Here is a 128,363-nt window from a genome sequence, read left to right on the forward strand (position 1 = left end):
GCTTTGAGCGTGGAAGTAGAAAATTTTAATTAAATTACTACTGTTAAATAATATTGCAATTATTAAACTAATAAATATTAAAATATGCAAAATGATTAAAATATCACCCAAAAATTAATTAAACAATAATAATATCTAAAGGTTAAAATGTTATTGTGGTAAAACGGCATAAATAAGTCATTGAATCAAACAAAAACGTTTTATTCGGAATGTTTGCCTTTATTGTCCTATTTCCAAATATATACAACAATACATAAGCCATACAAAAAGCGTCGAAGATGAAGGCGCCTCCACCATTTAATATACATACCGCGCATATTTCGTCCCTTCGACGCACCCTAAACCAAATTTCTTTCTGTTTTCCCCTCTTTACCAAGTCAAAAATATTTGTATTTATTCCCCACATTAAAAGAACACCTACACCGTATAAATTTAATCAAATTAATAAAATAACAAATTAAAGTGATATTTTTTAATCAAACTTAACTAAATCACATTAAATTCGTAGATTTGTAGAGAAGAGTAGAAAAGAGCGGAGAAGTGATGATACAATCTACAAAGATGTCAGTTTTGGTCGGAATCCGCTGAAATGCATCCTCTGTCTCTTATCCTGGCTCCTCTCTGGAGGGTGCGGGTGGTGTTGTGACTGTAGAGTCTACTAAGTGGGCTGGTGCTTATGCCGACTGTGTCTGGGTGACTGGTGCCAATATAACGGATGCATTACTGCAATGTCTGCAGCGACTGCACTCGTCCTGAAATTGCACCACGCTACTACTGACTTTGTGCATGGTAGGGTTTCAATGGGGGCTGGAACTGGAGCGAGCGCTCAAAAAGATCCTAATGTTTATCGTCGCATACATTTTGCTTATCGCGACAGCTAGAAAGGAAAAAATTTAGTTTTGAAAGTTTTTTTTTGGGAAATTTTGTTTTTTACGAATTATACAAAAACTATAAAATTTACATAAAATTATTTAAATCTATCTGAAATTTTACTAAATTTACTATGTAATGGTTTTTTAATAATTTTTCTATCATTTTTATATAATGAGTTATTCAATTTTTAATTTTGTAATTTTTTCAAGTTTTTACAAAATTTGTTTTGAAAAATTTAAGTTTTTCCAAAATTACACAAAAACTATAAAAATTACATAAAATTATTTAAATCTATCTGAAATGTCACTAAATTTACTATGTAATGCTTTTTTAATCATTTTTCTATCATTTTTATTTTCTGAGTTATTTAATTTTTAATTTTGAAATTTTAGAAGTTTTTACTAAATTAGTTTTGAAAAATCCAAGTTTTTTCCAAATTACTCAAAAACTATAAGACTTACCAAATCTAATTTGAAACCAATAAAAATAAATAATCAAATAAATTTACTATCAAACAGCTTTTAAATAAATATTCTATCATTTTTAATTCTTAAGTTATTCAATTTTTAATTTCGCAAAATATTCTACATTTTACAAAACGTTTTTCCCTTGGTCCTAGGTCACGACCAAATGGATTCAGCCTCCAGTACAGGTAACTCCTAGTAGGTACTAGTATCGAGTGTGTTTTGCCATCGCCGCCGCTCGTGTTCTTTCGTCCACCATCGCTGGCATTCGTCGGCGGCGCGGGAGGCGGCCCGACCCGCTCGCGCACGCCGCCGCAAAGTCAGTCTTTGATCGCCGTCGGCACATCAAAGACGCGCTGCTGTCGTTCTCCAACCAAATCGCCGCCTCCGCTAGTCGTCGTCATTCTCACAAAGTTTCATCGCGATACGACGTGCGTCAAAAAAAGTTTCTCCATAAAAAAAAACAGAAAAAATAAACCAAAACAAAAATTACGTGTTAAATTATACACAAAGTGAAAAAAATAACTAATCATAGTGTAATTAATTAATAATAAGTGATAATAAGTGCTAATATGTAAATTAGAATAAATTTGTGCAGATTAATAAAATAATTAATTAAATTTCTTGCAAATTGCAATAAAATAGTTCGGTTAGTTGTGGAATTTCGCAATTTTGAAGTGGACGTTTACAATGCCTCTGGGAGCGTCCTGGCAGGACCTTTCGGACACATTTTGGCGCCGAATTAATTGACCGCTAATGCAGAGATTGCCTAATCAAGTCGCCGCCACGATGGGCTATGTAAACACCGGCCAGCACAGCGCCCTAAACAGTGACAGTGCACAGTGTCAAGACGGATGTTAGTTTTTCGCACGCCACACCATCTATCACGTGGATATTCATACATTTACACGCATTTTGTGCAAGTATAGGTGAGTAGCTCAAATTTATGGTTATAATACATTTAGTTTTAGTTTTACTAGGTATTGATAGATGGCGCTGAGCGTATAATGGTGTAAAAGTGTTAAATTGAGCTGGCAGCTGTGATTAGGAACGTGTTTTTAATGCAAATGGCGTTTGATTTGGTTCGAGCACTATATGAATACGTAATCCATAAACTTTGAGGGGTTTAAACGGCGATTATGCGCGTTTATATGAATCATTACGCAGGGTGTAGGATGCGTTAACTAAAATTATACGGAAATTATTCTAACCTCACTTTTGGTTTGAAATAATTAATTTTTTTTTAATAAAATTAATTTAATTTGTTTTATTTGTTGTTATATTTGTTTGTTACTAAATTGAATTAATTTTGATTAAATTCAAGGCTATTGATTAAATTTTCTAAATATAAATACCGAAATGCAAATGATTGCCGTTTCAGTATGTTAATTGCGTTGTGCATAAACGCGGAAATAAAATCAATAAACATATTCGTGTTTTACGCTATGCGTAAACATTAATGACGATTTATTGCGGCCGATACAACGACGTCGCGACGCCCAAAGGCAGCAACGCCGAATTGGAAATGTTAATGATGCTGGGAGGTCATTAAATGTCATAAATAGTAATGAATGTTTAAATACGAGTATCTTTATTGGAGTTCAAGTGGTTGGCAAAGTTTCATTCAGTAAAATTATTAATTATTGGAAAATAATTGTATAAATCAAATTTATAAATAAATTAATAAATATCTTGAAATAATATTTATATTTTTTATATGTTTATGTTAAAAAAGATAATAAATTGATTTTTAGAAATAATTTTTTGAAAAATTGATAAAATGTATTTTTTGCAATTTTTTTTATTTTTTTGTCAAAATATTCATTTCTGGGATTCCTTCGAATCATTTTTATCATTGCTGTTTGTCAGTTTAGTAATAAGAAAACTTTGCTCCGGGTTTACATCCGTTTCTTGTGCGTTCATCGCCGAAATGAAATCTGCAAATTTTTCGAAACGCAAACCTGCGTCGAGAGTTTGCACAAAAAAACTCCGAAGAAAATCTGAGGTCAAGATCAAAGCGACCGCAGCAAAGCACCAACTGCGCCGAAAAAACCAAGTTTTTTTGGCAAATGAGCGATGCCTTTTAATATTGAACCGAATACCGCAAAGTAACCTAAAAAACTCACATAAAAAGTGCGTAGAAGTACAACAAAAATAAAACAAAAAAGGGAAAAAACAGATGAAGAAGTATATTGACAAAAAAAACTTCTTTTTTGTCATTTGAAGGTTAAGTAAAGTTATATTAAAGTAAAGTGAATTACATTCTATGTGTGCAAAATTATTAATTTTGATAGAAATTGTTAAAAATATTTTTATTATAAATTTTAACATAAAAACTTAAATTTAATGCTTAAAAACGTAAAAATATTTTTTAATATCATAAAAGTCACCTGCTTTATTTCATCCAGATAAACAATTTACGACGTTTTATTTTTCCCTTTTAACTTGTGCAGTATTCACAACATGGGCATATTTTTTCACTTAACCTCAACGCATGTTTGTATAGATTTTAAAATCAATAACAATAATAAAAACCCAAACGAGTTTTTCATTAAAATTAATGACTTTTTACGCTTACCATCGCATACGATCCTGCGCCGCGTTTATTTCAATTTAATTCCAATTCCGCCGCTCTGCTCGTCTCTTATTTTACGCATACCATAAAAAATCAGCCGACTGAGTCGTTGCGTCGCGACCCGGCGAACGGAATTGAAATACGGGTCGCTATACACGTCCGGAAATACACACGTCGTGCGAAATTAATTCGGTAAAGGTGAAACATTCACCTGCCGAGCGAATATATATTTTTTACGCCCGGCGCATCCACCAATCTACAAAAACGAAAATATCATTGACATTACAAACATAAACAGTGTTTGACCTAAATTTATATTACGGATATAATGTTTTGATACTGAATCTTTGAGACAATGAGCAATCAGACGTGGGAAATGAGTAATGTCGGCACAAACGAAGTTTCCGGTGATGTTTACGCCAAAAGGTAAAAGCAAAGCGTCTAGAACTACCTAGGATAATAGAAAGGATGTTTGCCATCGTGCACTTAGCGTAATTAATTGGTTTGTGGTGATAATATATTGTCAGAAAATATTTTTTTCATTTTTCGCTTTCAATTTTCACGTTTTTCAATTTTTTCCTTTTTATTTATTTTTTATTATGTTACCTGGGTGTTCCTTCACGTGGAAAAAGTAAAACGCGTGCATAACCAGAAGACTACAGGACTATACCTGGATAACATCTAACATCTAACATCTAACCTGATTCATGTTCCTTAGACTCGCAATTTCCACCCTCTGAACATATATATTCTGCTATATTATATAGACTTATATATCCGTGGGCGTAGGAGGAAGCTCTGGTTATTCGCCAGAAAGAATTTCAACCACTCGCATCGCGAAACATCGAAGCGTATGCTTCTTTATAAAATTTTTTCATCTGTCGACACTCAAGCTACAACCTTTTTAGAATGGCGGATGTTTCGTGTTTCGTGCACGCTCAAGTAGCGGGTGCTTTTTTGTGGGTGACGAGACACATTGCAAAACTACCCTTATGTCTATCTGGGAAAACAAGCTGTAAACGAATCGCCGCCCAAAACAACAACCTTTTCATATTTTTTTTTGTAAAAAACTTAAAAAATAAAAATAAAAATTTTATTTTTGGCATTTTGAGGTTAAAAAAATAATTTATAAACAAAACACACATTTAATATTTTTTACCAAGTATAGTTTATGTAATATTTTTAAAATTAAAGTTCTGGGTAGACGACACAGTTGTAAAAACAAGTTGGTGCCCGGAAGTGGAGGCGCCGGGCAACACAATGCTTTACACACAGTAAATTTTTACATTTTAAAAATTTCTTTATATTTTTCTTTGTATAATACATGCTTCAATAAAACATTTTGTTTTTATTAAATTTCCCCCCAAAAAAAATCCTGAAAAACGTTGTTTTAAGAGCTTTAATTTCGCGAATTGCTTTCGGAATGTGTAAACGACAACAAACGAGCACAATACTCCGCATTTCAGCGAAGAATCCATGTGTTTGTCTCGTGAATAGTTTGAGAACTCATTATCGCACTTAAAAGCACGCTTTTGTTCTTCTTCGCGCGCTCGCTAGCATCGTGTGTTTGAAATTAAAAAACTTTCCGAGTTTTGTTTCAAAGCTCGCGCACAATGGAAACATTTTATCACATATTAAATTTAATTTTTTTTCTCTAACAAAACATTTATATTTGTTGTTATTGTTCGAATGCCTTGTTATACTAGTAAGTATTGTATTGCAAGTTGGGAATACGCGACGATACTTTAAAGCTTTGCGAAAGAATAAGCTCACTTATAAATCTTATCCAGAACGCGGACGGCACTTATACTCTGGCTACAAACGACGCCGCTGGCGCAAGATAAATAAAGAAACGCGAAATAAAAGCCGTGTTTGTATTCGCTCCGCTCTCTGTCACGTGCCCGGCGCCTCCACCATGACTCTTGCAACGCACCAAACAGACGCTTCCATTTGGCGAGAGATCAAAGAAAGCAATTATACTTCAAATAACGAAGCAATTACAAGCGCACATGGACAAGCGAGCATATTTTTAGCGTTAAATGTAAAAATGTCCATAATACGGTGCATAAAAATAATAATTGGTCTTTGGCGAGTGTTTCATGCGGAATGCACATTTCTTGTTGCACGTATCAATTTTGCACGCGCGACACGAACCGTTTCTGGATCGATGAGATACTTCTCGGTGCTTTTTCTCTCACAACAAAAAGCTCAAGAGCGACAGGAGGACGAAGCGCCCAACAAGTAATCGAGTAGCGGGGGCATAATTTATTAAAAACGCGTAGGCGTCGCCGGTCGTGCTTGTTATTTCATCGACACTGCCGCCGTGATAAATCTTGTAATATAAAAGCTATTGTTTGTTATAAAAGCTCGAGGCGTAAGCAAAATAAGTCTACAGCGCTAAAAAACTTGACTCGAGCGTGAATAAGGAAGCTTTCATGCAATGGAATTTTTATTTTGGAAAAATTAAAAACGTTTAATTGAAAAATTATTAATTAACTTTGTTGGGTTTTGCAGAAGATTGTATTCTTTGCGTGTATGGCATTTAATTAATCATTGATTGTCGGCGTCTTGTTTTTATTGCGGTAAAATAATTTTCGAAAATTTTACGCGACGTTTACTGATTGATTACTTTGTGTTACAACTAATACAACTAATAGCATACCGAAAGCTATCAAAACTATTTTAATTAATTATGAGCAACAAAAGCGTAATTTACTAATTAACGCAAAAAATAAATATTTTATGTTTTATTTCGGAAAGATTTATGATGGGATTTTAAGCTGCTGTAACGTGTGTCTATGTTGAATGTTAAATGTTGTTAGAACGTGAACCCGCCAGCGACGCGGAGCTTTCGCATGGAAAAACTTTGCGGAAAGCAGATTAAAAATTGAGTTATGTTGCGTTAAAAATGCGCTATGTTTTCTTTAAAGTCTGTATTATAAAATCGCGAAAAGTGCCGGAAGCTTTCCGGGAGCTTTCGCGCGCGCGTTGATAAATTGCCAGGTAATTCTGGTGGGCGAGCGCTAGTTGCAAGTTTTTCATTAATTATGAGAACCAAAATGAATTCGGATAAAAGCTCAGTGCAAGCTCAAGAAAAGCTCAAAGTTGGAGCGCGCGAACTGTTTCGAAGGTGTTCGGGCGTCATTAGCTCGAATGTAAGCTTACATTCGAAGCGTGTTGAACTACGAGGACTAACCGAGCTTTTGAATAGGAATGGTTGTAGGAGGAGAAGTTTTTATCTGGTTGCACGGTAGTTTTGAAGTTTTGGGCTTTCGACGAGTGGAAATTACGCGGAAGTGTGAATTGAGGATGAGATAAAGCTGGAGAAACTCTTGAAAAATTAAAATTTATGCTTTTTCTGTGTTTCAGAACAATGGATGGACGAATTCTACTCTTCCTGTTGATCGCCTATTGGACAAACGGTAAGAAACTTAACCTATAATTCAAAAAATAAAAAAATAAAAATATAAATTTTTTTATTCGAAATAATTAACATATAGTTTAATATAGTGGAGGCGCCGGGTATAAAATGAAACTTTAAATGAATTCATTTTATAAAATATGTAAAACTAACTTTAAATTGTAGCTTTTGATATATTTGTTGTACAAGTAGTAACTGAACAATAAACACGTGGAAACGTGCAAATGTTTCAACCGGTTTGCAAATGGCCGCCGATAAAAGCGAATTCGGACCGGAAACGGCGGTAACGTGCACACAATTTATTTTTACAACGTGGTCGGACGTCGAATCGATCGTTTTCGCAGCTTTTTGATGCAGAACGCTGTTGTTGGATATCATGTTCAAATCGAGCTTTCAGAGCTTTTCAAGTGCGAGTACAATAACTTATTGGCGGAAATTTTGCTGCATGTTAAACATACAAAAATTTATACCGGTATAAAATATTTTGTGATTTTACGTGATTGGTGAGCTTTTTGCACGTTTTAATGACCTGCGTCGTGTGACTAAAATTAATTATCAAAGTCGAGTGACTCGTGCACGTGTGACAAAGTGTATTTTTATTGCGTAACAAAATGGTGCACACCAGTAATTAATTCTTTTGCAAACAAGCATAAAATTTAAAAAAAATTCAAAAATTAAAAAAATTGTAAAAAAGTTTTAAAATTATTTATTTTTGATCAATTTAATAAATTATATTTGAATGTAGAAAGCTTTCATTAGTTTAATTTGATAATAAGCGCACAAAAGCTCATTTTCTCAGGATGAAAGCTCCTGCGAGTTATGAATACGGAATGCAAGTCGAAATTGAACCGTCCGCCGGCTGCAGACGCTTGATACGAGGTCACCAGATTTCATAAATGCACATGCACATATGTGCGCCATAAGGGATGAAAAGCTTTCCTCGATAATGAAAACAAATAAAGTGGTAAAAGCTTCAAATGAAGTCATTTTACTAATCCGTGCAAACGTACAACATTCAAATCAGATTCCTTGCTAATTATTACGAGCCGTCAAGTTGCGGGGACCATGACTGATTAGAAAACCACCCTTAATTTTACTTCTGCGTGTTTTTCATATAAAAAAATAAAAAAAGCTTTACATACAATAGTAAAACTAATAAAACATTTTATATGTGCTGATTTTATTTAATTTGATTCTCGGCGAATTTGTTTTACTTAGGGGTAGTTTAAGGGTTTTTGTTTTGATGTAATTTTAATTCTCTGATACGATCGCTCATTACGCATTCAACTCATGCGGTATTTGTAATCTTTCGGGCGAAAAACCAACACTATACGTTTATTTCACAACCCTTATTTTAACACAACTTAAACTAAAGCTAAGGGTATGTATTGTATTTATTTGTAAGTGTGGGCAAAATTCTTGCCGTGGCTAATGACGCGCTCATTGGATTTAGATTAATGCGCGCCTGGGACAAATAACACCTCAGTAAGAAACAATGCGCAAGAAAAAGAAGAAAAAACTACACCGGACAAAATTGTGTGTATGGCAGTAGTGGCCAGAGGGGTTGAAGGGGTTGGAAAAGGTAGGAAACGAAAAAGATTATTTTTGGCACGGATGGTGGAGGCGCCGGGGCTGTGTTCGCCTTGAACCTTTTCGCTAGTGCGCGCCGCTTCGGGACATTGGTCGCTTTCATGTGGCCGGCGGGTCGCGCTCGAAATGCGCCGCACTTACCCGCCAGCTCTGCCAACTTTATTGAAAAGAGTGAAAGACGAAAAGTTAAGCTATTCAAAAATAGTGGCACTTTGCAGACGGAAAAGCACCTGAATATATTTTTGTGGGAAAATAGAATAAAAATCAATATAGTTTTTAATCAGTAACATGATTTTGATTTTTAACAAGGGTGAAATTAATGCACTTGTAAATTACGCAGCGTACGCGTCGCATTTCCTGTTTTGCGAGCGTGTATTGCAAATTGAGCGGAAATGGGTAACGTTTCCCGTGTGCATAAAGCATACACTCACTCTCACCCACTCCCCTTTTTCACCCCTTGCCATCATTTTGCATTGCGGCATACAGCATCACCATGCATATTGTAGATGGAAATAACCCAATGCGAATTATTGCTACACATTTCCAGAGGTGAGCTGTGTGAATATTCTGTATCGATGTGGAAGCGGTGGAAATTCGTAATATTAATCCATTGGATTTGTAAGGAAAGTTTCACGCAAGTGTCATCCGCGTGCGTGGATATGTAATTTTAGGGGTTGTTGTTGAGCTTTAGTGGAGTGTCGGTGGAAATGTGTCGCTTCGAGTTAATTGCGGCGTGAAATGCGTTAAACGTGTTTTCGGTGTCGATGCAATCGCCGAATTTCCCAATTCGCGCAACTAGAGAACTAGTTTACAAATGGTGGAACTTTGGTTGTCTTAGGGGTTGGTGCGGATGGGGTTTGAGGGTGGGAACTGAGGTGTTGTCGGGCAGTTGAATCTGCATTGATGACGACGCAGGTTTGGTGAGGTGAATATTGCTAATGTGTCTGGAAAGTTGCCTATGTTATTGGCAAAGTGTTTGAGCTATTGAAATTTAAATTTTTTAAAGTTTTCTGCTACTTTTTAGGAAGAATTAAAGTAAGACCAAAGTTTTCATCATCTGTTTTCTCAGAACTTTAGATATTTGGGAAGTTATTTCGGGAATGGAAAAAAAAAAACAGAAAAAAATTTTTTTTGAAAAATTTTATTGTTTTTATTCAAATTTTTGGCAAAATTTAGTAAAAATTACAAAATGAAGAAGAATTTTTAGGCAATACTTAAATTTTTAGATTTTTGCAATAGAAATAACCTTGGTACAAAAATTTGAGCAAAAAATCCAATCTTTTGAAAAATTTTTGGAAATATTTCAATATTTTTCTACTTTTTAGATAGAATTTCAATAATTTTATTAAAATTGGACAAAATATTAAGAAAGGGTTAATTATCTTATTGAAATAAAAAGTTTAATAATAAATTTTACGAAAATTAGCCAAAAACAATTTTTATTCAAAAACAATTTTTTTACAAAAAATTTTTTTTTTTCAAATTTTCCATTTTTCCACTATAATTTTTGCACTTTCTGTATTTGTTTTAGTTGTCTCAAGTCATCACTATTTGTCTTGACTGTCTCCATTTCCCACTTTGGCCTTGCGCAGATGCTGGCCGAAGAATAATGCTCGAAATTACATCATCTATTTTTCCAGTTTGCGGTTCTCGTCCTCGCGTGCCAAGTTTTGATGTTGTTTACTTTTTATTTTAAACTTTCGCAATTTCCTCCCTTGCCGCTCACACCCACACACCCACACAAACCCATCCACACAAAAAATCGCTTTCTCACCACCGCTCAAAATCACCAGCCCAGTAAATTTCTCTGTGTTGCATTGTGTTATTTTCAAAAAGTTATCAATCATTCTTTGATACAACCGCAAAAAAATTCAATACTTTCAGCATGACATTTCATTTTTATTCAAGCGACGCATTTCCATGCCATACGCAAATCGACTTTTAGTTACCCACACAAAAATTCAACCATTTTTGATGTGTGATAATATTTAACGCTATTTTCCGTAAGATGGCGATAGTAGTTTTGGAGATTTTGACGTGTAACTCGTTCTTTAAGGGTTTGCGACATGGATAGTGCCGGAAGAGATGCAAAGGGATGCATAACCGTCGAGATCCGGCCAAATCCATCTAAGCCGACCAGTTTGCATCCCCTTTTCAACCCTCATCACTGCTCACCCTTAAAATACACCCTTTTGCCTCGAATAACGATGCCAATATGAATACACGTCCGAATTTTGCAAACCTGGCATTTTCCGAGTCAACGTGCGTGTTTCCTTAAATATAGCCCCAAGATTAACAACCCCTACGAGGCGGCCATTACGCGCTCGTTTATTATGTGCGCTGTTTCACTAATTACACTTGGCATGAAAAAGATTAAATTATTTATGCGTGCGAGTGCAAAAAAATCAATATTTGCTAAAAATACAAAATGCAGTAAAGTATTTTAATTGTTTCGAACTCAAAATAAATGCCATTAGGCTTTGGCAAAGACTTAGAATAAATTTGCTATTGTTCATTAGGGGGTCACCTTAATTTCCACCCCTTCTATAGGCGTTATTTTGTGATCCCGTGCGCGCTGAGAGCAATTTGTCACCCTTCGTGCATTCACACGGAACGCGCATTACGCTCTTCTTAAATTTAGGCGCTGGGATTAGATTTCAATCTGTCTCAACGTCGTTTGCGCCCTGTGTTGGAGTCTGTTCAAAAGGGCGCAGCGTGACGTCTTCTTGTCTTCTGTTTGTTTCTTTCAACCCTTAGTAAACCCTATTAAGTGCTTATAGTAAGAGTAAAAGTAAAAGTAAAGCAAACAAAGTAAAATTATGTTTTTTGTAGCTCAGAATAAAAATAAACAAATTTTATTAAAATATAAATTTTCAACATCAGTTTATTTACGGTTTTAAGACACAAAATGTGAAATTTTTTACATGGATGGCTAAAGCCGTGAGAAAAGTACTTTATCCACGGGTTTTAGTCACGGGGTGGAGTACTGTGAGCAAATTTTGAAAATTTAAAATAAAAAATTCAAATTCCAAAACTCAACGTGAAAAAAAGTGAAAGAAAAAAAAAGTGTAAGCAATACGTGACTAAACCTTATTAAACACTCACTAAACTCACTCTCAATAAATCCAATGACAAAAACTCCCATTTATCCACTTGATACATAATACCCTCCTATTTTTTCCTGTAAAATTTGCAATTTGATAACTTTGAATGCAATCCAATCATAATGCATGGCAAACACGACAAGTATAAACATCATTGAAATTGAAATAATTGTTGGGGTTGGAATGCTTTTGATCCTTTCCCAAATTGGAGGTTCGCAATAAAGCACAGCGCTGCACAATGTCCGAAACAAGCAAGCGCTCTTCATTTGTTTTTGATTTAAAGCTGGTTATATGTATAGTCGCGTGTAATATTGTATAATATCGTCCTGTGAGTGCGCGGCACACACACGCGCGTACTGTGACAATTATTTTGTCGACGCGTTCGCGTCTAATTCCAATCCGGCAATGATCAAATGGAATTATTCATAACGCGCCGCTTGCCAACATTCGACAGATGGAATTAATTTAGACCTATATGCGTATGACACGGATACTTTTTGGGAAATTAATTATAAAATAAAAATTAGGACATTTTTTAGAGAAATTAAGTTTTGTTCTATTTTTGTAATTATTTTTTGTATTTTTAGGGAAAATTTTGGGAATTTTTGTTATTTTTGCAGAGAATTGCCAAAAACTTTGATAAAATGAAAATAATCGAAAATTTTGAAATGTTTGGATCGTTTTCGTTATTTAACCTAAATTTAATCGAAAATTATTTTAATTTTTTAAATTTTTCTTTTTTGCAATTTTTTACTAAAACTTTCAAAAATTGTGTTTTTGCAAAAATTGTAATATTTTTCCTAAACTACGAAAAATATTAAACCAAAGTAAGTTAAAATTCATTCATATTCAAATTTTTATAAAAATAGCATAAATTCCCTCATTTTTCAAAATTTTCTAAAATTCTGAATAATGTTCCAAAAACCTCGAAACTTTCGATTATGACTACATCAGTGCATGCCGCTGAAATTTTTAGGCAACCCATCTCGTTTTTGTTTCAGGTGAGTCAATCAATCTTATTTAATCTCGGTGCGCTCGCATTTCGGAAGCGGTGTGCGCGCTCCACTCTTTTTTCCAACCCGCGCGCGCGCGCGCCCGGCGCCTCCACTGCAGCTAACAGGTTTATTCATCATACTCTCGGCGGCGCAAACACTTTATTAGTGCTTCTGCGTCCAAACGAAAACCCTTTTTCAAGACGCGGACGCGCTGAAACTTTAACATAAATTTCAACTTTGCGCCACAGCTAGATAATGCGCTTTCCCGTCCGCCGCTCCACCACCACCATCGCAACAAAACTTCTAGTTGTAGTTTTAGTTTTTAATTTTAGTTTTAAAATCAATTTAAAGCATTAAAACTTTCATGCGGTGGTTAAAACAAAAACAAATCCGCAGCGCTCTGCATGTTTAATTGTGAAAAATACAGTTGTGAATAAATAAACACACGCCAATAAATAGTAATTTAACTTTTGTGACAGTTGCAACGTTTGGAAATTGGATTTTTTGAAAGGTTTTAATCCTCAGGTTTAACTAGTTTTTATTTTTAAACTGCAATATTGCTTTTTAATACAAACATGATTTTTAGAATTAAAATTTAAAACGATTTGACTCGTAGTGGTAATTTTAACAATTTGTCGCTAGTTTCTGACTGAGTGCTTTCAAGCTTTGACGGTTTGACATCAAACGATTATGATCCGGACACGCACACCAAATCGCAGGAATTTAGATTAGTGTAGTTAACCAAGTGTTAAATGGATATCTAACAACTTTCTACATTTTCATCAGTTTCTCAACCCTTGACAGATTTCACACACAATTTTTTTTCTTTTCCAAGAAAATTGCTTGTTTTTGCGGATTTACGTTGAAGTGAATGTTTTCGTTGAACCTTCAAGTGATCCCGCACTCAAAGGGTATTTTTCCGCACGTGGTTGCGCTAAAATGTTAAAAGTATCCGATTACTTGCCGGAGATGAACTTTCAACGCGCACACGATGCTAATTACTCGCTAAGATGCCCTCGCGGTAATTAGCCGCAGCAGGGTGAAGAAGTTTAAGGGTTGAAGAGGTTGAAGCACCAAACATGCACAGCGTACATACTCTAAACAAGCAGAAAATTGCTTACATAGTCGGTTAAACAATGTTTTTCTAAAAAATGAAAAATTTTTCAGAAAATAGAAAAAAGTTGATTAATTATTTTTAATGATTTATTCGCTCCAATTAAGGTAGATTATATACGACTCTAGAGTCAAGTTTGGTTTGTGATCAACTCGGGAATAAAAGAAAATATTTTCCACCCCTCGAAGCGCGTTTAATTTATCGCTCATAAGAGAATGCTAAGCATTTTTGCGATTCGACCATTCCTCGTCGATTCAATGCGCCGATAAATAATACATTGCGCACTTAGGCATTCGCAATCAACCAACCCTTAACAGCACACACCCTTAAATGAATTTTGTTCTTTTTTCGGTGATGAGTTGAGGAATTTAATTGCATTTTTCCGTTTCCTAATCGATTTTTAACCCCTTTTAAAGTCATTACGTGTTTTTCATTTGCATGCCTTATTTCCGAACTTAAACTTTTACTCAAATCGCAATTATTCCTCTTGAATTGCGCCCGGCTGTTGTTTGTAGTAGGACGTGACATGAAAGGAAGGTATTTGTGAGGTGGCATCAAACGGAATCATAGGGTGGTGGGTGGGTGGTGGAAGCGAATCGAAAGGAATCGGATTCTCGAAAGGTCGACGCGAGGTTTGGACGACGCCGACAAAGAACTTCGCGTGCCTTGCGCAAATACAATAAAGTGTTTCGTTTTTTTTTCTTCTTTTTCTCGTTTGCTTTTTTCGACGGAAAACCACGCGAACCACGCGACGCACGCGGATTCCCGAGCTTTTCTTCAACCCCTCGAGCACTGGCACTGCAAACAGAATAAATATCAGTTGATTCTCGACTATTCTTCCATTCAAATTCAAAAGCTTTTAAATTGTACAGGGTTTAAGATGTGTATTAATAACGTGTATATTTGGTTGCATACATTTTTAACCTAGTTTAAAATCTGTTGGAGTTCGAGGAGGAAAAGTTTTTGATTAAGCGGGGTTTGAGGGTGGTAAAATAAATTTGATTTCAATTTATTTCAATCGAATTATCTCCTCAAATATGCATAAGTCGGCCGGAAACTTTTCCAACTTTTGGGAACAATGTTAATAATTCGGGCGCTTTGCACAGTCAAAGGGGGTGGCAAACCGAGCGCGGCGTGTAACGGTGGCACGCTTCAGTGATGCAATGGTTTCATCAGGGATAAAACTGAAAAATTTACTTTTAGCACACTAAAAAGACTAAAAGTAAAAATTTTGGGAAAAAATGACAAAATTGCAAAAATTGAAAAAATAAATTTTTTTTGGTCAATAAGTCACAAATTAAATCAATAATTATATTATAAAATGAGTTTTTTTATTAAAAAATTTTGAGGGTAAAATTTTTGAAAATAATTGTAAAATTAGCAAACATTTTGAAAAAATTGCAAAATTTGCAAAAATTTATACAAAATTGCAAAATTTAAAACTGTAATTTTTTTTCAATAATTGACTAATAATACCAATAAATATATTAAAAAATAGTTTTTAGTTATTAAAAAGCCTAACATATAAAATTTTGCAAAAATGCAAAATTTGCGAAAAAATATGCAAAAATTTATTTTTTTCTAAAAATATTTCTCAAATTCTCACAATAAATTTTCTTGGAGTTAATATAATCCTTTCCCACTTGAAACTTAAACTAAGGTTAAGTATTATAAAAACTTCTCTAATGTCTCCCAGCAATTTCACTAATAGTTCTAACAATATGCCATCTGCACGGCGTCTGCTTCCACTTTGCTTGGATTCTTTTAACGACAACATAACCCCAACTAAAACGTCGACCGACTTTAAAAACCATCCAAATACTCGCAACAATTACGTTTATAACCGCTCCTATGCTGAATCCGCGCCGATTGCACGAAATTAACCAGACGTGAATTAACTTCTCGGCAAGTTTCCACGCAGTGAGCAGTTCTGAAGGGCGGTTGTTTGGTGGTTTATTATTTTTATTCAATTAATCGCAGACATCGTCTGCGACGCAAATTTAATTAGCGATATACAACTTGCCTAATTGCGCTGAGATTGTTCGGGAGACGTTTTAGACATTTAGATGCTTAGACACGAGTATAGCGACTAGGGGGATGAAAATGATGAAGAAGGGGTGAGTTTGAGAGGGTGAGAGTATGCACGCTCATCAAAAAGTTTGTATTTTGGTGTAGTTTCATGCCAAACGTGATGAGAAACGTAAAATTTCAAATTTCAATTTTTTTATTTAAGGGATGAAAAATTTTTTGTTGAAAATTTAACTATTAAAACATACCACAACCACAGAATGTCGAAATGTCAAGTGTAGAATAAATCTAAATTTGTAAACTTCACTTGGGGGGGGGGGGTTTTCACAAACTCGTCGACAAAATGCTAAACGCACACGCCGCATGAAACGCTGTTGTTATTGTTGTGCGCCGGGTTTATTTTTCATGCGGGTTTGCGGTTTTTCGATCAAAGGTGCACGTGACGCACACACTTCATCGGCGTGTGCAGTTGATATTTTCGGTTTTCACCGAATCCACAAAATAAACCGGAAAAATTATTTTACTGCATGATTTATGAGTGTGTTGTGTGGTTACAACCCTTAACGTTAAAACAACCCTTGAATAATTAAAAACATTCACTATTTCAACAAAAAAAAAATAAAAAATTTGGTTTTGATATTTAAATTTCCGTCAGCGTGATTATTTCAATTTGTCACAGACAATACACGGTGATTATCGCCGTAATTAACGCGAATTGTTTCGTGGTGAGGGCTGCGCAATACATTCCGAGGGTGGTTGAGTGGAACCGAACTAAAATACGACGCAAAAAACAACGTCGAGGTACTTTTTCCGACGCACTTAATTAAAACTTACTTTGCCATTCACCGCGAAACATCCACCATCCGCCATCATCATCAACCAGCTACCACCCTTAATGCGCAAGTTGAAAACACATTCAGCATCTTCAATTCAGCATTCGCCATTCGCCATTCACCCGGTTGCATTCACAGGCAATGAAACTGTCGAAAAGTTTGCTGGCAATTTCTCAAGCAAATTTTTTACACACTAATTAACGCACTTTGTACTTTTGGTGGCCTATATTGATTTTACATAACCTAAATTTTATTCTTTTAATTTTTGAATAATTTTTAGGTAAAAAGTGTTTTTTTTTTGTTTTATTGTTAATATTTATTTAAATAAATAAGAGGAGTTATAATTTTAGTTCAAAAACAGCCGCTAGATGGCGTTAGTTGTAATAAAATTAGAGTTATTATAGATTTTAACAAAAAATTGCACAAATATTTAAAAATTTGATTTTTAAGTACTAAATACATCTATAAACACTGTGTACATTTGGTTGCCTATATTAAATTCCTCACATAACCTAAATTTGACTCTATTAACTCAAATAACTACTCAAAACTATTTAATTAAATTTTATTTGTTTTACTCTCAATATTTTACTTTTAATATTTAAATATGAATTTTTAGGGGATGTTTTTGGTTGTTTAAACAAGCTGCCACAATTTCGCCACCACATATGTGAGCAAAAACCTCACTACCAGCCTGCGGCTTGCTTTCATGCGCTGGCACAGCCCAAGAGTGGATGTTGAAGTGGTGGCGCGTGTTTTTCACAAGATCAAGAACTAATCATGCGGTAAATGGACGCCCGGTGCGCTCAACTTCTCTCCCGTCTATTTACCGAGCGTGTCATCTGGCAAACAAGAAAATCTTCACCGCGCGCCGCCATCACACTAAAAAATAATAGCGTAGCGCATAGCGTTGAAGAAATCATAGGTGTAGTAATGTAAGCCCGGCGCCTTCGCCAGGTTATGTTGGGTTATGTCAGTGCGGTGCGCGGATGTAAGCCTGCCTTCAGGTAGCTGCTGGCGTGTGCATAAATAATGCAGAGCAGTGGCGGACATATATCTCGTCTAATCTCGGATCTACCCCCCGAGGTTGGCGAGAGGGTCGCGCGCGCGCTGCTCGAAGCGCGGAAATATGGCCGCGGCGTTTAAATGTGATATTTTAAAATTCCCGCAGCCGAAAATGGGTCAAGTGAATTGATGGCGGCCGGTTTCCGCAAGCGCGTTGTCTTATTGTTTTTTATCCCGGTCGTTTCTCATGTATGCGCGCTTAAATCCACCCTCAGAGTTCACTATGCAAATATTTATGTTAGATAGGGGTAGTTTTAGTGTTTCAGACATACGCTACTACAAATAATGAACTTGATATGTAGAAACTACAAGGTTTGGTTAAATTTTGGGAAAATATACGAAAACATTTTTTTTCAAAACCGGAAAACCGGAAATCAGTGTCTGTAAAACCGGAAATACAACCTAAATATTAAAATATAATAATTTAATTTTTTATTGATACATTCAACCGGAAATCTGTAACCGAAAACCAAAAATTATAATTTTTCTAATTTTTTAATTTAAAAATTTGTTTTGTTTCATCTTAATTTCTTCTTTCGTAATTTAGTGATTAATTGCTAAACTTGAGCTAATCCCTTATTGCGCTGACCTCATCATCAAAATTGAAGCAAACACATTAAATTTTCTAATTACGCCGAGCCCGTTCGTAATCCACGCGCACAAAGCGTCATGAATAATAAAGAAAAGTCGGTAGACAAACTAACGCCCTCTAGGAGTGATTAATTTTAAATTTTTAAGTCCGCCATCTTAGCCATTCTATTAACTACTAACCTCAAATTCACACATAACCTTAAATATCTGCATCGCCGACAGAGATAATCGCCAATAAAAGTTTCTAGTTGCTCTAGTTGCTCGCGTACCTGATTTGAATATTAAAGTGTTGCAGTCCGGAGAGCTTTCAAAGCTTTCGAAGCTTTTAAAGCTTTCAACATGTTTTTAACGTAGAAAACTTTTAAAAATATTTTTTATTTTACAAATTACAATTTATTAATATATTTTATAAATAATTTTTATTTTTTTTATTATTTTATTATATATTTTATAAAATGACATTTGGATGTTTAATTATTCATGAAATTATGTCTTCTGCAAGCGCGGTATTCTTGCGAGGAAGTTTCCGTCCCGAAAACCCGCGAAATGTTTGTTTTTGATGTTTTGACGTCTACAACTCGCAAGACTAATTCAATTGCGTTCAACCGCTGTTATCTTAACATTAAATCATTTAAACATTTAGTTCTTAACCCCACCACAAGATATCACCACTTAAAACACATCAAAACTATTGATTTCTGCTTTAAAACTAAAATCGACTCCAATTCCGCATTGAGTATATCGCAATGTATATTCATACGCATAGTTCAATTGAGGTTATGTGTTGTGTCGCGCAACACAATGAAATATCGCTGCATTGTGCCGCAATAAATCCATCGTCCCGCATGTGTAGGTTATAAATATTGATATTTTAAGATGACGCTTGGCTTTCCCAAAAGGTTTTCCAGACTTTACACACAATACACACACACACACAAAGATTTATTTATACATTCAGAGACTGTATAACCTTCCAACTCGTTCTAACCTCTATTTTCATACGCTATTCTCCTATGTGTGGTTATGTTTGTTTTGCGAGTCGCGTGTATGTTGGGTTGCGGTCGCTGCTTGCAGGCTGCATAATCTGGCGGACAGGCGGTGTGACGAGGGTGTGTGTTTACTTCACCACCACTATTGTCTTGGTTATGTATCGACGCGTTTGCGACCGGGAGGAGATTTTCATGTTTTGCGTGGCGTGCGATAAAGATTTTCGAAACGGTTTAAAAGATTTCATGATATAACCATTACAATATTATTCTATGTAGTTTTTAGTACAAAAATCACCAATAGATGGCGTTAGTTGGAATAAAATTACAATTATTATAGATTTTAACTGAAAATTGTACAAATATTAAGAAATTTGATTTTTAAGTACTAAATACCTCAATAAACGTTGTGTATATTTGGTTGCCTATACTAAATACCTCACATAACCTAAATTTGACTCTATTAAATCAAAAAACTACTTTAAACTATTTAATTAAAATAAAATTTTATAAAATTTTATTTATTTATTTTTTTTACTTTTAATATTTATTTTAAATATGAATTTAAGGGGAGGAGATTTTCATGTTTTGCGGGCCGTGCGATAAAGATTTTCGAAACGGTTTAAAAGATTTCATGATAGAACCATTACAATATTAATCTATGTACATTTTAGTACTAAAAATCACCGATAGATGGCGTTAGTTGTAATAAAAAGCCGTTTTACAGATTATAACCAAAGATTATTCAAATATCTTAAAGTTTAATCCACAGCCACTAAATCTAGGCATTAGAGTGTCTCTCCAAAGTGTCGTTTTGAATTCGGCTAACTGATGACGTCGCTCACAGCCGCGCAAATACGGAAATTGTTGGCGAATTTCTAATCGCGTTATTCTATTAGCACGCCGCCGAAATCCACGACTTTGAGTTTGGTAATTCGTTTACGTATTGTCGAAACAGTTCACGCCGAATGAATTTGCATATATTTTATATTAAATATAGAAAAATGCGGCCACTAGATGTCACTACTTGTTAAAATATTAAAATATTAAAATAAGCTTACTTTTGAGGCGCAACACAACGAGCCATTATAAATTCGTTTGGATGACAATGGAGGGTGACGTTGAGGGCGAGGGGCGCTGCATGCCGACGATGTGCTGGCTGGATGCCATAAACACATTAAGTACTTACCAGACGCAATTATGAATTCATCGGAATGCCACTGCTGGGTTTGCGTCGTTCATTGCTCCTCGCATTCGAAACTTGTGAAACTTTTTCTTTTTCCACTTTTTTTTGTCTTCGTTTTGTGTTTGTCTGTTCAACGTCGCAAACATCGCTCATAATTTTTTTTGGAGTTTCTGCATTTCTACAATTATAAGATATTCACCTCAAGGTGTGAAAATAATATTTGTGGCCTAGTTTTTTTTATGTGTAGAAAAAAGGAAAAGAAATGGGAAAATGTTACACTATATTTAAATGAATATTTTAGATGATTCCTTTGTTGTGGGGTTCGTGACAAAGGAAACTCAATAACACGGAAATGCCAAAATAACCCGAATAACCGGAATAAATAGATTAATAGTGCGCATTCGTCTTGATAATCATATTGCTTCAAAGATTAATCGCAAAGTGGAGGCGCCGGGAAATCATTATTAGGGGTTATTTTTTACACCTTTTTCTATGCAACCTATAAAACAAAAAAACAAAAAAAAAAACAAAAAAGTTTATTTTTTTACAAATTACAAAACAAAATTATTAACTAATTATAAAGTTTTTAAAAGAAACTAAAAAAAAAAAAAAAATTTAGACAAATGTGACTTTGGTAACGATTTTAGTAAATTACCATTTGAGGCGCCCGGCCACACAGCGCCCAAGAGCCATTATTCATTTCGAGTTATTTATTAACTCTGCGGGCGCAACTTTTAAATAAAATTCTTTCGCACGCCCGCGCGCGCACTTCTTTACTCTTTTTTTCGCCGAGTGTCGGGAGCAAAGTTCGACCGCAAGGAAGGCCGGACCATGGCATGGCCATTTGGGCGGAAAACCGAGCTCGAAATAATTGATGATGCAATTTATACGTGTGGATGAAAAATCAGTGTGTGTCGGAATTTATCATGGCCCCGAAGTGGTGACCTACGAATCAATATTACATTTGGACAATACTAAATAATTATATAATACTAGCTTTAACCCTTGGCTTCGCTCGCGAATATCTAAAATAATGAAGTTGCTCCCGTACGCGTCTGTAGTCACAGAAGAAGTAACAATGAAGTAGAATGGCGCGAAGTTTAAAATGGCTGAATGTATAGTCTATGGAAGTATAGTGTACAGTCTCCATAGTGTAGTCAATTGGATTTGATGTTGACGTAGCTGTCGGTAATACAGTGTGATAATACAGTGTGATGGTACTATAGTACTTAGGTTTGAGCTTCATTGCTGGAATGCTAGATGGCGTTAAAGTAGTCAAATAGCCAGATGCAGAGGTATTATTGGCTAAACAATTTCTTTATTTTATTTCAAAAATATTTTTTATTAAATAAAAAGTAGCCTATAACCATCCAGGGACCACTAAGAATATGTGTACAAATTTTCATGATGATCGGTTAAGTAGTATTTGCGTGAACGTGTAACAAACATCAGGACTTTCGCATTTATAATATTAGTAGGGATAATAAAATTCACTACCAGCAGATGTCGCTAGTTGATACAAAACGATTGAAAATTTAATATTTTGAGGTTAATGGCCGGGATATGAAGAGACTATTAAAACCGATGATGCATACGTTTGTTGAGATAATCAGCCGTTGGGTGTACTGCGATCGATCGCCGTCGACGGCAAGTTTGCACCCATTTTTACCCTTCGTAAAGAGAGGCATAACCCAAGAGGCGGGTGAAAATTACAAAGCAAACTTTGCATTATTACAAACTTGTCTATTCTCTCCCAGCAAGAAAAAAGAGGATATATAATGTTTCTGATATAAATAAAAGGATGACACCGCGTGTATGACCCATATATTGACCCTATGGTAAAGTGGTAAAGTGGATGAATAAAAAATAAGAAATCAAGCAGAGAGAAGCGAAAAATCGACTTGACTTTTGGATTGTTTTAGCAAACTGTGCGGGTTCTTATTTCGCAATTCAGTTCAGCGCTAGGTTGTAATAGAAAGGGTTTCAGAATGAAAGGACTGGGAGTACTTTGGGGGACATTTGTAGAGATGTTAAGCTCGTTTAGGTTTTTGGTTGGCGGAAAGAGATATTCGAGCCGGGAGGAAAGTAGAGATTTGCTGAAATAGAGAAATGAAGGTTTTTGGTCATTTGGAGCTTAATTGTTAGGAGTTTTCTGGAGGGAAAGAATAGATTGAAATGGGTAGTGTGCGAGGCATTAGAAATAACTGATTTTTAACCTGTTAACAAATCTAAAATACTATTTGGGTAAAATTTGGGAATGATTGGAATTAAAATGGTTATGATTGGTTATTTTTATAGGGTTCAAAAAGGGTTTTAGCAGGGTTCTATTGAATTAATGAGAATTTACTTAATTTTTTTTAAAAACAATGAAATCCAGTGCTTGTATTCCATTTAAATTTAAATTAAGGGACTTAAAGGATTATTTTGAGCTTTTTTGAAACCAAATTAAGGTCAATCAAGCCCCATTTAGGACCTTTTACTTTAAATGGCATAACAAACCTAACATAATGTTTGGAGGTCATTTAAATCCCAATAGAATTTAAACGACCTTTATATGACGTTTTTGATGGGTTCACAAAATGGTCCCAGACTACTTCTCCTAAGCCCCATAAACTCCCCTTTAAATATTTCAAAATTTTAACTTCATAATCCCATCAAGGTACTCCTCAACTACAAATTTACATAACCTAACCCTTAAATTACAAAATTTTATCATTACCCTAAACTTACTCCCCTAATTCCGCAATGATACAGCATATCATTTCGCATTTGACTCTCAACTCCCAATAATCTCCATTTCCATATCATTCCATATCCCCTAATGTGTCATAAAAACCCACTAGTAATATATCAAACTTCCACCCCTCCGAATTCCGTTTTCAAAAGTCTATGTCAAGGCCACCAGTGTCGTCCCCATCTACACTCCCTCGTCGTCTAGTCTCCCAGCCGTGGAAAGTAATTATGCACTATCACTACATGATATACGAGTGCTACGCCGCCGAAGGTTGGTGACGCGCGGGGAAAGCGAGATAACATGCATTAACCGAAGTAGTAATTAATCCTTGTCTAATAATACGTACGCGAAACGAGCGTGGCGTGGTAGGGTACGTCTGCAGAAAAGACCATCTACATTCCTAAATCAAACCATGGGAGATGGCCTCAAACTCAAATTTGGAATATGAATTCATCACTGATTCGAGGAGTGCTAGTATTAGTCATAAACACAAGACATTATACTAGGAAGAGAATAGGGGAGATACAGAGTGTTTCAGAAAGAAAAAAATTAAAAATTTGAAAAAATAAATTAAAACACTCTGTATATTGATATGTTCTTGGTTAGAGGTAATAAAATGGAATATATCCTGTTTAGTTCACGATGTGAAAAGGTATCTGCGGGAACTCCTCACAGAATTGGAAACTAGAGAATAGTGGAGATGGAAGTGGAGAATATGGCGGCGGCAGTAAATGAAAGTCAATGACGTATGCACGGCATGGGACATCGCGCGCGCCGGGCGTAATTCAAACATCGTGGATATTCCCCATACTAAAACCCACAATATCTCCTCTTCTACCAAACAGGACATATTCCAATTTGAGATTATTGATTAATACAGATGCATTAGCACATAACCACAATTAGTTAAATACTAAAATAAGCTATTTGTATTTAAAGTTGCATACATAAGCATTGGAGGTTATGTTTGTGTAAAAAATAGCGGTTGGAAGGTTTGAAGGCTGTTGATGTTGACGCCCGAGTTGGAGTGGAGGCCTGATTGGAATTAATTCATTTCGAAATCGGCAAACAAATCGCAAACAAACCGCAGGACGAAGCCCCGGCATGCGGCCCCGAATCGGGGTCACCGCGGGTCTTCTGTTTCGGGCAGTCGACTGCTGCGCACTCGGCCGTCTGATCATTTCATCCCCAGACGTCCTGCCAAGTTCGCTCAATCCGCTCGTCGCTCGTTGGGTGGTAGCAAAGTTACTGACGTTTCATCTCAACTCAAACATGCAGCCACTCAAACAACAACCCCCTGGCAGTTTACTCACCGTCTAAAATTAAAATATGTTATTTTAACTTGATTTTGGTAGAGATATAGTTTGGACCGTTGTTTTGGACATATGAAAATTTGAAAGTTATTGAACACCCTGTATAGATCCATCTCAACTCAAACATGTTACTTCTCAAAAAATAACTTCCCTGTAGTCTAAAAATAAAATAAATAATTTTTCCTTGATTTTACTAGAAATATTGTTTGGACCGTTGTTTTGGACATATGAAAATTCATGGTTTATTGAACACCCTGTAGTGTTTTATCTTAACTAACATATGCAACCATTCAAAAAACAACCCCCAATAGTCTAAAATTAAAATATATTATTTTAACATAATTTTACTGAAAATAAAGTTTGGACCGTTGTTCTGGACATATGTAAATTTCTGGTTTATTGAACACCCTGTGTTGTTTTAGTATAACATTGAGTTAGTATAGCTCTGTCAATAGGAAATAGCCACCCTTCTATCTTTCGATGTCTTCATCCCCTTCGTCCGCACCCCTTTTTGTGTCTGTTTCGATTTGCGAGCTGGTGAACGATGCCCGCGCAGCCGAGGGAATATTGTGCGTTGATCCAAATTAATTATGACACCGCTGCGGCCGCAAATTCCTCAAATCAAGATTAATAAACGACCCCATTACTCAATAACGCATTAATTATTATTGCAAATATAAACAACGGAAACCCAAACCATTCCGCCATCTAAACCCTTCCTACTAAATCCTATGCAAACAGTTGTGGGCCATCACAACACAAATTAACCTAAAATTAAGTTTAATAAACTTTTAATAAATTTTTCTTTTGTTTTAGGTAAGTCCCAGCCCATGATGATAAGATGATAATCCTGACAATTGAAGGGTAAAGGAATATTTGGGTGATGTACGAGTAATCAATTAGATTTAGAGAATTACCGATTTACCGCGATCAATGACAGCGATAAAAAATCCAAACCCAATCGAAGGGTGGAATACTGGAGTAATCCCTAAATGATAAAACAACTTTATGTGCGGCTTCCAATCGTGGAAGAATCCAATAGAGCGTTGTGCTTTCATCAGTGCGAATTGCGAAATGGTAATTTATATTCAGCGGGTACTGTTTTCCTGGTAGGGATTTAAATGTAAGCGTATTCAAATTAACCAATGAATTTATACCAGCCGCGGATACTTTGAGAAGTATCCTGATCCCATTTGGTTTGATTGTGTAATTTTTGATTTCAATATCTTATAATTGAAATTCAGTTAAAGAATTACTTTTTGACTCGTTAATTGAGGTTAAGTTAATGTAGAAACTATTAATATGGATGAAATAGGAAGAAAAAATTCTGTCAAGTGAGGTTATGTTGGTTTCCGTAATTTTTACCGATACGTATCCAAGTTATTTTGAAATTTGAACAATAATAGGGTTGATTTGTTTAAATATTTGCTTCAAATGTTTTGTAATCTCCTAAATGAAAGTAAAAGGAAGTGACGTCACTGTTGAGTAGCCTACTCATATAATGAACACTACATAACCTAGAAATTTCTAAAATTTTACTAAAATAAACGCGATTTTTCGATTTTTAGACTCAAAGAATTGATAAACAAACAAAACTTTTAGTAATTTTCTTAAATTTTTCGATAAAAACGTTCATTAATGAATATTTTACTTCAAAAACAAATTAATAATGAATTTAAGATGACAATTATTGATGATCCAGTATAAACTTTCCTGAGACTACTTTTATAACAAAAACCATCCCTGTCTGTTGTTATTGTCAGTTCCCCCTACACCCCTGCCGACAATAATTTATGCGTTAGTTGCATTCCGTGTTGTTTGTCGAATTTGAATAGATTGACGCGGCGCGTAAATTGTTTTGACCCGTCAACGAACGCGCCTGCGGCTTTAGCAGACTTGTATTCGAAGGTTGATTTGTTATTGTCCAGCCTGAAAATGGCGTTTTGCCGATAAATATCACCAATTCAACAGCGTGCGATGCATTTGTTACACATTGATTTGAAAATATTCAAATATTCAATATGCATCAATCAATTTTTATTATTAAAAAACAATAAAAACAATTTTTGTTGTTTGTGATTTTTTTATTGTTGTTGATGTATTAAATTAAATAGAGCTGTTTCTGAGAATACAAGTAGAGGGTGTTTTTACCAGTGACAGGATTGAAATGGCACCAATCGAATAATTTAGTAGTCAATCGTAATCAGCAATCAATACCGCTCACCACTTCGTGTGGAACATGCTCACGCGATATTTCACACCCGCACGCCGCGCACAAAACAACTTTCGAGTCGGGTTGTTAAAGCTTTCAGAGAAATTACGCTCAATGCGGTGTTAATTAAGCATGTAATTGAAATCAACGCTTAAATTCATTTGGAAGCATTAAAGAAGTAACCAACAAATTCTACAACCAATTATAATATAAATTTTCACCACCAGAGGTCACCACTTTTTAAATATAACCAAATTTACACATTTTTTAAATTTAAAAAATTATTTTATAAAGATAATGATTTTTAAGGTTAAAAGATAAATAGAAATGTTAGCTAAAAAAGATCTTATCCTTTGTGAGTCCTTTTTTCATTCTGTGTGTGACCACTGCATTAAAATGTACATTTTATTCGTTTCACTTTGAAAGCTTGAAAGGTCAAAAAGGAAAAAAGTAGTATAAGTTATCTAGTCCTGGATTCTGAAGTCCTGAATAGATTTAACAACATGATTAAAAATTATCTCCTAAAAGCTCTTAATGTAAAACTATTTAATTAAACATGACTATAAAACACTCAGACACAATTCACGCAGCATGAAAAAGTGGTTTGTTTCTTTGTTTCTGAGAAAAAAAAAAAAAGTTTAAAAAAGTCGAATACATTGAGTTTGACGAAGGTACACATCGTCGAGTCATTGTCAACCATTTGATATACTGTCTTATTTCGGAGCAGCGTTCCAAGCTTGTGTTATTTCACATCCTCTCTTCTTTTTTTATTTTCTGCTTTTTCTCTAGTGAGGAACGACATATTGCTTGGTATACATCTCATAAACATGCCAAGGTAGATGTTACTCAAAAAATTTTAAATAAAAAAAATTGATTCAAGTTTTTAAGTTGTGACTAAAGTACTTTAGTCACGGGCATTAGTCACGGGCTGGGGTTTGCAAGCAAACTCCAAAAATTTAAAATAAAAACATCATGAGGCTAAATGTTGTTGAACACTCGATTAACTAAACGCTTGCTACGCTCACTCCTAATCACACTCGTGACTAAAACTCCAGTTTAGCCACTTGATACTTAATATTTTATGAAATACTAGCTTTAACCCGCGGTTTCACTTGCGAATATCTAAAATAATGAAGTTGCTTCCGTACGCGTCTGTAGTCACAGAAGAAGTAACAATGAAGTAGAATGGCGGGAAGTTTAAAATGGCTGAAAGTATAGTCTATGGAAGTATAGTGTACAGTCTCCATAGTGTAGTCAATTGGATTTGATGTTGACGTAGCTGTCGGTAATACAGTGTGATAATACAGTGTGATGGTACTATAGTACTTAGGTTTGAGCTTCATTGCTGGAATGCTAGATGGCGTTAAAGTAGTCAAATAGCCAGATGCAGAGGTATTATTAGCAAAAAAATTTCTTTATTTTATTAAAAAATAATTTTTTTTATTAAATAAAAAGTAGCCTATTACCATTCGGGGACCACTAAGAATATGTGTACAAATTTTCATGATGATCGGTTAAGTAGTTTTTGCGTGAAAGTGTAACAAACATCAGGACTTTCGCATTTATAATATTAGTATAGATGTTTTTTTATTAATATAATGATGTAATATTTTTTCAGTTAGTTTTATTATGTCTCCTTGAACAAAAGCAAACATTTAATCAATTCCACTCGAGCGTAAAATGAATGTCAACTATTTTATCGTGATTCGAATTGCTGAAGCTTCGACATAAAAACAAAAAATAACACTAGTGAAACAAGAGTGTATCTGTGTCTGGCGTCTGTGGAGGGAATACAGAGCACCGAAAATAGCAAATATTTTTGTCGCCACCCTCCAGCGGACACAATGCGCCGCCGACGGAGCCGAACACCTACGCTTTGTTTTCGTGAATCGCTCCCCGGGGTGTATCAACATAAACAGAGCTTTCTTGACATCCAATTAGAGAGCAAACACTATATGATAGCGGCGAAAGTGTTACGGGCACAGAGAGGTTTAAATTTCATTCGTTAATCGATTTTTTTTAAGAAAAACAATATTTTTGGGGTTTTTATGTGTAAAATTGAGTTTTGTTAGTTACATCACTTATAACTCAAGAACCGCTGGAGGGAGTTTGATGATCTATGATTTTTTTGATTTGTCTAGATCTAGAAAAGGAGAATAAATATTTAAATGTTGAAAATTATGACTTTAAGGGTGTTAAATAAGGGATGATAGTTGGTATACCCACCAAACTTAATTTATCTGAATTACAGAACTGGTTTAAGTCTCAACTAAAGCAATATGTTCTATTCTTTTCCGCTTGATGTCGCTACTTGCAAATAAACTCCAAACCTACAACATGCAAATAAGAAAACGTGAATATTTGCTTATAACTTCTATGAGGACATATCATAATATTTATATATCAATAAATAACTTTTCTGCATGGTGCATCTGAGATCCAACCGGCTTGCATGCAATGTTTCCCCGCTTAGTTTTCCACTCGAGTAGCGCGAATACTTATTGTGGCATGCACGGCGTGCGGAAAAATTGCAAGTCACAATGGACGCCTCCACCACTGCCGCCCCCTTTCTCCGGATGTGTGTATCGCAGCCAGCCGGCGTGCAAGATGTTCCGACATTACGTCGGAATTTTTACGACCGCCATAGATCACGATTGTTTGACGCTTAATACCTAGCGCGGAATAATTTTGTCACTTTTGATAAATCGTCTGTCTCAAGATGTGAGAACCACCAAACCGGAAAACACAAGAATTGTTGAAATGTGAATAATTTTTTTTTATTTTCACCTTTAAATCATCAGTTTCTATGGTTTTAAGACCTAAAAAGTGGTTTTTTAAACACGGTCGTGGGAAAAGTACTTTAGTCACGGGTTTTAGTCACGGGGTGGAGTTTTGGCTGTGCATTTGCTTACAGTACAAGATTAGACTGTAATATCATAAGGATCATGTTGTTTAGCGTTGTTAAAGTGTCACTTAGCGCACTTGATCGTTAATATACTACAATAATATTCTAAAAATATATTTTTAATAATTCTATATATATTTTTATGAGAAGATAAATTCCCAATGCCATCAAAGTAACTTTTTAACTCCTCCTAACGCCACCTTCGCGTTTCTGACAGCCGAAAATGGATGTTATCGGAAAAACCGAGGCCCTGAATTGCGAATGCGAATACGAATTCAAATTTTTGACTTCAACTTTCGGCGCGCCCGTATTTAAACTCGTCGGGGATGTAATAAATTTCATCAATCATTCATTGACGTTTTTGTCCGGGATGTGCGCACAATCTTTCTTCGACGTATGCAGATGTGAGTTAATGGTGAAAGTACACATCGGGAATAAATGACCGAGAAAAAAAGCGCGCGCGCGCTTGCTACCTTGTTGAGTATGATGGTGGTGGTGGATGCGCCGGGCGCGTGCAAAGGAAAACGCAATCAGCGTAATTTAATTCCACCCCGCCGTGTGCGTCAATACCGCAAATTTCCAATGCGCGCCCGCCGGTAGATATTCGAGATATGTGCAAAAGTTTAATGTCTCCAATGTCAACGAACGCCGCAAAACCGGAAGCGTGGAGTGCGCAACGCGAATCCGACCAACTTTACCATATTGACTTTACGTTTGCTGAAAACGTACGTTTGGAGGGGTAATTACGTTGAGAGGGTGTAAAACTTCCGGTTTTCCGGTTATCCGGGTATCAGAAAAACCGGAATAATATAACATTTTTTATATATTTTAATATATTGTTTAAAAACTGAAAAAAAATTTATAATTAAGGGATGATAATAAAATAAGTCGCACCCTTATTTTATGGCATTCAGGGAGAAAGATCGAAGTCATAATTTAATTTACACCCCGTTTAGGCAGTGTATCGCTCCCGGGGGATGGATGCAGATTGAAATTTTACGCGCCCGTAAAAAATAAACAACAACTTGTATCCGCCCCGCTGGGGTAACAAGCGCGGCATGCTTTTAAGGCTTCAAAATCTCAACGACCGGAAGTCTCAAGTGTTTAGGGGTTGTTTTATGAATTTGCTAAACATAACATTTTTTTTCTGTATTAAAATAAAAGTAGTAATATTACGCTAATTCTAAGACCTTTTAGTCAAGAATTTGTCCGCTAGATGTCGCTACTTGCAAAATTTTTGATTTTTTGAATAAAAAATGTAATTTTAATTATCTATTTAGTAAATAAAAACAAAAGCAGCTTACAACTCTATTTGAGAAATCAACCCCTTTGAAACAAATCGCCTGCGGCAAGGGTAGTGAACCTTAATCTGACCACTTTTCAACCTGTCGTGGCGCGTTGCGCAAAACGCCCGCGCACTCCCTTAGAAGCGAAAATAGCAAATCGGTCCGGCATGCGGAGAGGGTTGGTGCGAGTTCATCGCCATCGGCCGCACACCCTCAAACTTTATTAGACACAGGATATGGAATATAGAATATGGCGTACAAGTCCGCCCGGTAGTGGAACATATAAAATAGAAAACCACCCCCACGCGTTTTGCATACACTCGACATGCAGAGGTAGAAAGGTGGTGTGTGCATGAGGGGGTGAAATATATAAGTGTTTCTAGAAAAGCTGCTTTGCTGGCATCATCATCAGCGCCAAGGGGTAGTTTCACCACAGAGCGCTACATAAATATTTATCAAAAAGATTTCGTTTTACGACGCCGGAAATAAAACTGGACGCGAATGACCTCGCTAAAGTTGTTTGTTGTGATGATAGGGGATGGCGCGGGGTGCCAGCCGATACTTAAGGGTAGTTTATTAGATAAGCTTGTCATGTTGATGAGTGGCTCATTTTTCATTTCAATGTACGTCTTCATTTATCACTATATAAACGTAAATGATTTTCAAGTAGTTATAGTAAACAGGTTGTGGTTGACTATTAGTTCAGAAATTCACCGTTAGATGTCGTTAGTTGTGGGATAAATTTTTGACAATCGTTAACGCGTTTTAATGTTTCCACTTTGTTGCAATTCCTGCGATAAATTGCGGCGCGCCGTGTCGAAAGCGACTTTACCGTCCGCTGCTGCCCCCGGGGCGGAGTGGTACGCTTCCTGCTTCCACCATGAATGCCACCCCTCGCGAGGCGTTAATGGAATAGATAATAGTTTATATTACGACCGGTTTGAATAAAAATGCTTCATTAAATGGCGAATAATTGAATTTACCATTCCGCCCACATTCGCTCAGCTCTTTTTTTTTGCCGTGCTCCGCCATTGACTTCCTGCTTCCATTCCTGCATCAAAAGTACATTCAGGTTGTGGCTAGTACATGTATCTCAGTCGAGCTTTCGTGCTTTCGTGCTTAGTTTTTAGTGTTCTCGAGGAGCTTTTGTTCGCCGAGTCCGGGGGCGAAATTTTTACAATTCAAATGACCGCCTCCGATCGCCGCCCCCTCGAGTTGCAACGTTGCAGAAACGAGCGGCGGGCGGTCACGTAACGCGATGTTACTTTGAAACGCATCCGCTGCCTGCAGGACGCCAGGGGGATGGGGTTGTCAGCGGTAACAATTTACATGGTGGCATGATAAATTGTTGACGCCTCGAACATATCATCAGCGAAAAAATCCGGCAAACCGGAAAACCGGAAAAATCTGCATATCAACACAAAATTGTACTAAATACAGGAAACACTTGAAAAGAATCATAAGCCACTTAATAATATAGCAAAACACAAAACCGGAAAACCGGAAATGTTGCTAAAAACATTTGTGTGATACACTTCTTACAAGTTTGAAGTTGATGAAGTGCGAGGTGAAGGTCAAAGCTTAAAAAAAGACATCCGGAAACGGAAATCAATAGAGAGATATAGGTCTATGGGTGAAGGCATCATTCGCAGGCGCTGTTTCTTATTGCCCAGACAATTCGCAGTCCCGCACGCTTCCGGTGATTAAATCAGCCTATAAATAATCCGGGTATCTGATGACACCCCCGAGACCTACCAACCCCCAACTCGTACCCCGGTCCAATAATTGCCATTCCGTAAGTGTAAATCTTCATAAATTCTCTTCTTCATCAGCCTCGCTTAGATCCTGCGGTAAGAACCTGTTAGTTGTCTCCATATTGTATTTTGAGGTGGTTGGGATTTAGGGGTTGGCGGTTTTCGTGAAGATGGAGATCCTGAGGTCAGCTGTGTGTATTATTTACGACGGCGGGTGTAATGTGACCGCGCTCGTCTAATTGAAGCAGATTTGCGCGCGCGGGGGGGTTCTATTTGGTAAATACGTAAACAACCCCTTCTTCTTTCATTCCGTGGAAATTCAGTCAAAAGCCAGCGGCCATAGTTTACTGTGGGCGGTCTCTTGTTGACTCGCCATCAGTATTCGCCGTAAGTCTTGACCATTAGTAAATATCACATTTCGGGTCTTTAGGGGTGGTTGTTGCTGGAGTAACTACCACTACACGTTAAGGGTGGTTTAGGATTTAGACTTACGCCGAGCTTAATGTGATAAATATGCACAGCGTTATAGGTTAACCTCTATTTTGTCTTTCTTAGGTCGGATAAATACTATTTCATCCCTTATTTTATTTTTCATCCCCTAAAAAATTTTTTTAAACAAAATAATTTTTTTTAATTTTAAAAATGTAATAGCACAAATGTGTTGACGTGGAAATTTCTCATGCATAGGGGTAGGTGCAGTTTTAATCCCTCCTGCAATATCCTACTTAAAACGCAGGGGTTGCGTTTAATACGCGATTATATTTTAAGTTGAAAATTGCGCACACGAATGCAGCAATAATGGGCGCACGCTAATTCGAAAGTTCATTGTTTTCTTCGCAGAATGCGGATTAGCGCTCAGCACGGAAAACGGAAAACCGGAAAACACGTTTTAAGTGCATGTTACCGCCCGTTTCATGCCCTTTTGCCCTCGATTACAATAAATATTAAACTAATAAAAATATTAATTAAAAAAATATAAGGGTTGATATTTAAGGGTAGTTTTTTTCGTGCAAATAAAATAAATAATTATGTAAATGCAAGAAGCTAAAAATATCACCTACTGAACTAGAAATGTAAAATATATAAGCACTGAGCATGTACAAACTGCTGGGGGTGGTTTTTGAGGGTGGATAGAGGGTAGCTATACAATATAGAATCATGCGCTGCGCCGCAAAACGCAACTGTATAATATAAGTAAGTACATTGCCGTCGCTTACTCACCGCTTCTTTTTTCCACATTCCAGGGGGTGGAAAACCCCCGCACCCTTAACCACCTCAACCATTTCATGCGGTGTGTAGGCGGTGGAATATTTGATATTTCCATTTAAAGAGTAAACATTGAGCGCTGGGTCATATTTTAAATTTGCAACGCGAGCAACGCCATCTCTGAACTGGCAGAATAACAACGTCTTGACGAATAACGAATATTTGTGTTGCGGGCGAAAAAAAAAAATAATAAAAAAATAATAAAAAAATTCATTAGGAAAAGTGCAGCGTGAATTTTTCCGGCTACGACGATTGAAATGAATTGTTCACGGGGTGCCGGAAAAGGGTTGTGTAAATATGCATTATGTTCATGAATTATTCATCCCCAAAGCACATACATTCACATGTCTAAAAATTTGATATTCATAACTTTATTACTATTTAAGAAATAAATTTTTTTAAAAATTGAAAGTAACGCCATCTATCGGTGGTAATAGGAGTGTATAGACCGGAAATCAATTTAGCACAATCAGTGCGCGTTGTGACAAGCGTACGCGCCCAACAAACCGCAAAACACCATCGAAAAGTGCAAACTCAACCAATTCGAAAAAGCGTACAAACGTCAGGGTTTACAAAAGCCACGCACACGCGCGCCACCGTTCACTTAACATAATTGTACAAATTGCGAGCTTGCGCCCGATTGATAGGCAGCCAAGCATACGCAGCGCTGCGAGTGGCTGCCTATGTACGAGTACTTTTGTTCTGTTGACGCGTGCAGATTAGGTTTTACGCTCCCTATTCTCAAACATCAACATCAACATTTGTAAAAACGCTTATGATCGCAGTTTGCGATTACTGATTACTGATTTACTGATTACTGATTACAATATCGATTCAAGTTTGAGTGCTAATAGAAAGAAGCTTTCAAGTGTGATGACATAATTTCCACCGGAATGAAAATGTTATACCAACGACTCTTAATTAAAGAATATTAAGTGTCTAATTAACAAGAGGTGGTTGATGACGGCCGTTGTGGTAACGACACGCGCTTTATTGTCCTTTTCTGTGCGTTCCACGCGGTGTGGGTTTTATTTGTGTGGCATTTTGAGTGTTTCGAGGCTCGTAAATAAATCATTTGCGGTATTCCATAAATTATTTCGCTGCTAATTAATGTGGGAAACAATTGCGCAAGCGACATTCGTCATGTTCGAGAGCGGGTGTAGCCACCCCTTTTTTGACCCACCCACCATGGTCATGGGATTATGTTGGCGTTGAGGCCGGTGGTGGTCTTGTAGATTGTATCGCTTCGTTTATGTCGCAGAAAGGGGTTGAATTCGCTTGCGTCAGGAAATTGTGACGAATTTTTGCAAAAGGGGTGTTTCAATGCATAAATAAACAATGTGTGTACAATGTGTTTTGAATTTTAGAGGGGAATGTGGTGAAACAATGTGTGTGTATTGTTGGTTGCCTATATTTTAATAAATTATGAGCTATTAGTAATTGTGTATGTTTGGTTGTATATTGTGAGTTGGATAATATTTAGTTTGATGTATTGTTAGTTGCCTACATAATGAATAATGAGTTGTTGTGTGTATTTGGTTGCATAATATGAATCAAAACATTAATGTAACCTAACTTTTTTTGTTTTTTGATGTGGAAGTTGATATTTTTATTATTAGTAATATTTTGTTTGATTTTCTCGGGTTATTAGTTGCCTATATTATAAATAATGAGTTAAATTGTATATTTGGTTGCATAATATCAATAGCTACTCAAAACTAACCTTATTTTCTAATGAAGAACCTGATACTTGTATCGTTGGCACATCGCTTTCACCGGCTTCTTGTCCTTTTGTGTACGTGTCCTTTTTGTCCTGTGCGACGTGCCCTACGCCAAGATTGAAGGATTGCACACTCCCGATCGAACACGTTGTATAAAAAAACAAAAATCCACAATAAAAAATAAAAATCTCAAAACTACTTGCGTCAAAATATAAAATTTAAGAAAAAGTATTTTCAGATTTTGTATATTGCATAACAATGTGCGCCATCTTTATTTCTATCATCATTATGCGCGCTCCTAAACTTAAGCTACTTCTCCCCCCGGTTTGTAATCAGCTGCGGATATTGTCGACGATATAATTTATAATTAATTGCGTGCGTGAAACGGTGAAACATTCTCGCTCGCTGCGTGTTAAAAGCGAATAAATACCTCTAAAACCACACTCGCTGCGATTGTATATAATTACGTAATTAATTAGCGATGGCGTCGAACACCTACCGAACAAACGCTTCGCGCGCTGCAGTTTACCGCGTTTTACAAGCCCCGAGCGGAAATTAATGTTGTGGAACACACAAAAACGTGATAAAAAATGTAAAATTGGATTTTTCATTATACATAAATAAAAAAATGTGTTTTTCAAAATAATAGGTGTAAATTTTGAATAAAATACAAATAAAACTGATAAAATTTTAGTTTTAAGTGTATATATTAATCCCTAATGATTAATAGTTACTTTATTTCATAGTAAATAGTGAACATTATTCCCTTAAATCAAGTTTTGAAAAAATAAATGTTTTTTTCTATTTCTAAGGTTGTTTTTCTATAGTTTTGAGATACAAAAAGTAGTACTTTAAATATGAGTGGCTAAAGCCGTGACTAAAGAACTTTATTCAATAGTTTTGTCAATTTTCAAAAAAAAGGTTTTTACTAAATATGAGAATTTTGTTTAGTTTTTGGTTTTACATACAAAAATTAAACTGTATATATTAATAAATGCTTTATTCAATAGTGAATACTATACTTTATACACTGAAATTTATTTTAGAGTAAATAAACAGATTTAAAGTTAAATTTTATTTCAAAAAAGCTTAAAACTTTATTTTTCTTTAAATAATTTTTCATTTCTTGAATATTTTTGGTTTTCTATACGTAAATTCATCCCTAATGCATAATGATTATTTTATTTGACAGTAAATACTATACATTATCCACTTAAATCTATTTTGCGGTAAATAAATAGTTTAAAACTTGATTGCGATACAATTACGTATTATTTAGTTCGTAGTTGTGGCTTTTGTAAAAGTCCTGTTAATCTATTTACAAAAGTTTCGCCAGTCAGCTGCCAAGTTGCGACGATCAGTTGAACACGCTCTAGGTAGGTAACTGGTAATACAATATCGCACAATAGCACAAATTAATTTAACGCCCAACCGCGGCTTATTAGACACTCTGCAAACAAATATTGCATTACACTTATTGCAAATCAGGTTAATTGCCGGCTATATTACAAAAATATTTTTCTTTGTGAGTTTTTTATTATTAAAACAACATTTTTAATTGAACTGAAGATTTTCAACAAACAAAAATTAATTAACGTGCGATTTGGCAGGGCATTCATCCCTGCATTATATTTGTTGTTTTGTTATTGTGTTTTTTAAAAACGGTTTTGATGTTTTTTATTTACCATTTTGCGGTGTTTGCTCGGATCAAACACATTCGTAATCCCACGTGTAAATTTCCAAAGAGCGAAATTTTTCGACGTGCGCACAGGAAAATATATATAGCATGCGTTTTTTTTTTGTGGTGTTGCTCTCTCATGAAGTTAGCGTGGTGCGGCTTCTCTTGTTGTGGCTTTTTTCCGCGGCGGCGCGAGTTCAACAAAGAAAGTTGATTGTTTTGCGAAACGCCGAAACGGCCGAAAACAGCGGATGGCACTCTCGACGTTTCGCGCGTTTGCCTGCGCGCACAAAAGCGTTTAATTTGGCTAAAAGCCGATGCTCTGTCAGCGGCAGGAGCGCGAAAAATGCGTGTGAGTGCTCTAAATATTTTAAACGCCGCGTGTACGGATATTCAGGAGGTTTTGATTTTGTACGCATTATGTCTTAGGAATCAAAATGGAGACATTGAAAGTCAATACATGTAAATAAAAGTAAGTTAAAATTTATTTCATGATATTGAGCTGGTGCGAGTAGCTTTTATAGATACAGCTATCCCTACTAATATTATAAATGCGAAAGTCCTGATGTTTGTTATACTTTCACGCAAAAACTGCTTAACCGATCATCATGAAAATTTGTACACATATTCTTAGTGGTCCCCGAATGATTATAGGCTATTTTTTATTTATTAAAAAAAATTATTTTTTAAATGAAATAAAGAAATTGTTTAGCCAATAATACCTCTGCATCTGGCTATTTGACTACTTTAACGCCATCTAGCATTCCAGCAATGAAGCTCAAACCTAAGTACTATAGTACCATCACACTGTATTATCACACTGTATTACCGACAGCTACGTCAACATCAAATCCAATTGACTACACTATGGAGACTGTACACTATACTTCACTATACTTCCATAGACTATACTTTCAGCCATTTTAAACTTCCCGCCATTCTACTTCATTGTTTCTTCTTCTGTGACTACAGACGCGTACGGAAGCAACTTCATTATTTTAGATATTCGCGAGCGAAGCCGCGGGGTAAAGCTAGCATATATATATAAATCAAAGTTGTGTTAGTTACAACAAGTATAACTCCAGAATGGCTGGACAGATTTGGATGATCAATGATTTTTTGGATTTGTCTTTCTCCTGAATAGCAGAATAATTAATAAAATATAAAAAATTATAACTTAAAGGGTGTTAAATAAGGGATGAAAGTTGGTATAGAGATTTAATCATAGTGTTATATAATTGAATCCTAGATGGCAATGAAGTGCAATATTTGCATTTCTCATTTTTTTAAAGATAAAATTACAAATTTTATTAATAATATTGGTATATACAGGGTGTTTTACATCAAAATAAAAATTATTCACATTTTTATTGGGAAATTAAACAAATTGTTCCATTATAAAACAAAAAATAAATTGTAAATTAATTTTTCCTTCTTCAAAACCAATTTTTTTATATTTTCTTCTCATAACCTTAAAATTACCCCCACAAGTTCATTACCCTATACCCAAACATAACCATAGTCAATTTTAAGTACCTATAAAAACACTAACCACGACCTCTGTTGTGGTAAGTGAAGTATGTTCGAAAGGGTCTGTGAAAACCACAAGCGCTTTCCTCTTTTTGTTATTCCCACATAGAAAAAGCACAAAAAATTAATCAGGGTAATTTCACAAATGTGTGCACTACACATAAACTACCTTAACCTCAATTTCCAACTCTACTTTCACCTTCACATTCACCACCTACGTGTATTTATTCAATATCAACCATAATAAAAAAATCACAAAAATAATTCCACTACTTTCATACTCAACAAAAACATAGCTGATGAAACATACTCATAGTTTATTATTTATTAACTAATTACTTATTCTTGTACTACGCATGTACATAAAATTCTCTTACATTTACAACTACAACACAATATCATGCTTTATACGAGTATTTCATGTTTTTTTCATTGCAGTAATTATTACTTATCAGAATATTTAATTTTCTGACATTGTGATATTCTAGGTTAAGTTCTAGTTATGATAAAATCAATATACATAAGAAAACGTTAATTTATGTTAGACTAGGTGTTGATTTAGGTTATGTAAGTGTTTTTATGTGAGGTTATGTGGGAATCTAGCTGTTGCCTCAGATTAAATTGTTTTTGTAGTTTTGTAAGTTCTATTGTGATTTATTTAAACATGCCGCTTGTCTCGTCCGCGCGAAAATGTATTGCAGATGTTTACAACCCAGCATACACATACACGCATGCATCGCACGGCTTTGTTGTGGCTGCGCCAACAAAATTTAATCCTCGAGGATTAGACGACGCTCAGACCAACATGTTTGTATTCTGCACGCCACCAAGAAAATGAAAATGGCTGCTGCGCCTGCAGCTGAACACATAACCAAACATAACCAAATCTAACTGCGCGTAAATAAAAATAAGTTAAATGTTTACATTGTTTAAGTGGTAAATAGTAAAAAAAAGAGAAACACTTGTGATGTGTTTCATAATTCGATTTTGTTTTTAAACGAGGTTAGGTTCGTTTCATTTCGCTAATAAATTTGTTTGCGTTGGTGCGCGCGCGCGCGCGCAAATCAAATTGCAAATTGCGAGTGCCGCTGAAAGTGGACGCGACGAGTGGACGTGGACAAAATTGCATTTTCCGCATTTCCTGATTCTCCAGATGCGTTCACCGTTTACATTCCGCTATGCATCAAACAAAAAAGCACAATAAAACGTTTAATTTATATATTAATCAAAAAGCCTTTGAATTTTCCTATTATCCAACACATAACCTAAAAATTTGCATAAAACAAACGCTTTTCCACAATAGATGGCGTGAGTTGTCTGATTTCTAATCAGGTTTCAAGCAAATTATGCCCCGGTGGACGAAAGCAAATATTTCTCGCGGCGGACATTTAACATTCAGTGTTTGACGATGGATGGAAATGTTGAGGGTGGCGGAGGCGGCAACACCGGCAAGCCTTCGGCTGTAATTTTGTTCGTACGGTTTTTACCATCGGTCCGATCGACTAATTAACAGCCGCGCGGCGCACGGGGGCTCGAACAATTCGTGAAGCAAACGCAGGTGTGTTCACATCAGGGGTGGGTGGCCGACAGGGGTAGGTGTTTGTTTAAGCAACGCAATACTCGCGCGAAATTAAAAACAGCTACGCATCGGTGCGCACGTTGGGCTAAAATTTAATTGAACCGCCTTCTCATTCCATTTCCACAAAAAAAAATAAAAATTTTGTACAATTAAAAACAAATACGATTTTCTTTAATGACAGTGGAATTAATTAGTTATAAATATAATACCTTAATCATAAATTTAATAAAATCGTAATTTAGCTAGTTGTAATAATGACTTATTGATTTTCCAAGCGTAGAGAACAAAAAATGACGAGAAAAACTATTATAGAGGTGATGCATTGTAGGGGGTTGATAAAAAATGTTGTATGAGTCGGCACTCAACAAGCCAGACGCGTCCAGGGGGTGCAATTAAAGTTTCAGACGATTATGATCAAGATATCACTATTACTCAAGCGATAATGATCCATTATAAGCTAAAAAATCGTGTTTTTTTGAAATGGTGTGTGAAATATTTGTTTTTCTTTTAAAAACTGAATAAATATTGATTGTGTTAGTAAAATGTCATAAATTCAATTTTGACAGCTGTCTAGTAAATTGATATTTTTGTTAGTAGCCATAAAGTTAATTAAAAATGCTTTGTAATCAATATAATAAATGAGTTTATAAACGACGGTCTAATTTTCACAATTATCAAGTTTATTTTTAGTAATTATTTATTTACTCACAAACTAACAATGCAATTATAATAATTTTTTTACTGTTTTATGTAGAATTAAATTCTGCGTTCAAATTTAATTTTTAATGTATAAATATATTATTATTTATATAATTAATTAGCAATTAAACTAAACATTCTATTTTTTCTACAAAACAATTTTTATTTATTAATAACTTTTGATATATTTTGTCAATTTCAAAAATTTAAAGTTCACTAAACCCATAATTTGATTGTAAATAAGTGTACAAAATTTCATTATCCCACTTTAATTCGTTTAAGAGTTATTTATTAAAAACTAAAACATTTCACTTTTCAATATTTTTAGACCGTTATTCTTCACTTTTTCCAATATATGATGTCCATGAATAATAAAACACATAATCGTACATTATAAGCGTCCAATATTTGATCAGTGGGTGTGTACACACACGCTTCATATTAACAATACAATGCACAATCCAGCCCCACGTCTCCCACGTAAAATATAAACTCTCATATAGGTATTTTCGGTAGTAACAGTATGCGGGTTCTTGGCCCTGCATGTTTAACCATGTTTGGTGCGCAGTGGTCAAACATGATCGTCGGCGCTTTCATGCGTTTCTTTACAAACCGGTTCATACACGAATTCTCATTCTAGCATGAATTCTTTATGAACATTGTTAACCTACAAAAAAAAAGAAATAATAAAAAAAATAAAAAAAAGAGAAGAGAAGAGAAGAGAAGAATACAATGTCTGACAAAATGAAACATAAACGAATTTAGATATTATATATATTGTGAAGCATGTCAAACTATCATTATTAATAGATTAATATTTAATATTAATACAGTTGCAGATGAAGCGGCCGAATTTTGTATTTATATATTCAATAATATTATGCATATTAATGAGTACGCACTGAATTATTTCGATGATGAATTAAATTAGGTAAATGAGATTTATATTCATTAAATGATTAAAAAGGAATCAATCACTAATAGGATATTTATATTTTTAAACTCATTTTATTAAATTGAAGCTCAAATACTCATTTAATGCCTAGGCAATAAAAAAAAACTGAAATTAACTTAGCAGTATTACTAAAATTAAGAATTGTGTTACTATTGGCTATGTAACTTCATTGCCTTAGCATTAAATAATTATTTCAAGCTAAAATTTAAGAAAATAAATAAAAAAGTATTAATTTAATGCCTAGGCACTGAAATAATGCTTAATTCATTAAACTGACCTCAAAAAACAGAATTTTATAAAATTAATATGATTTCCAATACTAACTGAGTTAGTATTAAAGTGTACTTTATTGCCGAGGCATTAAATTTTTATTTTTAGTGATTTAATTGTTTAGATGTTGTTAATATTTGATTAATTTCATATTTATTGGATTTTTCCGAATATGTGTACTAAAAGTAAATATTTAATGCCTAGGCAGTATAGAAGCTCTTTACTTTATAAACTACCATGAAAAACATTAAAAATTGTTTATTAGTATTATTAAAAACAAAATTTATGTTCATCCTTATGTCTATTTTTACTGTCTAAGCAATAAACATTTTATTTTTATTTACTAAAATCTATAAAAAAAGAGGAATTTAATGCCTTGACAACAAAAAATCTGCTTCAACCAATAAACTAATTAAAAGAACATATTAAGTATTTAATTATCTCTATTTTTGTAATAAAATTTGAATTTTTATAAAAATACCTTTACTGCCTAGGCTTAAAATATTCATTTTCTCTTTTGTCCTAATTTCTATTTACGTATTTTGATGAGAATCGCACACAGGAAGTGTGAAGTTATGCGTATACTCTTAAACGTTGCGTAACCTACATACCAGCCCCCTAACCTAAAGACGCACAACGGGAAGTATACCTCGCCGGATGAATAATAGTTTTAATAAAGGTCGTTTATTATAAACCAGAAAAGCAGGTTGACTTTCTAAGACATCGTGTGGTCATATTAGCACCGACGCAAAATTTACAGCTTAGCGCTTGTCATAAAATAAAATACTTCAACTTTCACATTGAATTTTTGCAAATAAAGTTCAAGTTTATTTATTAAAATTAAATTAAAACAAAAATTAATTTATTACTCTTGTAATACGAGTACATAAATTCATAAATCGTTAAAATTCGTTTTTGGTTTATTTTATGATCATTAACTATTGCTATGAGACATACTCGTAGATTCTGGTTGTGGGTGCGTTAGCGATTGATCAATAACATTCCCTGGCCTACGGTCCGATAAAAGGCCGAATTCCAGCCGTATGCCTGAGGGCGCACACCCTCAACCCTCTTAGTGATATTCGCTTGCACGTGCGTCGATAACTCGCTTCGTTAAATCTCGGAAAGTGCGTGTTTACTACTATAAATACCGGAATCATCAAAATAGTCATTTATACAGAATGTCACAATAAATAAAAATAAATCACATAAATACAAACAAATTATTTTAATTAATTTTCGTTATATCTTCAATAGTTTTCGAGTAAATTTAAATTAAAAATTTTATATTTTTCAAAATTGTGTTTTTCATCAAAGCTACTGTTTTAAACTGAGTATAACTAATAAATAAATATAAATCATATAAAATTACACAATTTATTTTAATAAAATTTTATTGTATCATTAATAGTTTTCGAGTAAATTAAAAAAAAATTAAATTTTTACAAAATTGCCTTTTTAATCAAAGCTACTAGTTTATACCGAGTGTTACTAATAAATAATTATAAATTATATAAAATTACACAATTTATTTTAATAAATTTTTCTTGTATCTCTTATAGTTTCCGAGTAAATTAAAAAAAATTAAATTTTTACAAAATCGCATTTTTCATCAAAGCTAGTGTTTTATACTGAGTGTTACCAATAAGTACTTCAAAATCATATAATAATACACAATTTCTTTTAATAAATTTTTCTTGTATCTCCTATACTTTCCGAGTATTTTTAATTTAAAAAATTTTCTAGGTTAGACATTGTTTTTTTAAAGGTTATGCTAGGCGGCATTGTTTTATAACTCATGGGAATGCGCCTCGATAAATCTACGCCGCTGGCGTTTTCGGCGCAGCCGGATGCGCGTCCTCTGTCCTCGCCCTGGCAGCCATTACCAAATTTCCAGCATTCCACAATGGCAAAACGTCAATGCTCGCAATATTAGAATATTGCGTTCACGTCTCGCAAACAATGCGAAAGACGTCATTGCGAACATTTTCCAATTTATATTGAATGTCAAAGCCTTGAGGTTATGTCTATCTACATATCCATACCACCATATTGATTTCCTCAAAATTATTTTAGGTTAGGTTGATGAAAATAATAATTATCACCTACTCTCCTCTTATGTTTGCTACGTGTGTGGTTTCAAATGTAATTATTTGATTTTCATTATTTCGAAAGCCCTACTCTACTCCCAAACATCATCAACACGGCTGTCAACTGTCAGGTGACGTCACGCGTAATCTCCACCGCCGCCATTTTGATACACTAAACAGCAACCAGCGCCATCAGTCATCAATATCTGTTTACGCTTTTGCTTCGATAGCAAAAGCTGCGTTATCAACGTGAATGTGTATGAGTGTGATTACGATTAGAGACTTTAAACTCGTTAATGCGGTACGAGGCAGCTGAAATATGCTACTCTCGGGGGCGCTGCGGGTATAATACATTGTTCTATATCTGATTCGCGTGCCGTATTTCTGCTCATTCGTATTAATTCCAATTAACGCGCACTCATGCGGAACCGGGTGCATGAAGTGCATTAAAATTGTATCCGCATCCCCGTGAGCTTTTACTTTGATACACGCGAGCGTAATGTTTTTGTAATTGAAATCGAATTTTGACAATTCACTTTACATACCTGTTTAGGTTATGTGTGGGTGTTGGAAGGATTGAGGTTGTGTTGGTGCATGTTAGCATAATATGTCAATAATTAGTTTTTGATTGATTACTCGAAAACTATTTATGTTACAATAATAATATTTACAGAATATGTTTAGAATTAATGTTTGCGTCTAATTTTGTAGAAATTTTGTTAATCAGAATGTTAGTAAAATAGTTATAAACAATTTATTTTTGGTACGATGTAAATTATTTTTATTTGAGTAAATTGCTTTGTAAATGTTGTTATAATTAGAGAAATAATTAAAATATTAGATCAAATCGATGCAAAATTTAATTCTTTATAAACTTGTTTAATAATCAATATTATACGTTTGATAGTTTTTGTTTTATTTACTATTAAGTAAACAAAATCATAGAACATTTTGATGTCACGTACATAATTTCAACTGTAATTGGAAAGTCATAGTTTTTCTTCAATAACTCTAACTATTTGTGCTACTTTAACAACATTCTCAGAAATTATTACCAATTAAATTATTTATCTATTTTTGTCAAAAATTTGTTGATCAGAATGTTGAAATGGCAATTATAAACAATTTACTTTTGTTAGTGTAGTAATTAATAATCTTGTGACAAAATACCTCGTAATTTTTACTAAAATATTTAAAATAGTTAAATATTATGCGAAAACGATGTAGAATTTAATCCTGGATAAAACAGTAAAAAAATGAACAACGTGGCATTGCTAGTTATCTTTTTATTCAGTAATATATACACAAATTCATATCATATTTTGATCTCGCGTAATTACGTTTTGACTAACGTTGAAAGGTCAAGGTTTTTATTAGATTACTCGTCAACAGCTTGTGTTACACTAATAATATTTTTAGAACTTATTTATTATTAACTTATTTATCATTTGGTAAAAAATTATTTCGAATTCAATAAATATTAAGAAAGTTATTCACAATTAAAATTTGATACTGAAAATTTTTTAATATTGTTACAAAAATGCCTATAACATTTGTTATAATACATATATTGATTAAAATTATTTATTGAGACATTTATAATTTAACAATAAACAAACATTCACCAAAATTTTTAGTTTATCATAATTAATTTTTCCACAATAAATTAATTACTAAATTATTTCATATATTTTCTATGCTTAATAAAATACGCCTACAAATAAAACTCTACTCTAACTAAAAATATAAATAAAATGCATATTAATAATTAATTTTACATTAGGCATATTCCATAAACCAATCAAAAATAATAACGTATTAAATTTCAATTATCATTGTTACTTTTATTTCATTAATAGGTTTCATTATGAAAAATAAAACATTCAACCGAAATTCTATCGCACTTGCTAGTTTACAACATTTTGCCATGAAACATTTTATGTTCCATTGTTTAACATGCCTTTCATGCGTTACGCTTTTCACTCTTTTACCTTGTTGTTGTTGTTTTTTTCATCTGGTGCAGCCGGGTTGCAGTGACACGTTATTAAATTTTTGTTATTATCGATTTTATTTCCTTTCGCTATCGGGCATGTGCATTATGAAAATATGAAAATGTTTTGTTGGGTTGTAAAATATAGACACATACTATTCAGAAAAATAATTAAATAAGCATTTATAAAGGTATATAATACTAGTATTAATCTTTAAATATTTTTTTTATATTTATGAAGAAGGTTTCTTTGTGTTGCACTAAAATATTACATCAATTTTTTAGTTTTTAATCAATTATTCAAAATCCATTAGCTTTACAATAGAAATTTTTATTAAATTTTGTTCCGAAATCAATCACTCGGGTATAGAATTGACAATTTTAGTGTAAATAATATTTTATTCGGAGATATAAACAAATGAAAATTTATTTTTGTTTAATTTAATCAAACAGAAACAAATTGGTCTGTAACTTTCACAAAAAAATAATTTTTTAATACACTTTTTACATATTTGTATTCACAATTTAATTCTTAATTGACCAGTGAAAGAATAATTCAAATAACTTTATTCGTTTTCAAGATATTTAAAGAAAACTAAGACCGCGACATTATTTTCAGTTCTTAGTTCCAAGTTACATACAAGTTTAGATTGATTACATATCTAGTAACAATGTATATACACGCAGTTGATAGTTAGTTTAATTAGGACATTTGAACACTGAGCATTGTTGATTGAAGATTTGGTTTATAGTAATATTAGCCGAATGCTGATGCATTCAAGGACAGTCGGTGAACCACGAGAGTGCGGCGCGCTTCGCCTGAAAGCTTTAGGTGGAAGCGCCGGGCTCTGCTCACTCCGGTCTGAATAATGCGATCATATGGCTTTGTCGCAGACATTGATTAAGCTAAATTTAGCTTTGGCAACTGATTTCGATAGACTAATATTGGAATATTCAAAATTTACCTCTTTTTTCTTCTCTGGGAAGTAAAAATAAATTATTTTATATTTATCTAAGGATAAAATTTTATTTAAAGGTAAAAACAGGTATATTAGGTAAATTTCCTATAATAAAAACAATTTTATTATTAAATATTGTATTATGGCAATGCTAAAATAGTTTTAAAAAAAGTTTTTCTATTGTAACTAGAATAAAAAATTATTTATAAAAATGCTTGTAAAATGATATTGGAAAAGTGAAAATAATAAAAATATGTACACAGTATATTACCCATTAAATATACTTGTCAGTAATATAACAACATTTATTCAACAATTTTTATTTTAGAAATTATGATGAAGCAAAGTTGAAGTTTTTATTAAAGGGTAAATTTGCTGCACTCATAATTATCACGCCATTACAAAAAAATTGTTTAAAATAATGAGCTTTTAGTTTACATAAACAAAATTATAGAAAATTATTCTCCATTAAATTTCCTTTAAATTGATGCTAAGATAAATAATTTATGACTTTTAGTTTAGAAATTACAACAAAACAAAGTTTTAGTTTTATAAAAATAGCTTCGCTGCAATTGAATCTATTATAATTTTATATATTTTATTGTAAAACATTTATTAACTTTTGTATTTTATTGAAATTTATACTGAATTTTAACAATTAAATTATCTAAAGGACGATGTTTAAATAAATATAAAATCTTTATAAATGTAGGTGTTATAAGGAAACAAAATAAAGGTTTTTATTTTTAATTAATTTGTTGGAATTTACAATTTTCTTGTTAATATAAAGGCTTATAAATTCATAGCCGTCAAAGATATATTGACAAAATTACAGTCAAATACTCTCCTTTAAATATACAACTAAATGCTGTTTAAATAAATTAATTATCATGGTAAACTTAAAAGTTATAATCAAATAAAATTTAAAAAAATATTTTTTTCTGTTAATTTGTTTCGTTCTATATAAATATTTATAATTTTTAAAATAATTATTACATAGTATTGAAATTATTACCATATATAGTCAATAAAATTATCTATACTATGCTTTTTAAATCAACAATTTATCTCCTGTAATTTCCGAGTTATTGCTAAACAAACTCAAACTTTTTATTCCGCCGCCTACAAAAATGTGTTTGACGTTGCCTCCACTTCACCCATTAATAACATCATAAAACCCGCCGATAAAAAATATATGTGTATGCTGATTTTCACTGAATGCGAAGCAAAATATCCCTGATAGTCGGTATTTACCTTCCGCTTCATTTTCGCATTCGATTTGCGCGCATTGCCAGGCAAACATTCACGTATCGGCACTATTGCGCGCTGAAATGTCTTCGTCCTCGTTGTCCTCGTCGTTGTGCGCGCAATAACTCGGCGTTTTTATTGCATCGGTAAACGGTTTCCGATTTCAGATAAATATTGCCCTCCACAATGAATCATCATCATGAATAATGCACCGTCACGTACCCGCTCGATACTGAAATATTTACATTCCGACATTTTCAACTTTTTCAATAAAAAAAAAACGAGAAACGCAAGTGGTATCCATGCTGTAAAAGTTCAATGCGAAAAAATAAAAATAAAAACAAAAGTTGGTGAGAGGAATAATTATGCCGAATTAAAATGGACGACGAAGAGTTTCAACAACTTCGCAACGTTTAAACTAAAAGTTTCATGAAAAAAATAAATTTTCAACGAATTCAGCATAAAAAATAGTAAATTAAAACTATTTTTAATTATTTATGACTTATATTATAGTTTTATTGTGTAAAAACATCGATAAAAACTCAAATTTTAATTTTTTAAACAATAACTAATAAGATTATTGACACTTTGTATAAAAATTCAAATTTCAAGTCAAAGTTCGTTATCATTCGTTGTTATTCGTGAGATAAGTCCAAATGCGCATGCGTGACGTTACCTCTCGCAGCAGGACGCGCGCACGACCGGCTTGGCTTGGCCATTGCGGTGTCCGTGCGCGTGCCGCCGCGTTGTGTTTATTATTAATTCACAAAAACAATTGTAAATAGTGAGTTGCAAATTGTGCTATGCCCGTATGGTTGAAGCTGATTCCGTGTGCTGTTTTCCTCGCCCTGCTGGAAGCAAGCCAACATACGCTCGCGCAAGGTATGAATCACTTCTTCAACTGCTTTGATTCTGTTCACTCGCAGGTTAAAATGGCGACGATAAACGATCACTGCTGTTGTATTAAAAATGTCGTGCTGAAAATAATTTTAGCCTTTCTGTCGGCGTAAAACTACGAAATGAAAAAACCGAAGCCGATCACAAATTACACCGTAATAGCAACACATGTAAAGCGTGCGTGCGCGAAATTAAAATTATCACCGCCACGGAATTTATCTCCCCCGACCGCCTCTGCAATCATTGCCGAGCGGACAATATCGCGCGACCGCGCGGAGTGAATGCATCGTGTTAGTGTATAATTGCTCAGATAAATCGGCTCGTTTTAATTGCGCCGCCACGCCGAGTGAGGCTCTGTCCGTTATGCCAGGTTACATGACGCTCTGTATGTATGTAGGCAACTCAACACACACCAAAACGCGTGTGTGGGCAAATAAAGCTTCGGTTGGCATTTTCTCGCGCCCGCCACGATGCAATTTGGCAAAACGCACGCTTCTGCCGAGCTTATAAATTTCCAATTAGTCGCGAAACGTAAAACGCAAACAAATTGCACGCATAACCAAAGTGCATTATTGCAATTATGTTGAGAACAATGTTATTGTTGCGTCGCTGTAATTTTGTCCTAGTTGAAATAATCGTTATATTTTGTTTATTTGCTGCGAATGCGCATATAAACAAAATAAAACATCTGCGTGCGATCAAACAACAATAGCGTCAAATTCAGCATGTGCTATTTATATTAGTTGTTAAATATTTAATTATGCAACGCAAATATTTGTTTAGAGGTTTTTGAGTCGTGCAGATAAACAAAACGTTAGCAACAAATAAAGTCAATAAAGTAACTTTTAGGTAATACTAATATTTTTGTTGCTAACTTGTTGTTTTACAAGTTTTTTCATGGAAAAACATACATCAGTATATCAACATAACAAAACAACGGTCTAAAAATAACAAAAACTTGATTTTTTGTAGTTTTTTACTGATAACTCTATAAGTTGATAAGATATCATAATAATTTTTATAAATAATATACATAAATAAATTATCTATCAAATAGTCAAAAAATAATTTAAAAATATTAAAAACAACAAAAGTTATAAACAATCAAAAATTAAATCTAATATTTTTATTATTTAAATTTTACAGGTCAATAACTTTTTATATAAATATGCTATCAACAAAATATTTTTGTCATTTTATTCAGAATTTAATACTCCATTAAACCTGAAAAAATAATTCAATTCCCTCGATGCATTCAAAAGTTATTAACAATAAACTAAAAATAAAACCCATTTTCATTGTTTTAGACCGTTATACCTAACATATTACATTATTATTCTGATATTCTGCCTACAATACAAATAATTAATGCTTTATTGATTGTATTTGAGTGCGTGACGTACTTACGGCGTCGATAATGAGCTGGCGTTAACTAAGTGAAGCATAATTAAGATCTAGACGTTCACGCACTTGACGCACGTTGACGTTTCATCCCCCCGAAACAAATTTCCATTTGATTCGGTTAAGTCTCTCGACACTATTAGTGTCAACACGTTGAGAATCAAATGTGACCGCTTGAAATTCCGTCTTATTTTATGCGCGGCCATCTTGTTTTCCAGCGTGTGCAGGCGTTGGTGGTGATTTTCACCCCCAATAACGACCACGAATTGCCCACGTTCGGCGAAAGGGTGAAGCGGCCTGTGCCTGCTCCTACTGATAATGAATATTATATAAAACAGAATTGGGCATTGCGAATGGCAAACGGCGGGTGGTAAACGGCGGAACGGTCTTAATTTGTGCGCGGAACGTTCGAATCGTCTCATAAACGTCAATATGTATGCAAGATGCGTCGAGGCGGTCTTGAAATTGAGGGGGTGAAATTAGTCCGGCAAACTGTTGAAGGAAAAGTCCCCAGAAAGTCCCAAAATTACTATTCCAATCTTAATTTCAACTTATAACTATGTTAGCTTAGTTTAATTTACGCAAGTTTGCATTATGTAATGGACAACGGTCTAAAAAATTGAGAAATCGGTTTTGTTATAGTTTTTTTGTTATAACTCATGAACAAAATAAGATAGAGTTAAATACTTTTTATGAATTTGTTCTCAAATAAATTCTTTATAAAATCACTAAAAAAGTTTATAAAAATTTAAAAAAACAAAAAAGTTATAAACATTTAAAGTTGATTTTTAAGAAATAAAAAACATAATTTTTGATTGCATGTAATTTTTTACCTGGAATCAAAATTTAATAATATTTTACAGTAATTAATGCAAAATTTAATTAAGAATGTATCAGTAAAAAAATATTTACTCTAACTTGTTGCGTTTTTGAGTAATTACCAAAAAACCAAAGAAAATCATATTTTCTTAATTTTAGACCGTCATTCATAACATAATGAATTTATGCATAACAAAAATTAGTAATCATCAAAAACCCACAAAAACCAACATGTCCAATCATAATTAATGACATCTAATAAGATTTATTACCCCCACAACTAATTTCACAAGTCTTTTCTTATGTTTTTATATATACCATTCGTTTTTAATGCGTTGTTACACTTGTGAGTCGTTTGTTGTTTGCATGATTTGTGAAAAGCCGAAATAATTTGCCGCGCACGAAATAACTTCATTATTGCCGCGGGGGTGCGCGCACTAAAACTAAGCCCCTTGAATTGCAGACATTATCATTAACGATGTGCACGACGCGAACGAAAAGTCCGCCTCCATTAGACGAACGCCGTTACACTTTCCACTTTCTGCGCTTTGCGCATGCGTGCACACAACCTCAATGGTGCATAACCTCAAATCACGCTGTGCACATTTAAACCGATAAATATTTGTGGTTTTTAATGCAAAAATTGAATTTTACGCCCCGTTTCCTGTCACTTGCCTAATAAGTTAATGGATTTCCAGAGATGCACACAGGAAACAGGAAAATCAGAGTGCATATTGACAGGGTGGTTTTAAATTCCATTCCAAAATGGCCGCATATGTTGCGCGTGGAACTTTTTTAATAAAAACATTTTCGTATTTCCGGTTTTCCGGTTATGCAGTTATAAGTTTTTTAGTTTTCTAAAGGTATACACACTCGAATGTCGTGCTTTTATATTCCTTGTGACCTGTTGTGCGCGGTCCACTCCAGCGTGGCTCATCCCCCACCCCCCACCTCTTTAATTTACCAGCGAAAGGCGAAAAACCCGGGGTTAGTTTTAGTTTGTTTTAAAAGGATTCCACGGTCCAGCCCAGCACGACGCAGCGAAGCGGCAAAGAGAAAATCAATTTCCGAGCATAAATTTACCCCCACCACCTCCCACTACTCGTCTCTGCATAGATATTGCCCCATTATAAAAGTTTTTACTAATTACGTTGACGTTATCCATTTAGCGCGGCCCCAGGAACCGAAAATTTACTTTCTCGTCTACTTGTTACACTTTAGTCTAATACCAACGCATGTATTAGTGTTAGGAGTGGGGGTAGTGGCCATTACATTACACACGATTCAATATATAATAGAAATCGATTGGATATTGATAGATTTGTGTGTTTTTGTGTTTTACAACACACTTAAACACTTTAAGTGTTAGCAGCGGTGGTGATGGTGGTGTTTACACAGACAACACCCTTCAGATTAAATAAAGTACGCGCAGGTGGCGAACTTTTATTCCGCGCCGTTCATAAATCATGTAAAACTCGGGCGGCGTGGACGCCCGGTAACAATATTTTAAATTACGACCAACTTTCGCAGCCCGTGCGCATATGTTTGCACAAAGTTTTATTTACCTCGGTAAATTTTTCGGGGGTTGTTCGACCAGAAGTGAATATCAACTAAAACACAAACACGCAGAATAAAAAAAAAACTAAATCAATACAATTGCGTAGAAATAAAATCGGAAATGTCAAAATGTCAAAATGTCAAAGTGTAACATAACCTCAAATATTTATAAATTCATTTTATTCATTGAATGATATTAATGTTCTAAATTTATATACGTATTATGTTATATGTGTCAGCTATATGAATTCTTTGCCCGGCGCCTCCACCAAAACGTGTATGACGCGCATTGTGGCCGATTTTCATTTGTTTCGCGCACCGAAAAGGACGAGTTACCTTGGCGGGTTGTATGTTGTTGTATGTTGTTGATTGAAGAAGGTTTGAATCGTCATACAGCACGTAATCTACGTTGTTGTTGTTCCGCTGGTGGAAGTGACGTAAATAGCCTTTCGAGATAATACCAACTGTCGGACTGTCACTTTCATCCTTCGATGCGCGCACGCCCGGAACAATGCCCGCGTGGACCACTTATGCAAACAATCCCACTTTGGCCCACTTCAGTCAAACCCACTAAGCACACAAAACACGTGAACGTTGATATTGTATACCTAATGGTATTCCAAAGGTGGTGATAAAGACAATCCACGGCTATAAATATTATTTGACCTAGATTTTTGGACACATCCATCAATTGCACTCAGGTTGCTTGTCTTGTATACGAATATCAGAAATTTGTGTTCAGGACGTGTGTCCAGCTTGTTGTGTAACAATGTCGTCCTATTATCACCACTGATGCAACTTCCAGTGTTACACTGTTGGTGTATTGTCATGCTCACAATTGCAATTGGCTCGAACGCATAAAGTAAAACACATGTTAATCATACGCTCTCGCTTTGGATTACATCCGATAACAACTTAATCTCGCGATTGAAGCCAACGCACAGTGGAGTGGAGGGGGGAGAGTTGTGTGTCCGCCATGTTGGTTATGTGTGCGATGCGCGCTGCGTCAATTTCAATTATAATTTAATGCCTCGCAGCATCACGGCCAAAACTTGATGCTTTCGGCCTGTAAATCGAGCGTAATTTGCATTATGATCAATCAAAAGTATCGACAATCACATAAATCAACATGCGTATTACACGCCAGGTTAACAAATTGATTATTGCAGGTCAATGTGTTTTTTTTTTCGTTTTAAAAAAAATTATAAAAACACATACATCAATTGTGTTTTTTCAAAGCTGAGATTTCAACCAGACGTTTGTTATTTTTTGGTTGGAGGGAGATCTTTGGAATTGATATTCAATGGCGCGCGAGCCTAACAATAGCCTGGTTTTCTATGCATAGATTTTTTTCGTTGATTGTTACGATTGTACATAATGGATCTCATTTGCGACACAAATATTGCTAATGTATTGAAGGGTGTTTTTTGAGATTAATTGCATGAAAAAGATCAATTTGTGATTGCTTTTTATGCAGAAAGCACTTAATGGATGTTTATGTTGTCTTCATCAAAGTTCCCTCTTACGCAAAACCCGTTTAATTACAAAGTTTTCGTCTTGATACTCGTGTTGACATAGGTTATGTCATATTTGATCCCGTGTGAAGTTTGGTTATGTAAATTAAGTGGTTGCGTAGGGTTTTTATGTTGTTTACTTCCACGAAAACACTTTGCTTCTTCTTTCAGCAGATTTTTCCGGTTTGTGACCACGCTATTAGCCGAAACTCGTAAATATCCGAAAAAGAACACAATGTACACATGTGCGGATATAAAAAGTCCAAGAGTAAGGTTATGTACTAATCCTAACCATAGTTTTTTCTTGTTTTGGTTGAGGTTTATATTTTGTGTTTTGTACTTAGCTGCTGCAACAGTAACAAGATTGTGTTTTGTTGTTTATTGCAGTTCAAAGATAAAGTTCAAGATGTGAATGTAGATATTAGCGTTTGGCTGCATCTGGCTCCGGCCGAAATTGATTTCGTTCCATTTCGTTCCGTTGGCATGCGGGACGCGCGCGCTTGTTTGGGTTTTGTCGCCGAACGGCATTAGCAGCGCACAATGTGCGCTGTCACGGCGCATAACCTCGTTTGTGTGCGCTCCGCGCCATAGAATTCAGGCAACACACTCTGCAATCCTGACCCAATTTTGCAGCGCGTGCAAAATTTTTAAGTTTTTATCTAATCATATTTTTCTCTTTTGTTGCAGGTAAGCAAAACTACTTTTAACCAAAATAATCATCTTTAAAAGTAAGTAAAATTAAACTTTTTTGATTTGTATGAAAATCACGTCAAAAATCAAAAATGACAAACTATTTTTTGCCATCTGGGTGGGTCTCCAATGGAAGGTCACGCCACGCCGCATGACACGCTCATAATGATCTAGTTTGTCGTTATACATCCACATATTTTCGCCTTTTTTTTTGGTGTGTGTTGCGTTTCCACAAACATGTTTTTGTTGCTTCCGCTGTTCTTCTTTCGTCGTTTCTGTCAGTTCATCATAACGACACACACATAACCTTAATTATACTATATCTAACCTTTATGACATATGATTTGCCACTGATGACAGCTGACAGTTGACAATAGTTGCGTAATAACGGTAGAAATGTTTTGGTTTTAATTCGTCTGACAAGAAAAGTGGTCTTCATTAAACTGAGAGCTTTTTTGTTGGCGGCGGCCAACTTCCCGCGAGGAATGCGCGCTCATCGGCGTTGTTTGCGCACTTTTTGCCGGGCTCCTAATTTGCTCAATGCTTCGATTGACTGATTACGATTTATGACGCGTGGCGAAACGAAGACGAATCTTTTCGATCGTCTACTGGGACAAACAGCCGCAAAAGTTAAAAATTTCAATTTAACTTTATTATTGGAGAAAAAATACATTAAATGTGTATTGGGTTGCCTATATTTTTGAAAATTTGCAGTATTTTATTGGGTAGGTGTTGAATAATTTGAAATGTGTCCACCAGATGGCGTTGTTTGATGATGGGACATAGAAAAGTCCAAATTATTGCATTAATTATTGCAATAATGCATTATTTTTAGGTTAGCTTTGTATTTTATAACCATTACTGTTAAAAATTTTATTTTAACTTCATTAAAACACCAGAACTAGATTAAATGTGTATTGGGTTGCCTATATTTTTGACATTTTGAAGTATTTTATTGGCTTGGTGTTGAAAAGTTTGAAATTTGTCCACCAGATGGCGTTGTTTGATGTTTGGGCTTAAGAAAGTTCAAAAGTTAACTTATGTACCTCTCCTAACCATACTTTTGCACTATTTTTAGGTTAGTTTTGTATTTTATAACTTTTAACTTCATTACAACACCAGATATACATTAAATGTGTATTGGGTAGCCTATATTTGACATAAAAAAGTCCAAAAGTAAGGTTATGTACTAATCCTAACCATACTTTTGTGCTTTTTTCCATTTTTGTGGATTTTATTGGTTAGGTGTTGATTCAGCTGCAAAGCGCTACAAAATACGAGCTAAATTATGACCTCCCCGCCAGAGTGCGCTGTCTGTTGTATGGTGTGCTCCACTCGTTCGGGGAATTTGCATTCGCGGCGATTGCTCTCATGGCGCTTTTGTAAAATTTGCATTTTATTGTTCCCGATGCTCGCGTCGCCGGGCGACTTTGGCCTTTTCCACAAAACCGATACGACGCGCATCGACGCCATCACACAATGGCGCCCGCACACGGCGATAAAATACAACTCGGACATTCACGTCCGGCAATAATCGTAATGACCGGCCGCTAATAATACTAATGTCACATTTTAGTATTTTCACGCCGCGCCGAAGGTTAATTCGACTTTAATAAATACCGCCTGACATTTACAAATTCATTTGCATTTGCGACCATTACAATAATCTCTCAGCGCCATCTAATGTCTAGTTTTATGTACTCGTTTTGGAAATATAGGTTAGGTTCGTAATTGAATTTCTGCTTAGCATGCGAGTGGAGTTTTTGTCGAAGGAGAAAATCTCCGGAATGCTAAACAGTTAATGCAGCTGGTTGCATTAACAAAAGCCGTGCGCATTAATTTATGAATGAATTCTTGCACAGTTGTGTTATGAAGTAAAGTACGTAACGCACGTCGGTGGCGGTGGATTGTTTTCTGGTTTGCTTTCGGCACAAGAGCAAATCTATGCAAATGCGCATACACATACTCTAGCTAGCGCGCTGTTAATTAGTAGCGAAATAATTTCGGCCACTTCCGCGCCTTCTTTCGGCTTTGGTGGAGGCGCCGGGCTAATAACATGCAAATGCGACTCTTTGCATACGACTTTCGTTGCGAAATTGTTGTAACGTAATTGGAATCCTTTGCTATTCGGAGTATCCTTGCAATTTCACCCTCTCTGCGCGATTTTCATACAAATTCAATAGTTGCACACACAAATTATCAACGAATTTAAATTTTTATTACTCGAAATAAAATCTTTATTTTTTGTGTTTTTTTTAAGAAATTATTAAATTCTGTGTGTTTTCTTGGTTTTGGTTTGGTCTGGGGAATACCCATTCCCTTGGAAAAATTTGCATATTCCATATTTACATAATAGGCGTCTATATTTTACGCGCGCATGCGATTTAATAATTTCCTTACGCGTCCTCCCTGATGCGAACTCATCAATCTTGGCGCGAGCAAACGAGCGCTAGTTACACCTTCATCATCAGCGCACCTTGAGCGATAGGGGTAGAAATTTGTAACTTTAAATTTTAACAACCCCTTCCGGTGCACGTATGAATATTTATATGACGTGTGATTAATCGGCAGCACATATTGTCTTCAAAGTACTTCGGAATTTCTCTCTTTTTTTGTGTGTAAATGTTTCTAAATTGCAAACAACAACCAAACTAATAAATCTTTTTTAACTAATTGCCCTCGATAGGGTAGAGATACCCTCGAGATCGCCGGGCGGATGGTTTTGGGTTTTTATTCCGGCGCCGATCGCAAGATTTATAGCCTTTACATAAAGTAAACCAATTATCGAACGGCACCGAAACCAAACCAAGCGATTTAATTTATAGCGGGGCGGTTTTTAACGTTTGTTAGACTATGCGATGTGAAAATTTTAAGATACCGCATAAATTCTTCTCATTTCCGGTTTTCCGGTTTGAGATTAGTATGATTACACAGTTGCAATTTGGCGGTTTGCGATTGTCCAAATGCAATTCGCATAATTAGCGTCACGTTCCCGGCAACCCGGAAAACCGGAAGCGTCTTGAATATGTAATTCAATGCGTGCGGGGCGTGTGTTGCAAGCGATATGAGAAGTGTCAGTCGTTAAGATCGACCGAATTGATTGAAGGGACAACCCGAAAGCTCTTCCACCAACCCACCCACCCAACACTGAAATTCATATCATCCCAGGTCAGCCCAACGCATTCGAAATGCATGCGATTCACCTCGGCGACGTGCTACCGCTCATGTCCTTGTGTCCCAGCGTGTCCTTCTGGTGCTTCTGCTCGACGTGTTCTCTGCGCTTGCAGATTCCTGCACAGCGTGTCCGACACGGGCGTCGGTTAGGCGCGGGACGCTCGGATCAGTGCTAACTGCCAGAGTTCCGGAACATGGCGCATCACACATGGCACACACACGAACACGGAAAACCATGTGTGCGTCGCATTAGATCCCTTTCGCGCTGCGTGATTGGCAAATTGGATGCGATTTTAGCTATGCGACTGCATCGTGCATCATACGCCCGACAAATGGCGTCCGGCGTGCTTGATTGACGCCACTTCCGGTTTTTTCCACGCTGTGGATAATTGACTTACAACTCTCCAATGGATAATACTCTGATGGACATTTAAATATTTTTATTTTATTTTATTTCTATTACTTCTTGGATTATTCACGTGGATTTCCGGTTTTGCAACATTGGTGGCTTGTTGAATAGCCCATCTGTTTGCGGTTGCGCGAGCAAACATATGCGCGATTAGCGTGTGTGTCCACCGAAGCGAAGACGAGGCGCACACTAGACTTCACACACAGCCAGCGCCCGGCGCCTCCACCATTATTACCGCAAAGCCATACCGCAGCATCGCGGGTTATATCACGCGCGTCCGGTAGGAATTCCGAGTGTAACAATGCGTCTTGTACGCTTCGCGACGACGATCAAAAAACGTTTGCTACCTCTCTGCGGCGGCGGTTGCAAAGCGGAAAAGTCGTAAATACACGCCGATAGAGAGAAAATCAACAATGGTGAACAAAAGCGCACTACATGAATCTTTCATCCTCGCACATACACATATCGTGGAGAGAAATGTGTGTCTCGCAGGTAGATACTCCATTGTTTCCGTTGTTGTTTTCCGTGCAGGATGCAACTGGATTTCCCCTCGAACATCTCGAGAAATAAAGCGGAATTGTTTGCGTCTTGATCTTTTAAGTAATGTGTTTTCTTTTCTACTTCAAAGCAAGAAAATAATTTATTTCGTAAAGAAATCGATTTGTTACATTTTTAATTATAGGCAACTTTGTGTACGTGTATAACTGGTTGTCTAAGTTAAAAGTGACGTGGTTGCTGCGTTGGCATAAAACCAGGTCGCCTTTCGCTTCTTTCAACTCAGCCTTCTTCTCCGCTAAAAAAAGAAAAATTGCTCGCTGGCAGAGCGCGCTGCGTATCCGCATCGCCTTTGTGTCCCGTTTCGATTTTATAATGAGATTCTCCTAAATAAGCTTGCTTTGGTGGGTGTATATATTCCTCCCTGCTTTTTACATCTTTTTTCGTTTCTCAAGCAGAACTTTTCAAGTTTGCAACGTGTCACCGCATCTTAACTTTATTACCGACATAAAATCTTGTTGTAGGCAACCAATACAACACGAAATGATCAACTGGTTGCATATGTTAGATGAAAAAACCCACATTGGTGAAGCACTTATGCAAAAAATGATTTATTCGATTAGTTTTCTTCTTGTTCTTTGGGCGTAAGTAGGTAAAACTTGAAGCGACGCTTCTCGTAAATTTCTTGCGCAACTTACGCTCGCGTAACCAGTGCCACATTCTAGTTTAAAACTTTTGCTCCGCTTTTGCCCCGCTTTTGGAGAAAAGATGCGGTTAGCGCGCGCGGAAGCAAAACTCTTCCTCAGGTAGAAGTTTTTTCACCGTGCGCATCAAATTTTACATCAGTATTGTCCGCCGGTGATTTTGTTTGAATGCAAAATGGTGAAAATTTACAACGCATATCATTACGATGCATAATTTCCAGTCGTTGGTGGGTCTTACGAGGGTTTCGCGCTCTTGCATAAATGCAAATTGTCGCAATAAACAAGAATCAAGTTTTGTTCAATGCGCGCCGGATAAATTTCGCATAACAATGTAATATTGTCGAAAATTCAGCGCGTTGTAAATGTGCCATGAATTAAATCTTACAAGTGAACGTTTAACGATCCGTGTTTTATTCGAATTAGTTTATCGCTGCGTTCATGCGTCGTTATCACTACGTTTAGGTAATTTTACTTTTCTTAAACCATTAAGTCTAATTTCGCAATGTGAATGAATGAAAAAAATATGAAAACTAAGTTTTTGCAGTAAAAAGATGTTAATCGAAGTGATTAAGTTGCTTCTTGAGTGAATAAAAGGGCATTAATTTAAAAATATTAAATATTTTTTTGGAAGAATTAAAGGAATGTCTTGTTTTTTAGTGTTTTTATAAACATTCAGCACGATAAATTGCTTTTTAGATTAATTTTTGAAGAAAAATTTCCAGAATTTTTGATTTTTTGTTGAAAATTGGTCTTTTAAGCCTAATTTAGGGCAGTTTTAATAATTTTTCAGAATTTTCTTGACTTACAATTTATTAATTTTGTATCAATCTACAAAAATCTGTTGAAAAAAGTTCAATTGATCCATTTATTTAAAAGATACAGAGTGTTTTTTTGTAGAAAAATCGTCAATTTTTTAATTTTCGGAAATAAATCACTTTAAAAATTATAAAACTTAATTTCTCTTTTCAAATTAAAAAATATCACCGTTTTCTGCCATAATTTTGCTCTTTTAAACCATTAACTCTAATTTTCAACATAAACGAATTGTAAATTAAAAAAATACCGAAACTTAGTTTACTCCGTCAAAAGATGTTAATCAAAATGACTAACTAACTAACTCGTACTCCTTCCTTGAGTGAATAAACTGGCATTTAATTCAAAGATTATCTCACGTCATTGTCAGGCCGGCTTCCAACTTTCTCAGTAGCTCCGCGCGCGCGATATTGCTGCCCCCTAACTGCTGACATCGTCGGATGCAGTCAGTCAGAAATTTCGTATTCGTTGAAATTGTTGCCGAAGAAACGCAACGCCAGGAAACCAGTGACAAGACAAAAGACAAAGGTTGCTTTGACGTCGGGGACGCGGCGCAGGATGTGCCGAGATGTTCGACGCGCGCTTTCTGCGAGTACGACTAGAAATAGACGCGCGGAATTCTCCAGGCGAGCACAAGCCGAGTATGCGTATTTCATGCGAGTTTGTGTGCGGAGAGACAAAAGATGGTGAGGATACACGCCGCAGACGCGTCGGTCAGGAAGGAAACTGTAAACAACAACAAAGTGATATATGCTAGAAACTACACCACTGGTTGTTGCTCGGTGTTACTAAGCACGAAAGTTTACAGCGCGTGACAAATGTTTACGTTTTTATTTTTATTGCAAGTATTAAATTATTTTGATTACGATGCGTTCGGAGGTTTCATCATACGTAATAATTTAATTATTTACATAACCTCAATTTGGGGATTATAATGATGGTGGTTAGAAAAGTGCCGAATTGGGTAATTTTTGATGTTTACTTGAGGGATTTGAGTTTTTCGGGTTTTAACCTTGCGTGGAATAACATAATAAATGAATTGTTTCTGGTAGAAAAACGAAATTTTTGAAAAAATTGATTTTTTCTTTAAAAAATTTCTTAAGCTTAACTTGGGGTAGTTTTAATTAATTTACAAAGTTTTCTTGATTGGAATTAGATTAGAGTTGTATTTAACTATAAAAATCAGTCGAAAAAAATGCAATTATTGCATTTGTTTAAAAGATACAGAGTGTTTTCTCTAGAAAAATCGTTAATTTTCTAATTTTGGGAAGTAAATTTATTTTAAATTTATTTCTCCAAGTTTTATGGGCTGTTTATAAGTGTCAATTACTTAATACACTATTCTACTATAAGTAACAATCAAAAAATATAAAATTACGCCTTTTGTTTATTAGTTACAGGGTGTTTTCTGTGACAAAAAAATGAGATTTTGACTTTGCGCTAAAAATACATAAATATTTCGTTTCTCAGAACCTTTCTGCGCCTAAAAACAGAATTAGAGGATTACATCAGATGGCACTCGCCGTATACGGATGATAAGAAGACGAAAGACGAAAGTCGAATCGATTTCTGCATCGACATGCTCCTCTTAGCTCATATTAAAATGTCAACTGCGATTGCATTCACCTGGAATGTAAATTCCGCGAGCATATTACTTCCGTTGACGTTTGCATTGTAAGATGTCACATGCAAAATGATTTAATTCGACATAAATCCCGGCATGTCAGATATGAGTGAACACAGTCTCCCAAGTCGCTTCCGGAGTTAAATAATGTTAATGTATCTCTTTGCCTTTCTTTCTCTTCATATTTTTTTATATTTTAATGTTTGAGTGAAATTTTTACGCAGAGAAAATACGAAATTTTTGGATGATTTACATTTGCGTACATTTTTGCACGTACGCACTGCGCTATCAATATTTAGCGCATATTTTATTCATGTTTGCATAAAGACGCGAACAAATTGCACGCGGAAATATTTCACGCGCGCAATATCCTACATCGGAATATATCGCTGCTGATAAAACATTGAGTGCACGTATTTTTCGTACATTTCATAACGTGTTTTATAACAATTTCAACTGTAGCACCATACGCCGGGGCTTTGTAATTAAATATTGACGACAATCACGCAATTAAATAAACACTGCAGTGTTGTGTAACATTTACAATCGAATACCTGTGCGTAAAGTGGAATTTAATTAAACATTTTTGAAAATTTATCAATTTTCATAGTGTTATATTAATATTGTGATTTTTGGAGTTGAAATTTTCATGCGCGTGAACACGTTTTGCAATTTCACAATAAAATTACCAACTTTTGGGACGCTGACGGGAGGTTAAAATAAAATGCCGAGGATGGGTGCAATCTGGAGGTTGTTCCGCGGGAGATATGCGAAGTATAATGGGGAATGCTACCCATTATGGCCGTGCACGTGCGACGGCAAGGCGCGTGTGCCCATAAACGTCGGTCAATGAATTCAGCGCATGCATGATGATATAAAATTTATAGTTTTACGACTGTGGCCAATTTCGCCGCGACGCTCGCTGAGGAATTTCACCCTGGAGTTGGAGAGTTATTAGGCCCAATGGAACATGAAACGTGGCCTACAGGAGGTACTAATGTTTAGGGACAGGGATATATTTTGAGAGAATTATTGTATGGCGTTTTCAGTGTGTTTTATAAAGTTATATAAGAAGATAAATTAGTTTTTAGCTTTTTTTGAGGAAAATTTAGTAAAATTTTTGTTTTTGTTACAAAAAATTTAATTTTTTTTTGAAAATTTGTCTTTTAGGCTTAATTTAGGGTAGTTTTCATTAATTTACAGAGTTTTCTTGATTCACAATTTTTTAATGTTGTATTTATCTTTAGAAATCCGTTGAAAAAAGCACAATTGTTCCATTGGTTCAAAAGATACAGAGTGTTTTATTAATTTTTGAAAATTTTGAAAATTTACAATTTTCAGTTACGAAATTCACTTTAAAAATATCCAAATTTTTATTAGATAACTAATTAATATGATTTAAGGTCGTAAATCTAAGTAAAAACTCTAAAATTTGATTTTTATTTCCAAATTAAAAAATATCACCGCTTTGAGGGCATCTCAACGCATTTCTAAGCATTCACACCTAAACTCGTAAAAACTTGAAGGACTTGGAAGGACTTAGCAAGGTCCAAAAAGCGCGTGATGCGACATGAATATTTATTAAAATCATCTCTCCTCCACCGGTGCTACAACAACCGTCTTTATACACAGACACACACCTTGCCTTCCACCCCGATACCCCACACTTTACCATCCACCCTCATCCAACCCTCCTTTGTGCTGGTTGAAGCACTGAATGAGAATCGGGAAGGAAGGCTTTCTCGTTCCTTCCGAGGCGAGGATCTTTAAAGGTATATCATTCGGCGTATAATCTCCAGCGATGAACGCGACGAATGAACGATATCTATAAAGTAAAAGCAGATACGAGCGCGCGGATACTTTGCAGTCCATCCCGGGCGCGCCTTGCGAGTGAACCATAAACTTTTTAATGGCCGCCCGCGCGTGTCGAAGAAGACGTTACGACGCCACAACTTGACATTGTTGCGAAAACTAACTCCAAGCCACTCATGATGTCACCTACATTTAAATTTCATCATAACTCAAGCAAAACACAAAGAAAACAAAAATAAAAAAAGAAAAACATTTGTTTTGTTGTAGGCAACCAACACGTCACAGTTGTGGTATTTGGGTTGCATATATTAACAAACAGAGTTTGCGTAGTTTAGTTTTACGATCTTTTCGTTTTGTTAGCGTACTATTAACCCGAATACTTGAATTTTATTTTCAACACCGAAACAATATTCTTTTAGAGGAGTTGTAAGTGTTCATTAAAGTTTTACACGGGCGGACTCGTATCCATTAGGAATTAAAATTCAATTTGATGAATTCCTGGAAATGTAATTCTTTTCTTAAATGGGTTTTATTCATGAAGTAATGTAATTTTTCCGGATGAAAAAAAAAATAAACGTGATGAATATGCAAAATAAAAATAGAAGTGTGTGACACGTGAGCGATGTGAGATCATACACGCTGTTTGGAGACGTTACCGGATTGTTTGATGGTTGATTAATGCGCTTTGCCGGGCGAAATCGAAAAACGAAAAAACAGGACACTGCGTTCCAGCTCTCCATCCTCTGTAATAAATGATCCCGCTGTACGCATGTCTCTATTTTCGATCTTGTATTGAGTTATTGACCATATAAATCTGATGAATATTTATCGGTTTGCATGCGCTTTGAACCCCCGCGTAAACTTTTTCTCTTCTTTGCGTCTTATTTTTTCCCGTTGAGTTTTTATTTGATTTTCATGGGCATAATCTACTCTACAATTTCAAACTGCAAAAAATTACGGTAGACATCAAAGCCGTAATCGCTTCAATGGTTTCTAACTGGCAATCTAAAAATCATATTAAATTGGATTTAAACTTGAGTCTCGATTCGTTTTTATATTTTATTTTTTGTCGGTGTTTTTCGCTGGATATTGAATTATTTCTGACCCTTGCACGATTTTATTTAGCTATGAATAATGTACTCGATTCGTATTTTTATTTAATCGAAGACAAACCCGAAAAACCCACAAGTCCACATCCTGCGGCAAGGTTTTTCCCTTGCGTTTTAAATGTATAACTCACAACAATACCGCGCATTCCGAAAATTTGTTTAAACAATATTTGCACAGCGCACAGGAATTTAAACCTTCTCCCGATGGGAAAACCTCGATCGTTTATTTATTTAATAATTTCGTCATAAAGTCCACGGCTTTGTGTATACAGGATAATGCTAGGGAAATTTTTGAAGTGCGAATTAAATTCAATTTTCGGCGCATTGTCAGCGATAAAACACCAATAATAACATTACCATTATCCAGGGCGTAAGAACCTCCGGCCGCAATAAATTCGTTTTAATGCTTGTTCCACACTCGATGCAGCGCAATCAAATAAATGTAAGCACGCAGCCGATTAATTTCGAATGGGAATTGCGCTATGTTGGTTGCCTGCGTTGGCCTGGGAGCTGCCGCACTCTGCACATTCCGCGTGCATCTAAATCACGTGCCTAACGCACTTTATTCGATGGCTTACTGCATCGTATGCAACCATATACACACACACATTTATATAGCGTGTGATTGAGTGCATATATGGTTGCACATATAATATGAGCTTGGTGAAAACAGCCATCGGCGAGCGAGATTTATCGAGTGTCGAGCATTACATCAAATACGTTTTATTTATTTAGTGTAGTTAATGTTATTTTCACCCCCAGCACTCTGGGCTTAAATAAAATCAAAATAAGTATTTAAAAAAGTAAATTTAACTAAACTAAACTAGTATTTGTAATCTAGTTAATTAATCTCGCGTGGTGAAAATGGTAGAAAATGAAATCCATTTTGAATGGCGATGCATTGTGTGTGCGTGGTGCGTTTTTTGCGGTGCATGTCGCCGTGCACGTCAAAACGTAGCGAATGTGAATAATGTGCGTCCGTTGGGCGGTTAATTAAATGTCCTCTCGCATCGCCATGACACAATCCCGCGCGGCGTGTGTGCGATGATGAATAAAAAGCATTTCTGTGAGCCGGCGATCGGTTTCCATTCGAGGGTTATAAGTCATGCTAATGTGCGCAAAAAAGAGCCGCACTCTAGTGTCACTAATTGTACCAGTTGATGTCGCTAGAGTGCGCTGCCGAGTGGGTAGACCCAAAGGGGGCGGGGATAGTGCACCCAGGACTCATGAATTGTGATATATTACCTGAAAAGGTAAAATTTTTTAAAATTTTTTTGAAGAATTTTATAAAAAAAATTTAATTTTAATTTTAAGCGATGTGAAAATGTGTTAAATTAGAAACATTTATATTAACGTCAATCAAAGTGAGGTAATGTGTTTTCTCTGTATGCATTAATCAGCGTTAAACGTCCACGTCCATTTTTAGCCCTGCGGCACCAATTTCGCGACCACTGGGCTGGATAATTGATGAACGTTTTCACTTTTCATAAATCCTTTTCGAATGTGTCATTTGTCTCCCGGAACAAATGATTATTTTGCAAAAATTGCATTTTTACACATTTTAGTCACATGTGGGCGGAGCTTACAAGTAAAAATAATACAATAAAACTTTTAAATTTGCTTGTATATAATATTTTCATTGCAAAAAGTAAAAATTAATCAGTCTTCAAAAGTTTTTTGCTGTTTTTATTTTTTAACTTAAAAAAAAGCATTTTATATTAATTTAAGACACGCCTACATACAAATGACAAGTGGGCGGAGCTTAGAGGTAGAAATAACGCAGTAAAACGTTTAAATTTGCTAATTTTTAATTGTTTTCTTTATAAAAGTAAAAATTAATAAGTATACTAAAGTTTTATTTCTGTTTTTGCTTTTTTTACGGTAAATAAATAGGTGGTCAACATGAATAGGGTCTGGCATGGTTGGCACATGCCTGGCACGGCATTCGAAAAAGTTGCCTCTAATAAAGCGATCCATAATTTCGACGTCAAGACGGACTTTGCCGGCTCTGGTGTGGCGTGCGCTGTTTTTCCGCAGGCTTTTACACTTTTCCACACTCTTTATTCTCCCTATGTTTGTGTGTGTGGGTGTGTGAGGAGTTTACTACACTTTGTCGGTTAGTTCAACGCAAACCGTCCAAGAAAGTGGTTGTTTTGTTTGTTTTCTGCGCAGCCACAATTTCTTTCATTTTCCTCCACTCGGAAAGGCAACTCGTCTACATCTTGGCGCTGAAATCTGCAAAAACACAAATAAGCTCAGAGAGTTCAAAAGTGTGCGGCGCGCGCGCGTGTTGTGTGAAGTAGGAGAAAAGCTTCTCGTCGCTTTAAAATGAACAATGGCGAATGGCAAAAACGCGGCACGTGGAGGCGGAGAATATTGCGCAGTGCACCTCTCGGCTGCGCTTGTAACAAATGTAGGATTTCATGTTTAATTATCCCAAGGGTGCATCGTGCTCGGACGCTTTGGAGGAGACTAACTACGTGCCGCTGAGAGAAAATACTCCAACTATGGAAGGTCTGCAAAGTTTGATATTTACTGATACGCGTTCGGGTATAAAACTAAGCAAAAAGTACAAAAAATATATAATGGAAATAAATTCCAAGAAATCGCTAGAGAGTCAAGAGAATACTTTTTGTGTTGGAAAGTTGGAAATGTTTAGTATTATTAGTATTTCGAGGGCAAGCCGCCACGCCCATCTATTGGCCGAGATGTCAAATAGAAAAGGAGGAAGAAAAAAGTGATTTTTATTGGTTTTTTACTTTTTTATTATTTTTTATCTTCCGTGAGATAAATTTTAGTAAAATTAGTTTTTATTTTTTTATTATCTCTAAAACTATGGGAGATATAAAGGTTTGAAGTTATGGGAGCCACGCCTACTGTGACGTAACACGGGGCGGAGCTCTCTAAACTTTAATTGCGTATAACTTCTAAACTAATCGTCCAAAATCAATCAAGTTTTATAATATAATCTTTAAATGAGTAAAACTTTCTTCTCAACTTAAAAAATTTTTAAATTTCAACATAGAATTGATTTTAATTTTATTACTTTTCTTATTTTATAAGTAAACATAAAACATTTCCTAGATATAAAATTGTCCCGAACCGCATTATCATGTAATGACATGCATTCGCTGAAAACACCGCCGCTAAACACGAATTGCAGCCTGCAGCTTGCGACAAGCCATTGTACATCGACCGCCAAACCGCCCGCCCACTCAACTATTGTAGCTCGCAACAGTTACAGCTGCGAAACAAAAAGGGCAAATTAATTAATTCGCGTCGTAGTTTTATTCTATTAGCGGGGGGCCAAAAGCACAAAGCTCGAGAGTCGCAAGCTCTCTCGGCGCGATGCGACGTTGTTAAGCGTCGCGGCGTAAAGCGCAACGGAGTGGGCTTGCGGTTCTTATCAAGCCATAAATTCGCGTTGCACATTCCCCGAGTGGAGTGGAACTACAGCATAAAATTCATAATTTACGATTTCGTTTACGATAATTTGTTGTAAAAGTTTGCAACATGCCACGCCTATTGTTTTTTACCGCGCATGCGCAACTTACTTAAATTATAAATATTATTAGTGTAGAGTTATATGGAATACTAGCTTTAACCCGCGGCTTCGCTCGCGAATATCTAAAATAATGAAGTTGCTTCCGTACGCGTCTGTAGTCACAGAAGAAGTAACACCGAAGTAGAATGGCGGGAAGTTTAAAATGGCTGAAAGTATAGTCTATGGAAGTATAGTGTACAGTCTCCATAGTGTAGTCAATTGGATTTGATGTTGACGTAGCTGTCGGTAATACAGTGTGATAATACAGTGTGATGGTACTATAGTACTTAGGTTTGAGCTTCATTGCTAGAATGCTAGATGGCGTTAAAGTAGTCAAATAGCCAGATGCAGAGGTATTATTGGCTAAACAATTTCTTTATTTTATTTAAAAATTTTTTTTTTTTTATTAAATAAAAAGTAGCCTATAACCATTCGGGGACCACTAAGAATATGTGTTCAAATTTTCATGATGATCGGTTAAGTAGTTTTTGCGTGAAAGTGTAACAAACATCAGGACTTTTGCATTTATAATATTAGTAGGGATATTTAAATATATGCGCGTATTTTGTGTGTTTTTTTAATACAAAATGAAAAACATATTCGCAAATAGTGTAAGGATGTAAAAAGGATGCATTTTAGTGGAAGCAGCATCCCAAGACGCTGAATCCAACCCACAAGTAGACCGCAGTTGGCTGCCAAAGCATCGGGGGCGCATAAATAACGCTCGCGTTTGTTGGCACATTTGCCATGCAAATTAAACAACGCCGCGCCATTATGGTAATAATCGCGATGCGCAACGATCATCTTCCAGTTTCTCGCTCAATGAACCGATACACGCTCATATTTCAATTCGCTACCGACGCAGAACTACATTGTCGACGCAACAAAAAATTAAAATATACATATTTAGGAGGATTTCATATATATTTCTTCACTCGAATGTTTCGTTGTGTTTAATGTAGCTGAATGAGTTTGATAGAAAAAATTTACGACGCGGATATTAGCTGTGAATATCACAAAACGGAAAAAGAAAAAAAAAACTAAACGAAACACTGGAGTTGGAAGGAAAGAAATAAACGAAAATAAAAAATCGCGTAAACGACAAGTGCAACATTACGTGCTGTATTGGTCGGCTTTCATTTCGACCTCGTTTCTTTTGAAGCACGCGCAGCTACAAACGTTTGTCTTGTCTCGGGTTCTTTAAAACCACCACAAGACTCGGCGCAAATCAATAAATCGTCCGAAAAAACGCTCGCGACAATAGTGATTCGTATTGGATTACTTTGCGTGACATTTATTGTTTATCTCGCAATAATCCAGCAAATATCTCTCAACCAATGAGAACATACCACAGTGGGCGGAGCAAATTTAACTAAAAAGACGTTAAAATCACATTTCCACGGCAAAAACTTAAACTTAAACTGATAAGAGATGCAAGCAAATGGACCGGAAGTAAAAAATATCATTCGAAGGCGGCGAGAACTGTGAAAGTCTAAGATGTTCACCGCTGGCGAATGAAGACGTTAATGCAAGTCTCGTTTGCGAAACCTTTTAACTAAATCAGTCCATTCAGACAAATTTCCGCTCGTCGCGTTTGCTCTCGGCCTCGTCTCTCTCTTGAGAAACTATAAATACAAATGTGCTGTATAAATCGGCGGGGCGATTACCTACTTGTGAAAACAGCGACCGACGACGAGAGAAAAATTCCTCCGAACGTGGAGAAAAAGTTTTTAACCTCAAACCATGACTATCTGAGGTAACACTTTCCTTTCTTCTTTCGGGAGCAATTTACAACGAATTTCGTCGTCGTTAGTAATTTTTATGCATCACTTTAGCAAGAGGAGAGCATTTGTGTTACAACGCTCAGCACGTGTTATTGCACTTTGAAACTCCGAAAACTTCCGGTATGCGTTCTCTGAAGTTGTTACTGCTGGCGATGATTTGCATTTAGGTGGTTTTGGGCTACCCGCCACGTGTCGCCTGTCCGCGTACGTGCGATTGCACCCCGAATTGCTCCTGGACCCGTAATGACTTGAGCATGTCAGACAATGGTTGGCGTACAAAGTTACGTCTTTAATGTATGAGTGTATTGTAAAGATTAAAAAATCTGCGAGAAACTTGAATGGCTTGTATAGTTTATCAGCGATAGACAGTAATTGAAATTGCTGAAATTGCCGGATGCAATTTCCTTTGGTGAAAGTTTCAAATTTTCAGCCGTTGAGTACAATAGCGATGAGATGAGGACGGAAGCGGATGCGAGAACAAAATGAGACGTATTCAGGGCGGGTAATAAATGAAAATCAATTTTTATGTAGAAATTGCAAAGATTATTATGGTTGAAATGAAAGTTTTATTCATTTAAATATTATATTAAAAAACTGGGATGTTCTAGGACGATTTGGTCGGGAGTTATAGGTGATGAAAGTTTAGGGAGCTCCGCCCAGTGTTACGTCACAGTGGGCGTGGCTACCAAAACTTTAAACCTTAATATCTTTTATATTTTTATAGATATTTGAAAAATAAAAAAATGTTTTGGATTAAATATGAATAAAAGAACTTAAAATTAGTAATGTTATAAAATTTATGTAAAAACCATGATTTGACAATGGCGAGATTTTGATAATTGCAAAATTTTTATAGTTTACATGAAAATCTTATTTATTTAAATATTATTTTTAAAAATTTGAACTTTCTATTATAATTCCTTTAGAAGTTATGCGTAAAATAAGTTTCCTGAGCTCCGCCCAGTGTTACGTCACTGTAGGCGTGGCTCCCAAAACTTCAAACCTTAATATCTCCCATAATTTTAAAGATATTTTAAAAATAAAAATTAATTTAAGTAATAAATACACAAAAGAACATAAAAAATCACTAATATTACAAAATTTACGTAAAAACTATAATTTTCCATTGTATAATAATTGATTGGATTCAATTACGTCGCAAGCATAACATTACCTTTGACAATGCCCGACTCTGCTTGGAGCTGTTCGGATAAAATTGAAATTTGGATCTATTCGAGCGCACGCGATGCGACGCCGTCGTTATTCCCGCGTCGATATTTATGAATATGGGCGTTTTTGTCCTGCCCGCCCGGCTGCTTTCTCACTGCATGCTTTATGTGCTCGCAAGCATGTTGCATTGTTGGCGACCGAACTGCCCTCGTAAAAACCTCGCCGACAATAGCTTAGGTATTTTCATATGAGCGCCCATATATTATCGGGGCAACTATTTGATGCGCGCCACGTGCGATCACAAAGTCAAGGACAATACCGCCGACACATTGTCCGTGGCTTTTAACATCCCATCGCAGTATCAATAATATTTTATTTTCGTCGAGAGATTTAAGCGCGCTTAGATGTGGAAATGTATAAGGGTTGTGGATAGAGTGTATGGAACAAGCCATTAAAGCGGTTCGCCGGATACATTTATATCTCGAGCATATTAGTGGTTGCTGTGGTGGCTGTACATCACCGGACGGTTAACCCCTCAAAGGGTTGAGGATATACACAAGTGATTAAACAAAAATTGAAATAATTTTCAAACCGAAATTTAGCTAAAACCCATTTTCTCGGGAAGATATTAGCTGGATTTAAGCCTCTCGGGTGGTTATTGAAATTCAATACGTCATAAACTTGTTAATAACACGTCTAACATAACCCAGCAGTTTATAATTCCGTTTGTCAACTTGGGAAGATCGAAAGTTTACAACTTCACCAACTTCACTTCCACTATTCATGAGATGAGGCAGATATTCTACATTCCCAGCATTTCCTATGAGATATTTCGGAAAGGTTAAGTACGCTGAGGAATTGAAAACGTCCTCGTCCTTCACAAGGATATTTAAGACATAATTTAATATCGTTTTGGTCACTTGCAAATATCTACCTATGTGCGAGATGAGTAAAGTGATGAAGAAACTTGTTAAAATGAAATTTCATCCATCCTCCCAAGTGATGAACAAAGAACAAAAGCGCTCGCGTAAATATATCACTAAACTCGGAGCGTCACCATTGTTACGCGCATACATTACGCGTCGCCCGCATAAATTTATCGCCGCGCCGAGAAAACTACCCGCCAAGTCCAAGAGTTTGAAAAGCGGGCGAGAGTTCAAGTTTGTCGGGCGTTTGGAGTTCTTCGGAAGGCTTCAAGCGCCCCCTATGGGAACTAACTAGAATACCTTTACCACTACTACTACTACTACTACTATTTGTAGGTAATGGTATGTGGGGAGTTGTTTTAGTGTGAAGATGGTGCGAGGAGAGAATACTTTTCACCTGCAATGCAGCAATGCTGCCGGCGGCAATTTACTCATTCCTTGCCGGGCTGGTTTTAGTGCTCGGGGTCATTATTCACCATTGACTTTGCTTTGACCAAGCGTGCAACGCTTACCGCTCCTTGAGTTACAAGTTGCCAACTGGAGTTTGTGCAATTCCGGAATGTAATCTACAAATATTTCCCCCTGCAAAACTATTTGGTTGCAGCAGTAGTTAAATTAGAAATTTGGGATGTAATAGGGGTAGTTTTATTTATTTTAATGTTAGAGGAGAAAATTTGGAGGTTCTAGGACTTATAGATCAAAAGTTATGAGAGATTAAAGTTGGGGTTTGAGGCTAAGGTAATGCGGGAGCTCCGCCTAGCGTTACGTCACAGTAGGCGTGACTATAAAAACTTTAAACCATGATATCTTTTTTAGTTTTAAAGATATTTTAAAAATTCAAATTGTTTTGGTCTGGGGTTATCTCAAAATGACAAATTTTAAACAAAAATTGGTATAAAACAAGTATATTTCCTTCCAAATTATTTATAATTACAAATATTTAAAATTTATTAGTCATTAATGATAGTAGTTCTTATTTTACTGCGAATTTTGAAAATTTCACGTTTCTACGACTTTTAGATCAAAAGTTATGAGCGATTAAAGTTTACTTTTGACGTTCACGTGATTCCGGTGCTCCGCCCAGTAATACGTCATAGTGGGGGTGTCACTAAAACCTTTAAACCTTCATATCTCCTATAATTCTGCAGATATTTTAAAAATTTAAACGATTTTCCTTTGTTTCCATAATTAATTTTGTAATAAATATACATTACAATATCATAGAATGATAATAATGGCAATTTGTTAAAGTTTAAAGACCCGCGCGTGTTTGCAAGGCATAAATAGATGGCGTGTTAATCCAGGCGGCCGAACACGTCTTGTCTGGGCGCACGACGCATTTCGCTTTTAATCCGCGGCCGCAGCCAACACTGACGTCGGATTAACTTCATAAGCACCCTAATACCGTTCTACACACCCACGTACAAACAAAACACATTCGTCTAGAATTCGACTCGTTACACTCGTCGTAGGCAACACACTAGTGTTTATAACGTTCGCTCGTGGTGTTACGTTCAACCGTTTGAACCGTTCTAGGAACAAAAACACCCTTTGATGTTTCATGGGATTTAGATTACGGTTAACGTTAACTAAACCATATTGAACGCCGCGCGCAAAATCTGTTTGCAAACCAAACAGTTTCGTTTCATTTTTGTTTCGCACACGAAAGTTTCTTCATCATTTCAATATGAAACTTGTGCTTAATGTAAGATTCGCTTGATTAGTTGCACACGAAATGGGGTGGAAAAGTTGTGCGCGCAAGTTTCTTTTAAGTGTCCGCAAACTTTCGCAGCGCAGGTGCAAAAAATACCTTATTAACTCATTTAATCAAGTGGCGAGTCACAAACTTGCACTGCAACGTTTTAATTAATGAAATGCCAACGGCGTGCAGGTAACTCGTCAAGATCAAATCTTAATCAAGTCAAGTCTTGTTACCATGTTATCATGTTCTACGCGCGTAAAACGTCGTTTTTTGATCGATGAGGGTATTATATAGATACATAGGCAACCCAAAATGCATTTGATGTATGACTGGTGCACTACATGGTCGATTAAATCGAATTAGCGTCATTCCGTCGCAGGCACACAGGGAATTACGACGTCTTTAATATTAACGACATCGGAATCGCACAAAGTAGGAGAAAAGTTCCACTCGGGGGCACGCCGAATCGTCACGCCTTATATGTTAGCAACTTTCTTCAACTTCTACTTCTCTCCTCTCCAGACTTGGGCGTAATTGTTCGAAGTCTTTAATGTTTGTTCCTCATCATTGCATCTGGCGTTCTCTCTGCGCCGGTGAGCTAGTTGGCGCGCCGAGTTTGTTTAAGTTTGACGTGCGAGGGATATTTAAATACTTTAAGCGCTGCCGCGCGCAGTTTATAAACTTCGCCACGCAAGTTGTGCATGAATTTGCGATCGGCGGCATATCGGAGCGAATTTTCAACGAGCGCAGCGATAATTAGAAGCGTGTTGTGCGACGACCTCTTTTCGCTCATATGAATGTATATATGTGTGTGTGGAAGTGTTTGTAGCGCGCGTGAACGGCGCTTAATTACCGATATATTGTGTGCGTCGCATGCAAAACTTCCACCTGCATCACCCACACGTGAAGGGATGTTAAACGTTCTAATTAAGTGCATGAAATTGTTGTGGGTGTGGGGCTAACACATACGTCTTTGTCAATTTAATTCTACATTCTTTTAACTTTGCGTTTTTTTCTGTTGTTTTTTTTTTGTCGAGGGTGAATTTTACAGATGATTATGCGGCACTGCTACTGATTTTATTTTATTTTTTTCTGTGGGTTGCGTGCAACTCAATCTCGTTACATTACGCATCGCAAAGTGGAGAAAAAAATGCTTTGATTGTGTGTCGCGTCTTCAGTGTCTAGCCTGCCCACGTCGTTAACCACTTTAAGCCGAAAGCTTATCTTGCACGCACAAAAAGTGCGGTAAAAACGGTTTCCATGAGTTTAAAAAAGTGTAGACGATTTGCTAAGACATTAACGCAAAGTCTAGGTAAATCGCTTTCGAATTCATTCTTTTAAAATTTTGTCACAAAAACATTTATCTTTAAACGTGAATTATTTATATAAAAAAATATTTTCTACCGAATTATTTAGAATTTTGAAAATTTTAACTAAATATAATTAGTATTATTAATTTAAATGATAATTATAAAAAAATCAACTTTCTGCGACTTATAGATCAAAAGTTATAAGCGATTAAAGTTGATGTTTGACGTTTATGTGCTGCGGGAGCTCCGCCCAGTGTTACGTCACAGTAGGCGTGGCTCCCATAACTTTAAACCTTAATATCTTTCATAGTTTTAAAGATTTTTTAAAAATTTAAACGGTTTTACTTTGTGTACGTTTAACAAATTCTAGCATAATAATTTCTTTAGTAGTTTAAACACATTGTATGAAAAGTAGGCACTTGTGTTTTATTTTATGTTAGTTTTATGCTCGCGAAACGTAAATATTCGACTCGAAGTTTTCACATGAGCGTTTGTTCTCTCGGTCGGCGAAGTTTAAAAAGAAGCTTCTATTATTTACGCACGCGTCAGAAGAGAACCATCCGGGAGCAAAAGGAAGGAAGCAGCTCTCCGTTGCATGCACGCTCCACATCTGGCCTACTCTTCACCAGCGTGTTTCTTGCATTCGACTGTTTTTCGGAAGTGTACACACAAGAGTTGTGTTTTTACGACGCCGCCATATCCATATCAGCAGACTCTCCTCACATCACTCCTCCACAACATCCACCTCCGGAACGCATTGCCAAAGTCAGCAATGTCAGTTGCTCTACTACAGAATATACTCTAGCACTACTCGCCTCACATTCTCAAGTCGCTTTGGCCTGCAAAGTATTTCCGAACTGGTGCTTATCACGGAGACAGTAAACATCAGCGAAGACCAACTACGAACCGCGTAATGGCCGCCCCTCTCGAACTTCATGCATTATTGTAGATCTCCAGCAAACTCCTCAAGCTATCCATTCCGGGCTGACTTGTGAAACCCTTTCGCGATGTTGATCCCTCTAAATATTTCACCCGCATCGCAAAAATTAAATCATTACGAACTTATCCACTTTCCACTTGCGAATAGTTTCACATTCAATCCGAACTTGACGCATCAAACGCACTTAACCTCAAATCAGATGTTTTGAGACACCTCCAAGCACTCAACCACTTCATGCTTCGATGCAGCTTACGCGCGCGCTGAATATGCATTCGCATTGTTTGCGGCGGGCAGACATATGCGACACCAGCGCCACCACTCATGATGGATGGCGGTGCACTTACAGAGTGCATCAAACCGTATACATCTGCATATTTATTCTCTCTCACGCTGGTGGATGTTGAACAGATTGCACATGAATTACACGTTTACATTCAACATATTCACACGTTCTTTATCTTTATCTTTACGAGCGTTGGAATTTAATATTAAGTAAACTATCAAGTCAGGTAATAAGGAAAGTTTGCTTGATATTGTCTAAGGTGCTGCGTAGTATAAAGCACGGGCCGAAAATGAAATTAGCTTTAATGAAATGATTATAATGATGCATGAGGGTCGCCTCTTAACTGCCACCCTCTCAGGTTTGCAGATTGCTCCCGTGGCACGGAATACCAAGCGACTCTTTCCGGAATGTTAATATAGCAATGGCGGATTTATGAGCTCCTCGGACAAAACATGCAAGATTTACTCGGATAGTTGTTCGATTGGTATTCGAATTTATACGCGCAACGTGACTATCAAAATTATCCAAGATGGCTGCTTGTAATAACCAATGTCGTAATCCAAACATTCCGGATATGATACCGGACCACCGCTAGATTGGACATGCTCGGAATAGAATGAAATCGCTTCGGAAATGTGCTCGCCAGCCAATCGCATTATACTGGGTTGAGACAATGGCTGTCGCTATGTAAATAGCGATGCGGAAAAAAGCGTTCTCGAAACGATTCAATAAGAAGATGTCTGGGCGGTTTTCATTTCATCGTCTCCTACTACCACTTCCCTAGTATCAGTAAAAGTATTGTCCGTTTTTTTTGTCTCTGTGCCATCATCATTTATATAATTGTTTGGCATTTCCATTCTTTTATTCACTCGACTCGGGTGTCTTCTTTGTGCATCCTTAGTTTTTTCCGGTTTGCGAACCGGCTAACAAGCAATGCGTTTCGAAAGCCGGAAGCGTGCGCTATTTATATACGCCGGTGACTTCTAATGGACGCATTTCGGCGATTCGAGACGAGATTAAATGCGTTTTAGCGACCGCCACGGGTGCAAATTCGGCGCCGAGCAAATCGTCCGTGACTGCCGTTCAAACATCCATTGCAATAATCGCTAATAGTTTATCACTCGACGATAATCTTCCAAACGTTACGCTAACATTTCCGGAAATCATTTAGTATTATTACGTAGTAAAAACATTGAATTCCGGTGCCGGAAAACCGGAAAACATTTTTTATTGTTTTTTATTTTCAATAACAGAAAAAAATTCTTAATAATCACTGGGGCGATCGACAATTTATTATCCTGTTCACGTCCACGTTGAATAAATCAGAATAAATACAAATATTATTTCATTGGTAACATGTTGGTCGCACGGCGGTGGTAGGAAAAAATAAAATATTTTGTGTGAAAACCGACGCCGGAAAAAAAGCAACTATCTGCCTAGTTCGTTTTCTCCAGCTGCGAATGGTGTTGTTTTTGTTGTTGTTGTTGTTGGGGCGGTGTTGTTTTTTGTCGTCGCATGCATGCGATATAGGCATAAGGGATGACGTGGGTGACGCGGACGAAAATAAATCAAATTCGAGGCCGTGATAAATGGCTCTCGGGCGGCGGGAATTTTAGAAAAATTGATATTAAAACATCGCCACAAGGCAAATAATACCCAAAAAATTTTATTATTTAAAAAATAGTTTTCTTTATTCTTTATTAGTTTAATATCAAAACTTTACACTTTGAAGAATACCCAATGGTATCACTTATAATGTATACCTTTCAGGGGTGTAAATGATACGGTGGCGAATTAACTGCAAACCCGCGCAAAGTTTTGTAATATATTCGTCGAGGAGTCGACGCGCGTCGCCTGCAAAACGCACATATAATTTTACAGCCTGTTATGCAACCCAAGTTACAAGTTAACACCCTCAACCCTCTTTACTTTAAACCTACATTATGATAAAATGTCTCTTTGCAACTCGCTGAGCTAAGATTCATCATGTAATGCTTTTATTTCTTGCTACATAGTCATTTATTTTGCACTAGTTAAAAAAACCTGACGTCTATTCATTTAATTTGCATCGCAATGCTTTAAATATTGAGTGATTGAGTGCAAATGAGAATTGTATCTAGTAAAATATTCACATGGCGATCCCAAGGAGGAATTATAAAGACATTAATAATGAAGAGTCATTGCAAATGACATTTTTATGTTCCGTGCAAGCGCAGCTGCAATGAATATAGCGGGCCGGATTGAATTTAAAAACGTATCGATTTGGCGTGTTACGTGTCAAGTCCTTTGGAACGACGTGTCGCGGCGACGTCGAGAGAAACACTTCAAACATTCACCGATGCCCGGCGCCTCCACTTGAAGGATTTAATGGATGACGGAGACGAAAAGCTATATTTTACAAAAGTAGAGAAAATAAGTACGCTCGCGATGAAAAAATAAAACAAACAAACACAAAGACAGTGTGCGCTTGGGTTTGGCTTCGGTTTCGCTCGGCCATTGTTTCTTACCACGCATCTTTTTTAATTAACCCGAAGATCGGGCAAAAAACAGCCGCGCGCCACAAAGCGATGTTGACGCTGTCTGGCGCACAAAATAAAAGTTCATTAATCTTTTTTTGTTGAGTTTCTTGCGTTTTTTTTCGTGGCTCGTGTGGCTTCTTTCTTCTCGCGGCGCAGTGCGAAAATGAAGCTCAAGGGGGTGGAATTGCAGGGGTGTGAACGCAAAAAGTTGTTTGGAAATTAATGCAAATTTCCAAAACAGCCGCCGAAACAATGCGCGCGCGGGTGTGCGGAAAAAATGAAAAAGAGTTTTATACAAAGCTAAGAATAAAGCTGAATACTTTGTGAGAATGGGCGAGCGGAAACTACTTAGCGCTTTCGGCGCTTAATTCTTTCATTCCGGGCGATGAAAGAAGGAGGAAGAGCATCAGCCGTGTTAATGGCGCGCGCGAGATGCAATTACAGACGGACAAAAAATCTAATTAGCCAAATTGAACGTCGTTAAACATTTGTTTTCGCGCGCAAAACGGACTTTATTTTAAGACTGAATTTATCTCTTCTTTAATCTGTTTAAGGCTAATATTTAATTATATAGATCATATTTTACTTTAAAAAAATTAAATATCTCAAAAACTATGAAAGTTATAAACGTTTTAAGTATTGGGAACCACGCCTACTGTGACGTAATCATGGGCGGAGCTCTCAAAACTTAAATTACTTATAACTTTTAAACTAAAAACGCTAAAAATTTATTTCTTTCAAATTAAATTTTTATTCTTTATTATCTAATTAATTAATGAATAATTTTTCTAAAAATCTGAATATTCATAACCTATTTTTCCACTAAATATTATTCATTAAAATAAATTAAAAATCAGTAGTCTGAATCTTAATAAGCTTTGATTTTCATAATTTATGCCAAAAATAAAAGCTCAAAGTTACGAGCTTGCTCGGTGGTCGTATCCGCCCCGCGGACATGTTAATGTTTCCCGTTGAACGCCACTGTTGTACCGTTTTTGTACGCTTTGCGCTTTTTTTCTGCTTGCACCGCCCTGCCACCAATTAAAATTTACTGCGTAAGTTAACTTGATGGGCCGATAAATTACCCTGCATGTTAACGTACTCGCCCACACAGCCTGCAGCCGAAAAATAACCGCGAACAAACAACAACAACAACCCGCCGCCCCCGAAAAAACTTTTTTATTATTAATAATTCGCGCGCATTTGCAACAATTTTAACTTGATTAGTGTTTACCTAACCTTTAAATATCATCACAACTTTATTATTTATTCTCTACTGAGTAATGTTGAAATATTTTTATGACTTTACTTTCACTCGATGAATTTCATAATGCGCACAAAGGTTTTTTTTTAATTAATATGCTAATTTCAACGCGCACACACTTCGAAGCGTATAAAATGTTTAATTAGCTTTTTAATTGGACACAAAACTTGCGCAAGCGTATACGGTATTTATTTCTATACGATTTTGGCTTTAAAATGTTTTTAAAGTTTTAAATTTTAGTCAAAATAAGAAAAATTTATTTCCTTTATTTTATACACTATTTTGCATAAGAGGTAAATAGCACTCTATACATCACTTTTATACTATATTTATTATTGGTAGTACGTCGTGGTGAAAACTGTCAATATCGTGTAATTGTGATCGACGAAAATTAATGCGGCGCCGCGTGCCTAATAAAGAACGTCATTTTCGATTTGCGTCAACACCCCTCCATTACACGTTTTTTCGCCTTGCATGTCCTCATTCGCGTGTTAGTTCTGCGAGTCCTGACTCACTTCCATTTGGCGCTCTAAACCGGCTCCGACCTGGTTTAGATTTCGCGTCGAGTCGCCGGCTGGAATAACAGACTGACGCAAATAAAGCCAGATCCGTTTGGCGATTGTGTCACGTGTGTGTGTGTGTGTGAAGGAAATAAAATCGTACGCGGGAAGTATTCCATCGTTCCCGCGAGACGCGAGGACGTCGCCGGCGCGTTTCCCAGAGGAAACACCTTTGGATTGCCACTTATCTTACTTTCTGCGCGCGCCGGAATCTTCTGGTTTGAATAAAATCCCGGCGACGAAACTCCGAGACGCCGGTTTTACAACAATCGAGATGCCAAATTTGATTGTTCTCAGTTGGATTTATTTTAGATTTTTAGACTCCAAATCCAAAAAAAACAAAAATTTAAATAATTTTTAATTTTTTTATCAAAAAACATTCAATTTATAGACTGGAACAGTTTATATTTTTAAATATCACAAAACTAGCCAAGTTATAGACGTTTTAATTTATGAGAGCCACGCCCACAGTGACGTAGTCATGGGCGTGTCCCCTAAAACTTTAATTGCTCATAACTTTTTAATTAAACATCGCAGGAAAGTGATTTTTTTCGAATTTACTTGTGTTAATAGCAAGTATCCATTACGCGTTGTAAATTATCCATTGCACCTCTATAATATGCACCCTATGTGCCAACCCCGAGCGTTTGTGCAAGCATTAGCAAGCCAGCGAGCGTATATTGACACTGTCCGCATGTCAAAGCCAATCAACATATCATATCACTAGGGATGAGGTTTGAAGGGTGACGACGTGCGAACGGATCGATGCTCTAAGCCTCCAGCAGCACTTAAACACCAATTAGATTTTAGTATGTGTGTCAAGGTGCTACTAACCTATCTCAATACGCACGTAATTGTATGCTTTGACAGCAAATAAATATTCGTAACACCCTGAATACATGAATAGCTGCTAGTAATAATGTATGTAATCAATTTAAAAGCTTTTCATCATCAGAATGGCCGAATAGTTTTTGGCCGGCACCAAATTGAAAGCGATTGTTTTCGAATATGTTACCGTAATTGGCTCGTTGGCTCGACGGCGAAAAGTTTGCGCCCCGAAATTTAATATCGGCGAGTAGAGCTGCACACGACCGACAACTGGCAACAATCAAATTTAATTATGGCAGCAGGTGGTAGTTAAAATCGACTCGAACGCCAATTTTAAACCGGTCGAAGTGGGGAACTTTGTGTAAAGTGCACCAACACGCCCGGCGCCTCCACCATCACGTCTTTTAGATTTTACAGCATTACACGCTGTTCCACCTTGAAATCTTTTGTAACAATTCTGTAAAGTTTTTAAATTTTTAATATTTTGTATGTTCATGTTAATTAATGTGTTTTTATTCCTCTTTCAGATTACGGATTAACGACCGTGGTTCTGTCGCATTACGGCGGCCGTGAGCATGGTGAGTGTAGGCGTGTTATTTTGTTATTAAGGATATTAAAGATACTAAAACACCATTTTATTATATGATTGGTATTGTATCGTATTGTTTTCTTGGACATGGCGTGTTTTACGCTTTTAATAAATTTGAGTGCGTCTCAAATCCCACAGCGGCGTGCAATAAAAAGGTGCCACGAGAATGTTTTTACGGTCGTGATAACTTTTTAGGGTCGATAATATTGAATATGCTCGGGGATAAAATCACAGACAACTCCACAATTACACGATATAAAATTTATAAACAATCATGGGAGAAAATAGACTGGAAATTTATAAAATTGTTTGTTTGTATGGTAGTTTAGTGAAGGAAGTAACATTTTATGTCGATTAGTTTAGAAGTTATAGGCGATTAAAGTTTAATTTGCTCCGCCTACTACTACGTCATAGTAGGCGTGTCTACACAAACTTTAAACTTAAATATCTCCTAGAGTTTTAAAAATATTTAAAAAAATCAAACTACAATGTGTTCAGTATTTAAGTAGGCATCAAAAGTAACTGAATTCAAACCTAAAAATAAAACTTAATGATTTTTTTTATGTAGGCAACCAAATAAACACTTTCATTTAATTCTACGGTTGCCTATATTATTTTATGGTGCAAACGTAGACCTACTTATTTAGCGTTTCTTGGTAAAGGTGTGACGCCATTTTGAATCGGTTCCGAACAAGCTTTAAGACCGTCACGTCCGCATGTGCAGTCATCACTATTAAGCGCGCGGGCCGTGGATATATCCACGTAATATCCGCCCGGGCGTCCCTTCGGCCATACGTTCGCACATTAGCTCCGACGCGAATTCCATCCCCCGAATCTGAATCTCGGCGCCGCATGGTCCATTTACCTTTTTATGTATCATTCCCGGCCGGAGCACAAGGCGCTTAAAAGATCGTTTCTATGCCGAAATAAATCTACACGATCATAACCTGGCTGCCGGTTGGGTTGCATAACCTACAGAAGAGTCAACTGTGAATAAGCTCGTAATAAGGGTCTTGGGAAATGAAACGACGAAAGAATCATAATATGTTCTTTGTCGTTTTTGGTGATGTGATATGATATATTACATCCAAGATGGCGGCTGGGTAGTAATAGATTCATTGCATTGATGAATGCAGTCAGTACACAGTCAATAATGTTTGCATTTGCATAAGATCCTAATAATGGCGGCCATCTTGGATGCAAATTCCGGTCGGATGATCCGCAAACATCACCAGCAGTGGCATTCATTACGATGAGATTATTAATAATAGATGATTGACCCCGTCTCGCACCCTGAGGGTTACCACCCCCATTCCACTCTCCCTTTGCCTAAGTTGGAACAGGCACTTTGACGCCATGACATGGCCGATGTGTTTATTGGGCTATTGTTGGCTCTCGCGCTGGGTGCGAAACTTGGATGTCAATTGCAAACGGTTTGCATCTTGCATTCGCTATTATGCACCACTCAATGCAGTTGGGAGTGTTGTGGGTTGCATAATTTCAATAGCACAGGCAGTGCCATTCAAGATGTTCACTTCGTTGTTCAGGTTACGATTTATAATTCAGTTGCACACTTGTAACCCGCGCGAATAATAAATCCAGTCCTAACTGTATAAAGCATTTACCGCTGCTGCCACCAAAAAAACTCGAAAAGCATCTGGCGGCGTATATTTGCATTTTTATTGCGTAAATATGAAAATCAAAGCGTATTGAGCTCGAGTATTAGACTAGTAATAGATTCGGAGATCATTACGTACATAGGTCTACGTTTTTTCATTTTGGTTTTCACGCTGTGGTGGCGTAAGAACTAAAATTTGTTTTTTTTTGCCTCTTTTGATTTTCTGCTGCAAAGACTCGCATTAGGATTTTTACGGCGACCATAACCGTTAGCGGATTCGGTTCGTAACAACCACCCCTAAAAGTTGGAACTCTTGGAAACTCCAACGTGTAATCTCCAGCGTCGGAGTCGTAACGCTTTTAATTATGATTTATGATTTTCGCGACCGTTTTGAAAACATAAAAAAATGATATCCACACGCTAGTTGTAAAATTTTTTTATTTTACTACGAAAACCACCAAACCCCGGGTGTGATGGTTGTGTGAATGTGACAAACGTCGAATTTCATACCAAGAGAGACTTCGCTCGATGTCAATGAAAAGATGGATTGAATGTAATTCTATACGCGAACATTTATAACGCGAATATTAGATTTCGCCATCGAGCCAGCCAAGTTGTGAAGTTCATAAAAATGTGTTTTTTGCGCGCCGTGGCAGTCTATTTTTAAGATCCGGTTTTGATCGCACACGCGCATTTGCAATTTGTACTTTTATCGCTCGCGCAGATAAATCTGAGAAAAATATGATTTATGCGCTTTAATTCGCTGTAGCGGCAGGCGCTCGCTTATCCTCACATTGCCCGGGCAGTTTTCTATATATATAGAGATAGAGAGAATTCCCTTTTTTTTATGTACTTTGACTCGGAACTGCGGAACGCGATCGGGCCACTTTCAGTGCTCGACGCTGGTTGGCGGGCGAGGAAATATTGGAAAGTCTACGCACCATTACCGGTTTTTATAGAAATTATTGAACGGTTTGTACATTTGTATAAATCTTTTCTTTTCCCGCTGAAAGCTCGCCGGAAATTGCTTTACAGGTCAGCGGGAAAAAACAAGCATGAATTTCAATTTGAAAAAAATTAAAAATCAACAATTTTTATATTGGTATTTAAAGATTAATTCATTACTTATTGATTGCAGTTTTTATTTTTTAAATATCTCTATTAGTATGAAAGTTATGAGAGGTTTTAGGTTTGGGAGCCACGCCTACTATGACGTAGTCATGGGCGGAGCAAGTTTAACTTAAATCACTCATAACTCTTAAACTAATTTACTTAGAAAATTATTTCTTTTTTATTTATGATTAATGAATAAATATCTACAAAATAAATAAAAATTTAAGGGTGTTTTTAATATTTAATTAAATTAAAATATTTATACATTTTAATTTAAAATAAAATAATACGCGTTATAATTTTCAAGTTTAATTACTGACGATTTACGAATGCTAAAATCACCACCCGCGGGTGTTTCCGATAGCACGTTGCACCCCAATTTTCACATTTTACCTAATATCGCCCATAGCCGGCGGAGCGATTGTCGCCTTGTATATGGTGTTAAAGAGCACGTAGCGCAATTAAATCGCCCGTGCGCACACCGCCTCCAGGAAATAACGTAATCGTAATAACCTAACGAGAGCTGACTGAATTTTATCTTAATATTTCATCACTTTTACAGCGCGCCCGCGCGCGCGCTCACCGCAAACAAAAAGGTTTCCGAGAAAGTGGAGGCGCCGGGCGCGCGGCCACGTCGAGATAACCAACACGAACACGTGCAGGCGAAGTGTGCAGAGATAATCATCGAAATAATACCGAAAGTAATGCGGCTAGAAAGTGCAATTTGTGATTTTCAACGCGGCTAATTGCACGCCCCTCGGTGGCTAACATGACAGCGAACATAAAAAGATAACTTTCAGGCGTAAACATCCACATTTAATGTGAAAGAAGTTTGTAATCTCGAAAACATTTACACATGTGAAGTATATATGCAACCAGCATTACATTTACTATGCATTGGGTGTTGCCTACGTTTAAAAATTCACGAATTAATTTTGATTCGATTGTTTTTCCACGCGCGAAATCAAAATATTTTAATTTGTTTTTGCGCAGTTCGCTGGCGGTTGGCGGCAACAATGCGCGCGCGTTACAATTACACTTTGGCACATTTACACAATGCGGGCTTGGAGTGGGAGCGGCGGGTGCTTTTGGCATTGTTTCACCCTTGCGGCGTGTGTTTGCTTTTCCAAGCGCAACGCAACACACTATACACTCGCTTATATTAACAAGCGAGCGCGTTTCGCCCACTTGAAATTCTGTAAGATCTATTGTCTGTCATTAAACAATCCTTACTGTTTTGCTGTTGACTCTTTTTTTGTTTTTTTCAATATCGTGTTTTTTTTTATATTTTCATTCGGTAGTTGTAATTGTAATAACATAACCGTAATTTCCATCATCATGCAAGGCGTCGTGATGAACAAAGCAGTGTGAAAATTGCGTAATTAATTTCGCGCCGAATTTTCCGCGCGCGCGCCACACACATAAATAATTGTTTTTATTGTTGCGTCTTGTTTCTGGCGGCGCGGTGAACACAACGGCGCGTAATTGGATATTTTAAATTAGGTTTCGCGAAGTGGCAGAAACTCTCGAAATTGAGTTTCGGATGCGCAACAATGAGGCAACTATTTAAAACATCCGTCTCACTCGCGTGCAATTAATAACCTATTTTTACGTTGATCAATAAATCTCACCAACGACGTTTTTAATTTACAATAAATTTTCGTCCAAAACAAACAAAAAATAAAAAAAAATATTAGAAAAATATCTTACATTGAATAAGCTGATTCTATTCTATGCTTAAATCCACAACTAACAGAACACTGAATTGTACGCTTGGTTGCATACCTAGCGGGTAGCTCGTACAAAGTGATTGTAGTGTAGCGCGTCGCGTGTATCCGTCTATATTTGTATTTGTATTCAATTTGCCAAACCGCCCCCGCCGGTGGTGGTGGTTATGCGATGGTGTTGGATTGAATTCCGCGAGGGGGTGAAATGATCCCTTGGGTTATTACGCGTTATGCACTCGAACGTGTGCGGGGCGCGCGTATTGTGGGTTGCGTGAAGTCGATTAATTGCGTGCGTATTATTCGGGTTCAAATTGAAATTTCAGCATAATGGAGCCCCGGCAAACCCCACGTCCAACACAAATGCTAAAATTTATTAAATTAGTATCTATTGCATTAACACCATCTACACGCGAAAAATGTAATCGACTAAACGTAACCTACTTGCATGGAATTTCGATTAAAATGTTTACAAAGTATGGAAAATCCTGTTACACAAAGAAAAAAAAAAAAAATTTTATGCTTTTGAAGAGTCTTGATAATTTTTCATTAATTTTCTCCGCGTTGTAGATTCCACAAGCTCTCGAAACTTTGGAAAATAATTAACAAATTGAAATATAATTAATCTTGATGTAAATTTAAGCGCGTTCGTAAAATATTCACGATAAAATCATGTTTATCTTGAACGCAACAACTACAAGTGAGGTTATGTAGCGTTAAGAGAGGTTATGTGCGCCGTTTGCGAGCTTGTGCGGAAAGACTAGTTTCATCGGCGTAATAAAAGCGCCCAATAAAATGCAACCCATGAGTTGCTTGGTAATAAAACGTTCATTTTTATTTGACGACATCGCTAGATGGCGCTGATGCGCCTCCGCCACCCAGTGCGATAATTCAAGCACGTATTAGTTGTAAACGAATGCGACGCGCATTTAATTTTAACTTTTAGTCAACGCTACAATAGCGCAAAGTTGTTTTATTATCTTTTTATTGTTTACGCGCGATGCGCGGAATTTAATTTTCTAGCATAAAAAAATAATATTAGTGTAGATGCTAAAAACTAGGCAACCCAATTTACAATTTTTAAGAAATTGTAGTTTTGGTTGCTTATATTGATGTGTTTTAGTTGTTTAAAGATAAATGTTATGTTTTTATACGCGTGTTGGACTTTTGGAAACTTTAAGACGTTTCGAATGTTTTGTTGGCTTTTTTTTTCTCGCATTCCCAAGTTTGCAGGTGAGCTTCGGGGCGCAATGACGAGGAAATAACGACATAGTCACCGCTCTGGGCATTTTCCGCTTTTTATACGCGCGGGAAACGACGTGCTTTGCCGTGAAAAGCGGACGCGCGGAAAAAAAGAAAGGAAAAAATAACGCGACAGCGCATGCCAACCCCAAACAAAGTCCGACCTGTCCAATTTACATTAAAATTTATTTTTTGCAAACCGGTCGCAATCGTGCGTACAACAACTTTATACAACTTCTAACGAAGACAAACCTGCTAACTTCATTCAGACGTGAATAAATCTTCAACAGTTAACTAACTTGGTTAAGTTTCCGCGCGGCTACATCAGATGGCGCTGGTTAAATATTAAAAAGACGTAATGACGATAGTAAAACTTAATGTGCGGGTTGTGTTTGGTAATGGCAGGTCGTTAAAACCATTACGATACAAACAGAACATCTCTGAAAGGCATTAATAATATTTTTTCCCAGAGTTAAATCGAAGTGTGTCAAGCGTTTTATAATGGCGCATAATAGGCAACACAGATTACACGCCGCCTGTCTTAAATCATCATTGCGGGATGATGCAGAACGTGCGAATCAATCGGTATAATGCGTCACGCACATTAAACAAGCGTGCCGATGCTCGTAACCGCATTATTGTCACACGCTCGACAGCGGCAGCGGCGGCCATATTGCCGCTCGTTAAATTCAGTTACGCGCAAGAATAATCGAAATAAACGGTCGTGAATTTAGACCTTGTGTATTGGTAAACAGTACAAAAACCTGCGAACGTGACGAGCGCCATTTGCGCCATCGTGTGCATGATGAAAATGCAAAACACATTAGTGATAATTACGAGTACGAATCCAACGCGGTGACGAGCTATGTGCGGTCATTCGTGTTAACACCAACTGCTCATTATTTTTAAGTAGGTTTAATTGATTTTTAAACAAAATTACAAAAAAAAAAAAATTAAAAAATTTGTGTTAAAAATTAAATAATTTATTCACGTTATACTTAACCTTATTTTTTTATATTTTATGTAAGGTAACAACACCTTATAAACGATTTTCTTTGCGCGGCGCCTCCACCATCGCACACCTGATTAAATATTCAAATTTTATGAAATCCGTATTAATTCGGCCGGATTTGCGACCGACGCGTAACGTAAACCGGAATTATCTTACAGCCAACAGTCAACAGCGGAAAATTAACAATTTATCGCCTAAATAACTTTCATGAAGAGAGAATTTTACAGCCAAAAAATATAAAAACTCACACTTTACAACTGCGCGCTGGCCTAGAATGCCAGGCTGGAATATTTTACTTCTCAGAATAGAATGTCTACAGTTTTCTTTACAACTCACTCCGGAAGTGTCTCCGTAGTTTAAGTTTCTCGCAGTAGTTAGGCAACCCAGTTTACGACTGCGGCGTTTTAATGAAAAATGCCAAAGTGCATTTAATTACGCGGTGTAAGAGTTAAATCAAGTGATATTTACTAAAAAGTTTATTATACTGAGTTATGGATCCAGATGACACGTTGTGTGGTAATTATCTGCGTATTTAAGTCTGGAAATTGTTTTGGTCGTTAAAGTTATACACCCGAGTCGTTTGCACTTCGTTTTGGTTTAACGTCGTTTTTCTTACGAGTGTATTACTTAAACTTTGCCTCCCAGGGGCAGAAAAATAACATTTTTACACCTGGAATAAATTCATATTTGGTAGTTTCTCATAATTAAAGTTTTTTTACCGTATGCGTGGGTTTTTTACGCGTCTAGCTTATTTATTGTTAACTGGATAATTATTTTGAGTAAATTGTAAAATGTGAAAATACATCACGAAGAGTATGTTTACTGGCAGGCGAGTTCTTGCATAAAAAATTAAACGCTGAGCATTAAAAAATAAAACTTTTGTAATTTCGCCCCGGCGCTTCGGGAGCGCACTAATTAAGAAATGCAAATATTTTTTGCCTTTCACAATTCTCTTAACGCCGTTAACTTTCTTGCCAACATTTTGATGCTAATTCCTGCGCGCATAAAACAGTAAAATTCATAATTTCAGGCAATCAATTTTTTTCCATCGTACACTTGAAAAATATTTTTGTATGTTGAGTTGCCTAGTTGTCTAGTTGTCTAGATCGTTAGTAATCTAACCTAGTTTGTAAGAAATCCTCAGGAGGCGCTGGAATAGCGGATAGCGGTAGACGTAATGTGAAACTTGAGACCGGTTATGAATTATGACGCGTATTACGAGCATCTGCTTGCGGCGTAATAACCAAATTCATCTTCGGCGGGGAAGGAAGCTTCTTTGTTTATTTATTTCGAAAAATTAAACTCCCTTCGGGTTTTTGCGCAAGACGGATGCTAACGAATTGTTTAGACTCGCGACGAGCACTTTGCGGCGCACGCCTCCAGAAGAAATATCTACACGAATTTTAAGGGATGAAAATACAAAGGGTTGCAAATTTGAGGAATAAAATTTTATTTATTTAATGTAAAAATCATAAATTAATAAATTAATATATAAATACTCTTTATTTTATATCTATATACACGAAAAGGGTGTTTATTTATTTAAGGGTTGTTTTTATCGTTTTTATCGCCTTCATTTTCTGTTCTTTCGTGCTAATAGCATCATTAACAGGCTGCAGTTAATAACAGTTAGCAAAAAAAAAACTAAACTACTCTTAATTTTTTGCTTTCACTAGAATATTCTCTTGTTAAGTTTATTGTTACTATTAAGGGTGAAAATGCATATTTTCAAAAGGTGCAAAAACACCAAATAGGTTAGGTTGGCGCGGCGTGGTTATGCAACCCAACCAACACGCTGCGTGAAGCATCTGATAACGCTGACCACTTGGCGAAATAACAGGGTAGAAATAAACCACCCTCTCACACACACAATGCGGGGGCTTGCACAACGTGTTATTTTAACTCGTTCGGAATGGCTTAATTTGTGCGCTCGTGCGAAAAGTTGAACGTACAGCAATGGGGCAACGGGGGATGAAAACGTGTACGAAGGGGTTTGGTTTGGTTTGTGCGCGGCTTCCTATTGAGTTATTTTCGAATTATATTAAACAACTCAAGTGCGCGCGGTCACGTCAGCCCAATTATCCAGCGTGTGCGTTGCGCATTACGCGGTAATTGCGCATGTCGCTTTTTATTCCCTGCGCCTGATCATTTGATTACGGTGTGTGCAATATGCAACATGCAATGCGTGCCGAAAACCTGTTTCCGTGCACCAAACTATGCAAACCCAACAAAATCTAAAAGATGTCTAACCTAATAAGACAATTTGTTCGTTTGGTTGCCTATCATAAAACATAACCCATTAGAACTTAATTTAATGACGGCAATTCACTTTGAATGTTTGCATATATTTACAATTTACGCAAAATTACACAGTAAATACGTATTTATAAATATTTACATTTCGGGGGCGGCTAGAATAATGTTTACATTGCTTTCTGGTACAATTTAATACCGAGACGAAAATTTCATTAAAATTAGTGTTTATTGCGGCCATGCGTAATTTCCGGTCGGTGGAAACAAGGAAAATACTCCTAGTTTTCGAGGATTGACCTTGTACGTGAAAACAACCCTCGTCACAGTTTAAATATGGCCGCGCATTCACATTTTACTAAATATAACCTAAAATTATAGAATTTTAAATTTATTTTTTGTTGAATTAGGTGAATCTAGACTATTTATGCGTGAGTGAACACTTGGTTGCATACAAATGTCTTAAAATGCATGTTTATTTTATTTTAATCTCTTGTATTGCGCGTAATACGACGGTCGACTTGCTTAACGAAATTGACTTCCTCCTTCGACGCGGCGTACGTGCGCCGCAAGCAAACAAAACCACCTTAATTCCATTTCGCACGAACACGGCCCAGAAGGACTTCAGAGAGAACAAGAGCCTGGTAGTTGAACGGTTAAAGGGGATGAGGGTGGTGGTAGATGTGGTGGTGGTGGGGGGGCTGCACCTGCGATTGCCCATCGCCGCAACAACATTGCGCCTCATACATATTAACACACCTCCTCAAACATAACCTCCTGCTGAGCTTGTAAGCCCCGACTGAAACTCAATACCATCATGTGTGTTTTTCCGGTTTTCTGGTTTTTATACACACCACAGAGAGAAAAAAAAAAAGAAAAAAAATTTCTTACATTCGAAATGGAAAACCAATGAATGTGTTAGTGTTAGTATCTGTAGAAAAAAAGCTCAGCCGGAAAATCTAACGAGAAAATAATGCGTCTAATTCCTAATTAAAAACGAGACGCGTCCGCCACAAGCGGCGATTCTCTCAAGTCGACGGGAACAAAACTTTCACATTTCCGAAGTGACCGGAAATTGATTAAGGATAATCGAATCGGCAACTTACTCCCAAAGCAAAGATAAGTCAACACAAACCTAACCACAATCAAAAAGTCATTTTCAAGGTCATAGAAATCATTTGAAACTAACCTACAATAATAATAATAATACCCATGTGCTTAGAAGCAGATGTGCAACTCTGCTATTATCATAAGCACATGGAATTAAATCCTAAACACTAAACACTGCCACTTAATAGCCGGGAGCTTTCTTGAGTCGGCGGCGTGACTACTTCCGGCCATAACCGACACAATTGTTGCAGTTACCGCTGATGATTCTAATGTCTGTAATGTCTGTGATGTTGGTTGCTTGGCGAAGGTTTGTCGTCTGTGCCAAATTGCGTATGCATCATTCGCGCACACATTACGGCCTCGTAACGTAAACACGCCGCCATTATGCGCACGCCGTCAGTAAACACACACACAAACACACATATATGAAATAACCGTCGCCAAAGTACCCCCGCCTCCTAATACGGTTATGACCTAATTAACTATATATGCACGCCGATTACAGACGGCTAATCGCATGTGCAACTGTGTGCCAGGACGTCGTCGCGAAGCCATTGGGATTTGTACGTTTGCCAGAGAATGTTAACCTATAATGTCTCCATTGCTATTTTAAAACTTATGTTATAGACAACCAAATATACATAAAACGTAAAAATGTGTCGTTTTAGGATTTATGATAATAGAGTAATTTACAATTTGTTATCGGTTGATTTAATAGTGTGCAGGTGAGTTATTGAAACATTTTCGAAATGCCATTGGATGTTTTATGTTATGGCTTCGTCGCGCGCCGAACTATTGAAGTTAATGTTCGCGAAGTGAGCAAGAAATATAAGCGTAGTTCGTGCTTGGCAGTTCAAACAATGCACTGCGTTATTACTTGGAGAAAGTTATGACAATTCAATTGTTTTGTTTTTGAAGAAACAAAAAATATAGCGAATAATTGAGGTTAGATTATGAATAAAACGTTTTCTATTGATTTTTGCACCGAAAACAGCGTTTTTTGCGTTTTCTTATCGCTTAACAAAAAAACGAAAAACCCTCCACCGCCAGTGCCGTTAAGGGTCATAAATCAAAACAAATCCTGTGCCACACCGAAATTCGATTCGATTTGGTTTCTTCCACCACCGTCAAAGTGGTCTTTTTTTTCCTACAGTCGCAGTTATTTGCAAATAATTACGCAGTGCGACATTCAAATTTCATCCCGAACCAGCTTTAACAGTAAATCATTGCCGATTTAAAAAATCATTAATCACCTAAGTCTGATTCGGTAAAAACTTTCTACCTTTGCGCAAAGTTTTCAACGAAAGTAGTTCATAATGAATGAGTTAATCAGTCGGGTTGGAACGTCGCGTGACGCTTCAACCCACTGTACATCTCTCTGTGTGTAACAAGAAAAAAACACCCGGCTGCGAGTTTAAATTACAATGCAAACTTTTCCATTCAACTCGATCACAACAGCAACAACAACAACAACAAAAAAGCAGCTCGGAATCGATGCAATCCGTCGTCTCGGTTTGACGATTAAATGTTTGTTATTTGCCATTTGCGTTGAGCTCAATAATGAATAAATGCACAGCGAGGTAAATCTGTGTAAATAAATCTGACCCGGTGGTGAAAAGTTTGTTTGCAGTTTTTCGTAATTTTATTTTTATTGCGCGCGGATTTGATGATGCCACTGCTTTCCACCCCCTCAAAATACAAACAGTCTCAATTTACTAGTGGTGGTTGTGATGGCGTCCCTCGGGGGCCGTTTGAATTTGCCACTATCTGCAATCCGCTATCTATTATGCAGCGAGAACCACTCAAAAATGAAATATTTTATTGCTTTCGTTGATAAACCAAAAACAAATCACGGACGGAATGGCATGTCGTAAACCGAAAACAATCATAACTATTGGCAACCAACTATACATGACTGTCATACTATAGGCAACCATATATACACTAAAGTTGCTTATTATACAATGGGTGGAAATAAAAGTTTTTTAAAAATATACACCAGAGCGTTATAATTACGCTTCCTTATGACTCGTCCATAAATTACCTTAATGGGCCATTAAGGGCTTCCCCATTGAATTCAATGAAACATTTCAACTCGGTAATTCTGTAATTTTTATTTAAATTGCCCGAGGGCGTCAGGGGCGCTGAAGGCGCTCGCATCAACATTGAATTTCGCAGATTATTAGTCACTCCGGATGCGCGTCAATGGCCCTTAAGTAGGTCCTTAAAAAATAAAAAATAAAATTTATTCTAAAATAAATATTTGTAATAAATTCACATCATAGTTAAAAATTATGTATTTTGTATTATATTATGTTTGTCAGCATGTTTAGGCAACTCAACGTACACAATTATCTAGTCGGGTGGTGTTTGGGTTGCCTAACAATAACAAAAACTCGATTATTATGCATATTAGGTTGTTGCGTAATCAACTCAACTTTAGCATTATACACTTTAAAAATGTATTCGAAAAGTGGCTCGTTACTCCAAGTGACAGATAATTCCGGCTTCCAACTCGGCTTTTACGCAAAAGAATGAACAAAAGTACAAAAAACGCAAAGCAGATGAGCGTAAAACGATGAAAGCGACGTACTTCACAAGGCGTGATGTGTGTCCTTTGAATACTGCGCCAAGGACGAAAAAAAGTGTAAAAATATAAAAATCTAAAAACGAAATGTGCAAGTCGCGCTGAGGCGTCGCATATAAATACACAGCGGAGTAAAATGCTTGTGCACTCGTATGTGAGTATGCATATTTTTCATGAGGACGCATTGGCTGTATCAAAGATAACGACTGAATCGAGTATTGAAGTGGATTATGATGGTGCACACAAAGCGGGACTTTTCATTGCGCATACATCAACGCCATCTTTTCTCTACGGCCTACACATCGTGCACTTAACTGACACATATGCGGTGCGATAGATATAGGCAACACTGCGCGCGCGCGCGCGCCTGTGCGGTGTTAGTTCGTCATCGGCTGACACATGCAGAGAGTTGTTGGTGGAGTGAAACACTGAGAGAGAACATATTTGCCTTTTATACATTTCTTTTGTGCATTATTTCCTTTTGCGTTTTCCTTTCGTAATGGGGCGCGCGTCCTATATTTTTTCGCTAGTGCCTTGCGGGGATCTGCGAATGAGGAGGATCGAGAGTTCGCATATTTAATGATCGCTCACAAACAAACGCTGGTTTTAATGAAGCACTACGCACGCATTGTTTTCATTTATTACTTGCTTCTGCTTAGGTTGGTTTTAATTGAAAGTAGACTTATTAATTATGATTTCTTCTTGGTGATATTAGGTGTAAATAATAAGGAATAGTTGTGGTGCATTTTAGCGCCACCTAGGTTTGAATTCTGTAACTATAAATATGATTACAGCTCCATATAAACTTTGAGCCCTTATTTTACACTTTTTTAGTTATATTATGGGGATAAAAAGTAGTCTATGTCTTTTTCCAAGGTCCAATCTATATTTATACCAAATTTTATCTAAATCAGTTCAGTGGTTTTTGAGTTAAAGCGTTTCAAACATACAAAACACTAAAAATCACATTTTTAATATTATTTAAAATGCCAGAAGAAGCAGTTTGATTGTAAAAGTCAATATATTTCTACTAAACAAAATTTATGCAATAAATATGTGGATTTACATTCGCATGCAGATTTGAACACGATAGAAAATAAAATGACAACTAGCAGAACTCGAGTGAAATGCGCCCCGCATCAAGTTACTTCCACCAATGCAGAAGTTTAAATTCACCTCACCTCGTTTCTTCACCACCCCGCGCGCGACTCTTTATGATTTATGAGCAAAAGTTGCGCCAGAAACAAAAACAAGCAACTCCGCAGAAACAACTCCGACAAGAATGTATAATGTTGACAAATTCTAGTTTAAATGGATTATTAACTGGAGAACTACAAGTAGTCAGCAACCGCCAACTTTAATTTTACATACAACTTGACGTCATAATGCCGGATCAAAACTTGTTGTTTCTACGTTTTATGAACTTTCAAAGAAAAACAAGTAGACGAGTTAAATTTATACGAGTATAGGCAACCAGTGTTACATTTGAGTGTAATGTGGGTTGCGTATAGAAAAACATTTGAATGTTTGTCGGGTGTTTGAGTTGTGGTTAATTCGCTATCAGGTGTTTGTCGGAGATCCTCGCACATATTTCATGCGTCCCGAGGAGAGCGGCGCTCCACCGACCTCAGAGTGGATATTGATTTATTTGCAGAGGACAGCCGCCGCGCCACTGACAGCGCGAAGCGAAGTTTTGCGAAGATTTATCCGCGCCCACCGCAGTACACCTACACGCTACACTCGGAATTAATTCAACACCTAAAAACTTATTTTTGAGGTTTTTACACGCGCAGATTGAATTTTTTTTTTTTTTTTGAAAAATTGTTTATTTAACGCACGTGTCAGAATATTTCGAAGTTTCATCACTCAACGTAAAAGTTTAAATATTAAACGATATAAAAATATAAAAATATTTTGGGGGTTGTTTTTTTTAGGGTGTATGTAATTAAAAAATGTGTATTATATGCAAAAAGAACGCTTATCATAAATGAGTCAAAATGCGTAGTCCAGAAACACGCACCCTAGGGCTATCGGGGTGTCCACCCTCATAAAAATACATATCTCGCCGATGGCGGCGGCCATAACGACCACGAGTGTGGTAATAAAAGAAGCCGGTGATATCCTGTCCGGCTGAAAACGCCGCTGCTCTGGAGTCAAATCTAAGTTGAAGCAAGGCGCCCGGAAGCTCCAAATGTCCAATCCGCTTAGCATCCTCCTGAGACCAGCCCGCATTTAGATAACATCACCCCTGATCATAAGAAGTGCATATCACAAAACCGGACTTATTAAACTACACAAGATTGAACTCTATATGATGCTGGGAGTGACTTAAAAATAAAAATAATCAAAAACACGTAGAAAGACTAAAAATTAAAAAAAATATTTTTACTGTAGGCAACCAATTATACATATTGCTAATGTAATGTTGGTTGCATAGGTAATCTTAAGCGCATACCATAACATAAGCTCTGTAGTTGCGGGTAATTCGAAGATTGTTTTGTTGTTTTGAATGTTTAGAGCGCATTATATCGCCGGTTCGTGCACACATACGTTACACCCCCATGCATTACCACCCCTCGCGCGCGCGGACAACAATGTACTCGCTCGCGCTGCTGATACGCTAAAGTATAATTTGTGTTCAATGCGCTCAATGTGCGCCCCAATGCGAGTAAATCCGCACGTACGAGCCGAAGGCGAACGAGCGCTGAATATCAAAAGTAGATAATGTCGAGTGTCGTGTTACACAACAATCTAATATTCTCGTGGCGGGTGCGCAATTTTCGGCCGCGGCGGCGCTCAACCTCACGTCAACTCACATCAACGTCAATTCGGTAATGGTGATCGCGCACGGGAGCTTTATTGCCGCCGCGTTTTAACCGGCGAGCAAATTACCAACTCCAAAGCTCGTAAACTCAGCGTATTAATTTTTTTTTGTTGCTTCTCTATTTTGTGTTGTGTGGGAGAAACAAAATTACTATAATCGGTATAATTAGAGTGTGATTTTTAGTTAATTTGTAACGCAAACAAGCTTTAGAGGTACTGGCAAAGTAAATTAAGACCCACCCTCATATCGTCGCGCGTATATTTAGGCAATTGTTGATTGCTCAAACAATTGCGACCGTCATGTCGTGTGTTGTGTTGGCGCATGATTTGGAAAATGAGTTCATTAATTCGGGCACTGCCGGCGGACGTGACACAGCTTTGATGAGTTATTTCTGTTTCGTTTTTGGCGACACGAAAAGACATCACGACGTGCTTCACGCTCTGTTTTTGGTTTGTAACACTTAAGCTACGTGAGCGCAATATAAACTATTTTTCTATAAACCAACCAAAAAATAAAAAATATTATATTTTTATTATATCATTTTATTGATAATTAAATTTATAATCGTTTGCAATTTTTATTTTTTAATTATCTTTAAAAATGTGAAAGTTATAGAGGTTTTAAGTTTTTAGCGCTCCGCCCACTGTGACGTAATGCTGGGCGGAGCTCCCTAAACTTTAATTGCTCATAACTCTTAAACCAATAGTCATAAAATAGTCGTATTTTCAGCATAAATATTTAATATGTGAAAGCTTTCAAAATATCATCCGGTAAATTTGAAAATGAAGATTCGACGAAGGTTGGATATCTGGGAGTTGAGGTTATGAACACGAGATATATCATAACAAAACAGAAGGAATAATATAATTTTTGATTTAATGTCTGGTTGCGTTTGCGGTGACGGACGCCATTTTAATTTGCCGGCGTTCCCGACATTCTCAGCGAGTATTGTTGTGTGTGCCATCTGCACGTAGGGTTGCCTGCAGGCGCATGGTCCTTTTGACGCAAATTGAATTGCGCTCTCGTCCGCGCGCGCGTCCGTGATTTATTTACATCAATTTTAAATAAAATTAAATGGCGCGCCCTTTCGTGCACTCTCACATATTAAATTTTCGGGTCGTGCGGAACGCCATTCTTGTCATATCAGGTCTAGACTGATTTACACACGCGCGCTGGAGCACAAAAGAAACGAGTACAACAACAACACAACAACGACGACAACGAGAGAAAAAAATGGCGGCTATGATCACGTTGACGTGCTTTTAATAACCCGCACGGTGGCGCTATCGCATCTAATAAACTATCTCGCGTTCGTGCTGTCTGCAAACAACGCAAACGGTCGTAAAAATTGATATTGTAAAACATGCCGCATGCGAATATGAAGCATACTAAATTTTTATTGCTGCGGGCCGGCAAAAAATGACGAACAATAAAAATGTAATAACTCCCGGACTCCCGAGCGCGCAGAGCGAGAAAGAAACGTTTGTTTGCACGTCGCCTGAATACGAACACCGTAATAACATGTAATAACATATTCATATTCCTCAATTTAAACACAATACACGGGTATGTACAATACCGTCTAGACAACTACTGCCATCTATAGAAATTCACCTTGTTGACTCAAATCAGTTTTATTTTTAAAAGTAACAAAAACTATAAAAGTTATAGCGATTTAAAGGATTGGGAGCCACGCCTACTATGACGTAGTCATGGGCGGAGCTCCCATAATTTAATTTCCTTATAACTCTACTTCTAATAAAGATATTCAACTGATTTTTTTTACATAAATTTTTATTTATATCAAATAAAAGCTTCATCCATCAACAATTGACAATAGACACAAAACTTTATTTGTTCTAATGCAATTCTTTAAGCGTTGGTTTTCCACCGCGCGACCGAGAACCGGAAATTGAGTTTAAGGTTTCTCCGTCTCCGTATTTTTCGCTCTCCGGCACAAAGTAAAATTCCTCTTCAGTATTTCGCCGCCGCAAGGGTTGAAAACATCCTTCATCTTCATTCTGATGCACATTGTCGCCTCTCGCGATTTATTATTCTATATTAGTAACCCTATTAACGCTGTCGAAGGAATGAATTTGATTTTCTTTCGCGGGCGCGGCGTACAACACCAGCCCTAATGGGTTTCTTATAACTCTCGAAAACTCTCGAAATTACAAACTTGACGCCGCCCCCACCGAAAACTAATCGCGTCTTTATTACTTACACTAAATTTACTTTAATTTTAATGAGTTTTACTGTTTTTGCGCACGCCCGATGTGAATAAAACAGAGGCGTGCGTTGGAATATTATTAATTACGCCGCTTCGCCGTGTATATTATAAAGGGATTGATAAAGAGTTTTGTTGCTCTTTGTTCAGACGCTAGATTAAATTTCTACATCGAGGATGTTTCAAGTATGAGCAGGAAATCGGAATGCTTTTGACGATTTTATTTCAGAATTTATATTAAACGTAACGGGAATATATTATTATTATTATTAAAAATACTTTGTTATTTTTTATTGCTTTTTATGTTATTAGTATACAATCAAACGTACGTGTCTATTATAGGCAACCAAGTATACACTAAAAAATACTTAAAAACTTTGCGTTGAAAGCTCAGGCTTCGTTTTTTTTTCTTTTTTTTTTCTTGTTACGAGTAAGCACACACAATGCCCGATTAGTCACCCCTCGCACGCGTCGACGTGCACGAAAAGAAACGCGATTGATTTATTTCGGCCCCCGCTTTTCCGATTTCCGGCGAGGAGCACGCTGCGCGAATTGTGCAAATTAACGTATGGAAAACAGGAAGCGAGACGGAATAATTTCGTTCATTTTTCAAGCCGTGGAGCGGGATCTCCTAATTTGTGCGCCGGCGATTTGCTCGACTGCGCCCGGACCAGTTCAGGTGAATGCAGAACGTCGCAGCAAGTTTAATGCCGAAATTACTAGCTGAAATACGGTGCGGGCGAAAGACTCATTCTTGTCGCTGCAATTAAAATGCGCGCGTCCCGGGCATCCGACAAGGCAAATTACGAAGATTGCATGCAGCTGACAGTGATTTCTAAATTCCAGACTCGGGTAATTTTTTTTATTATTAAAAAAATAATTTAAAACACTCTGTATGATAAAAAATAGTAAAACTTCAAATTTTCAGTTTTAATCATTTTAAATTTTTAAAATATTTATGTAAACACGTGAGTTATGATGATTTAAAGTTTTTGGAGCCACGCCTACTGTGACGTAGTACTGGGCGGAGCTCCCAATCCTCATAACCTATTTTATAATTTTCTTTCACTCATAACTCTGGAACTAATCATCGTAAAATCATGATTTTTTGGAATATAAATATTTATATCAAATTGTTTTTATAAACAACAATGGGACAAATAGCGAAATGATCAATTCGAGCATGTAGCAAACCGAGTTATGCCTTTTTGCACTTTGTACGTTTCCACATTTTCCGCGTTTTCCAATTCGACTTGTTGGTTACCCAAGTGAATCCGACAGCTCGCAAATATTCCGAGCGCTATCCGTGTCGGCGCGCATCCATATCCAATATCATTTGCAGTTCATTTTGCATTTTTATATTGCCTCGAGATTTACGCGTTGATACGGCAAAACATTGATACGAAAACAAAATACTCCGCGCGCACAAAACGAGAAATGCATTTACCTTTGGAAAAACAAAAGCATAAAAAAAAGGAGAGGAAAATTGTGAAGAGTGGAAAGATATGAATGATTCAAACTGCGTCAAACAATGCGTGAAATATTTCGCAACCCCTTGCAGGGAAAGTTGAGTTTGGAAAGTAATAATGGCATTTTTTCGAATCGATTTGTAAGTTACGAATACATTTTTTGTTCATCTGCGACTTTTTACTTTCATTCATTGCGCGCGCGAGAAAAAAGGAAACTCGTCATTGTTTGAGGGCGCAACCAGACAGAGTGGAAACGGAAAAAATCAAATTAGTCCACACTTCAGCGTAGACGCAAGGCGGAATTGATTTGACCTGCAGGAAATGAGATTTTCCGGTATTGGTCAACCACGAGAATAGGATTTCCTACAAAATGGGAAACAAATTTATTTGTCAGAAATTTTTCATTACTATTTCAACACAAGTTTTTTTTAAAAAAACAAAAAACTTTTACAAGGCGAAATAATAAAACTTTATGATATAGTTAAAATTTAAATTATATTTAGATAGCAATATCGTGCGGTGCTGAAAGTCGTATTAATTTGCGGCGGTGCGCAAATTTCACTAATTGGAAGGAATCGCAGTTTTTAATTGCGATCCGCCGCCGACGGCGTTCAACGCGAAATTGCGGAAAACAGAAATAATTTTAGTTTCTTCGACGACGTCGTCGCCGCCGCCGACGACACGAACGCGGCCTTCCTCTTCCGCCGACTTATTCGTAATTAAACTTTTGCTCGCACAGTTGAAAGGTTTAATTCGATAGTGGTGCCTTTCGCTGCAATCTCGGCAGTCAAGACACGCGACAGGAACCAAAGCAATATAATATTTCAAAAAATAGGAAAAAACATAAAATTTTAGAAGAAAATTTTTTATTAGCAATTTATTAAACATCCTGTATAATAACATATCAGGTATAGGTAGTAGCGGCTTTACTAAGGGGAATATTTACTTATAATTTAAAACTTTACGCTTTTCTGTTCATCCTTTATCCGGTGCCCTTCGATTTACAGTCTGCTGGATTGTCGGATCGGTTTTCCTATCTTCAACTTTCCACACACTCCATACATGTTATAAGCTTTAGCATAAAATAAGATGTTTTTCTATTTCCACCTTTAAACCGCGGTTTTTAAACAAAAAAAGTTGGTACTTTATACACGGAATGCCAAAACCGTGATTAAAGTACTTTAGTCACGGGCTTTAGTCACGGCGTGGATCCTGCGTTTCTCTAACAACCAAAAAAACAATTTTAATTTTTTTAATGATATTGATTTATGTTAACACCCTGTACTTGGTGTCTGGTTGTAATATAATTTTGCGCAATAAAAGATAACGTTGAAAAACAGTCGAACGACGCTTTGTGTCGCTGCGAGTCGTGACGGAACAACGCAAAGATTAAAATCTGCGAAAGAGGCTATTCGTGTTAACATTTTCTCTAATGAAATTTTCACTTTAGCTGCAGTGCTTTCGAATCACTGGCGCACAACGACGAGGGGATGTGCAACGCGCGCAACAACATCAAAACGATAACAATAAATTCGAGAATTATCTATCGTAGCTTCAACTACAAAAGTGCCTACAAGGGTTCCTATTCCGACGCCCACAGGGCGCCCACTTTTTCTATTATTTTTTTGGTTGTTTTGTCCAATGTACGTGGTCGTTTATAAAGATTGTGATCTTTTAGCGGACAATTCAATACAAAAATTGCTTTTAAACAACTTTTCTACAAAGTAGAAAATATTCGCGTATTCAGATTGCATTTACAAAGAAGCAAATGTGTATAGCTTCACATTTACCAGAGGCTTTTCAGGATTTCTAGCACCTATGGCGCGATGTGATGTACAGAAGGCATACGCTAGAATACACACAATATTGACGTTTCAGAAATCAGAGCGAAATTTACAAGCAAACACTTCGTCCCCGTGTGTCTGAATGCCGGGCGTGTGCGAACGTCATTTGCTAAATATACACCGCTTGAATATGAGGGTGTAAAGGGGGTTGCAGGATGTGCGCTATGCGAATCTCGAGCGTTAGATGACGCGGAAAGCAGGCGTATGGTAAATAAACACGCGGGGAGATTTACTTAAAGCTCATAAACATACATGCATAAAATTTTTGAAAAAAATGATTTTTTTAGTTACAACGTTTATAACTCAAGAACGGTTTGGTAGATTTTGATTATTTTTGTTGTTTTGGATTTGTTTTGAACTAGGTTAGGAGAATATCGATTAAAATATTGAAAATTATTACGTACAGGGTGTTAAATATGGCATGAAAGTTGGTAATGAGATGTAATTATAGTTATAGCTTAATAATTGAATCAGAGATGGCGTTTAAGTGCATTATTAGAATTTTTCATTCCTTTAAAAGGAAATTATGAATTTTATTGATGGAATAGACCTATACAGGGTGTTTAACAAAAAAAGTAAAATTAATTAAATTTTTATTAAAAATTACGTTGACATAGTTGCGGGTAAAACCGAGTAAATAAATATTATTATTCCATTTTTTACCCTTCCGCTCCTAGTAGAAACAAAGCAATAATTAATGTCGGCTAGGGACAGCACGAGGAATTCAGTGATATCTCGTAATTAAGTTCCGCTGCTCGCATTGCAGTCAGTCTCAGCTGCGAGTGTGAGCTGTGGACTCTAGGTCAAAGGGTCAAATAGACAACATTTCCGCACTGGGAGCTTAATAAATGACAAAGTAAATTCAAATAAGATCGCTGGTTGTGCATTGCGCATTGTGAAATTTGATGTTGTTAGGCGTAAACTTGCCGGATTGCAATATCATCCTCTCCAGCCCCCACTCCACACTCTCCACTCAACTGACACCATTGAAAAGTAGAGGAGAGTATCTCATTCCAGTGTGGTGTGGTGCGGTGGTGGTGTCTTGCCGAGGTCTCGGCTCGTTTGGGCGCGTTTAGCCCTAGGATACCAATTAAAAATTAATTAAGACCCAGCATTTCGCCAGCGGGGGGCGACAGGTTTTACAACCCTCCTCTTCAGCCTTCATCTTTACATTTACAGGATCACAGGTTCACACTGTGCAGATATAGATCCACTTCTTACTGTCTTAGAGATAAGGAAGGACTAAGACTAAGGACTTGACGATGTCGTTATGGGAACATGCTTACCCTTTTCTTCTTTTCGAAATTTATCGATTACAATTATGGCTCACAACGGGTTCGGAAGCCTTTCGCTCTTCATTAAACCCCGACACAATAATACCACATCTTATTAACTTGATAAAATGAGAGGATAATGTCGGGGATTCAAACCACTTCACATCACAAGTGTCTTTTCTTTGTAAACAAAAATTATCCTTGACGTATGTTCTTCGGATAATAAAAGTCACCCACTATCGATTTACAATCCTATAAACTATAGCATGTCAAGTTATAGCCCCTACTTCCCGAGAAAATGAAGACGTAGAATTCTGAAGTTGTAAGCAATTCTATCAAACTTTCACAAACTAGGCCCATAACCTGTTGTGTTGTGCAACATTGAGGAACCAGGCCCCCGAATTAAGTTCGACGTGTGTGTTTTGCGAATGATAAAAGTCCTCACTTATACACTCGTATCGATTTACAAACCCTCCAACTCACGCGCAAGCGGATGTCATGCTTCTGGATGTGGAAGCAAGTCAACCGAACGTGCCTTACAAACTGGAGGAAAGTCAAGTAGAAGTAGAAGTAGCGCTGCGTCGAACAATACAAATATAGATATGGATCCCTCTAGCGCAGCGAGCGCTGGAAAAGCTGCTCGAGTTCAATCTTGAGTTGTAAGTTACAACTTGGACTCGAAACACAAGTACTTACAGAACGTACATGCTTCCAGAGATAATCTTGAAATATTTACTCAGGTTGACCCACAACCACCAACGGAAACATTTTAAAGTATAATCTATATATATATATTTACGAGTGGTTTAAATACGAATATTTGATTTTTGTATGTTTGTTACGCGATTGTGTGAAAACCACTTAACCAATTTTGGTAAAATTGGGAATAATGATAGTTTATAACCTGCGAAAAGAGATAGGCTACTTTTTATCCCTAAAAATTTACTTTAAGGGTGTAAAATAAGGGTTGAAAGTTTTTATGAAGTTTTTTTATAGTAATAGTTGTGTAATTCGAATATAGATGGCGTTTTATACGTATAAAAACTTAGTAAATAATAACCTCTAAGTGAGAATTGATATACGACTGTAATATTAATATGAATGTTATCAAAACAATCACCATCTAAACACGACACATTTATTATCCTCTTTGAATCGCCAGTCGAGCGGCAACAACAACAGCAGCACGACAACAGATTATTGATAAACCCGTCGATCGATCGAAGTGCACCGCTTTATTTCGTGCACGCGATTCCTTGCTGTGGTGCTGCACGAGAGGGTGCATGTTGTGACTGAATTTGTTATCGTCTGTGTGTGTGTGTGTGTGTGTGTGGTAATAATGAAGAGTAAAAACGACGGCGGTCCGGAACAGACGGACGATTGCAAAAAGGTCAACCGCCTCCGGTTCCAGCGAAATCGTCCCGAAGGGGGTGTGAATTTATGTGTGTGAGTGTAGAAATGGAGAAAAACACATCTATCATTTATAGGATATGATGGCCGATGGCTCGAAATGTCAGCTTTGAAATAAATTTAATGTGACATTTTAACTTCGTTACTTTATCTTATCCCAGAGCGTTAGTAATAAAATTTAAACCGTTTTTTTCATTTTTCTAGTTCAAATAGTTGAAATTTATAGTCTATGCAACCATGTATACAATACATAGGAGTTCATGTAAAGTTGGTTGCATACATAATTCAAAGATAAAACGCGCGTACGGTGCCATAAAATTTATTAATGGTTATCTTAAAATATATGAAAACCGAAAATTAATTAGCGCCATTAATCACTTTCAGCGCGCTCACGGTGCGCGCAGCTTAATAATATCGGGGTGTACACGGGGCGCAAACAGCATAACACCCCTGGACGCTGGACATTTTTATTCGCGCCATTAGCATCACCACCACACCAGCACCCGAAAAAAGTGGTGGGGGTTGCGAGCAGCAAGTGAGCAAGAAAAAATATTAATCGGAGTCACATCCGGGCTCATCCGGAAACGGGCTGCATGGGTGGAATGTACATATTCATATAGAAATTAAAAAATGAAAGAGAATGGAAGCGATAAAAAGACCCGGGCGCGCAGGGGTGGAAAACTAATAAATAGAGTGCCTTCCGACCTATCCCTAACCTAAAATATTACGCCTTGTTCGCGCATGTAGTATGAATAATAAAAACGTTTTAAAATGATGTAGAATCGCAACATTCAGGCGAAATAAACTGGCACGTTTCACACAAAGTTTAACGAACCTTTTTGAGTTAAAAATAAAAAACAAGCTGTATGCAGGTATATAATAGCCGCGTGGGTGTTGAAAATTAGCTCGGTTGTTAAAAAGTACGCGCAAAACAAATCGTGCAAAACAACCCGCAGCGCAATTTATTTTTACTCTGTGAAGCAATTAAAATCAAGAAATCAAAAGTTCAAGGTTAAAAGTTTAATTACACTTCATTAACCCTGTGATCTTTTAATCTAAAATCTTATATAATCCGGTACGTGCATTTTTGATCATCCGATTATGCGTAAGCTTTTAGTGATAATCGCTTGCTGCAGTTGCACAACTGGTTGCATAACTGAAAGCTATTTATTTCCACGTGTGTGTGTGTGTGTGGGTTTGTTTTGCCCCTACTCCATGATATTGAATCTTCTCTATGCGGCCATATTGGCCGCGGCTTAAATTTACTGCATACGTTTTGCATGGTATTAAGGGATTTGAGCACAAAGTGTGTATAACTCCATATCGCTAAGTAGTCTGCGTTAAATATTCATTGGCTGCGCGGCGGGTGACACGAGCCGAGCATAAACAACGGCGAATCGCAAGGGCAAACCAAACAAGTAATGCGCGAGCTTATGGACTCCGATAATAATATACGCGCCGATTATTCATTTGCGTTAATATTTTAATAACGCACGCCGAACAACAATTAATATTGTTATATTTTCACTTTTATGATATTTTTGTGTTGGTTGATAAGATTTTTGATTTTTCTTGGTAGAAAATGTGTGGATAGGGATATTATTAATAATATTTGTTTAAAAACTTTCAAAATCATTGTAATTATTGCTATAAATTCATATTTAAGTTTAATTGTGTGTTTGTGACGTTTTACCCAAAATCTACTTAACCAATTTTGGTAAATTTTGGTATAGAGATAGTTTTGATCATGGAAAAGCAAATGGACTATTTTTTCCCGAAAAAGTTTATTAAAAGAGTGTAAAATAAGTAATTAAAGTTATTATGCAGATTCTATCATAGTTATAGTTATATAAATTAAATCTAGATGGCGCTAAAGTGCATCATTACTTTTTCTTTAAATTTTTAAATTTTAATATTTTGTTAATTAAATTTAATTACTAATTAATTTTATTAACCATTGATAAACCCGTTGGGAATTTTCCTGGAACAAGTAGTTTTTAATAATAATTATTTTTCCACGTTGCTAGTTAAAATTGTAAATTTTATTACAAACTAATTACCGTACGCGTAGAATGAGGCTTCATTAATATTCCATATTCTAAGCTTGGCCGTGTCGCCGCTTGTCGTTCAGTAATTCGACAAAAGGCGAAAACATGTAATTATGCACGTATTGAATTTAATTAATTACCGCGTAATAATGATTACGTTTCGCGCGTCGGTGCTTAACGATCGCAAACGAGTCACTAAATGACATTTGCGTCGCTCCGGAACTTCCGGCAAGAAATTGTCGTCGAAAGTCTCGTTGGTCTCGGTAATAATAACGAAGAACAGAGTCCCGCCTAATGCGGAATTACGTCGGGAATATTACGCGAAAACTCGTTTTAATATTTTTAATATTCTTTAAGTGTGCGCCATGCGCATAGAGCGCCGGGTTTGTTCTTTTATTATTTGTGGTTGGGCAAAAACTTACAGCGTCTATATACAAGGACGTGGAATTAATTTATAAAATGAGCCACAGCCACGACAAACACGCAAAATGCATAATGCAAAATGGAAATGAAAAAAAAACACAACGACACTGAATGCCAAATGAAAACTTATGCAACCCAATTTACAAATTATAGTGTTTAACATACAATATGTCCCACAGAAATCACTGATTTTAATTTAGAATAAAACATTTTTAGGTTTAAACACATTGTATGTTGATATTGGTGCTTATGCAACCCAATTTGCAAATTTACTTACATGTAACTCGCACGTCATGTGTGTATATGTTCTTTTTTTCTTCGTCTTCATTTTTTACCGTATATTCTTTCGTTTAGTTGGCTTTGCCAGCCGTTTCCTGCCGTTTTGTACAACGACATACGTTATACCTTACACGCTCATACGGATCGTTATAAATTACCCTTTGAATTAATAACGCCGGTATTATGTCGAGCTTTGGAAAGTTGTCGCGCGCATAAATAGGCACGTTGGCGTCGTTTTCATAAATTTGAAAGCGAACGTACGCAAAAGTTTTTCCTCACCGCGGCGCAAAAAGTTTGCGCAACCCTCTCGAGATGGAATAATCGTATAACTATGATGTAAACTTTTGTACGTCGTTTAATTCCACTCGATTCGAATTGACACTTTTTCGAAAGTTAAAAAAATCTATTACGCGAAAAGTTTGAGCAAATTGGTGGCGCGGGAGCTCCGCCCAGATGTGTAGTGCGCATGCGTCACGCCGAGCATAGTGTATTATGCATATTTACTCGGCGGATGTGTCAAGAGGAACAAAAGAAAACTAGCGTATTTTAAATCTTTCATCCCCGCACGCGCATAAACAACCAGCCGTCGTAAAAGTCAACGCCGGGCGAAAACAACAGAAGACACGCCTGAATAAACCGAATTTCTCGTTAAATATTAACACCCCCTCCCCGCTCACACCTCCCAAACATCGCCATCCGGATAACATTATTTATTTACGCCGTCGGGTTCAGCCGCCGGCGTATTTATCAGCCATCGCGATGATATCAATCCGACCTTTTTTTTTCTCCTGGTGCTCTCTAAAGGTGTAAATTTACGTTTTGCATTTTTCACACGCACTAAAAATATTTTTAGGTTTTTGTCTTCTTGCGAAAGATTAAAACATTCTGCGCAAAATTTTAATTATTTTTTATCACCACCTGACCTGATCTACGTCTCAACCATTCTTCTTCTTCATCTCCTCATCTTTCATCCGGTGCGCCCGTTTTGCATCGTTTGCATCGCCGGTGGCGCCAAACTTAATTAAATTATTTTATTACGGAAAATATTTGCCTTCGCTTTATGATTTCGACAAGATGTTATTACTTATTACTCGCGTCGTCGGCTGAGCTGCATCGACTGAGCGCAGCTCGCTTTATTATTGAAAGGATAATGGAGAATTTAATAAGTTAGTAATTGCTTTCGGGGCAGCCAGCAGCACCGAAAGTGTTATAAGACAAAACACCCACCCACCTCTCTCACCAGCAAGGTGTGCGAATTATTTTAATTAGTTCCAACTTTGAGGCCCTCAGGTCCATGATGAAACTTTACCCAAAGTCATCCACTCATCTATTGGCAATTATAATTAAAACTAACGTCTGCAACGCCCTCTCGGTGACATAAACTGCAACTTTTTATTTAGTTTTAATATATTTTTTAATAGAAATTGCAAATCGAAAGTTTTTCACTCGTAAACACCTGCTAGTGGCATATAATTTAAGATGTGCCGCCGCTCTTATAATACCACCCCCTATTTCGAATGGCAAACTTGGAATGCAACGAGTTTCGAGTGGTGAATATGTGAGCATGTGAAGTTTTCACTTTGGAAATGAGAGAATGCTTGAGCAAACTCACGTTCGAGAATGTTTAGACTTTGGGCGCGGGTTTAGAGTATCCAGTTTTCGATGTGCAGCCTGCACGAGTGCGTTGAGTGTGTGAAATGTGCAATTGGAAACGTTTCCACACTCGAAGCCTTCACAATGCACACAATTCAATGGCGTAAAATATGAGGGGCATAAATTGTGTGCTTTTCGATGATAAATAGTTTCGGAAACAAGCATATAAACACGTCATCTGCTTTAATGTTTATGATTTTCATGCCGGAACATTACTAAGAAGCTTATTGTAAGATCATATATATAAATGATAATGCCAGAAGCGTTTTGTAAAGTATATTATATATGAAGTAGTATAATCTTTACAGATACCTATAAATTTTTATAGAAATCTATACTTAGGAGTGAATGTCGGTAAGTGTATTGCAGCGCCATCTAGGTTTGAGTTTTTGTACTGTGGTTTTGGTTCTTATTTAACCTATTTTTATTTTGCAAAAAAAGTTGCCTATATTTTTTTGCACGAAAAAAAACACGAAAATGTTTACTTTTTGTTAAATTCTTTGTCTTTTTGATCAACTCGGTATATTAACACAATTGAAGAATAGCTGGTATAATCCGAATTGTATTATTAGATCTACCGGTGCATCCAGTTGCTTGAATTGCGAGATTACATTTTGCGGGCGCTTTGTAGCAATTCTATTTGACCGCCGCAGCTATACGCCGCTTGCCGATTGTGAATTAAAGTCGGTTTTGCGTCGGCGGTGGCGCGCAAAAGACGTGTCGATTTGAGCACGCCGCTCGCGCCGCTTCTGTAATTATTAGATAATGATTGCTCCGCCCGCGGCCGTAAGACGCGCCTCGCCCGCACGGCCATTAACTAAGATTCCAATTTGTAGCGCACGCGAAGGAGTTCTTAATTACACCGCCTTACTCAGCCCACTGCTGCCACCATCGCATTCTTGCTCGACTTTAATGCCGAATTCCTCCATATTTTGAGGTCACTTATGCGACGCGCGCGCGCGCCCCCTATTGATTTATAGCGGATTCGACTCGCGGCGAAATTAAACTCATAAAACTACAGATAAAACGCTATAAATATTTGAAATTGCATCCGGCGATGTTCGGCGAAGACTTGAAGTCGACATGCTCGGCGCGTCTCCGATGGCGGGAAATTGTTCGCGACACTTTCATCCCTCGAATGCTCATTTCGAGGAGCATCTCAACTCCTTATTGCAACAGATGTCAACTTGCATTTACCCAGGGCAACGGGAAAACCTCGCGCCGAGAACACACTATCATACAGGGTATTATTAATCAAAACATGGCGCGTGTTTTCCTGAAAGAGAAACACAAGGCCCCGGACCGCGGTCGGTCGGAGTCTAAGTCAGTGCTAAGTTGAATTTCATTAGGGGCCGGCCTCGGGGCGCCGCTGCGTCATTAAGTTGTGTATGCGGTGCCGTTAGTGCTGCTATTATTTATAGAACTCACACAAGAAGCACGCGCACCGCACTCCCACATCCACATCCTGCAGATATTAAACTGCATTGAACAATCCGTTTGCGCGCTCGTTTCCGCTTGTGCCGCCGTCGGGGAGTGAAAGATTTTTCATTCGAAATTCGTATTAATTAATCGTCTGTTGTATGCAACATTGTATGCATCGCGTATGGGGTGCCATCTGTTTGGCGAAAGTTTGATGATAGACGAGCTGGGCGATGGCGCAAAAAATGCTTTTAACGTTATTACTTCGCTGCTCCGGGCGCCCAACTATGATACATAAATTAAACAACAGGACAGAGCGACATCGGGGGACATGATGCCCGACCATTAATAATCTGCATCTCGTAGAGATCGGCTTGTCACCCAGCGGAAAATCGCAACTTTTCGTTTCATTCACCGCGCACAACGCTTTGTGTCGTCATGACGCCGCAGGAAAAAAAAAACACATTACGGCAATGACCACAAATTAAAGATAATTTCACCCGTGGGAACGCTCTTTGCTTTTATAACCTTCACCTGCCTTCCGGTCTTTGGAATTCCTCACATCTTTGGTATTTGGTATTTTTCAAGTCAAACGGAACAATCCATATTACACCACCACACTGTGATGATACCGGAAGTCGAGGTGGACATTGGAAACGTCCACATACTTTTATTTATCTGTCTTTTATATTATACTCTTGTCCTCGTTACGAACAAAAGCATTCGGGAACAGAAGCTGGAAAGTTTCCGCGTCGTTCTTGTTTCCTCGTTTGCTCAAACTGCGCTTTACCCCCACCAACTATACAATTATCCAGGCATCCAACGCTGCAGCGTGAAATAGAAATAGATGAAATAACAATAAAATAGAAAACACTCCATGGCGGATTATCGTTATTTTATAAAACCGTCATAAATTTCACGCTAACTATACGAATGCATTTCCGGTTTATCTTGCGCGTATAAATATTAACAATACTAATATAAATAAAGCTTCTGTATCGCCAGCCAGAGGGATTTGAAAAATAATTCGCTCTTTGAGCACTCTGGAGCACATTTAATTGAAATCTTTATTCAAATACAAAAAGCTTTCCGCCTCCACCCACGCGATGTTCACAGCCCCATGGGGATATGATCATATAATGCAATATAGAGCGCGCGCTTTTTCTGTATGTCATGCGTGGCCGGCGGCGACGCGATTAGTTAAAAATCCATTACGGAGCGCACACGAAAAATTTATTTAACGCACGCTTAAAAATGTATTAACGGGATTATTTATTGCGCGCCAGCGCTGAATATGTGCCACATCTGTCTCTATCTTTTTCGCGACATGGCAACACGCGGAAATGAATATGCGCCGCGTTTGACATTTATAAATTTTATATTTGCGCCAGATCAAACAGCCCCCTGGGTCGCGGGACTGAATAGGGGTAATGTATATAATATATTGCTAAAGTCTCAAAGGACTCGATGCGATAATGCGGTGGATTAACGCATGAATTATTGTTGTTAGTGTTTGTAATTTTAAATGTATTAAGATGATATCAAAGGAATTGATAAGAAAAGGATATAACATGCGCCTTAAATAAATAACCTGTGTTTTGTTACATTGTAATTACCAGAGAATATTTTTTTCATAATACGAACGGATTTTAATAAAAAATAACTACTTTAATAAAATAATAACATTAATTATTTTTGAGCTTTTTGGTCTTATAACGTACTGATTCTGCCAATTAAATTCTCAATTTTAATTTAAATTAGGATTAGAAAAGCTTATAATGCATTTAGCGCCATCTGGGAGTGAATTTCGGGACAATAACTATGATTACATCACTATTACAACTTTCATCCCTTATTTAACACCCTTAAAATTAGTATTTTGCGATAAAAAGTAGCCTATTCACTTTTCCAATGTCTTAAATATATTTATACCAAATTTTAACAAAATTGATTAAATGGTTTTTACGTTAAAGTGATACAAACATACAAAATCCTCAAATTTGCTTTTAAATTTTACCTATTTTTGTTTATAATTTAAGATTTACCAAGATGATATCAAATTAATTGATAACCACCCGCGTACCAAAATAAACAACCCTTATTCCATCCGATTGTAATTACACGACACAATTCTTATCCACCCCACGCACGACGCAATGTTTAATATATTCATACGAATACAATTTCACCCTAAGATGCTTTTCCATCAAATTCCGTCCCTTTGCGTGCAGCATCCGAAAGTGTGTACATGTGCGTGGCTTTCCAAAACAAACTCGTTGGCAATTAATTAATTAATTAAACCTCATCCACATGAGAAGTGGTCCGCGCGCTCCAAAGCAGATGATACTTCTTTCAAAAACGAGATAGTAGGATATACACAACATCATCCGCACTGATGCAAATTACATCCGACATCCTCGAAGCGCTAAACATTAAACGCTAAGCACTTTGCTTTATGACTTTCTTAGTCCAAATTTCCACATTATGCAAATATTCATTTTTCAACGGCGCGTGGCCGGCGTGCACCGCAGGAAAGTAATGGCGCGGTGCGGAATGTTAAGAGCATTAAAGACAGCACCCTCTCCCCGTTGGACCACCACGCCAACCCACGAGGGTTGTGAGCTTGTGCTGATTTAGAGTATTTGAAGAATTTAAATATTTAATTAATGGAAGCGCTGAGCAAGCGATGCTTGCCGCTTGCGAAAGTTGCACGTCAACGCGAAATAAAATAAAATTAGGAAGCGAAGGCGATGTGGAGGTATATGGGGAAGAGGGTGGAGAAGGTTGGCAAATGTTTGCTCGATAAACAAGAAAAATGTGAAACGCTTGTATTATTTTCACTTCCGTTTATTCCAATGGTGAAAAAAAGGCGCTTTTCTTGCTGTTTCTTTGTAGGGGTGAGTTTTTTTTTTTGCACTGGCGGAGCAGGCTGATATCGAGATGTTTTGTGTGCGTAGACTTTTCGACTAGAAAATCTAGAAAATCGAGAGCAATAAATACCGTCCTTGACTCGCCATCTTGGCTCCGCCATTGGGATGTGAGATGGAAGACGTAATAAATTCTGCTGCGGACATGATTGTTCTTAATTATCTCGTCGGAGGAGGGTATTAGGTTGCGGGCGAGGCAGTCGCACGACTGGTCACTTTATTTTCCCCACTCACACCCGCGGGGGAAAAAGATAAGCGAGATTGAAACACGCATGAAACTCATAAGAATGTAAAACATCCCTTCAAGACATCAGACATCTCGAGGTTGGGTTATGTTATGTTTTATTTTGTTGTTTTCTGCATTACCGACAAGAGTAGTTGGTTGCATATCTATGCATGAATGACCTCCGGGCGTAAGCAGATAACAAGCTCTCTTCTATACTTCTATACTTTAGAAAACAACAATTGTAAGACAAACATTGTGCTCTATTGATGACTTGAAGTGGCAGTAAATATTTAAACAATGTATTGTCCAATTGCAGGTCGTAGCCAAGGGGCGTCCGAGCACAGCGCCTATTGGGAGCAGCCGTTCTCGCAGCCCTACTTTGACAACTCGTCCCGTCGTGATGTCACATCCACCGTGGGACAAACGGCGCATCTGCACTGCCGTGTGCGCAACCTCGGCGATCGTGCGGTACGTAAACCACTTCTCTCTGACTCCTTGGTCCAACTGGGCGCCAACTTCGGTACTCCAAGTCCATCCGAGAAACTTTACACTCCTCACTCAACGATTCTCGCGCGAGATTGGTTTGATAAGACCAAGTTTGCGAGAGTTGAGTTCCAGGCGGCTTGACTTTTCGACTTGACTTGAGCTTCACGCCTGGAACTATGCGCCAAGTTTGTCGGGAATAATTTTGCTAATAAGTCACACACAACACGCCCACACACATTCGGTGTTTTTGTGATTATTGTTTGGCAACTGTGTGTTGCTTCTGTCCGGGGATCAGATTGAACTGACTTGGAAGCCCTGCGCCAATTTTCAGCTATCTTGTTTGCGTAATGGAACAAACATGAGCTCACTGAAAGGCAAAAACGTCCAAGGACGCACCTTTATTTGCGCGCAGCGTTTCGCACGTCGGGAGCTTTAAACTTCTGCGAAATATGCAGAAAGCTTTTTTCCAGCTTTTTCCAGTCACCCGACCAAACAAACACATTGTTCCTTTTACTTTCACTTTCATTTGTTTTCCTTTTTATTTGTGCGCCACACACAAAAGACTTACGAAAGTCTATTGCTTCGAAGGTTTCATCTCGGGGACGTTTTACATTATACATTTACAGCGGACTTTAATGTTTAATTCTGAGGAAATTATTAGCTAGGACCCGACTTAGGCTTGAAAGACAAACAGATATAAATTATCCCCGGCCGCATTTGGCGTGGGCGCCAATCGACTAGCGACTGGGGAGGGTATTTTTCTTCGAGTGCCCTCGTCGCTTACCCTTTCGGCAATAAATCGGCAGGTTTGATATCGCGATGCGGCGCTCGCTCAGCCGATAAGCGCGCCGCCGCCGTCGTCTTATCATCGAACCTTTCGCAATTTCTACGTTTATGAGGATGGCGGTGGGCGGGCGCGGAATGTGCATGCCCTAATGTTCATTTCGCTCGTATATTCCAGCTTAAGGGCTGTGCACAAGGATATTCCACTGGGACGCGTGGAGCACAATCGCAATCGGAAAAATACAAATTTCTAATTTTATTATTCGCGGCGCGCTTTTACGATCACTGCCATTGTAGCGTAATTGCACACAATGAATTCCCACTGTGAGAAATACTATTTTAAGCGAAATCTAAGGATTTACCAATGACTTAGATATCTCTTGTCTTTACTACTCTAATATCTATAATTTTAGAATCAGTTATTTCACTGTAAATTTGATATCTTTGTCGCAGGTCGAGGATTATAATAATTAAAACCTCAAGGTCCTTCATAACCTCAATCCTAGCCTAGACACTAATTAATCATATTCTATCATCTCGCTTTTGTGCTCGTTTCTAACAGATTTTCCCCCGGACAAGTTTTTCATCTCCATATGAGATCTCTTGTTAGAAACCCGATCTTCGTATTTGGCTATACAACGCTGTTAAATGGTCGTCACTTACATTGTGCAATCCTTAATTAATTCGCGCGCTCAGGCGAGAGCATTAAATTCGTCGGTCTTTAATACGCGCCGTCGTCGTCGTCGTAATGAACGTTTCAATAAAATTTATAGCGGCAAGACCTAATCTGTTCTTGTCGCGTTGTCGCATTTACCATTTCGCGCGGCGGCGGCGCCTCGCTTGCATTATGCCCGCATTAAACTACGCACCCTACGAGCTGAGGGTTTATTGTGCACTCATGTCAAGTGCACAATCAAAAATTTTCAACTAGTAAAAGCAGCACAGGATAAGATTCGTAATTAATTAGTTTTCTGTGTCTTTTTTAGGTGTCATGGATTCGTAAAAGGGACCTACATATATTAACAGTGGGAATATTGACATACACAAACGACCAGAGGTTCCAGTCATTGCACACGGATGGTTCTGACGAGTGGACGCTGAAGGTAGCTTCTCCACAGACCCGAGACAGCGGTGTCTATGAGTGCCAGGTCAGCACCGAGCCCAAAATCAGTCAAGCGTTCAAACTGAACGTTGTCGGTAAGTTTCGCTATCTGTATACCGCCATTCCAAGTCATTGCACATGTCTAATGTTTGATGTGTTTAATGTTTTAGTCTCCAAGGCAAAGATCCTTGGCAACGCCGAGCTGTATATCAAAAGCGGCAGCGACATCAACCTCACCTGCATAGTCCTGCAGACGCCTGACCCGCCCAGCTTCATCTACTGGTATCGCGGTGGTAATGTGATCAACTACTCCCAACGTGGTGGAATTAGTGTTGTCACTGAGAAACAGACACGCACCAGCCGCCTGCTTATCTCACGAGCACTGCCCACCGACAGCGGTAATTACACCTGTTCGCCATCGTCTTCAGACGCTGCGAGTGTCCTGGTGCATGTGCTCAATGGTGAGCAACCTGCGGCGATGCAACACGGCAATAATAGCAGTTCGGCAACGAGCTGGACGCTCGATTTGCTTCTCACCATTCTCGTTCAGTGTCTGATCTTCAAACGGTGAACACCAGGTGGACTCACGATGTGTCCGGATGCGCAAACATAGCTCTCTAGCTATTAATATTATCTGTTGAATGTTCACGACGATTTGTCATCATATCATCATGATCCCCTTTTATTATTCTATCATTGTGAACATTATGAATAACTTTTCTATAATAAGACCATGATAATAACGATAAAGATTGCTAACCAATAGCAACAATTCCCTTTATATATAATGTATATTTAGATAATGTGTAAATACCCCAGTGAAGCGAATGGATATTGAATAACAATTATACTGGAATGGCTTTCATATCGGCAGTACACTTAAAATACTTTCTATTCGTTTTAGAATTTGTACTGATTGTGAGTAAGACATCTCTTTAATAGCGTTGACGAAACTGAAAACAGAAAACCCTTACGTTCATAATCGCTAATAAATAATTGTAACATACTTAGTACACACCCCGATTGGACTCTAATACCATTCATAGAAGTATTATACTAGTCAAACAATAAATATAAATAACTACCGAATAATGTGTATAAATACTTATAAGATATATTAATTATAACACACTACAATAAAGACGTAAAGTATTATACAGATACGAGACTTTATGGGTGTAAAGAGACGATATGCGAGAGAAAACTATGATTGATTAACTGTGCTACAAGATTATTGAATAATTGTAAATAGAAATAATAATCGATTTAACTAATATACATTGTTGTTTTATTTAATAGCTTCCTACACATTTTATGACTGATTTACATTGGTTTATGAGGACCATAAAGCCTAAACGGTTAATATTAACAATAAAAGTTACTAAAATAATAGATGTAAAATTATATTATCTATCAGAATCCCAAAACAGAATTCGAAAATTCCAACTATTAATTTCGGACATAAAAAAAAGAAATCTTTTGCCTTTTTTATAACAAAATCTTTTCTTTAAAAATTTTTTGTGCCATTTTGGTTGTTTTTCAGTAAGGATGCCATCTTGAACAGATTTTTTCAAGGATCAAGAATATAAAGGTCTTTTATTTCTAGTCCTTTCAGTTGTCGAGATAATTACCATTTAATCTTATAAATTAATTTATTCCGGCGGAATACACGTGGGTTGCTATAATTGCAAATAGAGCCTAAACGGTTAATGTGAGAAAGAAAAGTTACTAAAATAATCGATGTAAAATTATATTATCTATCTGAATCCGAAAACAGAATTCGAAAATTCCATCTTTTAATTTCGGACATAAAAAAGAGAAATCTTTTGCCTTGTTTATTACAAAATCTTTTCTTTAAAATTTTTTGTGCCATTTTGGTAGTTTTTCTGTAAAGATGCCATCTTGAACAGAATTTTTCAAGGATGAAGAATATGAAGGTCTTTTTTTTCTAGTCCTTTCAGTTGTCGAGATAATTACCATTTAATCTTATAAATTAATTTATTCCGGCGGAATACACGTGTGTTGCTATAATTGCAAATAGGGCTTAAACGGTCAATGTTAGACAAAAATAGTACTGAAATAATCGATGTAAAATTAAATTAGCTGTCAGGTTTCCAATTTTTAATTTAATCGAAAATAATAGCTCCATGCTAGCATAGTACGAGTACAATTCTATTCATGTTCTGCATTACCACACAGAAACTGTCAGTGTTTACAAACAAACAAGTTTTCTTATCTCCTACAATTTTTGTGCGATCGCCACGCGGTTGGCTTGTGTACCACGTTAGTCTCGTTTGTGTCGTCAGGTGATCTGCACGCACAGTTTCTTAATTTTTCTTGTGTTGTTAATGCTTCTTCGATTGTACGCGATGGATATTCTGGGTTCGTACTACGAGTACTCAACATGAGTGATGTTCCGTCGGCCGTCGTATTCTTTTTGTATTATACGCGTATTTCATCGGTTTTACAAAAATGTATGATGCATCAAAGTATGTTCTCGCATTTCTTCAGCCTTTTAAGAATCAAATACAAATCAAAATTCTCTATACAATAAGCTACTTAACTTGGAAATTTAAGCGATGAAATTTTAATTCATAAAAAAAAATTGGCAAGGTTGGGGGCTTGATAATTTATTTCCACAATTTTCGACAGTGAATCTCTTCTAAACTAAAAGAGATAGCAACTAGAAATTTATAGGTTATGGAAGATTGGAAAATTCTGTATCAGATGGAAATTTAAAGAATTTTGAATGTAGATTTAATTCTGAATCGGTAGTCAGTAACACTATTATATATTAGAGCATTATTGGCATCTAAAATCCAATTTTTCTTTTAAATTGCTAACATTAACGATTTAAGGCCAATTGGTAATTTTATTTAAAAAAATTGAATTTGCATCGAAACGAATTGAAATACAACTTATGTTTTTTTACAGTATTCGCCGTACCATGGAGTTCTGCAATAACATTAACATAAACGTTAACGCAATCCTCCTAGGGTGCCCTAAATGGGAGTCACTTCTATTGCTACCCTCGTACAGTGCCCTGAATGGGAGTCACTTCTACCGCTACTCTCGTACGGTGCCCTGAATGGGAGTCACTTCTACCGCTACCTTCATAAGGTACCCAAAATGGGAGTCACTTCTATCGCTACCCTCGTACGGTGCCCTAACTTTTGTGATTATCTCACAAATTGACCCCCAAAATTGCATTTTAATGGTGGAAGGACTAATTTTTGCTGATTTTATGGATTTTACACCTGAGTCTGACATCGTAGGAGGACCATTCTTGCATCAGATTGTAAGTAATTAATTTCTTTATCATTTTCCTAAATAATTTTTGTGATAATCTCACAAATTGACCCTTAAAATTGTGTTTTCTGACCGAAAGACTAATTTTTTGATGATGGTTTGGGATTTTGCCTGGTGGCTTGTATCATGGGAGGACCGTGCATCACACTGTAAATTATTATATTTCTTTTATCATTTTCCTAAATAACTTTTGAGTAATCTCACAAATTGACCCTTAAAATTGCCATTTTTTTATTTTTCAGGGACTAATTTTGATGTTTTTAGGGTTTGCACCTGAGTCTGACATCGTAGGAGGACCATTCTTGCATCAGATTGTAAGTAATTAATTTCTTTATCATTTTCCTAAATAATTTTTGTGATAATCTCACAAATTGACCCTTAAAATTGTGTTTTTCTGACCGAAAGACTAATTTTTGATGGTTTTAGGGATTTTACTGCCTGACTCTGTGACTTGTCGTAGGGGAGGACCATTCTTGCATCAGATTGTAAGTAATTTAATTTCTTTATCATTTTCATAAATAATTTTGTGATGATCCTCACAAATTGACCTTAAAATTGTGTTTTCTGACCGAAGACTAATTTTTTGATGGTTTTAAAGGATTTTGCACCTGACTCTGTCATCGTAGGGGACCATTCTTGTATCAGATTGTAGTAATTAATTTCTTTATCATTTCCTAAATAACTTTTGTGATTTATCTCACAAATTATTTAAATTTAAAATTTTATATTTGAATGACTAATTTTGCTTGTTTTAGAGGGATTTTGCATCTGAGTCTGACATTTGGAAGGAACCATTCTTGGATTACATTGTAGATGATATTTTTCTTTATCATTATCTTCAATAGCTTTTGTGATTATTACACAAATTGTCCCCAAAATGTATGCTTGTGTGTTTTCTTTAATAAAAGGAATATTTTTAAGTTTTTTAAATTATATTATTTCTCTTATTTTCTATACTGATCACATGATAACGATCCTTAAACCATTTATTTTGAAAAGTGCGTACTGGTGCATCTATCAATTAGAAACTACAACATGCAAAGTGTTGAGCTTTAAATTAAAATATACACTAGAGCAGCTTTTAACACATGAGTATCAACCTTCTCAACCTGCTAAGTCCTAATATTCAATCTTATTTTCAATATTCGACTCGGGAGGCAAAAGAATGACTAAAATTGGACTCGAAACAGTCGAAACTCAGGTTTGGTATTCGGATCGCAGAAAGGTGAGGGTATGTAAAAATAAAAGGGCGGTAAAGAAATAATAATGGCGGGTCAAATGAATGTTTAAAATCTTTATTCAGTAAATTCGGTTTCAATTTCTGAAGGATCTCATTAACTATAGGGGCTAGAAAATTAAGAACTACATAATCTTGATCATGAAAAATTCATTATTGAAAATTCATCAAAATGGCTACAAAAATTTTTAAAGAAAAAGATTTTATTAAAAATGTCCAAAGATTTCTCTTTTTATGGTCGAAATTAAGCTGGAATTTTAAATTCTGTTTTCGAATTATGATGAACAATTTAATTCTACATCAATTATTTTGGTATTTTTTTTTTACTTCAGCGTAAAATGCTTAGGCCCCTATTGCAATTTTATAAGCAAAATTGAAAATGTGCAAGAAACTCAAACTGAAATAATATATATAATAATGTAGCGGGAACTATCTGTGTCTACTTTCTGCGTTTCTAATACTACAGACTGATGAGCAGCAACATTTCAACAAATTTCTCGACAAATTTTGATAAAGGAAAATCCGTATTAGTGGTAACAAAATTCTTTTTGAATATTGGGATCGCAGAAGTGCAGTAAATTGAATCTATTGAATATCGGCGTAGTTTAGTTACTCGTGGATAGATGACACTAGTGATACCGTTTTTAAATTAATATTGATACAATATAAAATTGATTTTGAACTATTTCATATCTATGAGTGGCATTTCCATTAAAGTTTAAGGGATTTATGGATTAATTAAAAGGAGTAACGATGTTGTGAGCTATGTTCTCCGTTTGGAACAAATAAAACAATAAAAATTTATAGTTAAAATATAAAACAACAATTTTATTCAAACGTAATGGAATCACAAACTCAATTTCTTAATATATACAGCATTTTAACAATACAAGCATAAAAACAGGATAATATGCAATTAGATAATGATCTTTCATACTTTTTTAACATACATAAAAATGATATCAATATCAGCTTCAAATGTTGTAGAATTCATTTCAATACGTATTTTGGAATCATGCTTCAGCACCAGCAAATCCAATCTACAATTTCTTTGGACACTATAAACCAAGATGAATAACAGAATAGTAAAACAAATATTTATAAATTGCAAAAATATAATAACATACGTTCTTGGTATTTTATTCGATTTGACACATCTATCTTCAGTAATCAAGGAATACCATCCCCTCAATACGCAGTCCACCAGTACCGCAGAACCTCTCCACTTGCTCCTTATTGATAAACTTGGGCACCTCAGAATGCTTCTAAATCAACTGGAAAATATTTATGTAAATGAAATATACGCATACATAAATTCAATTAATTATTCTTAGGATCCATAAGAATTTCCATTTAAGGACACCGTGCGAAGGTAGCGGTAGAAATTGACTCCATTCAAGGCACCATTACTAATCGCCCATTAAACAAAAAAACCACAAAATTATTGACCAACAAACACAAAAGAGAGCATTTTTATAGGTTTCCAGGGATAAACCACAAATTGTGCATGAAAATTATAAAAATTTCAATACCTATAATTTGTTGAAAGAACGAGTTGCCTACGTCATGGCGTTTGCCCACTTCAAATTCTAAAAACCACAAAAATAAGCCGACCAAAACACAAAAAAGGGCGACTCTGCTTAGGTTTCCGGGAAAAATAACAAATTATACAGGTATAAAGAATGTAAATATCTATAATTTGCTGAAAGAACGTTGTCCTACGACATAGCGTTCGCCAACTAAACCCCTAAAAACCAAAAAATTCGACGACCAAAACACAAAAGGCATTTTTTGTAGGTTTCCCCGAGGTTAAAACCACAAATTAAACATTAAAATTATAAAATTTAAATATCTATAATTTGATGAAAAGAACGAGTTATCGTACGACAAGGCGTTCGCCCATAAACACTAAAAAACCAAAACATTAGCCGACCAAAAAGAAACATAAAAGGGCGCCCAGGTTTCGAGGACAAACCCACAAATTATGTATGAGTAATGTAACAATTTAAAATCATAATTTGATGAAAAGAACGAACATCGTACGACATGGCGTGCCACTTTATTACTAAAACCAATAAATTCGACGACAAAAACACAAAAGGGCATTTTGTAGGTTTTCCTCAGGGATAATCCCAAGTATACATGAAAATTAAAAGAATTTAAATATCTATAGAATTGCTGTAGAAAAAAAGCAGTTTATCCTACGATGGAGCGTTCGCCCGCTAAACATAAAAAACAACAAAATTGTGGAAACCAAAAAAACAAAAAAAAAGGGGCATTTTGTAGAGTTTCCCGAGGATAAACACAATTTGCCCGCAAGGTTAAAAGAAATTTAAATATCTATAATTTGCTGAAAAAACGGTTGTATCCTACGACAAGGCGTTCATGCTTAAACACTAAAACCAAAAATTAGCCGACCAAAAAAAACATATAAAGGGCATTTTTTGTAGAGTTTCCCGAGGATAAACCCTGGAAATTGTACGCCCAGATATTTATAAAATTTCAATACCTATAATTTGGTGAAACGGTTTGCCTACGACATGGTGTTCGCCCGCTAACACTAAAAACCAATACCAGATTCGACGCTTGACCAAAAAACACCAAAAAAGAGGCATTTTATGCAGGTTTCCCGAGGACAAACCACAATTTATACATGAAAATTAAAAGGAATTTAAGTATCTATAATTTGGTGAAAAAATGGGTATCCCTACGATAAGGCGTTCGCCCACGCTAAACAATAAAAATCACAAAATTCGACGACCAAAAACGCAAAGAGGCATTTTTGCTGGTTTTCCCGAGGATAAACCCACTAGTATATATGAAAATCGCATAAAAAATTTAAATATCATAATTTGGTGAAAAATCGGTTGTCTACGACATGGCGTTTCGCCCATAAACACTAAAACAGAATTTCGGCGCAAAACATAAAGAAGGGAGCATTTTGCTTAGGTTTCCCGAGGATAAACACACAAATTTACATACGTAGAAAGTCAAAAAATTTAAAAATATCCTATAATTTGGTGAAGAACGGTTATGCTACGACAAGGCGTTCGCTAAACCGCCGAAAAACCACAGTAGCCGACCAAAAACATAAAGGGCATTTTGTAGGTTTCCCGAGGATAAACCAACAATTTATACGTGAAAATTAAAAGTATTTAATATCTATAAGTTGGTGAAAAAACGCGGTTTATCTACGATAAGGCGTTCGCCCGCTAAACACTAAAACCACAAAATTAGCCGACCGAAAAACATAAAAAGGGGCATTTTGTAGGTTTCGAGATAAGCCTAGAGTGGCCGTGAATGTTATAAAAATTTGAATACACATTGGTGAAAAACGGTTGTCCTGCGACAACTACGTTTGCCCGCTAAACGCAAAACCACAAAAATAGCCGTTCAAAAAAAACATAAAGGTCATTTTGTAGGTTTCCCGAGGATGAACTCACCAGATTATACATGACAATTGGAAAGAATTTGAATATCATAATTTGGTGAAAACGGTTTATCTACGACATGGCGTTCGCCAGCTAAAGAAAAAAGCGGACGAATGAGTCAGCTATAGATGCATCCACGTAAGGTGACCGAAAGACACGAGTCACTTCTACCACTGACCTCGTACAGTTGCCCTGAATGTGAGTCGTTTTACCAGCACCTTATACTGTGCCCTAAACATGAGTCACATATATCGCCACCTTCTACGAAGTACGCAGATGTAACTCGCTAAATCAACAAAAAAGTTTAAAAAATACCTTTAGTGTTATCCTGTAAGAAAAATTTGAACATTTCACAAAGGTTTCACAATATGATCAGTGTCCTTATTACCATTAAGTTAAATATATACGGCCCCCGCGAGTATTTACCTTACGCAGGTGAAATATATCAAAAAAAGTGCTAAACCGAATAATATAACTTAGTATAAACTTTACAATACTGGCGCTCATCGGATTTGCAGAAGTGCAGCAAGTACTGCAATGAAAAGAAAACATAAACGTTAAATCCTTTTTATTTAACTTGATAATTATAGAAGTTTCATCCAGTAAGTAGCTCAACAATGCCATACATAATTTAAACAAAACCATTTATACAACGGAAAACAAACTTTCTGTGCTGAGTATCGCAATGGTCAGATAAAATTTACCTCAAGCACGGTATATGTTTCCAGTTGATCTAACGATCTGACAAATCACACAATAACCGACAATAAAACCGTAGCGTTGGCAATTTAAAAAATATGAACATCAAACGCACAATTAATCAAAATACAAAACACTGCGAAGCATATTACAACTAAGTCCGTGAAGACCGAATATAATGCAAACTTATAAATAGAAATCCGATAAAACGGTACGCGTTGCACGGAATACGTCTGAATGCGCCAGGTACCGGCACTAAACTGGCCGCAATCTATCGATAGCGCTAACCGAAACTGCACAAGCAGCGATACGACAGTTCACAGTAGAATCTGTACATGCTGCGCGGAACACCGCGGAAGTAGAAGCAATAGATAGGCAAGCCGGCGCCTCGATACCACGCGATCTTCTGCTGCGAATTTACAATAGGCACGATACTTGCGGTCTAAACTAAACTAGAATATACTGCATGCGGCGTCAAAGGTACAGCAACGACACTCAAATTTTATGCGTTGCATTCCACGCGGCAGATACACGATAAGAAAAGTGTAAGTTGTGTTCAAAACAAACACAATTCTCATTGCCGAATCCACGCACGTTTGTTGATTATGAAATAAACAGCCTGAAACGCATTTTTATGACTTCATACAAGTGTCATCTCCTAAATAAAACAGGTAGTCCCCTATAATTTTATATTTACTAAAGTAATAAAACAATAAAATTACAGAAATTATGATTTCTTATGCAAGATTATTAATTTTACATCAAATAATATTACGAGTATTTGGATTTCGTTTCAATCGCGAATATCTCGTAAACAAAAAAGAGACAAATAGGAACAAATTGCAGCGTCTTAATCTAGGGATTTTCTCTATAAGACGAACTAGTTTAATACGAAAATCTGAGAAGTGAAATTTTAATTCTTTAATAAAATTGCCAAAGAGGGGTGCTTATTTTTCGACGATTTTCAAAATTCATAACTCTTAAAGTAAAAGAGATAGCTACCTACAGGTGTTGATTATGAAAAGGTTGGAAAGGTCTCCTCGAATAAAATATAAAAGTAATTATATTTCTACGGTAAAAGGTCGAAAAACGCGACTAAAAGTGCTAAAAGTGACATTTGCAATTTTGCCCATTTTTATTCAATCGCAAATATCTCATGAAACTAAAAAGTAATTAAGATCACAAT

General features: G+C 36.6%; 1 protein-coding gene across 2 annotated transcripts; it reads left to right on the forward strand.

Moving 5' to 3' along the window:
- The first annotated feature begins 1,990 nt into the window (after positions 1-1,990).
- LOC135797357 (hemicentin-1-like) lies at positions 1,991-119,777 on the forward strand. Of its 2 annotated transcripts, XM_065309660.1 has the most exons (6): positions 1,991-2,266; positions 7,282-7,334; positions 83,390-83,440; positions 116,447-116,598; positions 118,386-118,596; positions 118,672-119,777. In XM_065309660.1, exons 2-6 carry the CDS (start codon positions 7,286-7,288, stop codon positions 119,070-119,072), a joined length of 864 nt encoding a protein of 287 aa, XP_065165732.1. In that variant the 5' UTR covers positions 1,991-2,266; positions 7,282-7,285; the 3' UTR covers positions 119,073-119,777. The 2 variants fall into 2 exon arrangements, with proteins under 2 accessions (XP_065165732.1, XP_065165730.1); XM_065309658.1 differs by lacking the exons at positions 1,991-2,266; positions 7,282-7,334 and adding an exon at positions 49,726-49,896.
- The last annotated feature ends 8,586 nt before the right edge of the window (positions 119,778-128,363 follow it).

This window comes from Atheta coriaria, unplaced genomic scaffold, assembly GCF_025399875.1.
Source record: "Atheta coriaria isolate IRGN ID8LTWV9N9 unplaced genomic scaffold, Caltech_Dcor_3.1 hic_scaffold_8_pilon, whole genome shotgun sequence".
Classification (NCBI taxonomy): domain Eukaryota; kingdom Metazoa; phylum Arthropoda; class Insecta; order Coleoptera; family Staphylinidae; genus Dalotia; species Dalotia coriaria.

Bases quoted from the DNA above. Each gene is read 5' to 3' on its own strand.
- LOC135797357 (XM_065309658.1), top strand. From the start codon at position 49,818: ATGCCCGTATGGTTGAAGCTGATTCCGTGTGCTGTTTTCCTCGCCCTG. The intron at 49,897-83,389 runs GTATGAATCACT...TTCCTCTTTCAG, and splicing joins CCAACATACGCTCGCGCAAG to ATTACGGATTAACGACCGTG. The intron at 83,441-116,446 runs GTGAGTGTAGGC...GTCCAATTGCAG, and splicing joins TTACGGCGGCCGTGAGCATG to GTCGTAGCCAAGGGGCGTCC.